This window comes from Thunnus albacares, chromosome 17, assembly GCF_914725855.1.
Source record: "Thunnus albacares chromosome 17, fThuAlb1.1, whole genome shotgun sequence".
NCBI lineage: Eukaryota > Metazoa > Chordata > Actinopteri > Scombriformes > Scombridae > Thunnus > Thunnus albacares.
The window spans coordinates 12,450,835-12,559,723 of NC_058122.1; the positions used below are offsets into that span (position 1 = coordinate 12,450,835).

Genomic DNA, 108,889 nt, shown 5'->3' on the forward strand with positions numbered 1-108,889 from the left:
TACAGTAATGTCTACACTGCAGCATTGACCCAGTCCGAATATCCTGCTGTTGGGCCTCTAGATCATAAGTCGCTACCTTAGAGACACTGTCTTAGGGCCTGTTGTGATCAGTTCAACCAATTTATAATGCATAAATAAGGTGACACTATGGGTCAGGGGTCTTTATCTGTAGTCAGCTTTCAGGGCCAAGTTTTCTTTTTAGGCATTGGTAAACGTTAAATTCTCTCATGTTCAAAAAGTCCCTCACTCACAATGCACTTGCACAGTGCTTCATCAGCAGTAGGTGTGAGTGCGGTTATAGAAAGCTTTCATGATTTTTTATTTTTTTATTTTTTGTTAGTACGTTGTAAGCAAATTTCTGTACCTTTCAGCGTACGTGTTTACACTTCAAAAACACATGTAGACCTACACACTTGAATGGATAAGGTGTGGCATGGCATGGGGAACCTTTTGTCACAAAGCAGTACATATATAAATATATGATTATATACATGTACAGATAAATACTGTATATTATATATAGACACACACATAGAGGTCAGATTGTTTGTTGTGCACTCGCAGCATGAGGTATATATTTACCCAGAAACAGCGCTTCTTCAAGACCCATGCAGTAATTGGTCTGCCCATGTCTTTGCCCCTGCTCCTAGCCCTCTGTAACCCTGTAGCGCCAGTGGACCTCCTGTACTGCTCATCCTATTCTTTGTGTTCCAAGTGCCAATAACTTCGTGAAAGCCCTGTAACTGTGACCCAACATTATCAAAGGTAATTGCACATTAACGACTGTAAAATAAATGAATATAAATCATAGAGAAAATGTCCAAATGGATTAAATAATGAATATCTTAATAAAAGATTTGTAACAATTTCTCTCTGGCTTATTTTTTACTGAAGTGTTATTGTGCTGCTCTTTCTTTGCTTGTTTGGTGTCTGGTCGTTTTTCATAGATACCTCAAAGATTGTGGGGTACTTTACAAAAATTACAGATAAACTGGAATAAAGTAAATTTATTTGATTGTTAAGTAATAGAAAATTGACTTTTATCCAAAAATAAAAAATCCACTTTCATTTAAACATGATAAGATTAATATATCAGTGTTTAAACATCTCTTTATAGTCTCAATCAGTTTACACCAATATCAAAATTTAGAGGTCAATCTTTCAGTTATATTTCTGTGGAGAAATGCTTTTCACTGTGAAATTGTGACATGCTTCAGTGTGATTAACTATAAGTAAACAATTTTCATAAACCTACAGATAAAACATTTTAACATGCTTGCTTGAATTTTCCCTCTCTGTGTGCACCTGGAGGCTGCCATGTATAACCATTTTTTTCATGCTTTATGATCAAATCATTTCAGTTAGTTCTGCTTTCATTTGCCTATAGTTTTGCTTTCATACTTGATATAAAGTGCTTTACATGCTTGGAAAAAAAGCTGCCTCTTGAGGCCAGAATTCACTGACTTGTGTCGTATTTTACATATGCTTTGATAAGACTACTTTGTATAAAGATGGTGAAATAGGGCTTTATATTTTGAATTGGCTAAAAAACAAACAAACATACATTAAATTGCTTATTTAAAATGATGATTTTTACCTCTCCTCAAAGTGAAGACCCACTGGTGCCAGAATAGGGGGGACAATCAGACTTTGCCCCCCCACTTTCAGGTGTTATGGTAATAAAGTGATAATGTCTAAGCCAGGTATTACGGTAAGCCTAGTCTGACATGTTGGACCTGATGACTTGGACATGAACAAAGTGTTAAATAGCTTTTGCTTTGGGAGTGACAGGCACACTCAATAATTTGGAAAATAAACCTAGGGGACAAAAACCTGCTCTGCGGCGTTGCTGTCTATATGTACTGTATGTTAGTAGGCATATTGAATGTAAAGCCTCTGAATAGGGCATGATTTTGATTCTCTTTTGAGCCTTATTTAATAAAGAATATACTGACTGGTTGGTCGGCTGATTGGTTAGAGTGTAACAGTTCTAAGAGTGAAAAACATAAGGGTCTGTATCAAAAGGAGCCAAGATGCTCCTTTTGAGTTAAGCCTTTTAGCCCCTTGTTGGCATACTACTGTGCTAAGAAAAAAAAAAAAAACGTTACCGTTTTGATCTGGAAGTATCTCATGAGAGGAGGGAATGCATTTCTTACCATATTTTAGTTGTACAAAAACAGTAGGCTAGGCTGAAATTGAAAGGAAGTTGACATGAAAAAAGTTCACGAGCCTTTTACATTATCCAAAGCTGGATGTCCCCCCCCCCTTTAAAATTGATTCCGGCACCACTGTGAAGACCCATTATAAAATAATAATTTATGCATTGGTAACTTTGGTATCCCTTTCAGAAATGTTAGTCTGCGTAGGATTACAAATAACCTTATTGTTTCTGATGTGCATGAGTAGATCAACAAAAATCATCATCTGTACCCATATAGAATATCAACCTTGTATGAGTTAAACCTCTTCCTTTTTTTCTTTACATGCATGAACGCTTTAAACTTTTTCTTGTCTCAAAAGCAGACATCAAACACTGCATGGCCCTGAGCAGAATCAGGTTATCTATTTAATTTTTTGTGTTAGTCCACCACCCAGTGTTACAAGGCTGACAAGGCAGCTGATTGCAGGAAATCAGATGGATGAGACTGCACAAACAACTTCAGATTTTCCAGTACAGCAGTTCAAACTTGAACCTGGAGTGGCAATGTTAAACTGGTAGTGAATGACAAGCACTAAAATTGGACAACAAATGTATTAATTGTGCTCAGCGCAGTGCAGTGCACCTATGAATGTTTTTCACCTGGAGAGAGGGCGGGAGGGACTTGCAACACACCTCACATATACCGCATACAGGGGTACAACTCACTGTTATGTTCGCTGTTTATGCATATAAATGATTCCATCTTGGCAGCTCCATCTACAGTAATGACCTGTGTCAACAAGCATCCCCATGTGTTTTAAATCAGCATTAATCTATATATTAAAAATTCCATACATTTCCATAAATATATATTTGTTTTTATCAATATATTTATATTTGTTTATGTAAACACTGAATCAGTTGAGGTCAGACAGAAATTAGTAACAGGCTGGTGAAGTAAGTCAAATATATACTGAGCTAAAGACCCAAATACTTTTCTCAGAAGTTGGTGGAGACCAAAGCAGAGTTAAGGGGCCATTTGTCAGTGGTCAAAACATAACTCCAGTGAAATACAGTGCTCACATATCTGTCAGTGTATTGTGAGATTTCCTGCCCCCTGGAGGAAAAACAAAACATTGATTACTGCATGTTTAAAGCTTTATGGCTTGGAAGGCAATTCACTACAGTCCAGTTCCAGATGTGAAGCATATCTCATCTCAGCAATTGGTGAAAATTGAATGAATGAAAGATTTTGCATGAGTATTTGAAAATAGGCCATCATTGTTGATAGCATGTGGGGAATTCTGCATTTTTTTCAAGGATTAAAGTGGGGTCCCTCACTGACAGGAGGACAATGTAGTGCCTGACAAATGTGAAATAGTCTACTACGAGTCTCTAAGTGCAGCTCTACAGACAAGTGTGTGCCTGGTGAGTTCTTTCCTTTTCAAGTGCATATATTGTAGCTTTTTCATGGCCTCCAGTATCTACAATCATGGTTCAATTCCACAACATGAACACAGGAGGGCACTCTTCAATCTATTACAGTTTTTTACTATCACCAAAACAATTTCTGAAACCAGGGCCTTCTGTTGAAACTCTACACATAAAAACCAAAAACATATACACAATATATCTTACATCTCTTGCAAAATCAAACACTTCAATCAAAACTATATAAACTCTGGTATGGTATGGTATGGTAAGTATAAAATACTGTTATCTAGAGTCTTTGGCATTTTCATTTGTGGCATGCTGTACATATAGACTATGAACACAAATGCAATGGGGTAACAAATTTGTTTATTCTGAATACTCATATACTCATAACAGTATCAGACACAATTAAATTAATTGAAGACGACATGAACATAGTACTGTAAACAAAATACAGTATATTGCAATTACAGTCCATGCCATCACCTCATCAGCATCACAAGCGATGTCCTCTCTGGCCAAACATTGGGGGAAGTACCATCTTAAGTGACGTATCCTGGCCTCGCATGCCTACATGTCAGTGTCACCACAGGCCTCTTCCATAGCCTGGAGTAGAGTTGCATGTAGGTAGGGTTGGTTGTCATATATCTTCCAACGCCACGCCGAAAAGAACTCCTCAATAGGGTTCAGGAAAGGAGAGTAAGGTGGAAGGGAGAGAACTTCAAATATCATGGGTGACTGTCGAACCAATTATGGATCACATAAGCCTGAAGGAGAATTATGTTGTCCCATATGACGACAAATGTGAAGTCCCTTGCACATTCCTCTGGTCATTGGGAATGAGTACGTCATGCAGGGCGTCAAGGAATCTAAAATATGAGCTGTGTTATATGGGCCAAGAGTGGCATGGTGGTGAAGGACACCATTTCTGGTCAATTGCAGCATACATTGTGATGTTGCCACCACGCTGCCCAGGAATATATATTTGAAAAAGGTGTTTGACACACTCAATCACAGTGTATTGTTATCAAAATTATCAACTCATAATGTATCAGAAAATGCCATTGAATGGGTGGCATCATATTTGAACAATGGACGACACTGTACAAGAATTAAAGGAAAAACCTCATCACTTTAAGAATGTTCTATCGGTGTACCCCAAGGTCCAATTTAAGGCCCCTCTTATTTAGTATCTATATTAATGGTCAACCATCCATTTGTCCAGAAGTTAATATTCAAATATATGTGGATGACACAGTCATTTATGTACATGCTAATTCTAAACATCAAACTGCATCTTTACTTATGGGAGCTATGGAGAAAACAGATTGGATGACTTATTCATGCTTTGAATGACATGACATTGAATTTGTCTCTGTTTTTTTCTATTAGAAGAAGCAACTCCCCTCCTCCTGAAATTATTACAAAAAGGACAGAGGGTTCAGGATGTTCAGCTTGTTAAATATTTAGGTGTGATTGTTGATAGCAATCCAACCTTTGAAAAAAAGTTACAAAAAATTCAAAAACAGTAAAGCTTAACCTTGCTCATTTTAGATTTATAAGAACTCAGATGAGTACAGATGCAGCAAAATTGTACATGCACTCAATGATACTGTCACATTTTTCATACTGTACGACAACCTGGTTTCAGACATATAGTACATCAATGCAACCACTTCAGAGTCTGCATAAGCAAGCACTGAAAATCATGGATTGAAAAACTAACTCTCATCATTATTGCAATAAAGTTAAAAAGTATAAGTTTTTGACATTTGAAATGTTTCTGTGTATGGCAAATGTTGGTTTATTATATAAGATCATTCACAATCTAGCGCCACCTCTTAAACAAACAATATGTACTGCTGGCTCAAGGTTACCAAGAGCATCCACTGGAGGGAACTGTTGTGTTAAATTTCAGTCTACAACATTTGGGCAAAACTGCTTCTCAGTTAAGGCAGGCAGGATGTGGAATTCTTTACCCCTTAGTATCAGAGAGTACACTACCTTTAAACATTTTAAACTCAGTTTGAAAACAGTCATTGAGCTAAGAGACACTGGCCAGCATTGGTACTGAGTGTCTGGCTGGAAATTTCTTGTACTCATAAACTGTCTGTTTTTAATGGTATTTGGACTGCTGATGATGTGCTCCCTGGTGGGAATCTAGTATTGTTTTTCTGTTGCTTGTTTTGGGGAAGATGTTATTTTTTGTTTGGTTCTTAGTTTACATATGGTGGAAGTTCATGATTTATTACTACTGATTACAGTTATAGCTCCATGACACTCTAAAACAGTCAGGAAAAAGCCTATCGTATGACAGAAAGGATACAGACATCAGTCCATATAGTATAGCACAGTAATAGAGTAAACTGGAATACAGTACCAATATTGTAATAGGCTAATATATAAAATCTAACTCACTTGTGCATATTCATAGAGCAGTTTTTTTCACTCTTTGAGTTAATTTCAAACAGCACTCTGTGCAGCTGTTTCATCCGAAGTTGATGCTGCTTCAGTAGACGGCTCAGTGTGGATAAACTTACCCTGTTTATGTTGTTGAATGATGTGTCGTTCCTGTTCTTGTGTGAACAAGTGATTTCTTCCTGTCACAGTTTGGCTCCATGTCCCACCCCTCCAGCTGCTTTTGCTTTTCTCCAGACCCTGTCATCTCTGCAATCACCTCAAAATGCTTTTGTGTATGAGAGATTACCTTGTGTAACCATGTACAGTGAGGAATCAGGGAACCGTTTTTACTGTGTTCTCTGGGTTTTTCATATTCTGTTTGTTGAGTTTTTCCTCCTGTGTTCCTGTACTGCTTTTCCCTTCACACCTGCCGTGCATCAGCCTTGTTAGCCCTGCCCTGCTCCCAGTGTTTCCCCCAGCCAATCAGCTCCTCGCCTGTTCTCTGTCTAGTCACCTGTTCCCCATTCCCTCATTAGTTCAGTTTATATTTAAGTCCTGTTTTCAGTTCAGTTGTCTTCTGCGTGGCCTGCACTTATCCAAGTTATACTTTAATATCTGTTGCCTCCTATGTCCTGCATTTGGGTCCATCTCCTGCTACTCTCATGACACTTCCTCCTGGGGGGGGGGGGGTTTGCCTTGCAATTCTGCAAAAGCAGAATGCAAATTTTTAGGGTCTAAGATCTCCTTCTTATGAAATATTGTTTAATTATGGGATTTCTTACCTGTTCCTATTTTGAAATGTCTGGGTGACACCTGCTACAGTGTAGCAACTCAAAATAGGCTGGACCCCCTGACCAGCCTCTTGTAGACTCAACCCATGGTTGATTACATGGTCCACCAAAGTGACCCTCTTCCTCTTCCTCTCTCTCCAAAATTGGCCTCTGTTGTTATACACACCAAACAGCAAACCTGAATCCTATTTATAATGTTCGAGCTTTGATTGAAGTGATGTGATTGGTTACAGGTGTTTTCACATGTGCACTCTGGTGCAGGTGATTGATAATTGAGTGTGGTGTTTCGATGGCAGTGTTTAGCAAACAACACACACTGGCTTTTAGTTTTAAATGATGTGTCTAATGTAGATAACAGTGTGTAGTTATTTGGAAAAAAGCATTTTTTAGAATTTTAGAATTGTCTGCTTTAATGTAAAGCAGACAACATGCTTATGGTTTAGCACACGTGGTCAATAGTTTTTGTGTCCTGGCAATTGCAAAAAAAACTGTAATGGACTGTGATTTGGTTTCCCTTCACCTCTATTAATGATTTAAAACTGTGCTGAAATTCCAAACATCTGTCAGTTGTGAAATTTTGGCCTTTAAGGACAATATTCAGAGAGTAAGAGAAAAGCAACCATTGATGCTCAGATCAACTAAGAATAAGCTGTTAATGTGGTTACTTATTACTTCTCATTGTCAGCAGAGGAATTTTATTTAGCTTTCTTTTTCTTCCTTTCATTCTGGCTCATTTGATTTAGTTGATTTGATTCCTACATAAACAAGTAGGTTCTTCTGACAGAAGCTGCACATTTAAAAAGTGCAGTCATCAGCCCATTGTCCTCTGCAACTAATGTTTTGTTAAACTGCAGGCACACCAGAGACAATCAACTGCATACCACACATTCTTCTGGAAATTTGAAATCTCTCTCTCTTTCTATGTCTCTCTCTCAACCTCAGATCTGCTGGGATAAACTGATGCTAGAAAGTAAAATATATAGATTAATGTTACCATATTTCTCTCATATTTTATGTATCTAGGTTCTCGCAGCCAAGACAGTATAAAAGTACTATGCAGTTTCTGGTAATTACTGGTTGTCACTGGAGGAGTGGATTCCATTGCCCAAATATGGGCTCAGGGAAGTAGCAAGCCCTGATGCAATTCTCACTGCTGTTACTTTAAATGGCTTCATGAAATGAGGGCTCCCACTCACGTCATGGGTTTTCCTCTGCCTGTGCCACAGGAGCAGGATGTGCTTAATATGGGCATCTGTCTCTTAACCTCCACCCCCCTTTTCTTTTTCCTGTGAGAGGAAGCAACACACTGGGGGATGGGTAAGTCTGGAAGAGAGCTCAGAGACTGTTCTCGGCAGGCTTTCTTGGCTGTTTCAGATAACAAGAGTAGTGGAATGGTGTTCATCTCTGGTATGAGACAGACTAAAAATAGGCAGAAATGTCTTTCACAGACCAGACGTTTCCTGCTCCAGGTTTTGTTTATGAACAGGCAGGATTGAGAACACTATTGACCTATTAAAACATGCAAATATGAACACATACCAAAAGTATATTTAAATTAGCGCAAAACTGACAGCACCAAGAACTTTGCAAAACTTGGTACAGGGCATTTCATTAGTCAGTGTTATAGCAATAGCAATGTGTGATCCAATGTGTAATATACATATGAAAAAGATGCATCGTATATGTAATCACAATGTGTCTAAACAGTCCAAATATTGGAACTTGCCTGTAGCCTACATGTATTTTGAATGATAAAATTTATTATGAACATATTGTCAAGTGTTCAAAATATATATATTTGGGATATTCTCTGTACATGTAAAAGCACATTGTGGTCATTTTATTCTGTGGATTACTTGAAAGCCAGGTCCTTATCTTGCCTGTTATCTTAAACATTGCCATGTTATATAAACAGAGAGAGCTCAAGACTCTTTCAATGAAATCCACTGTTTGATGATATTCTAACAACACAATTGGAAATAAATTACTTGAACGTGACCTCCTTTAAAGCAGCACTAAGACTTTGTTTGTAAAAGTGCATGCAGCAGCCTGAATTCCAAATTAATACCACTAATGTGGGCTAGATACATCAACACTTAATGGCAAAATGCAAAACTGCTGTGAATATGGTTGCCCTTATTGGTAGTTTTACCTGCTGCAAATGTTGAACCAAAATACCCAGTCCCATTATTTGTGTCACATGATTTAGGCCTAATGATGTACTTTAATCTTAAAATCAACCAAAAAGTTTCCTCCTAGGGCTGCAAGAGTGCCATTGCAATACCTAATTGAGCTATGACTATTAAACCAACAGCCAACAGCAATTGATCCAGAGTCAGAATCAACTGTATCTGTGTCCAATGCAAAGATATGTATGTGTCTGACTTAGACTTGAAAAACTACTGTAAGGTGGAGGGGACTGCAAGTCTTAAGTTGTCTGCATGTTGCAACCTGTTTGTAAATTGTGTAGAAAATTATCTAAAAACTATAGTTTAAGAGACAGATTGAAGCTATATTTCTTGAAGATATTAGCTCATAAAATAGTACATCAAAATACATAATAGATTAACCATCAATTGCTGCCATGGGTCTTCAGTAAGCTCTAAAAATGTGATACTTCAATACCACTAGTGCTGCATTTTATGTTTCCATTCAAGCAGTCCAGACTTGCAACCACACCATAATAGGTGCTTGTGATGTGCACAGCACCCAGCAGCCGTTATCACAAAATAAGCTTCCAAAATTTATTGCTACATGTGACATATGATGGTGTAAATAAGACATATTTGGAGATGTTAGGTTTGATTCTCAACTGTTTTCTCCAGCTTCCTGTTTTCATGGTAGAATTTGGTGGCAATAAACACACCTATTTCCCAAAATGTCATTGACCCAGAAATTTGGTATTTTGCTAGATGTAGGATAAGTGCCTGTGAGTCATTTCTATCTGTTGTGCTTTCTAAGCACAGTTATAAGCTCTCTTTGTGATTTGAATTTGTATTTATATCTTGATACAGCACGACGACCGATAAAAATAGCCACAGTTGCCTAACCAGTTGTTGCAGGTCTGTTTTTGAAATAGCAGACAGGGTATGAGGCCAGTGGGCGGGGCTCTCCCGTGTGACGTTGAGCGCGTGACGTCAACGAGGTGATAAGTACTTCTCGTACACCCGGTCTGTATTGTGTCTGTGCGTGAAGTCAACGGGAGAGGCCGATTTTACAAACTACAGTCTCAGTTTGTTTTGGCCTAGTTTCAAAAGAAGCTGTGACATGGAGGTCAGCGCTGAGGCCAAGAGGATCATGGTCGTAGCTTTGGGGAAACTGTACAGCTCGCGCACCCAACGAGGGGGTCTCCGTCTCCACCGGAGCCTCCTGCTGACTCTGGTGATGAAATCCGCCCGGGACATCTACCATGCGGCCCAGGCGACGACGGACAGTGTTGCCTCTGAATGTGTGCAACAACACCCCTCCGTGGAGGTGACTACAACCCCTGCTGGTGCTCATGTGGAGCCCCAGGTTCCCGCTTTGCTCGTCGCCGGACAGCTTCGGACTTCACCCCGAATCCAGGAGGAGGTCGTAGGTTCACCCACGGAGCGGCGTACCAGCGTTGGAGACAAGGAGAATTTGTGCCCTACTGGCCCCTCGAGGAAAAGACGGGGTAAAGCGGCCGCTGAGCCGGACTTTTTACCTTGCAAGAAAGCAAAACTTGAGCAGAACTGCCATCAACAGCTCGCTGTTACCTCCGTTTTGATTGACTATGTGAACTGCGGCAGTGAACTGGGAGCACCCCCAACCCCCGTGCCTCTACACAGAGCCATTGCAGTGTGTTGAAGTCCTGCGCAGCTACAAATGAAACTTTTCGACACGGCCTGGAAGCCTGAAGGGCGCCTACAGTGGGCCTGTTCCAGGGCCGTCGGATTAACACCCGGGCCAATGTGTCCCAAAACATGTCCCGAACAGGAACAAGCCGGGGCATGTTACAGGAATCACGGAAGCAGCCCAGTTATTGCGTAGTAGTGACTTTTGGCCTGATTATGGCCTACAGCCTACCAAATAAGGACTGACTTCAGCTGGCCAAAGGCGGAACTAAAGGAATTAGTTCCTGTGGATTTGACTTAAAGCTGCCTTCATGAACTCATAGAGAACAAGTTGTTGCTCTACTCAGAAAATGTAACATTCAGTGAATGTGTTGAGGCCTGAAATCAATGCTGTCTGAAGATGTGCACTGTGTTGAATTCAAGTGTAAAACATTCACTGACTACAACTACCTCAGTATTTATTAAACGTTTTCTACATAAAGTGAAACTGGAGTGATGTCATATTTTGCAAGAGGGATTGGTGGAGATTGTTAGTGTGGGATTTATTTTTGGTTTAAGTGTTAACATGGGGTGTTTGAGGGTGACAGGAAACTGGTTTGGGTGTGAAGAAGTTTGCTTCCTCCCCCCACAAATTCACATCCCCCACACTCATTTAAAGAACAAAAGCAGGGGCAACTCAGGAGATTGCAGGCCATAGAATGAGGGGGAAGCTGTAAAGCCATTGACTCGCTGTATATGGAGAACACTTAAGAGTCCCATGGCTCTGTAATAAAGTGTTACTGTGGCCTTAATGCTGTAATGACAACAGTCCAGCCATCAGGGTGCAAAAGGTTAAGTCAAAACTTCAATTACGTGTGGGTGGAGTTGATGTAATTATCAGTTAATCGTTACCACAGTCATTCTGCATCACCAGAAACAGATGCTTTTTAACAAAACTCCATTCTTATTATAATTTTTGGAAATGTATGTACTTAATCAAATAAAATTGAGCTTTAAAAGTAGGTTGGAAGTTTTGAGCTGTGATGCCCCAACAGACAAATCCGGCAAGACAAGAGAGGTCAAACAAGAAATGAAAATACTCTATCTGAACATTTGTAACAGTGAATGTAGTTAAAGAAACTGGGAGAAAAAAATGTGTGAAATTAAAGAAGAGGTACAGAGTTGGGAAAACAATGATACTAATTACAAAACAAGAGTAAATATCGTCAAAACCTTCATCCCATTCAAGCTCCTTTTTCTAGTGAATATTTTTCTTCCACCCAACAAAATAATAATCCAACTAAATAAACAGTGTGTCAGCCTAATCTGGGGAACAACCAGGGAAGTCACCAAAAGAAAATTCATGTGTAAAAGCAAAGAATATTGTGGTTTGGGTGCTGTAGAGCTAAGTGACAGATTAAAAATTGCTTTTGTAAAAAAAACAAATCTGCCGCCATCACCAGAAATGCTCTTTGGGTTGGAGATCTTTCAAAGTGGAAAAAGAGAAGAGGCAGGGCGAGACTTGGCCCTTATTATAAATTATTATACAGGGCTTTTATTACACAATACCAACATTTACAAATAGACTGGGGTAGTTTGCCCAGCAAAATTATTTAAAATAGAATTAATGATTTTAAAGATGGGGGATTAATTAATTATAAAAATTTAACTAATAATGAAAGCACAGTGATAAAAAAAAATCTAAAAAATAAGAATCTGTCAGGGGGCATTAGGGATGTTCGGTGGTTGATATCTGTGGGAAGACTTCCCGTTACAGCTGTTGTGTCTTAGAGTTGCTACATCACAACAAAAGAATGTCCAATGATTTACTGCAATGATGAAGAGACACGGCAGCATCTTCTAACAGACTGTTAGGAGGTCTAGGATAAATTGAAAGCTGATGGTATACATTTGATTTATGTTATCATTCTGTCATGAATTGTATTATGGAAGATGAACTGCCATCAAAACATTTACAACTGATACAGATAATGATATGTATTGTATGTTTAAAACTGTGGAAAACAAGATGTGCTATAATACAACAGACTGTAATCAACAGCAGCACCGTAACCAAACAGATACTTGCTGACCTCCGGAGGAGGAGATAAATCTCAGCACCTCCCCTGGAACATGCTGGACTTATGAACTGACAGCAATTTATACAATATCACCAAATTCTCTATGCACTTTATAGATGTTTTGACTTTGGCACTGGTTGCACTTAATGTATTCTATATGTAATTGTTATTTATTCTGAAGTTCAATGAAGATCTTATAAAAAACGCAACAGGGATTCACCGGTGGCTGTGTGTTTGTGTTGGGGGAGGGGGTTAAACCCAGGAAAACAGAGGAATGAATGTTGGGGGAAGTGCCTGTGTGGTGTGAGCCCCATGAGGCCCCAACTGTGCTGCTTATTCTTCCGGCTGAAACCAGAGCACCCTGTCTGTGTACACAGGACTAGGAGGAGTGGCCGGAACTGTCTGGACATGCCTGTGAAAATACACACACACACACACACACACACACACACACACTCGTTCACCTTCACGTACAATTAAGTATGTCTGTCTATTCCAATCGCTCAAATACTTTCTTGACTCCTTCTCTCTCCGCCTCTTGCTCTCTTTTGCACAGGCTCATTGTGACTGAACATGCTGACTCATTCATGTCCTCTGCATACCTAAGCATAAAACACATTTTCTAGTATTTTTCAAAGCTGCTAGAATTTCTGCATCATAGCAATAGAGCATATACGAATTGTGATGCATATGAGCTCAATTTTAGTTAACTTAAAGCTGCACTGATCGATATTTTTATATTAACAATTGATCAAATGACTACGTGTAAACCTGTAAGCCTTTGAACATAGAGGTGCATTTAGCAGCTTAAGAGACAAATGTTTCCCTAGGAGATGATAGAAGCCAAAGCAGAGCTAAAAGGAGAGTGTATTTGACTTACACACAATTTTATATGGTGATACTATGTCAATGTTGATAACAGCTTGTGCTGCTGCCCAAAAGTAGTCACAACCCCCACCCCCCCAAAAAAAACAACTTTTGGTGAACATATGTACAATGCTCCCTGAGAGTCAAAAGCTTGCTCTGCTCTGAATGCTCCATTTGCAAACTTACATCTACTTCCTCGTGATAGTGGGGCAGCATAGTTCAACACATCATAACAGTTGTTAATTTTGTGATAAAAGCACCAAATTTGGCAGATGTGTTGATAGATATATTGGGAACAAAACTGGATAGTGGGCCATCACAAACTCACACCCTGTTGGCCATGGCAGCCATTTTTCAAATTGGCCACCAGCGGTTGGTCAAACCTTCCTATCCCATTGGACCCACATGCAATTATAGATATAGTCTAGATCGTAGTAACCCTGAGAACCAAATAAATTACTCATTCACAATTGTTTGGACTTTTACAAAGTAATTAGTTGTTTCATTATATGGGTCATTCCACCGAATCAGTGCCAGGACATTACATGCATAAATATACATGGAAAGTATCTGTATAATACATTATATTATCAAGCAAAGTGTCCTGCACTTCGTCCTAATTGCAATTTGAAGATGCGTCATGTAAAACCTTAATAAAAACTACCTAGAGCAATGAAAAAATAAAATTTTAGCCTATCCCCACTCTCTAACTCTATACCTCACCATGACATATAATGATTAGAATCCCTCAGAAATCTTATTATTTTGTATTATTGTGTGGCTCTCTTTCCAATTTAGACATAAAATACATTTTCTCATTGTACATTCATAATATGTTAGTTAAAATACACCTTTTATTCGTTTCCCCAGGTTTTCACTCAGTCCTGTTAACCTGACACATTCCCCCCTCAAAAAATTTAGGAAATTCCACAAGTCACATGATCAACAGGAAGTAGTATCATCTGAGTCTCCTGTAGACCATGGGAATACCAAAAGTAAGCTCTCTCACTCTGTTTTCTGTATTTTTGATCATATTGTAAGCATGAGAATGTCAGTACGTAGAATGTCAAGCTCAACGTTCAGTCCTGTTACCTAAATTATTTCTTAGATATGTTTGTTTTTTTTTAAGATAGTTTTGGTTAACCACTTGAAGGTGCTAAGTGTTCTCATGCTATTAGCACTGATGCCATGTGGCTACATTTAATGTATTTGTTAATGCTATGCTAAAAACTTAGTCCTATTACTTTCAGTCCTGTCACTCATATAAAGTATTTTTCATTTAGAAACCTTGTAAAAAATAAATAAAATGGCCTGAGATTGACCTATACACATTTTGAATTGTTAAACATGTTAGTAGATACAGTGCTGACAAGACAAAACTATTCAGTTTCCTGTCCAAGGTCCTCCTTCACGCGTTCTGTAAGGAAGACAAGGAAGTTACATAACATATAACATGTAGAGATAATGTCACCATTTTGTTACATTTTCTTTCATTTATTATTGCCTTACATTGTAATAAAACATGGAAACAGCGGCTTAGGGGTGGCCAAAGTGTTCTGTGCCAGTAACTGCTGGCAGCCATTTTGGAAAATGGCCATCATGGTCATCAGAATGCCAATCTGCTATGGCCCAATATCCAGATTTCTTCTAAATACATTAAGCTATATATGTGCCAAATTTGGCACTTTTATCACAAAATGAACAAGAGGTTAGCTATGCTGCCCCACTATGTTGACGTCAGATTGTTTGCGCATACCCACAATGCGTCTGTTGCTTAGCCTTTGTTGCCAAGGTTGTTCCACATGTTGTTTGCGTTGTTCACCCACATATTTTGGATTTGATGTATTTGAGAAGTTTCCATTTCAAGTAAAGAACGAAAAAAAGAGGTGAAATACCACTACTACCGTTTGTTTATGTAGCCTCCAGCTGGCCTCCAACTTGGAGGGGGGCCTTAAAGAGACAGGAGCTAAAACAGCCTGTTTCAGACAGAAGCTGAACTGAGGGGCTGCATAAAGGGCTAGTATAAGATAAGTATTTTACTGAACTGTAAATCATGGAAAGATATTCAGTAGCCCCAGAATATGAATATAGACCTGGAAATGTGCATGATTCATCCCTTTTAAGGCAAGATATGAGCCATACACACCCACAACACACATTCTCACAGTTAAAAAAAACAAAACAAAACAACAATGTGGACAAGAAATGACCTCAAGGAAACAAGGTGTGCATTCTCTCTGGATTTTATTCTTTAGGAAGAGTTCTGTTTGGAATTACAAAATGCACTGGTAGAAATAGCGGTGAGACAGGTTGAGAGTGCGACAGATAAGAGTGTGAGAGAGACAGAGTTAGAGAGAGAGAAAAAAAGAGGGAGTGAGTGAGAGATCAAAGTTTCCACAGCCAGTTTTAATGAGTACATCATCAGATTTGGCTAGCTCCTGCACCCCCTGATCCCCACAGAAAGTAGAAGGGAGAATACACCATCTTCTGAACTGTACTTTCTTTTCTTTGTATACATATTTTTTCTTTAAAAACAGTTCTTTTTTTGTGGTGTCCTGAACATGGTTGTGTTGTGCCTCAACCCCATGTAACAGAAGAAAAAAAACGAGACTCTGATTCTCACCAAAGTCTCTTTTGTGTTTTTACTCTTTAGACATTTTTTTTTTTGTAATTTTTTAATCCTTTTTTGTTCTCAAAAATAGAAGGAAAAAAAGGAAACGTTGCTTTTTAAAAACATCTATCTATTTATATATCTTTTTTTATTCCTCTGAATTCATTTATCTGCTTTTTCTTTTATGTCCTGAAGATGACTGTTAACCCACGGTGTGGCATGCACATAGCACATGCATTTCTGGAACTAGATATTTTTTCCTTTTTTTGATCTTTTGTACTTAAAAAAACTTTTTTTTTCTCTTCTCAGTAGCGGCTTTACATTGCTTTTTGAAGACTTTGTGTGGTTAATCAGCGTGTTAGTGGATTTCACTGCAGCATAGACACAAAGATGGATGGTGAATGCTCAGGGCTTTGCATGTTTCATTCAGGGGGTTACTGACATCACACACACACACACACACACACACACACACACACACACACACACGCACATATGCACACACAAACACGCACACACATAGTCCAAGGTTGTTACAATGATTTGACTGAAACATCTTGAAGATCTCAAAAGGATTTCTGGAGACAACTAATAGAAAGCAAAGCCAGCACAAAACAAAAACACCAAAATTGATCAGAAACACACTCATACACGCAACAACCCACTTACACACACACACACCAGAACCAGGAGCTACATACCTAGTGTGCTTTCTGATTTTAAGTGTAGTGAAAAAATACTTGTCTGTGACATTCCACTGAGGTTGGAAAGACACTAATAGGCAGTTTTTTTTTCTTTTCTATTTTTTCGGTGCATTCTCTGGTCAACATGTGATAGGCCTCCAGGTAAAACGTAGGTTAAATAAATCATTAAATCCATAAATTAAAGAATAATAACAATGGGGCTGACAGTGGTGTGCGTTAGTGAAAAGTGTTAGTTTGAGGCACACAGAGAAACACACAGAAAGAAATTAAAAGATATATAGGAGTGATACACACATAACATTGATGTTTTCCAGGACCATGACGAGGCCCAGACATCTTTTCTCCAACCCATTTGAACTGTTGACTCATGATCCTGTGCAGTTCAGCTGCCTGTGTTCACACTTGGTGAACACAGATAAGGTGGTCTACTAGTGAGAGACTGAGCTAAACTGTACTCTTAGTGCACTGATATAACAACCCACAGAAGTGAAGTAAAGGGAGAGATACAAAAACCAGAGGGACACTGTAGGTCATTCAGCGCCACCCGAAGGTCACAAGTGGTGGTGGAACTCTGCTTTAGCATCTGCAGGAGAATAAACTCACCCATTGATATGCAGAAACCTGTAGGGCACTGCTGTGTTTGACATGTGATGTATTTTTCTAAAAGGGCTCTAGATAAGATTTTATATATTATGTATATAAATAATATTACACTTTGGGTAATCTGTGATTCACGTTTGCCCTCCTGCAAACACATTCTCCCACAGTGCAACTGTGGATTAGAGCTCCACCCCGAAGGTTGGACAAATGATTAACTGAGCTCAAAATTAAACAAACATACAAATATAAGACCAAATATGGAGATCTGTCTCATTATCACGATCGTTATGATCATCATGAGCTATTGTATTATCTGTTTATCCATTATTATGGTCAATAACAAAGAAAACAAAGATGAGGAGTTTCTCTCGTTTCTCCACCTCTCTGTTGGTCTCTTTCTCTCCGACGTCTCTGTTTTAACCCCAAACCCTGGAAGACTTTGAAGTGTTACTGATTTGTCAAACGTATTCACCAATATGGACGAAAGCAACGTTCGTCACCGTGTCTTTTATCCGCTTACCCTGCTTTCCAGTATATCACTGTAGGATTATCACCTTTGTTACAAAAAGTTACTTTTACAAAAAATAGGTGCATTTCCAGCTGTATCAGTGGCAGGCATTTGGCACAGAACGTACAGACAAGCAAGCAAAAAGTAATCATTTTGTTCCTTATAGATATACATAACTATCAAATCTCCCTATAGCCTTCGATCACTTGATTTTAGTGTAAATGAAGGTACAGAGAGAGGAATGTGATACAGAGGAGAGAGAGAGAGAAACAGAAAGGTACTTTTACTAAAAAGAGAGAAACCCTATAGACCACAACAGAAAAGACCAAGGAAAATTTCCCCCCACATACAGTAGATTCTCATTGTTGCTAGTATTACTATTATTTTTTTGTATCATTCATGCAGGATTCCACAGGGTGTACAACTCCGCAAGTCTAAAAAACGAAGCTGTGTGGGGTGCAACAGAAGATTCAAGCTTCAATGTTTTGAAGAAGTAGAAGAGAAGGAGGAAGAAGAAGAAGCAGCTGCAGGAATAGAAGAAGAAATACTGCAGAAAACAGTTATTGGATTTGTTTGTTTCTGTTTCTGAAACCAATCTCCGCGTTTTTTGTTTTCCTTCTCTCATAGGTTGAAGTTGGTTAAATTGTTTGTTTGGAGGAGGGTGTTTTCCAGGGACATCCCCAATACACCCATCCTGTCCTCTAGGCTTGTCAACCCATGCACAACACTCCCCAACTCTCCCACCCACTAAGCCTTCTCACCTCATACAGGTGGAGGGCTCATTGTCAGTTTTGTTTTTATTTAAAAACACAGATGATAAAACTCATCAATATTCAACTGGTGGCTGGGAGGGTTGGATTTGATTCCTTCTGCAGCTAACATAACTGAAGTTAGCTTTGAGAAGCAAAAAAAGTGGTCGTTCTCTTGTCTCTGACTGTAAAGTGTCTTTTGTCGAGTCGCAACTCTTGACATCTTGTAAGTGGCTGTAGCTCGTTGCCAGAGGCATAATTTAAGACACACAAAGACTAGTGTCCGTCACCATTCCTGCTTGCATCCTTAGAAACTGCAGTTTGAGGTTGGTCTCATTTGGCGTCAAGAGATGAATGCAACAACAATGCAAGCAGAACATAGAGGTGGTTTGTTTGTTACCTCCTCTTACACCATTTGTTTCTCCAGATCCTGCCTCAGCATTTTTGTTCCATCCTTTCATCCTGACACCTATCCCCCTCATCTAGCCCACCATCCCTGGGACATGCCAAGCAGTGGTGAAGAGGAAAAAATCGAACAGACAAGAAAGAAAGAATCATGTTTTCCCTTGGCAGTCAGTGCTCTGGCTCAGAGCTTCCGATCTTCATCTTTCAGTCCATCTATACTGGTTCCTCCTTACACCCCTCCCCCATCCCCAGAGGCTAGCACCAGTCGTCGTCCTCCGTCTCGCTGTAGGGTTCATGCAGGCCCTTGCGGGGACCCCTAGGATGCCCACCTGGAGGGGGGACCTTGTGAGGCCCAGTATGTGGCGGTCCATGGAGATGTGTGGAAGGGGATGAAGAGCGGTAGCCATTGGGTAGGCGGCGCTGGACAGCAGGCTGCACTTGGCCTTGCACTGGCCCAGTCAGGGCGGTGGTAGGAGGGGGTGCATGGCGGGCAGTCCTAGGTGAGGTGCGACTAGGCTGAGGGTGGGGCGGCGGATGAGGGTGGGGGTTGTTTACAGGGTGTGGCTGAGGAGGAGGGTGGGGGTTGTGTGGCTGTGGTTGGGGGGGAGGTGGCAGTGGGTGGTTGGCCAGGGCATGGGGGTGTGGGTTGCCGCCTTGCATTGGGCTCTGCTCGTAGGCAGGTGGTTCATGTTGGGGCTCATAGTCCTGGTAGTCCTGGTTGTAAAAACAGCCATCCCCTTCCATGGAGCCACCTCCTCCACCTGTGTCTCCCCAGCGAGGTGGGGGATGATGACCCTGGCGAGGTGCGCCATGGTGGGCCAGTGGTAGGCCAGCAGGGGGAGGGCCCTGGCCTTGGGGAGGCTCAGGAGAAAAGCGGCGGGGGGCTGGGGCTGGGGCTCGGCCCTGTGGCCCTGCAGGTGGTGTGGGCATGGCCTTGCGGACCACAGGGGAGTAGGTAACATGGGGCCGGGGTGTTGCGGGGGTCTGAGGCAACTGTCGTCGGCCTCGGCGCGGTGTACTGGTCCCCGAGGTTGAGGGAACGGGACTTCCGCTGACCGAACTACTGCCCTACACAAAAAGTGAAATAAAGCAAATAAAAAGAACGAACCACAAATTCAACGACAGAACATATAGAATAAAGTAGAGGATGGGAAAGATAGAGTTTGAAAAAAATAGAGAGGGAAAGGAAGAATGCAAGATAGAGAGAGAGTTCAGATAGAAAAGCAAGAAAAGACAAGAACAAGAACCACAGCAACAATAAGAATAAAAGCACCAGTCAAAATGTAAGTGGAGTGGAGGAGAGAAAGGCAGAGATGAAAGGCATTAAAAGTAACAGAGCAGAAGATTATGGATAACAAAGATGGGATTCCAAACAGCACCATACATAGAGAAGCAACATGTCACGCAGAGGAAAGAAAACAAAAGACGACAGGAGAAAAAAAGGGTAAAGGGTTGATTTCTGGAGCAACACATGTGGTACAGGGTAAACATGATAACTAAACATACGTAAAAATGCGTTTGGGTTTTAAATTGTTGTGAGTTGTTGTAAGTAAATTGTGTGATATTTATGCAACATCTCAAGTTCCAAAAAATATTCTTTACAGCACAAAGACAAAAATTCAAATGTGAAAAAACAACAAAAACAAACTTTCATCACATTTTCAAGTCAAAAAATGAAAATTCTAAGGTGGTTCATATTTTCCTTTTATATTTTAATATAAAATGTTGCAGGGGATGTGTTTGGAAACATTGGGTATGTTTACATGCACACTAATATTCCACTATTCCGAATATGACAATAATCTGAATTTGATATGGGTCATGTAAACACTATATTCCGTTTGGATATTCTGAATTAGACCTTATTCCGAATGTAGTATTTTCCAATTAAGATATGGGATATACCGGTATGATTCTGGTTTTTGAAGCATTCTTTGGACATTTATACAGCACATTCAGAATATGCATCTCAATGGGGGTTTTTACTGCGGTTTGCGACGCACGGTCCTCTTGCCCGTTTACCCCTGCGCAGGCAAAATGACATATACTGGAGCAGGAAGGCAGACAGAGGAGAGGAATGAGAAGAGAGTAGAGAGCTATTCAGGGTGGGCTGAAAAAGCAGAGCGCGCCTTCTCCTTGACATGGACGGAGGGGATTGGTTATTATCCTTGTCGTCACTGACGGTGATGACTTGGTGTGATGCAACAAAAACACTCAGCAGTGTAGTAAACATCATGGGACAACCTAGGTACTGTATGTGCCTGTAAGTATAAATTCAGTCTTATCAATATCACTTATAAATACCAGACAGCAGCTCACTAATGTTTTTCACCTCGCTGGTTTACTTCACTGCCTGTGGAGATCTTGTGATTCCTGTTCCCACTGGAGCAGAGGGAAACCCTGAAAACCCTCTGCATGTAAACGGGAATATTAGTGGAATATTCATTCAGGAATATATTTTTTGGAATAAGGGCAAAAACCAGGATATTTTGTGCATGTAAACATAGTCAATGTCATAAAAGGAAAGGTAGTGAGGACATGAGAGAACATCAGTAGTCTAAAAACATTTAGGCAGGGGAGATAGGGACAGCAGTCAGGTACACAAATATACATTCTTATGCATATTTGTTGGGTTGTTGGAACAGTGATTTGATAACAGTGACTTCATTTAACAAACATTTACTTGTATTTGCATGTTTGTGTCCATCTACACACACACACACACACACACACACACACATATATATACATACACACACACATGTACATACTGGATACATACTGTTTGAAAGATTAGTCTTTTTAAAGAGAACACTGTGTTTTTAAGCACAACAACACATCTTGGCCTCTAGTTGACATCAAATAGTGGAGTATTATTCACAAGAAAACCAGATCAGTGATGGCAAACTCAACGCCACAATAAAGTTAGGTGTTTCGTTGCTGCCAGAAAAGAGAGCAAGGGCATTATTAGCAAATTACACCTGTTTACCCCCATCAAACTAAAGGCCCATGGGTTATATTTTTCAACATAACACTGAAAATGTGTTTACATCACTGCCTGTTTTATTAGGAAGAAACACGATTACCAATCTAAGTACCCAAAAGCCCACCTGTCTGTGTGTCATGCAGTCACGACCCTCGCTGGGTGAGCGCGACCAGCGCCGGTCTCTTTCTCTCTCCCTCTCCCGCTCATGCTCTCTTTCGCGGGAGTGCCTGTGTCCATACTCGCCCCCTCGCTCTGCTACATAGCGCTCTTTGTCCACAGAGCCGTGGTGGTGGTGATGATGGTGGTGGTGCTTGCGGTCTTTGGACCGGCCGCGATCTCTGTCACGATCCTTGTCCTTGGACGTCAGGTCGCCCGACTGGGTGGTTGTGCTCAGGTCTGTGCCCAGGCCTGATAGTGGAGTTTAGACTTATTATTGGATCACACTTTTACCACTATTTATCATCAAAATAATGTGTAGACAAAACGAAGTTAGCCTTTACATATTTTTGTTCAATCTTCGTGCTTAATTATCAATTCATTTTTGAGAGTTCAAGAGATCTACAGTAACTTGTAACCCTTTAGGTTACAGGTGAAGCCTTGAATCTATCAACCTCCAAAAGTATCATGTTATTGCTTTCTATAGTATATGGGTGTTGGTCTGTGGCCTTTCCAACCTGTGTCAGCCTCCGTGTAGCGACAGAGGGACCTCTCAGAGGCCCGATGACTCCGATCTTTTCGCCGGTGTCCGTGTCTGGAAGCTCGACCCTCCTCAGGTATTACACGCTCCATGTTGTAATCATCTGGCCCTCCTTTGTCTCTGTGGCCACGCCCAGACCTGCTGTGGCCCAGTGACGAGGCAGAGCGCTTCATGGGACTGCTGTCATTGATGGTCTGAGAGAGAGAGAAAGAGACCACCAGGAAGAAGGGGAGAGAGAGGGAGAGAGAGATGCAGGGAGAGGTGTTTTCTTTGACTGTCGAGTTGGTGTTTTCTGCAGGCTATGAGGTAAGAGACACTGTGTGTTTGTGTATATGTGTGCAGGTGTTTGAATGGCTTATGTTTCTTGAACTCTATGCAAGCCCCCCACCCGCATCCAATCCCTACACATACGCATTAGTTATAATGTTCCTATCATGCTACTTCAAAAATACAGATACTGAGAACAGCTTATTGGGCAGGGGTCGGCAAAAAGCAGACAGTGGGCCAAATTTGTCCCTCCATCACAATTACAAAAAGGTATCTTTTCTGCAGTATTTTTCATAAATCCATTGTAGATACATGGAACAATATAAATTTAAGCCATGTATAAACAGAAGTCAGCATTATCTTAATTTCCCATCCAATATTCAAAATCATCCATGTGGCGTGAGGAAAGCAAACCACTTCTGGGACTCATTCTGCAACAGTTTATAATGTGGACAGCTCCTGGTGCTGAAATCAAATAAACTCACCCAATATATAACCGAACAGTCTAATAAAACCACTACTTAAATGAAACTATCTTACCTCTTTAATTCAAACACGTTTCATTGTGCAGTAATAAACCAAAAAAGTCTTTACTGACAGCAGCCATTTTGATGATGACCAGGAATTGGCAAACAAGGGTGAGATCACATCTATCAGAACTTTAAATGCATATATTTCAGTAGCTGTAGGTCTAACCATGAGTGCACTGAAACACCAGCCAAACAGTGTAATAAATCGTCTTTGTTTCCAGATAAATTTAAAAGCAGTATTGAATGCACACAGTTAGACATGTGTCTCCACTTCACCTGTAAAACTGTGTTGGTCCCCCAATGAACAGTGTTAAGAAACACCAGCTCATGGCTGAAACTACAGTAATTGCCGACCCCTGATACAGAGGAATCAAAAATAAAAATAAATAAAAGGAGATGATGGCAAATGGCCATGCCTTCCATGCTTCTGTTACTTGCTTTGTAAAAGAAAAAAAAGAAGGGATAGAAGGGTCAGTAGGACTTGCAACACTTCTCCACCCTCATCAACCATAAACCCCTGAACGTGGCACATTCCAGGCTGCACAAAACTCCTCTATTCCTGCTCCCCTCAGCGTGCTTTCCTCCAGCCATGCAGGCACATAGGGGTTGTCCTGCGTCCTCTACCCACATGAGAGCTTCCTCGGGACAGCAGGGCAGAGCCTATGGTGCCACAAGTTGCTGACCTGGGCATGTAAACCATATCAGGGTACATCAGTGCTAGATCCTTAGGGCAGGTGAGCTGGCCAGTTTCTCTATTGTTTATTAGATAAATTGATTGACAGTTTCGTATATAAAACACAAGATTATCTGGCCTCATAGGAGTAGCACTGAGAATCCCAATAACGTATCCATTCACACGCACATTTAGCAACAACATTCCTCTTTCTGTCTCTCTTCATTACTCACACACATACTCACATACACACACGCCCACTTAAACACATTTCAACATATTTCTTGCATGCAGGTGGGCAGGTGTGAATGGAGACTTTGACACAGAAGGGGAAACACTGACAACATCGTTATACACAAGCACACAGGCATGGGGACATAGAACAAAAAAGCACTTGCAGCAGCAGCTAAGAGAGAGAGAGAGAGAGAGAGAGAGAGAGAGGACACAGAGGCCACGAGACAGTGGCATGACAGTTGATGAGGAGAGGCGACGTGCAAAGTTCAGCGCAATTCCAAACCCAGTATGTTAACTGCATGATAGAGAGATTGAGAGAGTTTGGAAGCTGAGCTGGCATCAGATTAGATCATGCCAAAAAAGGTTGAATTTATAAACTTTAAAGAAACCCCTGCCCTAAAAAAAAATGATAAAGGCACATCATGAGGACATGACAAATGAGGGAAAAAAGAAGTTTCAAGAGTGTGTGAGAATGAAAGGGACAGAAAAGAGAGATAGAGAGAGAAAGATGAGACAGGGAAGACAGGGTACATACACTGAGGTTACTGCCACGTTGCTTCCCTTTCCTCCGCTGCTGTATGAGCACAGAGAAGACACACACACACAGAGCCACAAATACACCAAAGGTGTGGTCACACATGAAACATTCACACAGAACCAGGAAGAGAGGGAGAGGGAGGGGAGAGGGAGAGAAGTAAGGGAAGAAGGGATGGATTGATACACAATGGAAGAGAAAAAGGGTAAAGAGGAATACAAGTAAAAACCAAAGAGTGTTAGTTGGAGGTTGAACCCAAAAAGAGATGGAGTGTCACGATGGAGAGAGGAAAGAGAGAGACAGAAAGAGAAGGAGGGACAGAGAAAGAGAGTCTGATTAGACACCGAAGCAGCAGTGAAGGTGGAAGAGAAACACTTACCACAGACATTGGAGGGTGGGTGGCACCAAAACAGTGTTATATAGACAAGGTCACCGTGAAAATGCTCAATCAACGACACCACGGTCAGCAATGATGACAATCAGCAAAATAACCACACAAATGGATATGCATAATAACACACACACACACACACACACACACACACACACACACATACACACACACACAATTACAATCAAACGACAGACAACAGTGTGACAGCAGCAGTGTGAGTTTAAAGACACGGAGAACAGTGACAGCACAGAAGAACTGCACACACCCACACACATACACACATCTATAACGCGACATGTCATGCTGGTTCCAGTCCTGGTTGAAAAAAAAAAAAAAAAGAAACAAGAAACAAGTCCCCAAAAACTCAAAAAGAGTTCAACACAGGCAAAACCTTTGATAGGAAGGAAGAGAAAAAGTTTAGTACATCCACAACAACAAAAAGATAAATAAATCAGGGTCTTGACAAAAGAAAAGGAAATAATGGGGGGCAAAGAAGTGTGTAAAGTGTATGTATATGTGTGTGTGTGCACACATTTGTATTTATAAATGTGTTGTGTGCATATGACAACCAGAGCACTCACCAGGGTATGAAACAATACAAAAATGGATGAGTGTGTCAAATGGAGACAGGACAATCACGGTTAAAAACCTTCATGCAAGTGAAGGGATGAGAGGAAGAGAAGAGGACCACAGGAGAAGAGGAGAAAAGTAACAAAAGGTCTGACTTTGCTTTGCTATGGTCCTTTTGAATTCAAGTTTGGAAGTCAACATTTCAGCAAAACATTTCCATGTTTTAGACAGAAATGTTGTCACGTCTGGTTGATCTTTGGCTAAAAAAAATGAACTCATATCTTTGTTTAATATTTTGCCCAGTATCATACCAGAGGCAGTATGCATTTTTTCAATTATGGCCCTAATTTAGTAGAAATCCCTTTAGACCCTGTGCCAAACTTTCTCCACCATGGATTAAAGTACCCACAGCAACGAATCATTAAGCAACGAGTCAGACCTGTGTGATCAATTCCAACGAAAGGAGACGAGGAACAGAGAAAATGGGGGAAATAGAAAGAGAGTGGAAAGGTGAGAATGCTGCTCACTTGGTTGTCGCCTGGGAGGCGGGGCATGGAAGCGGCCCTGCCGTGGCCTTCCATTGGTGGAAAGTGCTCAGTATCCGAGTAACCATCCTGCCCCATCTCTCTCATCTCTACCGTCTGCAAACAGAGCAGGAGAGCAGGAGATGGTGTGACTGGCTGCCATGAAAACGAATAGGGAGTAGGGGTATAGGTAGTAAAGTTTGTTATCCAAAGAAAGCAGAGAACCAAGGGTCTCAGAGAGGAAAAAGTAGTCAGTTGGAGAATTTGGTGAGTGTGTGTATGGTGTCGGACATTGCCTTTTTTGTTTGGTTCTTGTTTTAGTTTAGAATTGTGCGATGAATGGAAAAATAGTAAACTGAGGGTTTGGAACTTAAGTGGATACGAAGGTGAGTGTACTCACCTTTGCAAAGGCTGCTGTCATACTTTGGCTGGCTAGTTTGCACATACAGCATTTACGAAGATATCAAATCTAAATCCAACATGTTGTTTGGTCATATCTATTTTGTTTGGAGTATACTGTCAGCCTTGGGCAGAGTGAAAAAAATCCCCACCACCTGGGATCGCAAGACTATAGATACAGATAAAAGTACATGAGGAATTTCAATAAATTTTGAATTATGTAATGCTGGAAAAATGCTCACCACTCAAGATTGAGTCAATAAGTAGCATGTGCTTGCTGTTGGGTGTTACATTTTCAATGTAAAGCCATTTGTTGTCTAATATCACTGGTTGTTGTTTTGTGCTTTCTGATTTGATTTGCCTCAACTGTGGGTTATCATTCAAACTAGTTTGAATGAAGCCGACAGCCACTCTCTTCTATCCGACTACTGGGTTTAAACTTCTCCAGACCTCTGTTGATTGATATGGAGAAGTGGCTATGTTATAGGGCTGACTGATACAGAGACCTGTCAGGCCCTCCAGGAGGTCAACAAGCAGAGAGGTTTAACATGACGACAGAGACGTGGATCACTCTGAACTGAAGACAGGGGCAAGATAGACTCCGAATGAAATGTGGAAATGTACAGTGAAGGAAAAATTCTGTAAGATATAAAATTGTGTGAAAACACAAGTTTGAGAGATGAAATCAAAGAAAGTTTAATGATGCTGTCGATGCTAACTGAAGAATCGAGGTAAGAAAGATCCCAGGAAATGAAAATGACCTACTGAGTAGAAATTATTAAGGGAACAAGGCAGTAAGGATGGGACAGTATGAGCTCTGAACTTCTCTATTTTGTGCCAAGGTGATAAACATGGAGGACAGAAAGCAATTTCACTCACTTGATTTGATTTTCATCTTATTCATATGAAGAAGGGCTGCCAAGTCCATATGTTTTGAGTATGAATAGCTCTTTAACTGCAGAGAAGCTTCAGATTATATAATACATGCCGTATTTAGGAAGAATGCTGTTTATTCATGCATTATGTAAAAACATGAAACAAGAAGCAAGTCAATGCCCTGATCAACAGCAGATTGCTGAAATCCACCTTAATGTCTACTTTAATGTCAGTTATAATGAAGTGTAACACAAACCTGAGGTCTTTATCTATCTGTCTATTCATATAACACACTGGAGTTCTGAATAAGCAGGATAATGGTTTCCATGGAAATGGATTGCCTATATCTGTATCTGCAAAAAGACCATAGTCTATTATAACATTATTGTCCTCAGTGGTTCTTTGGGAGTTCATTTGGAAGCAATGACATGAAAGTAAAAACAAATGCTGAATGTATCGAGTGTTTGAATACTTAACACAAACTTGTGTATGACATGGATGTGTTTTATCTGTTTTGTGTGTGTGTGTGCTGACAGGTGTGTGTGTGTGTATGTGTGTAATCCTTGCTGTGTGTGTGTATATGAGCTTTCTACCTGAGAGTTGGTCATGCTTCCCAAGCCATCCTCAGCGTGTCCCTCAGGGCTCCAGCTGCCGACCTTCTGGGACATCTCCTGAGCACGAGCTGTCACCCATGATTGGCTCTCCGGGACCCCCCCTTCCACCGGCCTATCACCAACACACATACACAGACAGAGAGACAGACAGACAGACAGACATACACGCGCATGTGCGCACACACACACAGTCACAGACACATCTTAGTTCTCTGGTCTGCTTTCAACAAACCATCTCCTGTAGAGTGAAACATGCTAAGAGTCCAACTCACAGGCTGTTGACAGTCTCAGTTGTCTCAGGTGGAGGTAGGGCGTTGTTAAGTCCCGGACCCCCATCCTGGGTGGGGGAAGGTGGCTCCACGCGCTGAAACAGTAATGGCGTTCGATTCTGTGTGAGATATACAACATGGCCGTCGCCAGCTATCAGGCAGACTGACAGGGAAATGGGGGAAAAGGGGCAGAGCAGGAGCAGAGGGGATGCAGAAAGGGGGCAGTCGGCTGAAGCGAGGCGAGGCAAATGAGGGGAGAAGTAATATAAGAGGAACAGATGGGAGAAGGCACTCTTGAGCAAATGATGCCCAGAGATGGGTGGACTCAAGAGTGCATTCTGGGACCCAGCAACTGTGTTGCCTGTAAGGCGTCCAAGTCCGGGAAAGGGAATGCTTTATACAGTCACACACTGAGTTTGGAGCTCAGGAATGGGTCAAATGAAATGATCAATGATAATTGTAATATTGATAGGAGATAGAAGCAAACATAACATGGGTCCACAGCAGTGGAAGTAGAATAACAATTGATAAGCAGGGAGCAATACAAGAGGGGCCTCGTTCAAAGGGGGGATGCAGGACATCATGGCAGATAAACACTGCAACAATCCTGTGGAGGGGAACATATAGCAAGTGAATTGCATGATGGGACAAGTTGAATAGGAAATGCTACATTCACAGTCTTTCATTTGTTAGTCATCCACTTCAGAAGTTGCAACAGTACTATCTTATTAACACCATTAAAAAAACTTCAGAGCATGTTATCTCAGCTTTCACATTCAAATCATCCACTTTTTGAGTTTTGTGATTTTAAAACAATTCTTTCTATTTTCCTTCCTACCTTCATTCAAACCTAAAGTGTGGTAAACCTCCTATCTATGTGTTGAAAACACTGAATACAACTGATCCATGCAGAGCTGTGTGCGACATGTAAAACACACTTATCACTTTCAGACTGTTGTGTGCTGTTACTAATGACATTTTTGGATCAAGAAACCCTGCAGAGGTCTCTCACTGGGTCTATCCATACCATATGGTAGCAAAGTCCTGCTGCCCAAGTAAGACAGGTAGCAACCTACAGTGTGGCAGGTGGAGTGGGGGGAGGAGACTGTGGAGATTATGTATGTAGTGAAGGAGAGAAGGGACGAAGCAAGTGAAAAAAAATGGGTTGAGTGTGGAGCACAGTGTGTGGCCAGGGGATTGGGGAGGAAGGGGAAGGGAAAAAAAGGGCATGAGAATGCAGAAAGAGGGTGAAGGAGTTTTGCTGTCATTTCAGAGACATTGTGAAGATCTAATTGCATGCAATGAAAAATCAGATTGATGTGTGTCCTCAGAAGCATGCAGCTCTCATGCAAATGTTTTTGGTTCAAGCACAGGTTGATGGCTGCATAAACCTGTTTAGGGACATTAAACATAATTTCTATTAAGATATCATCGTATGATATCCATCACTTCCATCACAAATAAGATGAAATACAGTGATATTAGTGTGACAGGTGACTGACAGGTTTTCTGTCCTTTGATAAGGGACAGTGTGTTAAGTGAAGGGTTGGGTGCAGTGCTATCATAATGTAATGCTAACAGTCCAAGGTTACAAGCATGGGGAGTGAGGAGGTACAGTATCTTTACAAGCAGAGAACGGTCGACTCCCAAGACAGAATCAAGCTCAGCAAAAGAAGCCATTATGAAGGTTCCCATGATGTTAAGGTATGGGTACTTTAGGGATTGTGACAATACTTCAGTCTGCTTAAAACCAAACCCTGCACTCTCCAACAAAAATATTAATCATGTTGGAATCAACCATCTACCTTTAGTACTTTAAATTTAGTGAAAACTAAAATAATTTGCCTCATGAATAATTTTTGCATTTTTTTCTGTGTAATGCCATTGCTAAAATTAGAAGCAAGAAGTAGCAAGCATTGCCCAGCAGATGGCAGCACTGTTATTGCTGTTAGTGAGGGAGCATTTCATGAGAGGTGGCCATTAATATACAAAAGTGGTGTATATTGTAGGGAAAATATTAGGTATACCATATAATAAAATGAAATTCAATACAATAAGACTACATTATAGTCTACAAATGATCACAGACTTGAATGGCTCCTTGAAGTCTCAACAAAAAGAAATATTACAAGCTTCACAAAGGTAGTGAATGATGCAGGGTTATTGGATTGGATTCCATTTGACTGTTATAACCCCTGTATACCCTTGTAGGTGATTGAATAAGGACTCCTCCATAGGTTATTTGAACCCTTGATCTAGACAGAGGTTGTCACAGCCAAGGCTTGTATGAAACGGGTCCACAGCCCTGCAGCCTCGATTCCAGTTCGTCAGTCTGCCTTTAACTCTACAGGTCAGATGCAGGTAGAGCATCGTCTTGTTCTCCTAGAGACAGCATTACCTGCTCATCCCGGAGAGCCTGCGAGCGTTTGATCTTGCTCTGGCGGTAGTACTCCATGATCATCATGGCAGCGTAGATTTTCCCAACTGTCAGGTCTGTAGCTGCTGAGAGAATGACAAGTTACCCTGCAAGATTAGACCCTTTGGTATGGACCCTGAGCGCGAGGAATGGTAGAAAGGGGTGAGGCATGCACACAAACAGTACTTGAACTCTCAAACACAACTCAAACACTCATGAACATTGAGCAAATAGTCTTTTCACAAACAGATTGATTTTTTTTAACAGTATCTTAATTTTGTTTTACTTTCTATAGCACTGACATTTATCACAGGTAAAATCTTGTAATCAAAGCATTCATTGTGACGAAACAATATGCAGTCCCCCCAGGAATTTGCAATCATGTGATTGCAAGAATTAACCCAATTTTAACTGAACAAGCCATTAAAAAAATAAACCAAAATAAATAAAATACAACTGTGATATCCAGTTGAAACTGACACTGACTTCTTTGGACTTGGTTCCAAATGTGATGCTAAATACATCATCTATTTCTTCGCTCCTGGCTATTTTGATAATAAATCTCATGCATTACACAAACGAAAGCAACCGCTGTTATGCAAGTAGTGCTTTGGCACCTGTGCATATTGTTCTCAGTGTTATTAATACTATGGTGGGAGATATACAATATTTTCTTTCAAGCACAGCCAGCCATCTTGTGTACAGAGCTGACTGCCCCTGGAGTGAAAAGACGTCTATAGAGAGTTGATCTATAGTGAGGCACCCACTGATCTCAGGCACAAACGGGTGGAGAAGTGTTGGAGTCTGGGACTGGTGGTGGTCTATTCTGGTGTGTGTGATTTCTGCATCTGAAATAAGCAATAGGGTATTGTGTGTGCAGCCTGTGTGTGTTTCTTCATGTTCACATAGTTATCTCTTCATGGATGTAGAGTAATGTGGGTGTGGATGTGTAGGGGTGATGTGCCAGCTGTATCAGAGGGTGCAGCAGAGAGAGAGACTGGCTGAAAGAAGCGGTCCTCAGGTGACGTGAAGAGAAACAACGTTGGAGCACTGGGTGGCACAGGGTGGCTGCATCCAAGCCACATTGCTGCGCCTGTACCCACACTCTGCAACTTACACTTGTGCGGCGTAACCAGCAAATCCAGGGTCTTCTGGGAGAGATTGGGCCAGATCGCCATCATCTCTTTCCTCAGCTCTGCGTCCATCTGGTGCTTGTCAATACCACCTAGGCAGATTCAACAAATGCATACATGCGTACATGGACACATATTCATTCATACACATATGGACATGAGCATGCACACACAGAAATTCACAAAAAAAAGTTGACTCATACACAAACACATGCACATTCATACCCATTCATATGATACAAAAAGGTATAAGAGAGGACATACAAACATGAAAACAGACAGAAAAAACATGTTTTAATTAGTTACTAAGGTAATAATATTATAAAGCATTCAGCTCTGAACATTTAAGCAGTTTAAACTGTACACATGCAATCCAGTTTTTTAAGCTGAAGTAACAGAATCTCGATTCCACATCATCTAAAACTTCTGCCTCACACATAAATTAGCAACACGCTACACACAGCATCTACTGGCATAGAAAGCACACTGTACTTAAGCTACAGAAGGAGAAGCATCAGGAAGGACCGAAGGTTTCTGGGTTCACGGGACAGAAATAGCGGATAGCGCTGCACTACGAGGGAATAAAAAGAGCAGAGGAAAGCATGTGAAAATTGGACCAAAGAAGGTAAGAGGGATTCCAAACCTTCCGTACCCTTGGCGATCTTGATATCCAGCGCTGTGCGGATCAAGGCCATGAGAGTGGAGTTGAAGTGGACTGTGTTATCATCAGCCACAGGCAGATCCATACGGAGCAGTCTCTGTGGGAGAGCCAATCAGGGTGAGTAGTGAGAAAATCAGGAAGCAAGCAAGGCTGAAATGTACGTAGAACCTCCAGGTGACAAGGGGGAAGGGCAGGAAAGGGAGGGGGATCAGGGTGAAGGGTGGGGTTGGGGTAAAAGAGCTGTGCATAGCATCTGTAGCAGGCTCTGACTCTCTCTGTCTCCCTGTAACAAATGGCTTGGACTCAGCTTCAGTGTCAAATTGGGCACCCTTGATTTTCAGTGCAGCAGTGACATGTAGGGATTCACAGATTTGAATCTGTCGTGTGGTATGAAAGAACCTGTGAGTGCCAAGGTGATTAATGCTCACACTTTTCCAGATTTGTCCTTTGACTCACATATTCACTTGTTTCATAACTGTTGTGTTAGGGTTTTATGATTTATGTTATATTTATGTTTTTCGACATCCAAAAGACCTCACAGGTTGGTTAAACTGGCAATCCTGAGCCTCCGATGAAGGAACAGGAGGACAGGCTGAGCAGCAGCTACTACTATCCAGAGCTCCTCTTAGGGGATTGGAGGTTCACAGTAAAAAAAACAACAGAGACCAGATGATAAACCAATAAACCAAAAACTGAGGGACTGCTTCAAGGAAGGGGAACACTTTGGTTTTCATTTATTGGTTTGATCCTTTATAGGTCTTGTTGGTTTAAAATAAAAACACCAACTCACAGATGACAGAGTGACGTTTGTGTGTGTTTGGTGACAGAAGACGACGACAACCCAGACATGCAGCATATCATGCCTCCCCCCACACCCCTTTAATCCATCCATCAAAACTTTTTTTTTTTTTGTTAACTTAATTCTGAATTCCCCCAAACCTTTCTTGCACATCCCATCCCCATGCGACATGCGATGCACACGCAATATGCCTCACAGGACAAGCAGCTGCACAGCCGTACACAGAAAGCATCCTCTGTTGACGACATTAAAATGAGTTTGTGAATTGTTGTAACGTGGCTGTTATTGGAGGGAATAAGAAAATTTGTAGACAATAGGGCTAGGCTGAAAAGATAGAGCAAGTAGCTCTATGGCTAAAAATCTGATGTCTAATGTGTGAAAAATGGGCACAGACTTAGAGGGTTAATAGGTGAGAGAGCAGCATTCTGTGGAAAAAGAAAAAAAATAAGAAAACAACAACATGGCCACCATGGATGTGTTTTTTTGGCGCAAAGATGTGTAATGATTGTTCAGGTGAACTTAGTCCAGGTGTATGTAGAAAATATGAGGTGAAAAAAATATTTATTTTGCCAGAAAACAGATATAATAAGAGTTGAAAGGGGGAAGCTTAAGGGAAAGAGATGATAGAGAACGAAAAATTAATAGGTCAGGAGCTGGAGCATGTAAATAGAAAAAGTGACCAAAAATAGACAAACAAAAGACAAAACAATGCAAAGAAAAAAAGAAACATCACCGCACTTAGTTGGCTGTGTCTGTGAGAAAGCGGTCCTGCCTGAAGGCTCAACTGTCTCTTGTCAGGACAGAGAAGATCAAAGGTTAAAAGCAGTGGAGCTAGATGGGTCATTGTTCTGTGGACTGGTTGGAAAGTCAAAGGTAAGGGTTTGGATTTCTCTCATTAGCAAGGTGCTCAGGGAAACCGGTAGGGGAGGTAAGGAATAAATGTAGAGATGGTGGCTTTCTGGAATATCGTTCCAGTAATCATTTTTAAGGGGTAGATTAAGATGTTATGTAAGCTTTGCCAAAACCATGCATGAAAAGCATGTTAGGTTGTTGAGCAGGGGGATTGAGGGTTTAATTTTTAGTTCAGGGAGGAGGCTTTTAGGAAAAACGTTTGAGGGTAAAACCAAAAAGATGAGGATAGAAATAGAGCATCTAAAGACAGGATGGATAGTGGGGTTATAAAATAGGACATGATTCATTGAGAAATACACAGAGCTGGAGGTGGAAAAACCTGGGTCAAATAGTCAATCTTTGTTTTTTTTACTATCCGAAGCAGGTGGAGATCATGGATGGAGTTTCCCATATAGGACAATAGCCTTACACTGCAAAAGCAAAGTAGCATATGAACTGACAACTTCTTTGACACATTATAAATTGCTCTCTTATGAATTATAGATGTGTTAGCACAGTAAAACATCAGTACTATTTGCCCCAAGTCTTCTGGAGAAGGAGAGGGGAGTTGGATAAAGCAATGGCTAGCGATGGAGTGATCTCCTGTGCCTACAGGCTGTTTGGCCGGCTGCCCCATGAGGCTCACAGTGATCTGTCAATGATGTGCCATGAGACATGTTTATCATAGGAGGTGTTACGGGAACATGTGGTAATATGAAGGCAAATTTGTTGTTATCATTCTGTATATTTCTATTCTGATAACAAAATTGTGTGTTCGTGCTATTTATATGAAAGACAGGAGTGGTGGTGGTGGTGGTGGTTATCGGCCATGCAGAAGGCAGGTGAGGGAGTGTTTATGTGTGGGGAGGGGAGCATTATGCAGAGATGAAGGGGGGGCTGGAAACAGAATAGAACTGCATTGACGACAGAACCAAAGGACAAAGAGAAGATTGGACTTGCAGATAGAAAAGGCTGCTTGGGGGCTTGGAGCTGCTACATGAAGGGTGACAGATAAAGAACTGCTTCTGTATGGCAACCAAAGGCTCTCTGAGGAAAACACATCACTGACACAAGCCCTTCTGCTCTCTCTACCATGAGAAATAACAGAGACTCTCTATGTGTAGGGTGATATGACCTAATTCTTTGTGTGTGTATGTGTGTGTGCATGTGTCTGCCCCATCCACAGGACGGAACGAGTCAGAGGACGTAAGTCTAGCGGACCTTCCAAGCCCTGCTGCAAACGCATGCATCTTTGAGTATGTGTGTTGAGCAGCGTCTACATGTGTGAAATGTTTGTCTTATTAATTGTTTGGGGGTTTTTTGTACTTAGACATTTAAAAAAATGCTTTCATATTTACATGTATTTATTTGCAGAATAATATGACACTATTGATTATAATGTACATGGCTTTGGCATGTTTGTGGAAGTGAGCTTGTGTGTTCATCATACACGGTGCAAACGAGCTGAGAAGGTCCCTCTATTCGTTCCCTCCTGTGGATACACATCCCTGTCTAACCCTTCACCCTAATTGTCTTGCTACCTCCACCCGCAAATCCCACACCACCACACAACGCCACAACACCGACCAGCCCACCCCCACTTTCCACGAAAGGAAACAGAAAAAGAAAACAGAACCAAAGAAACAACAACACTAAAGGTTACACCACGTTGAGCGCTTAAATCCCTGGCCCCTCCCTCCTGGACACCCCCCCCCACACCACCCACCCCCCCGACACCCGTAGGAGACTTGGGTGAAGGTGGGGTCCTTTCTGACCTTGTAGGCCACCCGTGCTGGACACCTCTTCCCGAGGCCTAGTGGAGGACACATGTGCCTCAGCATGTCATACATTTCCCTGCAACTGATCCTGCCACTGCATCATCAGCCAGTGCCACCACCCCGTTAACAAAGCACAAAAAAAGGGAGAGATAGAGATATTGAGAGAGATTTAGAGGGAGTAGGAGGGGTGACGGTTGATTAGAGAATAGAGTTGAAAAGAAAGAAGAGAATCAGTGTCAGAAACAGAGAAAAGGGGAGAAAGAGAGAAAAAAGACCAAAACAAAGTAAAAGAACAAAACAACAGAAAGACAAGGTTATTGGGCTGACCTGGAGAGAGATTGTGACCGTGTGGCTTCTCTATGAGCTACAGTTCTCTCTTACAGTTTGTCATGTCAAAAAAGAGAGGGGGTAAATGACAGAGCTTAGGGAGACAAGAGGAGGAATTTGAGAAGTAAATGATCTCTTTAAGCATCAGAGGACAATTCTGCACAAGCAGGACAAAGTTATATATATATATATATACTGTATGTGTGTGTGTGAGTGTGTTTGCACAGAAGAGCAGGGCAGAGCTTGACAGCAGGCACCAAGCTGCTCCTGCTCGGATGGGGAGAGAGGGGAGGAAGAGGAAGGGGTGTCAATGCAGTTTCTGTCTTTCCCCCAACCCCCAAAAACCAAGAACAATGCAACACTACAGTGGGCAACCGTAGCTTGCTACATTATAGCCATGGCTCCACAGCAAGCAAAAGAAAAAAAGAAAAAAAAAAAGAAAAAATAATATTCATTAAAAAAAAAATAATAATGATTTATTTTACAATGTGATAAAATGTCTTAATGTGGATTTTTTTTTTTTTTTCATTTCACTTAGTGCATTTCACATGCTTCTCTGGGTGTCTGCATTGTCCCGCACATTCTCTCAGCATTTCAGAATGCAAGTCGATAATGGTGGAAAAGAAGTTGTAAAAGAAATGAAAAAGAAAAAAAATAATAATAAAGCGGCATTCACTCCATTCCTGGATGCTGTGGCTAGCAAGTGTGGTTGAGAGGTTTTGTTTGAATGGAAGTCAAACCTTGCAGGCCACCCTATGGGGGCATTTCTTGCCTAAGCCGAGAGGCGGGTCGATAACTCGTAATAAACTGTACATGTCCTTATAATGAATGCGCCCGCTGCAAGAAGAATACATGGGGGTTAAGAAACACACTTACACACAGGAAAACACACACACACACACACACACACACACATACATACACATCCAGAAAGAGAGAACATTGGGAGGAAGAGCACAAGATTGACAAGTACACAATATCTGAAAATACTTTACAATATGTTTACAGTAAATAACAGACTCTTTAGACACATCTACACCAGAATGCATATATGCAAACTCTACACCCAAACGCGCTCACACACACACACACACACACACACACACACACACACACACACACACACACACAAATAGTAAACACAACACTTTACTGCATGCCACACATTATTAAATGTGGTCCTTAGCACTGCCAATACAGTTTCACTTTTCCAAAGTCTGTCTTATTCTGTTGTTTTTTCTTTCTCTTCCTTCAGTTCAACACTGATGTGTGCACGATGTAATTAAGGAATTGCTAACTGAGTAGAAAAGCATGTGCTTGGTAAACAGCTAACTGCTTAATAGCTGCTTGTGGTGTGCAGATCCCCTCCCTCTTAAATATGTGTTCAATGTCAGCCATGTGTCTGTGTTTCCAGTGCAGTGGTGTCCATCTGACAGTCAGTAAGGTAGTGGTTGAAAAACATGTTAGTTTCAAGCAATTTTCTCTCAATTTACATAATTTTTTTAAAAGAAGAGTTAAAAAAGAGGCTATTTTTAAAAACGTAAATAACATTTTATACATTTCTAAAATGTATATATAGATTTCTAAGGCATACATACCATAGAATACTAGCAGAGGTTTAGCCTTTGATAATCCGCTATGAACTCTTTCAATTTTCCAATGTCAATTTTGTCCCTCTGTTATCTTTCCTGTAAAACTGATCATTACCCTTCCATTAATTTCATTTCTTCTTCATTTCTCATTCTTTCCCAATTTCCCTGTTTAAAAGGAGTCTATGTGCAGTCTACAGGACAGCATGAGGGCAACAAATGAGCACTGGAATACAGATACCATGAAACTTGGCATGTCTACAGTAGACATTTACACTACAGAGTCAGACACGGGAGGTTTTGTTGAGAGTGTAGACTTTGCCATAATAAGTTTTTGGCGATATGCAGATTCCAGAAGTGGGAGAAGGTTTGGGAAGGGGTAGGAGGATATTTTCGGACACTTTATAGAAAAGGGGAGGAAGAGGACGAGGGAGGGGTTGTGCGGTGTGAGTGAGATAACCAGATGCCTGATGAGGTTATGCTCAGGTCCGTTACAACCCTCTTGCAGCTGTTTTGCTAGATAATTCTGTTGTAATAACATGTCGACACTCACGTTTTGTTTATTTTCTGTCTTTTCTACGCAATTTAAAATATCTTCTGCTGTTGTTTTACACAAATAAAAAACAAACAGTTGCGGCATTGTTGAGAAGTTACTGCTTTCATTGCTTGGGCCTGGCTCTGTGTGAACAAGCATATTAAAACAAGCACAAGAAACATAAAATAATGCATTTGATGTGTCTGAGTGTGACGTCTAAAGTAGTGTCTGTGATTTTACGTGGACTACTAAAGCAAACACCAAAATATGAGAAGTTTATGGATATGACTAAGTCAAAATTACTTTTGTGTTTCTTTGCGTGTGTGTGTAAGTGTATGTGTGCATGTGCATCTAGTGCACACACGTTACCACTCACCAGGCAGCAGGATCATACTCGGCCCATATCCTGACATACTCATCCAAGTGGTGAGGTCCCAGTATAGAAGAATCTCTAGTCAGGTATTCAAAGTTGTCCATGATGACGGCTACAAACAGATTCAGCATCTACACATACATACACATCAACACACACACACACACACACACACACACACACACAATTAGAGTTAAACAGCTACACATGCTACACAACTGACTTTACAAAATCATCAGTTTAATAATTACGTTTTTATGGAACAGCACCAGAAACATGTCAAGTGTCCTGTTCATTGTTAGTTACTGATTTTTATCTCAAGCTGCAACTCAGAGCTGCAGAACAGTGTGAGAGGGGAATATCAGATCAGTTTTTTGTATAGACTAAAGAAAAAAGTGAGAGTGGGACTTTACCATCTGGATTTGGAATCACTTCTTACGCTGCCATGAACATGGCTTTCTTCTTCTCATAAAACACATTAATGTAAGGCAGGATTATACTGTATACCCTTTTTAATCATTCCTGTCTTATGCATGGGCATGTTCCCACATGTATGCAAAATACAATCTATATTTTATGTGTTTTATGCCGTTTAAATGGTATAGGATCAAGAAATGTGCTCACCAAGAATGAACAGAAGAAGATGAAGGAGACAAAGTAGAGGTAGGCAAATTGGCTGCCACACTCAGGCTCTGTATTCCCTGACCGGGGGTCGCAATCCTTACCCCCCAGACACGACAACATGATTTCATGCCATGCCTCTCCTGTTGCACTCCTACAAACACAAACAAGGGATTCCTTGATGTATAAAGGTTTTGACCAGTATAAAGTCTACCACAATTATAACAGGTTTGTTTCTGATGGTTACTTGGAAATGGCAGTTGCACAAAAATGAATAAATACTGCATATATACGGATTTATGCACACACACATCTTCACACACAAGCACCTGAAAAGAAGCATGAGAGCTTGTATGAAGGTCCTGAAGTTGTTGTGCTGGTTGATGGCACTCTCTCCGTCTTCTTCGATAGCAATATTCCCAAACAGCTGTGAACACAATCACACTATTAACACTGAAAACCAGACTGTAGTCGCTAAAGCAGAGCTGAAGATTTTGAATAGTAGTATGAAAGCTTTTCCACGCACATACCACAGCCACAACTTTCACAATATTCCCCCCCGCCCCCCACACCATTATCACCATCCTCATTGTCCTTCCCTATCTCGCCCTTCTGCTCATCATCATTATCCTGTAAAATATATTTCATGTATCCCAAAAGCATTGTAGAAATTTTTAGGTTGAGACTCTCACCCACCTGCATCCCAATGATGGCATAGATGAAGAACAGCATGGCAATGAGGAGGCAGACATAAGGCAGTGCCTGAGGAGAGACAAATGAATTGTTTGGTATTAAGTTTGATACATGTGAACACAGCGTGCATATGTGAGATAGCACCTAGGCATTATTTATGTGTATATACAGTACCAGTCAAAAGTTTGGACACAACTTCCCATTCACTTGAATGTGTCTGTAATCTACACATGTGAATGTGCTTAATATCTGTCTGTGTGTGTGTGTATGTGATATGTTGTATAATTGGGTGTAAACCTTGAAGGACTGAACGAAGGTCCAAAGCAAGATGCGGATGGTTTCTCCCTGCCTCAGCAGCTTGATGAGACGAGCTGCCCTGAACAGCCTCAGGAAACTTAGGTTGATGAAATTATTCTATAGTACCGCCACAACATGACCAGAGAAAGAATGAGAGAAGGTAGGAAAGGAAAAGAAACAATAGAGATGGGTGAAAGAGGGAGGATAGAGGGTTTGGGGTTGGAATAAAGGGAGAGTAGTTTTAGGGCAAAGTGTGCAAGCAATTTTCCTGACACAACCAAAACATTAAAAAATGAGAGGAAAAACAGTCAAACCCAAACTGAAGGAGATTCAAACTCAATACAAATGAAATAACCAGGAGCCAAACAAGTCAAAGCAAACCAAACTAAAAACGGCAAGGCTCCAACAAGCTTTTCATAAACCAAACAAAACAACACAGGGGGGGGAAGGAAATCATCCAAATCTAACTAGTTTCATCCAAATTGGGTTACGTAGTAGTAATTGTGGTAGGAGTGGTGAGTAGTTAAGAGTGCAGGGACGTCAGGACGTTTTCTTGGAAAGACAACCAAATGCACTAATTCTCTCAAGGCAAAATATACAATATTTTAAATGAAGCAAGTCCACAGCATGCAGATGTGCACTAATACAAGACAAAGCAGCACAGCTAATGGCAGCTTATGCACAGTCAAATAGGACTGGCTGCCGAAGTCATGTGGCATGCTGTTGTGATGTCACAGGCAAATAAGAACAAGAGAGTGGTTGAAGGACAACTAAGGTCATTATATCTGAAGGGAATTTCTTACGATTCATTTATTTTCAGCCTTAACACTCTGATTACATACAGTATTTCAAAGGGAACATTGTGGGCCAGTTTATATTTGAATGGAGCATATTCATCTTTTATTTACAAAAACAGTATTATTTATACAAAATCTATAATACAAAGTTCTTCAACCATTTACCACAGTAAAGAACACAAGACTGCAGTTTGAGACTTGAAGTGCTCAAAAGGGACTGGCAGCAGGCACATGCAGGTTCCACCTACAATGCAGCATGTATTACACTGATGTGTGTGTGTGTGTGTGTGTGTGTGTGTGTGTGTGTGTGCGTGTGTGTGTGTCTGTGTGTGTGTGTGTGTGTGTGTGTGTGTGCTGTGAAAATAAAGGGTTCCTGCCAAAGACATGCAAGGGGCAGCATGCATCATTTGTTCTCTCTGCCACGGGCAAAGCTTTGGACTCTGTCGTTGTTACTGGAAACACTCTCCCAGTCACTGTCATATGTGTGGATGTGTATGCGAGTATGTCTGTGCATTCAATGAATGCTAATCTCAGCGGATAGATGTAGCAATCTATTCCAGTTTATACAGTCAAATCCTTTACAAACTGAACACTAGTTCTTAGTAAAGGATATACAGTATTGGTAGGATTTATGACTGAATAAAATATATAAAATGATACAGTGACTGGTAGAGAGGCTAGTAAACTTGGCAACAAATTAAAATGTTGCAAATTTAGAGCTCACTTAAAGTTGAGGGTTCTGGGTAGTGGGGGTCAAGCAAAACATGCACATTTCACAACATTGGCTGGGATGCAGTTAAAACAGATGCAGTAAAATAAGATCTCCAAAAAATTACAAACCATCTACATGTGGATGTTGCAGATATATGGTTTATAGCAGCAAATTTTTGGATTTTTGGTTGGTTCGAAGAACAACCAGAGAGATTGACCAAGCCAGTTGTCATGGGTGGACACAGAGGATTCATAGTGCATTTTGATTGGACGGAATCACAGGAAGTAGTAGGTGTTGGGGGGGAGAAGGGGGGCGGGGCGAAGTAGATTACAGTAGATCGTCGTTAAGTGTGTGGACGATTTAAAGAAAGCATGTAAAAAGATAAAAACAAGAAAAAAATCAATAGTCATTACAGAAACAAGTTAACACAGCAGCAGGTTTCTGTCTGCAGATTTTGTACATCCATAGAGCAGGAATACCAAGGACCAAGACAGTTGGAAAACTATACAGATTCTAAATGAATAAACATGACTATATCAATATACAGACCAACCAGTCAATGAAAGATTAATAATAATCTGGCTGGTGAACAGCATAAATGTAATGCTTGAGTCATTGGTATCCTTTGCTTCAGACAGAACTGATAGGTACAGTGTGTAGGTTACAGTACACTGTGAAAATACTGTATGAATAGCAAATAGCTAAATAACATCAAAGCTATCCAGGAGGTTGATACATGATTAAATGCAGTTTGTATTCCATTCATACCAGGTCTACCTGTAATTCTGTGCACAGCCAGTACATTAAAGAAACTCTTAAGGTGTGTTCAGACAGGAGGTGGTGCAAATCTTCGCCTTGTATTATTCTTGCGGACTATTAGCTTCAAACAACCAATGTCCTGGGAAAATTTGTGTCAAATTGCACCTGCTCACATCTTTCCATTGACTTTGTATGCAATTGTGCATCTAAAAATCACCTTATGTTCTGTCTGAAAACACCTTGAAAATTAGAATTCGAGTGACATTACCCCGTGATATATGCACTCACACAAATAAACATGATATACGCACACATACATGAAGACTAGCCCACAAATGTTTCAGTTTCATGGGCATTTGCCACCTCAGTCTGGCAAATAAATTAAACTTTGTTTTTTTTAATTGGTTCTCAGTTTGTGTTTCAATTTGCCCTTTAGAGTGCTTTCAGGTGATGTAAAGCAACCTCATGCAGCAATATTAGAGGCCTAATTATGGAAAAACAACACCAGAACCAGCTGAGTCAAACCGTAAACTTAAAATAAACTAGATCTATAACGGACCAATAATCTTTCAGATATTTCTTTTCTAGTTCAGTTGCTTTTATTGTTTGTTCACTGTCAGATGTCCTATGGACCTTCAAGACAGCACCAGCTGTAGTTACTAACAGATGACTGATGCAAATGCTATTGGCCTCCTGAGCTGCAACCTGATAATTTCATTGGCTATTAGGTTGCTTGGAGAAGCTGGCTCGCTACAGAGCATCAGCATGCTTCCTGCCTTGCTGTCAGTGGCTCAGTGCTGGCTAACAGTCACTGGTCTCTCCTCATCCCACCAACTGGGACAATTATATAAGACTTTCAAGAGATGTTCATGCATGACTGAGCAATGCAAGACTTAACAGTGGCCTCTAACTCATGCTCTCCCCTAACTCCTTGTCTTGTCTACTGTATGTTTTTTAGCTTATGTGACAGATGTGCAAGCCTATGGACACATGCTGAAGCTCACCTAACAAATATGCATAATTGCTCAACAAACATACACTAAACAAACATTGCAAATACAATATCATATATCTGTGGCTACAGTTTCGACTCCTCAGTACAGAGCTCTCAAACATACACGTCCGCACACATATCAGATCCTGCTACTTACCCCAAGCTCGGTGACCAGAATGTCAGTAATGCTGCCCAGAACTGTCACACAGTCGAAAATATTCCAGGCATCTTTGAAATAATTCTGAGAACAGGACAAGAGAGAGACAGAAGAGAAGAAATAGAAGTGAAAGAGGCAAGAGAGGGGTAGAGAAGACACAGGAGGTGGAAAAAGGAAGAGGCGACATGACAAGAGTGAGACAGTAAAATGTAAAAGAATATGGATGTGGCAGAGAAGCAGACAAAGGAAGTAAGAAATTAATAGAAGAGATAAAAATTTAAAAGGGAAATGGGCAAAGAAATTATATGAAGCAAAGATGGACAACATTGGAATATAAAAGTATGAAAGGAATGAAAGGTAAAGCGTGAGGGAAAAAAACACAGATAGAGAATGACAGTCAGACAAAAAGAGAAAGAGAACAAGAAAGTGAAAAAAAAAAAGATATGTCAGTGTCGGACAGGAACAGGAAAGAAATCAGATGAGACAAATGGACCATCAGGGACGGTACGTTGGATGAATGCCAGCAGACAAGTTGGGGACAAATTGTACCGCATCAGAGGACTACACCAGCCATCAAATGTCACTTACTGTATATCATAAACCAAACCCGCACAAACGCATACTTTTAAAAAAAGTCCTCTTAGTTTTTTTTAATCTTTCTCTTCTTAAAAGAAAAACTATGGGATAGTGAGGATCAAATGCTGATGATGGAGGTCTGCTTCTTTTGCTCTCCCACATATTGCCTGAAGCCAAACTGTGCATTAGACAAGTGGAGGGACATAGAAAGAACAAAGGAGGCAGCTATTAAAATAAACCACCTTGACGAACACAGACGTCACCCACCCAGTCCCTGTTATTTGTGTGTACGATTCTACAAGTAGTGTGTGTTTGAGTGCGCTTTCCCAGTTCAAATCCTATCCCGCTTAATCTCCACCTTCTCCGTAATCTCTGCTTCTCTTTCTACCGCCTAGCTGTCATTCACCCTCATTCCTCTAATTATTACTGTTCCCCCTCTCTCCCAGCATTTATCCCTAAACTATTTCCTCCATCAATTTCCTTCTCCTTGCTCCCTGCCTCCCTCCCATTCCTCTGCAGCTAAGATGACTGCACATTTTACTGCTGACTTCTGGCAGTTTTCTTTTTACCTATAATAGTATCTCTCTAGCTTGCCATCCCCCCACAGTTTCTCCTAAAATATGTGAGCAACAATGCAAGACAGACGATGTGTTCCAATGTAACAAAATAACCAATGAGCTTGGGGTGAACCCTTTGAAGCAGAGTGGTATTTCATCTGCAGAATCCATTGTTTTCCACATCTTAGTCTCTTTTAGTTTCCTATTTGTGGTTATCAGACATGAGTCTTACCATTTTCGCAAAATGGTTTGATCTTGCTTTACTTTTGCTTGCTTTACTGCACTTTTACAGCTTTAAGGACATAATTACCCAAAAACTCAACCTTGAACAGTTTTACAAGGTGAATTTCAGGCAGGATAGCATGGTTCTACATTGAATTTTAGGTGCTGCTGTTGGCCAAGTGGCACTTTTTTATTCTAAATAAAATGCTAAAAATCTTTCTGGAATGTTTTTTCTCGTTAAATTTGTGCGCTGATGAATCTCAGGCTCTGAGGCTCTGCTTTTGTCTGTCAAAGGCCGTATTTATTGTCTCACTGTTGCAAACTGCCTAGTAACCCTTAATAATCTACGTGTGTACAACATTATTGTGTAATGATAATTATAACAATAATGATAATATAATATATAATAATGTAATATAATAATAACTTGAGAGCACTTGAGTGTTGTTTGCAGAAACAACACTCAAACAAAGATACAGTAAAGCACTGGCAGTATATCCCCACCACACACAAACCCACACACACACATACACTCACCAGTGCTCCAAAGGCGATGATCTTGAGTACACACTCCATGGAGAAGAGGGAGGTAAACACTATGTTCAGGTTGGCTAACACACCTTCATAGGTATAAGAAGCTCCGTCGTACTATAAACAAACACACACAGGCAGCGCACACATACACACGTTCATTTACAAAAATGACAGAATGGATCGCCATACACACAAATAATTGTGCATTAATGTACACACACAAACACACACACACATCACCGGGGACAGAAAGAAAGGTGAGTATAAAGGCATATAAAGAGACGAACAGTCCAGCTCATCCAGTGGAGAGTCAGACATATTAAAATTTGTTCATCACTGGAAATCACAGGAAATAGCAACATCTAAATCCAAATTAATGAGAGTTTACGTTTTGTAACTGAGGGGGAGACAGAAAGAGATAAAAGTACAAAAAAAGAGAGATGTCAACTTCTAAAATGTAATAGTCAGTAGTTAATGGTTTTTGATGTGTGTTTATGTTTATATGAGCATTACTGTTTCTATGTTTGTAGCGTGTAGACTTTTACCTTCATCATCAGCACAACCGTGTTGAGCGCGATCATTGCCATGATAGTATACTCAAATGGCGGCGACACCACAAACTCCCACATTCGGTATTGAAAGCTCAGCTTGTTCTGGGGCATGTGGCGTGTCAGAGGTCTGGCGTTGATGGCAAAGTCTATACAGGCTCTCTGCAAAAGAAGACCAAAAAAAAGATGGTTTTGTTCTTATCCTGCCATGATCTTCCCTCATTCTTCCATCCATCCCTTCTTCTCTACCCAGTAGTTATAATGCTCCTTCGTACAGTCAACCTCCCAATACTCTCAATAATCTCTAGCCACCTTCGCTCCATTAATACTTCTTCACCTCGTTCTTTTCTAAACTGTAGTCCTCCATCATCTTGTCTCCTTGCTCCTGGAAGGTGATGATGATGAGAGCCACGAAGATGTTGACGAAGAAGAAGGGGAAGACCACGAAGTACACCACGTAAAAGATGGACATTTCCATCCGGTATCCTGGGCTCGGGCCCTGATTCTCATAAGTCGCATCCACTGAATGTTTCAGCACTCTGCAAAAGAAGAGAGGGGGTACAGGGGGTGTTAAATGTTGTCTGAAAGCATGCGCGTTGCATGTGGCTGCTCATGTTCATGTATACTCACTGCGGCCACCCCTCTCCAGTAGACACGGTGAAGAGGGTAAGAAGGGCCCAAGCCACGTTGTCGTAGTGGAAATCGTACTTCTTCCACTCCCGCTTCTGCGCCTTCACTTCGTTATCACGTTCATACACCAGATACTCGCCCCTGAAATACACATAGCACATCCTCAACACATCCAAAAGGAGGACACTTTGCTACAATACTGATATAATCATGTGTTTCTTAGTAGATAGTGAAGAGGCAAAGGAAGGGGAGGAGACACCTGAATTGTTTTAAAACCATATGAGACAAGCATTGTGCATGAAGGGGCTCATCTTAATGCTAAGACAGAGGCCAAAACATTTTCACCAATCAGGGTAAGTTATTACAGTTGGTAATTTCTGACCTGCAGTCGCGCTCAAACTCTTTAGATTCATCAGTGCAGTAAAAGAAGCGTCCCTTGAAGAGCTGCACAGCCACCACAGCGAAGATGAACATGAAGAGTAAGTACACAATCAGGATGTTGAGCACATTCTTCAGAGAGTTCACCACACAGTCAAACACAGCCTGAGGATCAAGAAGGGGAGATGGCAGAAGGAGAGATGGTAGTTATTATATGAAAGAAACATGTAAGCTTTAGATTATTTGTGTATTTTGATCTTTAACTGTGACGTCAAATGCTACTGAAGGGCTAAGAGATAAAATACAAAAAATATAGTTCACTGCGGCCCAATTTGTACTACTGTACGGAGGCAGATTTGCATTAAAAACAAAGCAACATGTAAATGTCCAAGATATTTGGGTTATTGATTAGATGGTCAAACATCTTCAACATACACATGAACCTTGAAGAAGAGCGGAAGAATTATGACCAAAAAATGGCATAAAAAATCCAGGTCCAGGCACTCAAGGTAGGTTGAAAAATAGATGGGCTAGAGTCCTTAAAAGACACACTAATGCATGTCCCCTTGCGCCTTCTTCAGGGTGTGGAGACACAAAGAAACAAACACAGTAACTATAGTTGCAGCCACCAAAGGTGTGATACACACCTGCATTTTTTATGCCATTTTTTTGTCATAATTCTTCTGCTCTTCTTCAATATTATTCCCTTCCATGAGCACTGGTGGTTTGAGGGACACCAGCAGCGCCCCTGTTACGTCTCTCATAAACATACCTTGAGTTTGGGGAGACGTTTTATAGTCTTCAGAGGTCGCAACACTCTCAGTACCCTCAGAGACTTGATGGTGCTGATGTCTTTTCCCTTACTGCTCCCCCTGTATGTGCACATACACACATGCACGCACACATACACACACATACACACAGACACACACACACAAATTAAGAGAGTCAGCAACTTCACTGGGATATGACAGGCTTAGTCCTCTCGATTCCAAAATGGCAGTGGGCAGCCATTCCTTGATGGTATTTGTGTCCGAGTTAACTCAAAATGAGTAACTGCGTCTGGGTTAAATACATAGCAACACATGCTGCATTGCTATTATATTACGCTTTAGCCTTATTTCTGAGTGTAGGGTTAGCATTGTAGCTACATGCTAGAGTTAGGTGGTACTTTACAACTACAGTGCATGCTATGGGAACAACTGATATCATTCCTGTCTGAATGCTATCTAGTCGCTACACTTTTACACGTTTAATACGCTGCAATGTATTTCAATGCTTTACAAAGATGACTAAAGCCTCGGCTTGCACATGCCCAGCTAATGGTGAAACGTAATCATGCTGCATTGAAACCTTGCTTTCCATGCTGCAATATTTCTTCTTTTAAGCAGCAGTTTGAGTGACAGAGAACTCAATTCTACATAGAGACATTTGCAGAGAGAGTTTAGTCATGGTCTCAGCGAGACATAAATGACCCCATATTTTCTGTTAGCAGCTGACTAACAGAAGCCTTGTTAGAGTGGTAACAGGTACAATTAAGTGCCTTCCTGTATATAACATACCGTAAATAACATACTGACAGCTTGGAAATGCTCCCCATTATAGATAGTTAAAAAGGTTAAAAAAAAAAACTCCTTAAGCTTTAAATATACAGTAGGGTCCAAAGACTCTCCCATGGGAAAGTGGTCCCAGACCTTTCAACTCTACTGTATGTTAAAGGAAGTGTCACTATGTGTCAAAAAGTGGTAAAAACTTGAATAAATAGTCAAACTCTCTCTTTTGATGACTCAATTTCTATAAACTCCAAGCTACCACTAGGATAGGCTGGTTTCACAGCATTGTTCAAACAGCATGGAATCTTGTCTTGTAGGCCCTTTGGCAAAGACAAAGATTTTTTAGCGAGCATCTCTTGATGAAATGCTGAGCCAAACCTCTTTTTTTTCACTGGCTTTCTTGGTACATGTGTAACAAATGACCCAAACCTTTTGTTTTAGTTGCACTCAACACTCTTCACAAAGCTAAAACATCACAGATTTAAGAACTACAAGTGAGTCAGCCAGTTAACAAACTGACTTAGTGCCAAGCTAAATATATGAGAATCTAAAGAAACAATACAGTACTAAACTGATGCTAAAACTGGCTATTCTGAAAGCAGAAAAATAATGACCTGCTTTTGAAATAACTGGCTAACTTCTCAGCATCTAGAAAAATTTACAATGGTTTTAACTCCCTGGCCTGATTTTTCTAAATTTCTCATATATCCAGTATAAAGATCAGGGTGAACAGATTAAAGCAAAAGGTCATTGATACTGGTCCTTAGGGGAGAAGCAGCTGTATGTACAGCCGCATGTGTCTTACAGCTGTTATGCCAGATGGTAGACTTCTGGTGGTTGTGTGCATGTCGATTTTGTGTGTTTAAGTGTGTACACATGTGTATTGGTGTGTGTCTGTGGTTGAAAAATCAACCTAATTGTTCTTTCCGTATGGGGACTTTCTGATTACACAGCTCTGTTTACATTTACTGTACTCTTGATTATTTTCTGTGATTCACCTGCGATTAATATTGTAATTTCAAATGTTTTTTGTGTGAATCATCAGAAGATTTGACACAACTTGAGGTTTAGTTGTGTTTGAGTCAGAGCTCTTCCATGGTGAACAATGGGAACAGAGAAGGACAGACAAGTACAGAAGTCAGCTGTGATGATGAGTGGATGAACAGAAAACAGATGTGTGACCAGAAGAACAGGTACTGAGAGTGCAGAAGGAAGAAATGAGGACGTTAAAGAAAGAGAACTTTACCCGCCGCCGCTGTTGGTGGTCCAAACGGAGAGATGAGAAAGGGTGAGAGACAGCGAGACAAAGGGAGGAGAAAGAAACAGAATGGGACACAGAGAAAAGAGGGATTTCGGGGGAAAACATCCATATGAGAGACAGAGAGAAAAACACCAGGCCTGCTTTTTGTTAGATCAACCCTCCCACCCATAGACTACTGATACCTAATTAATCATACACATGCAAATAAACACGTGCAGTCACAATTTGGACAAAAGTGTGACTAGAGCACAGCACCAAACGACTGCCTTCATCACTGATATTTAATTAGTGATGGGTCTACAGGCCAGACGTCACTTCTGGGAGCAATGTTTACTGGTATTATTATTTCAGCTGAAAAATGCGGGTGGATTAATTGTTATAGATTGCTTAAGTGCATTAAAATTTTTACTACATTGTATTCTAATTCCACCAAAATCTTCCAAACCTAGTTTACACTTTCAATTTGGTCTTGAGTTTGTCGTGCCCTAACTACATCATGGAATATGTTAAGCCTTTGCCACATTGCAAACTTTTAAAATCTGCAAATTAGCACTCCCTTTCAACAACATAGATAAACGGTTAGCTGAAATCTAATGAGTCATATGTCAGTGCTTAAATTACGATTGAGGACTGCTAAAAATGCCTTTTGTCAGTTTTAACTGAAAGACCAGAGTGCCCACACATAAATTTAAAACACACAATGTCTGCTGGAACAAACATTATAATATCTCAAAATGTCAAATGTCAGTGTCAAACTCTGTCATATATCACGCAAGCGTCTCTGCTTTGGAAGCCTGTCTGGACATTAAACTCAGTGCGGCTGCAGAAATGTGCAGGACAGCAACACAAGCGGTCCAAGACACTAGCAGCCCTCAGACCAGACTAATTGGTTTAAAGGAGCGATAAACATCTCCAATGAGACTGCTGAGCCTATCTGGAGTGCTGTTTGATTTCCACCAATTGAATGAAGGCACTATCTTGATGTGTATGAGTCTGTTCTGACTGGCTTGAATCTCCCCATCGGCCATTAGTGTTGTTAACCCCTATTGTAGTTAAATCAGACTTTATTGGTTGAACTGGCTAAATTGATTGTTTTGTGAGTTTGTCTTATATGTGCAAAAGCAGCATGGAACAGACTTTTCTGTATAATTAAAAATAGCTCAAGTTCACGTTTACAATATTAAATTTATTTTCTAATATTAATGTAAAAAGCGTATAAAATTTGTTAGGTGCTGTGCAGTTGTATGCTCTTCAATTATTTGAAATTTTTCTGTAATTACTTAGATTACATGATTGTCTATTTTTTCAGTCCATTATCTTTACCTTCACTTTAAACATTGTGTCACCACATATATCTTTTTTTAGCCCGTACTTAACATTTCCTTCAAAACGTACAGACACAGAGAGACACAGAGAGAAAAAACACAGACACATATAAAGTTGACCCACATATAAATATGTAACACAACGAGGTAAGAGGAGACAGAGTTAAGGACAGAAGCACACAGATATATACACACGGAACGGAAACACAGATAGTTTTATGTGTACCACATATACAACTAGATTCAACTGAAATTAGGGGGAAGAGTGTTAGTGAAAAAAACATACAAATAGAAATGATTCAGAGAGGAAGACCAGGGCAAAAGCCGATCTTGTAGGTGAGGCACCACCACTAGAACCCTGGAGCACCTGCCGCATGTTTGTTTTCTTTATGGGAGAAGCAATTCATCAACTTCATGGAATCAGTAACAATGTACATAAGTACGAAGGAGTAGTGGGTGTTCAAATAATTGAAATCTCTTGTGTTGTCTTTTAGGCTTAAGCTCACATTCATATGTCTCGGGTTTGTTTGATTGTTTGTTATTCTACAAAACTTATATAATGTAAAATCATGTTTAAAATATCTGAAGCAAACATTCAGTTTTTCTTTCAGTCCTTCAAAATAACAGAGTTTTTCATTGATTTTACAGAATCATTAAAGGAGAACTTCTTTAGAGAAGTGGCAGAGACACCAATTCATCTGTTGACAGTAGTTTTAACGTACAGTACCATCATGCAATAAAGCCATCGGACATGAAATTAATAAAATTAATAAAAATAGATGGTGTGGCTTCAACCACAAAACAGTATATTAGAAGGAAGCTGTCCATTAGTATTCAAGTATCCATTATCTTTCCTCAAGGTAATGATACTGCTGGCCACAAACTACAGCGTAGAAGGTAACCATTGTTTTATTCTCTCCAAATATCAGGAGATGTAACAGTAAATTTGAATAATGCATAGTAACTCTGTAATGGGCATGGTTTGAATGGTTAAAGGATGGATTTTCCCAATTTCATAAGCTTGTGGGGTCCTTTCTTTCTCATATTCACAGCTGACCTGAAAGAACTCAATTGTGTGGACATGTTTGAGGTCAGAGGGAGGAGGAGGAAGAAGTAAGAGAGATGTTGGGTGTTGCTATGGATAGTGAAATAGGTGAAGGGTTGGAGGAGGGGGTGAGATAATTAAAGCAGGGGCAGCCCAGTATTTTGCTTTAATGAACAACTTTAGGTTTACTGTAGTTCAGCTTCCTCAGATTTAAGGTAGTCTGAAAGCTGAGTGATTGAGACCAAACTCAGAATCCAATGAGAAAACAGTTTGAAGGAACATTGAAGGGACAATGTTAGAAGATACCATGCTGGGGAAATGCAAGGTGGAGAGGTTTTCTTTTTTTTCTTTTTTTTTTACACTAGGCAAAGTTCCCATCAGCTTATGACTCAAAGTCATCAAGCTGTACCAACTAAAAACAAATAGTTTATCAAATGCCTTATGCAATGCATTATGTCACTTAGCCATTTCCATTTTAATATGCATGGATATGGAGACCTTATGTGTGAATGAAAGCAAACCATCCACATCAACTGAACCTCTGAACGTTACTCTCAGTTTCATTTCAATGAAATTCCACCAAAATTTAAAAATATATTTTACTTCATGGAAATGGTCATGTGGACTCTTTACAATCCCAATCTTTGTGATAATCATTTGTGGTAATCTGTCATCCCAGTGACTAAATATCTGTTCAAGTCCAATCTAATAGTCAAGGCAACAATGCTATTTCTTCAGTCCTGCAGTACTGTACACTGGCCTGGATACAATCCAGTACAATAGCCCAACAATAGACTAACTTTGTAAAGCTTATAATGTTTAATTCTGCTATAATGTTTAATATATCGAAAGGTTGTCTTAATGGACAATATTAAATACAGGGCTATTATACTGAAAGGCATCTGACTGCACCTGTGCAAAGCCTAAGGAGGTAACTGTAAGTATTTCTGTTTTATGGTTGTTGATAGACAAACATCCCATCCTAGCCCACTAACCTCAGTTAACCAACACAAGAAATGGCTTAGTGACATATGATATGAATGGAGGAGGAGAAAGCACACAGGTCTAATTTTCTTAGACAGACTGGGCTTACAACCATGATAAATCACTGAAGCCAGTTAACTTACTGTTACTGTTTTCAGTCCTGCATTACCTGCATTACCTAACTGTCACAAAGCAACATGAACAACAACAAAAATATATGTCGCATGGCAAACATATTGCTTACGTGGTTATTAGGCTAGCGTGTGAGATTTTTATTCAGACTTAATGCCAATTAATGTTGACATTTACAGCAAGCTAATGTGCTCATACCATGGCAGATTAGCTTTGAGGGAAATTATAAATGGTCACTTACTTGCACGGTGAAAATTTTGTAGGATCAACATAGCTAGCTGAATCGTTTTCTCGATTTTCTGAAACAATAATATGCAATGGCCAGGGTATCTTGCTCTCCTTGTAAGGACGTTTCTTGTGTCTGCCAGATATATTGTCATTATCCCGACCTTTCCATCCCCAGGTGTAACCCACACATGAATCCACAAAAACTAAACATTTGTGGAGGAAACATTTGCACAGACGTTCCTGAAATTACAGATTGTTTTTTTAAGGCATGAAATAGTATCAAGCACAGCCTTATACTTCTGACGATGACCTGTGTGAGAGTTTGTGTAGGAGGTTACAGCGTTACCATTGTAAACATATAGTACTGTGTGTCCTCGAATTACACCAATATCACATTACATTTAAGGATGATTGCAGTCCTGCAGATATTTTTCACTTTATATTCTCCCCAACCATGCAAAAGCATGACAATAAATCCCAAAACTCAAGATTCATGCTTTGTACCCAGCATAGTACTCATAACCTAAGCCCCAACTTAACCCAGTTATGCAAATAAACTGTATTTCATCCTCACAGTCATGCAGATTAAGGAGGGTTTAAAGTACCTGCTTTGCCGTGGAGAAGGGTGTGGAGATTTTTGAGAGCGAGTACAGCATGACCTGGCCTGGCTTTGCATGGGGCCTTTTACTCTAGAACGCCCTAGGCACTAAAGGGTTACAGGTGCAAAGGGTGGTCCTCACCTCTCACAGGGGAAAGAAGAGGTGGATAGGAAGGGGAAGCCAGGAAACTATTTTATAACATGTAGGGGCGAAGGGGTCAGTGGAGGGGCTTAGAAATGGCAGGATTGTGGGGGCAAAGTTGAATGAGAGAGAAAAAGCAGAAGAACTGGACAACTGTAGAGAATTGGCCATTTTTAAGCACAGGTAGGAAAAGGTTTGATGAAGGATAGGAGAGGAGACAAGAGAATGATGAAAGAGTGAAAGGGAATGTGTGTGAGAGAATGAAAGAACAAGTCAGAAAGAAAGGAAAGGCAGAGAGAACCCAAAAATGAGCCATGGATGAACAGAGAAGAACAGGGAAGCTGTACTCCAAGGTGCCAGTGAGGCAGTAGACAGGCAAAAGTGAAGGTGGAGCGAGGAGGGAAGAGAGGAGAGGACAGGGGGAGGCAGGAGGGAGACTTACGTGAAGGCGAAGGCCACCAGAGCACCACTAACCACTATAAAGTCAAGGATGTTCCACAAGTCCCGGAAGTAAGAGCCCTGGTGCAAGACCAACCCCAGATCCACCATCTACAAGAGAAAGAGAGAAGGTGATTATAAGGAAGTGAGCCTCTTGGCATGGATGCGTACAATGTCAATTGTTACAATGTTTCATTTAGCAGACGCTTGGCAGAAGCAATTGTGAATGTTTTGTGTTTTTTACCTTTATCAGCATCTCAAATGTGAACACTCCTGTGAAAACATAGTCGAAATAGCGTAGAACCTATACAAAGAGAAAGAGGGAATGATTTGCTGCTGCACAGTGGAAAAGAGTGATTGCATAGACATGTATATAATGATTTTCAAATGCAGATGCCAATATTTGAAAGAATGAAAGTTGGTGTTTTGGTTAACTTTAGATTTGACCCAGTTGACTTTAGTCAAGGGCAAGATATTTCACCAATCAGCCAGTTTGCTATGAAATTTGTATAGTTCATTGTCCAGAAATCCTTATTCAAGCACCCCAAAAGAAGAGCCTTTTTGAATTTGGTGATTGCATGACCTGTTCCGTAGTGTTATAATATAATACTAGTTACAGTACTGATCCTCTTTATATTTCAAATAGAGTGACACTACAAAATGAAAAGGCAACCATCACAAATTAAATGATAACAAAAACAAAAGGCATTGTGGTAACATGTATACTACTTTTCATGCAAGAAAGGCAATGGTAGACAAAATTAATCAAATTAGCGTCAGAGTCTGTGTTGACTTCCTTACATTGTTGCGAGGGGATTCAGGCCAGACGGGGTCTTCAGCAGCCAGGGCAATACTGCTCATGGCAATGACCAGCAGGATACACATCTCAAAATAACGCAGGGTGCAGATGTAGTGACACGCCCGCCGAAACCTAGGATCAGACAAAGATGTTTTTTCTCTAGCAGGAGTGCTATAAATATCATTAGATCTGCTTTGTAAATACAATGTATTTGTTTGTTTACTGTAAGTGTACATCTGTGTGCATGTGTTAGTATGTGTGCACATGCAAGTGCTGTAATAGTAGATCAATTCTCCAGTCAGGATTCAGCTCTAAATCCAAAGATCAACAAACAACAAATGTTTGTGAATGCCTATAAGAAAGCATTCCTGTGTGTCAGCCCACATGGACTCGTTTAGTATAGGTGAGAGTGTGTGCACGTATTTGTAACCGTCCTACTTACGGGTTGGTGGTGGACAGGATGAACATGGAGCTGTATGGAGGCATGGGCCTGGGTCCTCCATCACCTCCTTTTTCATCATCATCATCATCTTTGTCCTCTTTCGCTGGTAAAGGCTCCGTGTTGGCATTCTTATTGACTGCGTTAAAGAGAGAGAGAGAAAAGGGGGAGGAAGGGTTGAATATGAAAGTTTGCTATTTAAGGAAATAGTTAAAAATGAGAAGAGATAGTAGAAGAAAACATTCATTCTGCTCTTACCCTGCAGTATGGCATTGGTGGATGGAAATATTGGCATGTCTACAGCTGTGTAGTCAGGGTGCGGCAGCCTGATGATGCTGTTGGCACGGTGATGTCCGATGTTCCCATAGCTATCTAATGTGACCAAACTCCCACGAGTCCCACTGTTAGCAAGATGGAGGGCAGAACCAAAGCCAGGGGCCACGGTGTGATTGGCAACTGGATTCACTGGGTGACCCTCGCTAGGTGGGGTAGAGCCAGAGACTAGTTTGGTATTCATGAGGTTGTCCATATCCTCACTGTACTGGCTATCCTGTCTGGACAGGCTCTTTTGGATGGGCCGTGTGGTAGACAGGTTAGGGACACTGCAATCCCTGGAAAGCGGGAGTAAGAGGAAAAAAAATGGCAACAGAAAAAGGAAGTTAAGATGGAGAGAGGAAAGCAGAGAAAGGAGGGGGTGATATCCAAAGAAAGGTCATGAGAGATGGAGTGGTGTGAGAGGAGCACAGACAAAAATATGAGTACAGAGAAGAGATAATGAGGATAAACCTTTTTGGACCAGAGGACATCACAAGACAAATTATTGAAATCAATACCCAAATATGCCTTTAGTCATTGTTGCAACTAAAAATTGCATCATATCAATAACCAGGTGCAATGGACATACTTCCTTCGGTGCTGGCACATCCTCTTCCCCTCGCCATCCGTCTGGTTGCCATGACGATTTCTTCTTGGTCTCCTCTCACTGCCATCACCAGCTCCCTCCTGCTCTCCTCCTTCCCCACCTCCGTCCACCCCTTTGCTCTTGTGCCTCCCTGTTTTTCCAGCTCCTCCTCCACCATCCTCGTCTTCTGCATGCTTACGATGTGACCTGGGTTTCCTGTGTTCTGACTGCCCTCCCCCTCGACTGCCACTCCGGGTGTGGTGATGGCGCCTGGACGGCCTCTCCTCCGAGCCTGGCCCGGGAATCACTGTCGCGTCCAATCGGACATGAGAGCTGTGGTGGTGGTGCTCAGCTTTCCGGCTCCGCCTGCTCTCTGTGGACTCTCCCCGCTCCAATGGAGCCCTGACTGGACCTGAGCCTCCTCCACCACCTCCTCCTACTTGGCCACCATGTTCGTGGAGGCGTGTTTGCCTGTGGAGCTCATCGGCAGGATGGTGCTGGCTGACGCAGAGGTCTGAATTGTTTGCAGTGGTCTTGTTGGTGTTGTTGTTGCGGTTCTCATGGGGGTCAACCACCAAGGGTCGATCCAAGTGGGTCTTCATGTCTGGACGGATTTGCCGTGAGAAGTTAACCTACACGGTGAAGAAAGGATAAAGAGGCAGCATAGAAGTAGAGATTGACAGAAAAAAGAGGATAAGTTACAGCATGAGGTTATGATTTATACTTCTCCCTAGGTTTGGCACAAATTCTTATTGCAACTGTAGATTATGGTCAGATTTGGTATTTTCCAGCCAATGTATAGATTACAGATGGCAAATATACCATATACAAATAATAAACTATATATAATTACACACCAGGTAAGCAACATGTATGTAAAATATAAAATAAGTCATCATCATCATCGCCATTACTTGTGTACACTGATAGCACAAGTCTAGAGGCCTTCGTTTTGCCTTGTCCTTTACATTGTTGTGCTCCTCCCTCCCTGTCCTTGCCTTCCAGCGGTCGTCAGGGTCCATCTCGTTATAGAGGGCCTCACGGCTGGATGCCAGAGTCTGCTTCCTCAGCTCCTTGGTGCGCTGTTCCCACACAGACTTACTGATCCCCTTGTGGTTCTTCTGCTGCTCCTTACTGCAAAATGAAGCATGGTGGGGAGGGAGGAGGAGACAAACGGCAGTGAAGACCTGTTTAAAAACACGTATTGCTGCGCATAGATACACACAAACACATGAGAATGATGTGAAAACCAACACCAAAAATATAAGTACATAAAATAGCCAGGACAGAAAGACACACTCGGGGCCACAGACATTTAAAGGGTCATTTGGCTGGACCTATAGAACAAGGCAGCTCATCAGAACAAGGTTCTGGGTGTCTACACAGCTTGCCAAAGTACAGGGTAGGACAGCCCTACTTTGGTAAACCATGTGGGGACACAAAATGGAGGATAACACTGAGGCAAGGTCAGAATTTATTATATTAATCAATAATTTACCCACTCAAACTAAAGTATACACAATTTAACGAACAGCTGTTATGCAGGACAATAAGCTGGAATGGCACCCCAAAATCCCTACTGAGCTTAATTGAATAGTTGACAAAAGTTACAATGATCACAGGATTCTGTTACTGGTTACAGTAACTGATTTCCTACTTGAAGAATCACTGACAAAAACTGTCAGTGACCACCTCCTCCGAAACTTCTACCAGTAATCAATTTAAAGTCCCTTTTCTCGCAGGGCCAACAGTCAACCACAGTAAAGCGACAGCCATACTGCGAGGTGCAGGCAACAGAAAATGTACTCTCAAAAATAAGCCAACACAAATAACAGCTAAAAAAAAAAGCCAGGTATGTAATTCATAAAGAGTTGAGAACAAAGGGACAAGGAAAGGAGGGTGTTCCAAAACAGGAAAAGAAAGCGAGGAATGGTTGTAAAGTCAATAAACAGAAGGGATTCAGAAATGAATAAACAAATAAATAAATACCAGTCCAGAAAGGGGTCGGTAGCGTTGTGACACTCACTGTGTACTTTGTTGCTGAGGAGGGAAACAGCTGGTGAGTGAGATGGCACGAAAGAACAGAAGGAGGATTTCATTCCAAAATGGGCTATCCATTCACCATTTAAAAAAACAGTCAAATAAAATCTGCTGTAATAACTGAATTACTTAAAGAAGTAAAATATATTCCTGAAATGCAAAAACTGAACAGATCTAGAGCTAATGTAACATTTTTGCCATAAAGATTCAGCATTTTGGAATGCAACCCTTCGCACACATACATACAAAAAACATGCGCCCAAACAGACAGTCACACACAGTCACCTCTGTAGTTTGTTCCATCTCTGAATCTAAGACAATCCTATTTATTTTTCACCGTGCTCCTTTTTGCAATCTCACAAATTTCATCTTTCTTGCATCACTTACTCACCCTGCGTGCCTATTGCTGTTCTATCCTGATCGTCATTCTTTGCATCTTTTTCAATGTCTCAATTCCAAGCTGTTTCTCTGATGTTCTTATTTGTCTGTATCTTTAATTTAAAATTTAAATTCAAACATATCCCTCTATCTTTCTTCCAGTTAATGCCACTTTTGTTCTCCAAATACCTGTCTCTTTTCGTCATAGTTTTTTAAGAGCCCATTTGCCTTTTTCTTGTTTCGCTATCTATCTATTATGGGTTTTTTTTAAATAGCTTTTGAAAATGATGGTCCCATAAGTTTACCATACATGAGAGCATGCATGTGTCACTGTGATTTGTGTGCACATTGATAAAATAATACACTTAAAAATATATTGTACTCATAACTGCTACTACTAAACTTTTAAAAAATGAATGTGAATATGTTATGCTTTGGTATAGAGCAAACAATTTAACTTAACACACAGCAAAGCTAAAATGAAACTAAAAGCTGATTTAGCATAATTTCAAAACTATTATCACAAACTGTGGTACATTAACAACTGAAAAACACAGCGGTAAACCTGCTTCCAGCCTTCTAGAGCAGCAGTAATCACTGTGAGAGTACCAGTTAGTGTATGTAGCCTTACTACTGTTTTCCAAGGTTTCTATGTAGCTTCCATGGCGGCCTCCTTCCTGAATCTACCATAGAATATCTTCTTAAGAGATTCTTCATGCACCACTGATGTCCCCAAGTTTAAAATCCCTGCTTGGAAAACAAAGACTATCTCCATAGGAATTTCAATGTCTTTTCTTTTTTATACTACAGAAATAAGGTATTAAGATTTACACTGATAAAGTGGGATGTAACGCACACTGCAGCCCTATATTCCTAGCATTACTCAAGAGTAAATTCAAATCTAATTCTCTAGTAGACTCTACTGTCTACTCTACTTTAGCTTCTTCTTCTAGGATTAGGCAACATGTAGAGACACCTGTCATATTTTCAATATGCAATATGTCCTGGTGGCCAGTTTTCTGGGAAATTATTTGGGCAAACAACCTTAGCAGTATAACACTGTTTCAGTATGCAATGTAGCTTTTCTAGCTAAACACACTCTCTCTCTCACACACACACACAGATACATATGTATTGTCTTGAAAAACAAATATTCAACCTTAATAGGACTCCCAGGAAAAATAAAGGTTACTGATACACAGACACAAATGTTCACAGCACGGTGAAGTGCGCACGGCACATACAGTCAGAAGAAGCACTGTGACACGAAATGATGAACATGTACTGTTTGAGCGAGTGTATGTTTCTGTGTGTATAATTTCAATTCATAACATCTGTGTGTGATAATGTGTGTGCATTTGTGATATAAAGAGGACATAGGCTGATGTATCAAAGCAGTAAAGGTCAGAACTGTGTGCGTGTTGCGTGTGTGATATTTCTAAGCAGACTTGGGCTCCCCTGTTGTGCTTTTTTTAGGGACAGACCATAGTGTGTTGTGAGTCTCTGTGTGCATGCTTGTGTGAGTGAGAGTGTGTGAACTTTACCAGGAGTGAAAGAAAAGACCCCTGTGTATACAGAGAAAAGAGATCAAAGACTCTGACTCTCCTGACCGGAGGAGGGATGGCCCAGATCAATCAAACGCTGGCTTGTGTGTGTGTGTGTGTGTGTGTGTGTGTGTGTGATTGTGTCTTTTAGCATGCACAAAAGAGTATGACAAAGAGAAATAAAAAGAAGAAAAGAAAGGGAACGGGATAAGCTGACAGAGAAGGAGAGAAAGGCAAGTATGTGCATGTATCAGTTTATCACTAAATGTACTGTTGTCAGATAAAAACATATCTTTAATTGTGATTTGTGATTTTAGGAAAAGAATGCCTACCTATGGATGTAAAAAAAACGGGATGACCCTTTATTCCAAGTAAGGTGATATTTGAAAGAAATGTAATTGATATTGTATTGATGAAGCAAACAGTGCTGAATGTACACATGGAAGTAAAAGCTATTTTGTTGTTTTGTGTGATGTGAAAAGGTGGTGCAAATACATAAAAACTTCGCAAGTATTAATATATACAAACTTCCCACCCCTGGTTTGTTGTGAATTTGTTATATTCTAAAATGAAACAGCGACAAGATTGTCCTTCTTTAAACAGAAATGACATCAGAGGTGATTTATGCAGTGTTTTCAAATGTCAGTGTGGTTCAAAACCTAAGTGACATCAGGTAGTGTGTTTGAGATGGGTATTTCAATGTAATTCATTTTTTTAAAATTAATTTTTATCCACATCTGCTCCACTGCCAGCAATTAGACTATCAACTGTGATGTATAAAACTATTTGCAATAACATCACCGTTTTCCATACTGATACCTAATTAAGTGAGTCCAAACTTAAGAGATGACAGAGTGTAAATATCCTCATTCTAGAAAGTGTATTTGATTAAGTGTAGTACACGGTGCTCTCTCCAAGGTGCTGCATCTTGCATTAGTGTTTGAATCCTAGTTGGTGAATGAGATTTCTTTAAAGCGTATGTGTATATATGTCCTGATATTAGTGCCTGGTGTGAAAATGTTGGAAGTGGAAACAAAAAATAGAGCGTAACAGTAATAGAGACAGAAACTCACGCTGCAATGGAAAGGTTGGCAGCAGACAGTGGGCTGACTTCAGCCACCTCCTTGGCTTTCTGCAGGGCGATCTTCTGACTGGCAGCCTCCTCTTCCTCCTGCTCATCCTGCAGAGAGAGATTAGGAAGGAAATCGAAATAAAGAGACAGAGGAGAACAGGGATGTCAGCAGATGAAGTGGAAATAAAGCAAATAAGTAAAAAAGCGTAACTCTTACGTTTTTTTGAATGTTCAGGAAAAAAAAACGGTAATGAGTTCAGTAACACTGGACTGTAGTGTACCTTGGTCAGTTCCTGTGCGTTGGCCAAATTGTCTACAGCGATGGCCAAGAACACATTCAGCAGAGTATCTGAACACGGAGTTAAAAGGAAATCAAGTATGTGGGAGTTTGCTTGTATGCCTTTATACAGCATGCACATAAAGTCATTGACACGACCTCTGTGTGTGTATGCATCTGCATTTACATGGCTGTATATTCAGTCTAAAGTCAGTAACTAGAACTATAATTTAATTTACAATAATATAATTCCCAGTATATGTGAGTGTGTATTTTCCAAATGTTTTTTTATGAATGTGTGCTTCATTGCATTTTCGCTGCCCAAGGGATACAGTTGCCAAAAAGTGTGAGTACGATGAAGAAGACAGAGAAGGCCATGCCCTTGTTGACTCCGCCCTGAGACTTGATGCCATCGTACATCACCATGTTCCAGTCCTCGCCCGTCAGGATCTGACCACACAAACACACACGCACGCACAAAGTCAGACGAGGCCATACCCACTCATAGTGCATTTAGTGATTTGATGATTTATTGATGCTTTGATATAAACCTATAGACTTAAACATGTACACACGCTTCACCATAATTATACTTTTGACTAATGACATTTAAGAATCTAAAAGTAGCATTCTACATTTTATATCACTTCCTCGTGTGCAAATCCTCTTTAGTACTAATCCAGCCCTCTTCTTCTCCCACCATTTTGCTCCCCTCCCTCCCTCCCCTTCACATCGTCCCCTCTGCTCACCTGGAACACTGTCATTATTGCTGCGGGGAAGGTATCGAAGTTGGTCGGAGGAGTGCCATTTTCAAAATTAAACCTACCAGGGGGAAAAAAAAACAAATGAGAGAGAGAGATGGAAGAGAAAAGTGTGCGGGCAAACACAAAGAGGGAGTGAAACAAAGAGCGTGAAGGTAAAAATCAGAAGAAGCATCTTACAGGCACAACACTTTTTTTTCCTACATTTCTAAAAGACTACTTGAAAAATGACTTAGCCAACCTGGCATTTAACAGCAGAAAATTGGACTGTTGAAAGGGAAGGAGAGGAGAGAGAAACAAGAGAGAGACGGCAAGTTTAAGGGAGATATCACTGACTGTCCTCCGAAGAGCTGCATGCCCAGCAGGGCGAAGACAACTATGAAGAGGAAGAGCAGGAAGAGCAAGCTGATGATGGACTTCATGGAGTTGAGCAAAGAGACAACAAGGTTACGTAAAGATGCCCAGTACCTGACAAACAGAGACAGAAAGTCAAAAAGTGTTTAATTGGGGTTTATATGACTGTAATACTATGTTGTTTATATAAATATAAGAAATAATAAACACTATAATCCAAAAGACTCACTTGGTGACTTTGAAGATCCTCAATAACCTGAGAGCTCGTAGCACACTGATGCCAAATGATGTGCCCGGCTGGACAATGGACCACAGCACTTCAAATATACTACCACATATCACCTAAAACAAATTAAACATCAAACAATGAGAATAGAAATCTCAGAACCATCTGTTTCTAGCAGGACACACTGCTGCCACTTTGGTGATATTATGATATGACCAGATACTATATGACTATCAACATGTGATACAGTAGAGTTAAAGGGAAAATAGAGTCAGAATGATGCAATCATATATTGCCATTGTACTAATTAATTGTAAAAAAAAAAAAAAAAAAATCCACATTATCTGCCTGCGGCTGGAAATGTGTGGTGCTGTGAGTGTATTTATTAATTACCATACACTCAGATCTATATTCTATCTTACCCAGCCCATTTACACTTTGAGCTGCTGAACAAAAGGAACAAAAATAGCACTTGTAGATGCACATGCACTCCATGTCACGTGTGAAGGGAGTGCTGGCGTCTGCTTATGAGTTTGTGCTTGTGTGTCTTTATTTTTTTTGTGTGTGTGAAGGTGTGTCCCCAAGTGAAGTGGGACTCACAATGCAGTCGAAGCAGTTGAAGGAGGAGTTGAGGTATGCCTGCTTGCCCAGGCCATACATCTTTATAAACATCTCCGACAGGAATATTCCCAGGAAGATTAATTCAGCAAAATCTACACGGAGAGAAGAAGACAAAAATAACTGAGAGGATATCATCCATCTGTGTATCCTTATACCTGTACCTGGAAATTATTCACCATCACACCCATCCATCAGTCAATCCATCCATCCATTTAAGTATATAAGTAAGTATCTGACATATAAAATGCTATTTGGTAATTTGTGTTTTAGTCCTAGTCCTAGCATTCTTCACTAATTTCCATCACCAATTGGTTTACCCTGGAATACAATTATCTGGTTTCAAAATGTAGTTGTTTATTGTGTGTCTGTATGTGCATTTGTATATGTGTGTATATGTACAAAAAAAGAGAGAGAAACAGCGAGAATCTGTGTGAGAGGAAGGTATTGTGTGTTTGGATGTGCTTATGTTAACTGGTTGGGTCAGCTCTTTCATGGATTTAGTCATAAGAATTTGCTCACCCACTCCTTTCCAGTAATCTGTGATGAGAGTATTTGTGCATCTGTGGAGATTATCTGCGCATGCTTGCATTATGTATGCCTGTATCCCCCTCCCTCCTACTCACATAGAAAATCTGAAAGTGGCTCTGGCTGGTCATAGTGCACTACAGCCACACACAGCGTGTTGAGGCCCACCAAACACAGTACGGTCCAGTAGAAAGCCTGGGACTTAACGACGTGTCTGATAAGGAAGCGTAGACGTCGTTCCCGCCGCTTGAAAGTTGATCCTTCGAGCTTGGAGCTCTTCAAGCTGGCACGGGCAAACGGTGACCCTGAAAGGTTAAGCAAGGCACATGGTATAGTGTTAGCTTTACAGTCCTAATTACATGTGTTCCCCAGTTACAAAATGTACAAAATACAATATAACTACATAAAATATCAAGAAAACCTTTGGGTCTTAAAAGAAAACAGGCAGAACAACTGCTTTGAATGAGAGGGGAGAACAGCTAAGCACAGGAGAGGGAAGGAGAGGGAAGGAGAGGAGAGTCAGGTAATGCTGATATGCAAGATAAGATAGAATCTGTATGTACTGTACCTGTGGTTTGTCTTTGAGAGAAAGAGAGAGAGAGTGTGTGTGTGTGTGTGTGTGTGTGTGTGTGTGAGTGTGAGAGAGAGAGAGAGAGAGAGAGAGAGTGTATCTTACCTACTGCCAGATCTCCCTCCCCTTCCTCTGGGTTTAGAAGTTCAGCTTTGCTCTTATGGTTCTTTGTAGCTCTCCTACGGGAGCCTGTAATTGAATGAACAGTGCTGATGTTGACTCATCTATGTTGGATGTGTTAAATTCATTAGTAATATTTTAGAAAATCACAGTCTTGCGTGCACAAACACGTTACAAAGAAATCAGCAAATTTATACCATCATAATCATTTTCATTTTCATCATCCGCCAAGATAACCTCTTCTACAAAACACAAAGGAAGAGAAAGGTTAATACAGTATATAGCCACATTAAATTTATGTTTACAACTTCCCAAATTCATGAGCCAATGCCTACAGTCTAATATCTATGAATCATTTTTTGATCATCAATTTTCATTTCTAATTTTAATTAACACTGGAAATAAAGTCTTTGGGCTGCACCTGTGCTTTTCACTCATCTCTCCCTCCCCTGTTTTTTTTAGTTTCCTTGTTTTTATGTAGATTGTCTTTTCAAGAAGATCAAAGCTCTGTCCTTTATCTGCCCCTTTATCTCCTCCTTCCAATATCCACCATCCGACCCTCCATCCCTCTTATCCTCTCTGCATCTTTTCTGCCCTCACCAGATGGGCAACAAGACAAGAAAAAGAAAGAGAACTACAAGTAAACGGTGGATCTTCTCTAAGTGTCATTAATCCTTATCATAGCAATGTACATCTAAATAAAGGATGTTCATATATATTAAGTTCAATGGCTTTAAGCACATTAAACCTCCCCAGTAGGTTCCAGTAGACATGCGTCACTGAGATATTGAATATGTATAATGTGACAGCCAGGACATGACAGGACATTCAACATAGATTGTTTATGTTACCTGACTGAAAAACAAGTAGTCCAAATGTTACCTTAGAACAACCTCTAACTTCAGCTAATATATAACTGTTCAAGCTAATCTTCCCACTTCCTTCAGCTGCTTCACAGTACATCCATTTAGTTTTGTTTTGGCTGCATAATAACATTTATATTTAATGTATTGGTATTATTAAGACAACCAAGATACAGCTCAACAGTTATTTTCTTGCAGTACATTTTTATGGTTGTACTGTATGCATCTTCGTATGTGAACATCTACAAATAAACCACACATATATACTGTGCATACCAGCTTTGCAGATCCACTCCAGGTAACCATTGAGTTCCCTTTCAATCTGCTGCTGTCTTCTGAGCTTCAGGAACTCACTTCTGTTCTCCACACGCTCTCTCTCTTTGGCAAACTCCCTGAAGTGAAAAACAAAACACACAAAACACACAAATTTAGTGAATACTTTTAATGTAGATGCCTTCCTCCACCTTACATTTTAGTTTAACATACTGTACATACAACAAACTACAAATCGTTTTAAAATCCCTGTAAAAACTATTAAATAATAATAATCATGTATACTGTATGTGATGACAAATTCTGGATAAACAACTTGTATGATCTCTCAAACATGCTCTCTTTCACAAACAGACAGACAAACACACACACAGCAACACAAATTAAGACCTTACCCTGACAACACACCCAGCACCAGGTTGAGCATGAAGAAAGAGCCGATGATGATGAGGGGGATGAAGTACATCCAGTTCCATGCACTCCCTGAGGCATCGTTGCTCTGGAAACAAACACACACAGACATCAGACAGAGTAATCAATGCTTTGCTTGTCGCCTCTGAACTTCATATAATAGCATCTAAGCTAACAGAAACATTGCTTTGTTTATTAAAGTGAGCACTGGGAAACACAACTCAAAATGACCAAAGATTTGCTCAGTTGAGACATGGGACATTTTTTAATGTGTTTCCATCAAAAGAAGAATATATAATATGCATGACCACTTTGACAGTAGGCTCTGGGCAGCAATGGCATATGTTTTGATCAGTCTGCTGAAAGTTAAGGGTATCTTAAACTCTGTCTCTGTACTGGGCCAGTGATGAACATGCCTGTGCCATTTATTAGGGTCGCTGTCCAAATGAAGGTGCATTCATTTGCATCCATGTACTGCATACATATCTTAAAACTACGCCAAAAGATGGTCATACAAGTTATAAAAAAATTTTTTTAAAAAAAGATCTGGAATAAACATAATGTGAGAAAATTTTCCTTCCAAGGCTTATCATTACCATTAAATGTCTGGACAATGTGGCCATTAAAATGATGGAGGTCAGTTCACTCAAAAGTGCTATCCACTGCCACTGGAAATATAAACAACAGCAGGGCTGACATGGTTTTGCTTTAAGTCATCTCAATAAGTAAATGCATATCTGCCACTCTATTTAGCTGAGCAGAGTAAATAATGTATATCAAATGCTTTGCGCTCTCCCTCTCTGTCTCTAACATCCTCTTTTACCCTTTCCCACCTCCAGACCACCTCTTCTCTTTACCAATTTGTGCTCTCTTTTCTCACAGCCTCCCTGTCTTTCCTCCCGGTCTCCTCCTTCCTTCATTTTTCCTTCTTCCTGCATGTAAGCTGGTATTGCCGCTGTGCACCCGATGTACCGCAGACCCTTTTTTCTACCATTAAACTTTTATCACTCCCCTCCCCAGCAGCTGCAAGAATAACTTCGGCTGAACAGGCCCTTTTAAATATAGAGCAGCACCGGGAAGGAGGGACACAGGGAGAGAGACACAGAGTGAGAGGGACAGAGAAGAAGAGGGGAAGGAATGAAGGAAAGGGAAGAGAGAAAGATAAAAAAGAAAAAAAAAAGAAGAAAGGAAAAGAGCAATGGAAAGAATAAGATGGATGGAGAGAGAGAGAGAGAGAGAGAGAGGAGATGAGAAAAGAGATGACTACAGTAACACTCAAAGACCCTCGTCTAGTCTCCATAGCAACCGTTGCCACTGACAGCAGGGAACTATTCAGTCTTGGGCATGAGTGATGACACTGTTAGAGACCTAGTACCCATTTTATGGACAGACACACATCGTGCACAGGTAAAAATGACCGATGTTTCACCACATGAATTTTTGTATTTTATAAGAGAAAACTCTTGGGTGGTTTGGTCATGAAGCCTATTTGAAGAATTTGGATTGAAAATATTATTGCAACTATTGACAGAAATTTTGGACAAACATAAGACCTAAGTTCAGCTAGATTTCAATAGATGTTTAATTATAGCTTTTTTTTTGTGCGGCAGTTTTATCCACACAAAATGGCCAACAAACATGACAATAATGGAAAAACTAATGCCAAACAAAGACATTATCCCTAAAACAGGGTCCATGTGGCAAATAAACTGATATTGTTAAATTTGAATCTACTTAATTGGCTGTGGTGTTTGTCTGTCCTTCCATGACAAGTAGGGCCATCATGGTAAATAACGGGTGGATAAACCATACCTTACCTCAGCAAAATCAAACATAATTAATATGCCAATTTTTGGCCCAGAGTAAGTAATAGTATTTTTGAATTATTAATTAATTTGATTAAACATCTCTCCGTATTCATATACATAAGTCAGCAGTTTGACTTACACACAAAAAATCTGTATGTGGAAACATCAATTTGCCACCATTTGAAAAAACCTGACATTGAATGAAGCATTAACTTGCATTGTGTTAATTACAGCAGTTGATACCACCATATAATGTCGTGGGAATACAGGTCATGAGTTATAAGCTAACTTAAACTATCAACAAGCAACCAGCAACAAACTGATACATTGGATGGTTAAAATAATGGTTTATAACTAGCTTCATATTTGATGATATTCTATATGACAGATTATTTGATGCAGCATGTTTCAGATGTCATATCCACTCTCTGAACTCTGATTCATTCCTTGGCTCCATGAAAGCAGCTCCAGCCAATGTTTCTCTCTGCTAGCTTCATCGCAGAGGGTGCGTTTGTTTTTACTCCAGCAGGAGTGGGTGGTAAGTTGATGGTCGCTACGTGTTAACAGAATGCAGTGGTGCTGCCATGAGGATGCAATGTTTCATCATAAAACAAAATAAGCAATCTTTGCCCAGTTCAAGTGCACTAACAGGTGCACCAACATGATTAAGAGGTAAGTAAACAGCATTTTACAAAGGTACAAAGACCTGCAACTTACTGGTTGACTGGTTACCCAGTAGCCCATTTCTAATTTCACTTCAACAGTAGCCTTCAATTTATTTAATCCCTACTTTACTGCATGTTTCCTGGACAGGCTGAGGCAGCTAATAAGCTGGTCACTGATTGTGTGAATGTGTTCCAAACTTTTTAGCGGTACATACATAGTAGAGCAGGTCAGTCCAGCCCTCCATGGTGATACACTGGAAGACGGTGAGAATAGCAAACAGGATGTTGTCAAACTGGGTGATGCCATAGTTTGGTCCCAGCCAGTATGGTCTGCACATGGTGCCTTCAGGACACAGCCGCGACGGAAGCTCTGTCCCACATGGAAACTCCTCTCGGATCTCACCTGAATAAAGGTGGAATTGGGGAAGTGTTTCAAAACAAAAGGCAGGCAAATGCAAATATGTAGTTTGTTTTTTATGAATAATGAGCGCTACTGACTCAGAATACGACTTTGGCCCTCACTTACTACTGCTTCCTGAGGAAAATTAACAAACTGTAAAGGACTTAACTGGCTACATAAATTAGCCAACAAACAACAAGTTTTCAAATTCTTTGTACAAAAGTTGGCAAAATGATAGAGATATTGGCAAAGAATGTACAAAAATAGATATAATATATACAGTCTATAGTCTGTGGAAGCTACCAAACACCAAAGATGTTATTTTGTTCAACTAAACTGCATTTCTAATTTTAGCGCTGTGACTATCAAACACACACACACACACACACACACACACACTCCCTTACCTGTGTGATTGTCAAAGCAGGTTGTGTGGAATTTGCCCATGTAGAACTCGAGGCCGATGATGGCGAACATGAGGATGGCAAAGAAAAGCAGGAGGCCAATTTGTAGCAGAGGAATCATGGCCTTCATGATGGATTTGAGCACCACCTGCAAGCCTGGAGGACACAATGTGTACAGTATTAGAGTTTTTAGAAGTATTATTGTCTATTATCAATTTTTACAGTTTTTAACATTTAGAATGAGGAAAAAGGGATTTAAAAGACAAACAGCTACAACACCTCCTTCCTCTAATTCATTAGCAGTTAAACTTTGTAAAGAGAAATCACATCATGGTCTCCACTTCCAGCTATTCCCTTTTTGTCACTGGTTGATGTAAGTGTTGCCATAATGATAATAATGGTTTGAAACTGAAAAACTAAATAAACCTTGTGTGTTTCTTAATTCAGACATTACCACTTAAAATAAAGTTAAATTTTATAATAATAATTACGATTTCCTAAGATGAAAGCTATGATAAATAGAAATTAGACATGAGAGATGCAATAAGACCATCAGTTAATGGTAATTTGCTTTCACATCCTCTTAAAAAAAAAAGACTGTCACACACTTATACCAGAATACACTATTAACCATTTTGCTGCACCCAGTGGAGGAGGGAGCCTAGTGCACACTGCAGTGTATGATGGAGGGATTCAACACACAATATAGTCAGTAAAATGCCTCACATTTAGTTGAGGTAAAATAAATCATACCTGAGGTTTCTTTTTTTCCCCAAATATGTTTTCTAAGAAACAAAAGGTCTCAAAGGCTACATTGAGTAGTGAGCTTTAATTCCATGCCAAATGTTATTTTGTGGAAACTGGTCACACTTCTCAAATGTATATCACATATGAGAATTGAACTCCACATTGATTGGGTTTCCAAACAAAGCTTAGTGACTTTTATGATGAGTAAGCCTCGTTTGTCTGTTCAGCCCTGTAGTGGAGACCAATCTATTAATAACACTGCAGTTCTGCTGGAGCGTTACTGCCACTATAACATTTTTAAAAAGGAGGAGAGAGTGCATAGAAGAACCACTTTTGTTGGAATACTTTGGGTGCATTATGCAGAACAACACAGAAGCTGCATAAAACCTTGACACAAAATGCTTCTCTGTGCTATTTTGATCCTCCAATGAAACCTAAAGCTGTTCTGCACTCATCGTTTTTTCAACTGTTATGGAATAACAAAGACGACGTTTGGGATAATGGGTGGAGGCCACAAAATTTAAAAATAAAGCTTTGTTTTGCAGAGTCATAGTTCATTCAAATGAAGAGATTTGACTTACTGGGAATACCGGACACCAGTTTGAGGGGCCTCAATACTCGTACAGCCCTAAGGGTCCGCAAGTCGAAATCCGAACCCACAGTGGACAGGATCCTAAAAGGAATGAGACAAATGCACAGAAGTGTGCACAGGGAATCAATATTTAAGCTAGTCCAGCTTGTCGCTGTCAGTCAACCTTTCTCTGTCTCTCGCTCTTTCTCTTTCTCACACACATTCACAAACTCATGCCAGGTCATTACAAGCAACTGGGTGAGCACTGTATGTAAATCCTGTAAGAGCTGAGCTGATCAATAGAGCTGACAAGTGAAGTCGGACAGTGAAGTGTATCAGGGCGAGGGAATTATGAGCTGAAGGGAGAGTGTTTTATATCGGTATGACAGAGGAACTACAAATTGAAAAAGGAGGAAGATGGAGTGATGGGGAAGATGGAAAGAGAAAGAGTGAGTGCAGGGGAGAGAGAGACATAGAGAAACAGAGTGAGAGAGAAAAAAAAGGCAAAGAGAAAGAGGGAGCATTTGCACATGGTGTGAATCAGAGATGCTGACTTGCTTATTTCTGCCTATTTTCATTCTTAGTACATTTAAAATGTTTCTCTTTAAGCCAGACTGCAGAGTAAATGTGTTGTGGTGTGTGTTACAGCACCTGCATCGCCACTCATCATCTGAATAAAGAGTTGTAAACAGTATGCGTGTGTATGTGTGTACTTGAGAGGGTTAAGATGTTCCCTTGCGCCGCCAGACTTCCAGTCAGTCCCTTCGTCTGACGCACATTGTGAATCATCATCCTTCCCACTTCTCTCTCTCTCTCCTTCTTCTCTCTCTCTCTCACTTTCGTTCAGTCTCTCTGACACATTTCCACTTTCCTCTGTTTCACTAAGAGGCCCAGTGACACAGCAGAGCCTTAATCACAGGTTTGAAGTCAGCCTGCTTTGCTTAGAAACCTCCAAAATTGGCAAGCAGGGAAAAGTAACACTGACCTAGGATCCATGGGTGACGATATACTCAACTGTATACTTTGAATGCAGTATTGCATTACCTGAAAGCCCCGCAGTGGTACTGTAGGTGCTCCATCACTAGTGTAGGCTAGGGTCCTTGTAATGACATTGTGAGATATCAAATGCCTCATAAGAGGCTGACTTGTAACAGAGAGGTTCCCAGTTTGGTCACGAGGCAACACAGTACTTTCAGCTGTGTGTGTTGCTTAAACATTAAGAGGTATTACTGAGTGGTTCTCAAATTATAGCTACACCTATAAATTACACCAGATTTATCTGTAGACGTTAGCTTATCACCAATATATCGCTATCAGTGTATGCGGTGGCCAATAATTAAGTCTTAAATTGTATGTTTGTCTACCAGACACTAATAAGTTTATTTTTCAACTTATTAGTGTCTGGTAGATTCAGAAATGTCTGGTATGTGCTGTGTGTGAATGAACATATACTGTTATCAAACATCAACATCAGTATTGGCCTCAGTCTGGTTCTAATACAGCCTGCTTGTCTGTTAGTTGGCAGGATGTCTAAAAATGTGATAGATTTGGGTGGAACTTGGTGGAAAATGGAGCTGTGACCCATGGAATAAAAAGGTTGAGAATTTTTTTTAAGATTTCGTAACATCTGAGAGAGGACGTTGTTGGTATTTTCTCATGAAATATGGCAGTGACTTCAGTAACAACATCTGGCATCCGTTACTATCAATCTATTACAAAAGTACAATTTTACACAGAATCCAACTATCCCTTGATAACTATTAAATTTCCATGCTTTGTCTGTGTAGTGCTATTTAGAGGGTTTTAGGGTTAGTAGCTTTGTGTTATTGATGCTGGAACGTAAATAATATTAATGTACTTTGACAGAGTGTTGTATGCTAGCTACCCTTAATAAGAATTATATTATTGTGAAGTCAGCTTCCCAGGGAGGTCAAAGTGCAGGCTCAGCTACACAACAGTCCCTGTGGAGCAGGGATGCAGGGCCATATTTTCTAAGGCTTTTGGAAATGTGGGGGCATATAATATTAAAGCATAATATTTACGCTATAGATGGAAGTGTGTGGGTGTGAATGCATGTGTGGAGGAACAGTAAAATGCTGCTGACAGTCGGATTTTTCTAAAGGTAATAACCTGCTTATATACCTAGAAATACAGAGTAAGTATATCACTTTCTGCATGAATAAACACACACACACACACGCGTGCGCACGTTTTCATATACATGTGTACATGACAAATGACGATTATGATGATGATAACAAGGGAGGATGATGATGGCAAAAGTGATAAAGAATTCAATTTCTAAACAGCATCCACCGTCACAAACAGTGTCAGGCCGATGAGGCAGTTCCTCATTCACACCGTCTCCACGGTTACTGGGCCCTTTCTCATTCATAAGTGTTTCCATGGCAACAGGGACCTTGGCTCATTGATAGAATCTCTGTATCACCTTGGTAACAGGGCCAAGGGAGGAGACTGATTGATTGTTTTTTTCTTCTTCTCTCCTCTCTTTAATGTAAATGGTATCACAACTCATAGACAAACACATGTATGCATATAAAAATACACATAAGATGGACAAAAACGCATCAGCACAGCAAATGGGCACTGCTGGTTGAAGACCAAACATATAGAGAAAGAATAATGTTATTCACATATGCACACTGGAAAGTAGGTCATTTGGTATAACCAATGGAAAACAATGTCTTCTTTTTCAGGGACAGATGCTGTCTACATTACCACTTATACACTTAAAATACACACAGACACATACAACCTGCACTTTATGTGGAGGAACAGATGATTAAGGAATCACATTAAGCAATATTACTATTACACAATCTCCCCACTGACTCCTTCTCGTGGGAATCCAACCATTATACAAACACAATCTTTTTTGCCTGCTCTCACCGTCTGCTTTCCTGCTGACTTCAGCTAAATGTGGCTAATTAGCTCAGTCCACTGACCAAATCACTGACCAAATCACTTCATCTCTTCTCCAAACTCTCAACTTATCTTTCCTTATCTACTTGCTTTCCCTCGTTACTATGATTAAACTATTTCATATATTATGTATCTGCATTATCATAAATGCTCACTTATATTAATATTTCCTACATTTGTATAAGCAAAGGTGTTAAGATTGCCCATAGCCCGTTATTCATTTTAATGACATGCCATTTAATGTTATGTAACATCAAAACTGATTAAGAAAATGCAGCTGCATGTTAGACATTTTCCATAGAGTGCAAATCTAGACAATGACACAACTGAAGGTAGTACCTGTTGTAATCATTTTCCTGATTTCACAATGCTACTAAAATGACAAAGGAGGGCATAGGAGACCATTTTGTTTTTTAAAAGGTAAAGATCATTACTCTTTCAGTCAATATTTCACTGTAAACAGATTTTGCAAGTTTCAGTATCAATTTCAACTGACTATGGGGTCACTTAAAGGACCTTCCTTGCTTCCTTCCTACACTTCTCTACACCAGTTTCTCAAAAGAACCTCAATGAGGGTCCAAGAAGGGAGGATCCAAGGCAAGAATGGCTGTAAACTAAGCATAATTGGACTAATAATCAATGGCAGGCATAAAAAAACAACTAGCTTAGGGCCAAATCACTCAGGCAATTTACTACAACATAGGTCAACACATACACACACACACACACCCACTTAGACACAGAAACACGGGTGCACACAAATCAAGTAACATCCAACAAGGTTGTAGAGTGAATAACTAATCTATTCAGACATGTTAAGTGTCATTTGTGTGTTTGTCTGTGTATGTGTTTAAAGAGAGCGCCTGCAAGTGTACTAGGAGTGAGGAGGAAATGGAAAGGAATGTTTGAAGTGGAAATGTGTGTGTATGTGGGGGAAGTGTGTGTGTGCGCACACACTGGTCAGTGTGTTATCAAAGGTTTCGGCCAGAGGTGCGTAGAAAGGCCAAGTAGCCTTTCATCTTCAAAGAGCTGCACTGTGGAAAAAAAAAACACCGCCGCCATTCACAGAGAGCACAACAAAGAATGTGTGTGTCTGTGTTAAGGATGGGTGATATGGCCCTAAAATAATATCACAATATTTCAGGGTATTTCTGAAATAATGATATTCTTGACGATAGGACAAAATACTCCTAGCGGGATTTTTGGCTCTCCTCGTACACAACTGGGTGCTTCTGCTTGACGTGGTGAAATAGGTTTGTTTTATTGCCCCCTTTTGCTGTTACAGTCTTCTTGCTCTTCTTACATATTACTGTGGTTTATTGTACATCTGATCTTTTGTAACCAAACCACTTTCACACTACTGAAGCTGCTCCGCTCTTTAGAATTAACTCCTCCAGTAGCAATGTTACTTTCAGCCACGCTTGTTGTTGCTGTACGTAACGGTATGACATCATTACACAAGTCGGAATATTGCCGTTATATCAATATTAATTTTTTTCATCATATTAAAAATTACACCAATATTATTGTGAACGATATGATATGGCACACACCTAGTGTTTGTGTGTGTGTAAAATATATTGTGTGAATGGGAATTTAAAGTATGTATATTGTCAGTGACGCAACATATTCTCTGTTGCTACGCTGCGATGCAACATCCACTTTTGCTCCAAAATGGTAACAAAACAGCCGGATGAAGAGACATGAAGACTACTGGGTGTTTTTTGTGACTGTTCTTTACATTGCAAAACAAATATTTCCATTACTTGAAAAAATCTTTGCATTAGTGCTTCACATTTGCTCTACGATAGTGTTAATTTCATAAAAGTTGCGCAAAAATTTCTAAATTCTTCTTCTGTACCTTACGTTGTATGCCTTCTACCTCCATCCTGCCAATTTGTCTTTATTTTTAGTAACTTTTATATTTTTCCTTCACATTCCTTACTCTACTTGAAAAATAGCGTCTCATGATATGTTTTCATCACTTTTGACATAGAGTGTCATCGCCTTGGACTCTTTGGAAATATAGAAAAATGCAGTTGTAGTTTACAAAAAAATAAAACATAAGAGATGGGTTGTCATTAGAGACATAGGCTTTAATAACATCTGGACATAAACTATGCACCAGCACTAGCAATGCCTGTGTCTTAGGGAGAAACTGACAACTTAACAGCTGTGTCATGCTTGCTTATGGGGGTTTCACTATGAAAACATTCAGATTTCCTACTATAAAACACAGGGGGATTATGTGAGACCAGGCATTTACTGGAAGGTTTAAGGACTGCCTCGCTTCATTCTGCTTTACCTCACTTCCCTCCTCTGCATCTCACTACACCCTGCTGTCTCACTGACACTTGTCTTCTCACTCCTCTTCTCTCTTACAGTCACTCTGTTGTGCCATGCTGAGATGAGCTTGGCTTCATGATTGCTCTTATTAAAGCATAAGGACATACTGCTAGACTGAGTATGTCTATGTGTATGTGTGTGTGAGAAAGAGAGAGAGTTGAGCAGGGGGGGGGGGGGGCAAATCTAGTTTCACTGGTGCTTTGTCAGCAAAGATGAGAAAGGTTTATGTAACCCACGAAGCTCTCCAAATCACCATATGCACACACACAAACACGCGGTGACCTCAACATATTAAACTGTGCCAGCACTCCCACACATTATTTCACTGGATACAGTAGCCTAAAGTAACCCAATTTTACTATGAGACTTGCTAACGGAGGACATGTCACAAGACACAGCTGTTAAAATGCATTAATTTACTGTAAATCTCTCTGTTTTAGTAGACAATATAGTGTAATGTGAAATTTGCTAGGTTGGTGACAAAAAAAAATTACATAACTATGTGTGTTACTGGAATTTGAAAGAGGCAACAAAAACTAGTTCTCAAGCTTTATAACAATCTTTCAGTCCAACTGAAATTATATTTAGTCATCCCTGTAGTAAGTTTTTGTATTAATAAAAGTAAGAAAAAAAGGGTCTTAAGGGAATATCAGAAATACTCCTTTTCTGTCTCAGCAGCTGGAGGGGCGTGTCAATGTCTGTGTTTGATTGACAGCAGCTGATAGGCTGAATAAGTAAACAAACGTGCACTGTGGCTTACGTGTGTAGATAGCAGTGGTACTGAAGAGTAAGGATCACCGCACCAGCATTTAACTGGTACGGAGTGACACTTGCAGCTACCTTTACATACTCTTTAATTAGCTGCAGTTGAGCACGTAGCTCCAGTCAGCTAGCCTGCGATGATGTTAGCAGTGCACTTTTCTGCAGTGAATGTTTGTTTTATTGCTCATTCGTGATTTGATTGGTTGTATGGAGAACTAGCGGTATTGCAGCAAATTAATGCAAAAATAAGGAGCCATTATGAAACAAAAAAATATCAAATATAAATTTCTCCCTTTTGGTTTCTGATTTTTCCTGATTTACAGAGTAAATATGTGTGCTGTAGCAGAAAAAAAACTAACATGCGATTTAATTTCAGCTGGACTATAACATGTTGTGGGGCAATAGCAAGCTTCAGACATCAGCTTTGTGCTTAGCTCAACTGAGGGGATTCTGACATCAACATCATTAATTTGTCGGCATTTAATACATATTGTGCTCTTATCACTAATCCATCACTCATGTAATCACATTCATCTTTAAACACAAACTGTGCCCGTACACCAGCGTGTGACACAAGATATCACCACACAGCCTGCAGCACTTACATAAGAAAGAAAGCTTACTGTGTCTTCAAAGAAAGAATTGTGGTGGAAGGACTGACATTTGACAGTCATAAGGATGGATGGATGAAAAGATGGGCACACATGTTGGAAAAACAGAATCATTTGACTTTGACAAACAAGTGCAATTTTTCTATACAACTAAATTATAAAATGTAAGCACATTTTTTAAATTTCCGTCCCACCGACTTATCACATATTAAAGGACCAGTGTGTAGGATTTAGTGGCATCTAGTGGTGAGGTTGCAGATTGCAACTAACTGAATACTCCTCCCCTCTCTCTCCCCTTCCAAGCATGTAGGGTAGGAGAAACTACGGTGGCTGCGAGACTCGCAAAAAACGCAAAAGGCCGTCTCTAGAACCAGTGTTTGGTTTGTCCGTTCTGGGCCACTGGTGAAACATGGCAGTGCAACATGGCGTCTAAGGCAACAAAAACACAATGATTCTTATTTTTTTATGGGATAATACTAGTGAAAATATACTTAGGAATATTTTATTCAATTTCTGCCAATAGATCCCCCTAAATCTTACACACTGGTCCTTTAACTCTGGTCTTTTTCTATGATCTCCTACATTTTTTTAATTTCTTACACTAATCCAATCGGTCATAGTAACTCTATCATGCTAATCCAACCTTCCCTTCTAATTCCAAATGAGAGATTTTTTTTTAGCATCGTACTCAGCGTTTAGAGCTACCCACATCTTCATTGTCTGTCTTACATGATCACTGTTCTGCTGTCAAAGGTGTACGAATCATGATTAGAGCGTTTTCCTCTATTTCCTGCACATTGCCTCCTTCCTTTCTTTCCCATTGCCTACCACCTCTTCTTTGTCACTATCTGTGATTTTTTCTAACATTCTCTCCTCTCTCCTTCTCTCCAGTCTCTGTTCTCTCTGTGCCCCCCCCCAACCCCCCATCCCCTCCGTGTTGTGGTGACATTTGTTAACTACCCAGGATACTGGCTGCCTGCAGTTCTGCTCTGTGATCTGACTGCTGCCTTACCCAAGATGGGGCTATTCATTAGGGCAAAGGAGCGAGGGGAAGGACACTCTCAATAACACACATGCTCAAACACACACTAAAACACATGACAAACCACTTCATTTTGTTTAGCTGTAGTCGAATGAAACAGAGGGAAAACTACATCTGATTCTGAGCTCGTGTTTTCATAACTGTGTGTGTCCGTGTTTGTAATAGTTATCTATTGACTCCTGTCTATTTGTTCACCACTTACCCTGTGAGCACCACCACAAAGTCCATGACATTCCATCCATTTCTCAGGTAGGAGTTCTTGTGGAAGGCGAAACCAAGTGCCAGGATCTTTATTCCAGACTCAAAACAGAAGATCCCTATGAAGTACGGCTCTGTGTCATCCTGAGGAGAGAGAGAGCAAGCAAGGAAGCAGGGCAGGAGAAGACGGAGAGAGACGGAAGAAGGTTAAGAGGGATGGAGAAAGACCGAGATAAAGAGTGAGACAGCTATCAGTCGAAACATCAGTTTGTGTTGAAGGGGTTTTCATAAATGTGTGTGAACTTTTTTCAGTGTGTAGAGATTAGAGAGAGATTTGAATGTATTCACTTTGTCTTTTGTAACTTCATAACTGCATATGCAGCTTTATTATCATATTAAAAAAATGGATGTGTGTCTTGTATATTATGTGTGTACAGTATATTCCTATGTTATCTGTGAGAATGTGTATGTTTCTCATGTGTGGGATGTGTTGTAGCGCCCAGAACATTTGGATTATTGTTTTTTTTTTTTTTCAAGATCAAAAAAATCTGCCTCTTCTAGTAGGGAAGCTGCATGCATCTCCACTGAAATAAAATCAATAAGGTGTCAGATCCCTCGCCTGATTTAATTATGTTTACATATGGCTTTCACATACTGTATCATGTCTGTGTAACTTACCAGGCGTTCAGACAGCGGTGTCTTGTCCCCATCAGGCAAATGTTGTTCCAGGGCCAGGACGATGCAGTTGGCAATGATGGTGGCTAGAATCATCCACTCAAATGGAGTGAGGAAGGTCAGTCAAGGAAAACACACCTCTCAAGACATAAATCTAAACATTTTAACAGATTAAATACACAACATTTAAATAATACTTTATAACATTCCAACATGACTTACAGTAATCACAGTATATTAGCCATGTTGTGCTTGGGCCATTGATTAAGCTAAATAACACATCGATTCAAAAAATACTTCTAGGTCAGTGTACCTGTCAAACATTTGTTTGCTATGTTTGGCATGCATATCAGTGTTATGTTAATTGCTAATTGATGATTCTTAAATTAGGTCAGTGCTTTTGTGGGGATGGAAATCATGTGATGGACCAGATGGCCCAAACTTAAAGGTACACAGCCAAAAAGTCGATGTGACATTCTTTACTCTTGTCTTGCACTGTAAAAATAAAAATACTTTGGCTGCTGTTTTGTCAACTTTACAAGGACATTCAGTAGTTCAAGAAATTAAAATTACCTCATTAATATTCAAACCTATGCAGCAAGGTACCACAAAAATGTAATCAGAACATTTACTCCATAGAATGTCTATCATCTATTACTTATTTACTGCATTTACAAGACTGTAAAACAGGTAGACGTGATCACGGATCTCTGGCCTCTCACTGCCAGTGCCGCCTGTTAACACACACACATACACACACACACACCCACAAACCATCATCATGAGTCAGTTAAATGTGTTCCGCTAAGTGTATGTTCTGGTAACACACCACCCACACAGGCAAACAAAACAAACAAACACACACACACTCAAACAGACACGGGCTATATTAAAGTGTTAGTGTATGATAGCGTGCCAGGACACTGAGTGAGATTTATTGTGACATCACCGTTTGGCTCCATGTACATTGCGTCTTACGGCCAGTTCAGCGAGCGAGCGAGAGAGAGAGAGAGGGAGAGAGAGAGACAGAGAGACGGAGAAATGAAAAAGAAGGACGGAGTATCTCATTGGACATCTAATTGTGTTTGTCACAATCTCTCTCTCTCTCTCTAACGCACACACACACTGGTGGTGTCTTCTTAAATCAATCCCCCTGTCTCGTTAAGGTCACAAGATAAATAGTTAGATTTAAAAGAGGAGAGAAAGCGAGTGGAGAGAGTGACTGAGAGAAAGAGTGCGAGTGCAAATCTGTGAAGGAGATGAATGAGGAATCAGCGACGCGACAGAAGGAAGGAAAAAAGGAAAGGAGAACAAGATGAGAATGAGGGAATAAGAGAGAAATAAATACCTGGGGGTGAAAGAAGGGGAACAGAATAAACCTTTGACTTTCATTTTTAAGATTATTATTATGATGTATAAATATAAAGTATTTACATCTATAGCATATAAAGCAGTCAGTTTTGTTTTTAGGGTTTCGTCATTTGTGATTTCCCAGCTGGACGATATGACTCTTTTCACTCTTCTATTCTATTCTCCTCCTCTTCACCTTTTTCCTACTTGCTTGCCTCCTTTGGGAGCAGCCATTCCCATGGTAGGAGGAGGAGGGGAAAAATTGAATGGTGAAGAGACAGAAAGAAGGAGGAAGCTATTTATGGAAACATACATCATATGTGTGCATGTGTGAAACACGTACGTGTGCATGTGTATAGACCTCGGTGTGCGTGTGTGTTTGTTTTGAAAGGCTGCTTTCGCTGTTAGTCGCCTGCAAGCCCATGATGTGTATGAGTGTGTGTGTGTGTGTGTTTGTGATCACGCGCATGTGTTTGACCGCTCTTCACAGGCACGCATTACTAGAACACCCAGGGCACCACTCAATTAGCCTTCCTGCCCCCCCAGCGATATGTGTGTGTGTATAAATGCGAGCCTGTGTACATGCACGTATGTATATGCATGTGTGTATCTGCGATGGGCTGTGGGAGGGCAGGGTGTAGTTGACTGAAAAAGGGAGAGAGAAAGATAGGGAGGAACAAGGGGAGAGGGGGGAGAGAGAGAGAGAGAGAGAGAGAGAGAGAGAGAGAGAGAGAGAGAGAGAGAGAGAGAGAGAGAGAGAGAGAGAGAGAGCGATATGGAAGGACACAGGGACAAAGGGACAAATGCGTGTGTATCATGATGAACGACTGTGTTTATGAGAATTATTTGGCACATTTTGTCTCTGCATTATGTTTTGGGGTACAAACACTGGTTTTGTGTGTGTGTGTGTGTGTGTGGTGGTGATAGGGGTGGTAGGGGTGGCTCAAGTATCCTTAAACATGCCCCCCTGCGCGTGCACACACACACACACACACACACACACACACACACACACACATATAAAAATCCACCATATGAATAAATGACTCACACTTTGCCATAAACCTTCAATAATGAATTGCTTCTTCCTCTTTCCTCAATGGCTATATATAGCAACATGGCAGAGTTAAAAGCAAGGGAAGAATTGAGAGTGAGGAAAGGGGAGAGAGAGAGAGAGAGAGAGAGATGAGGATATGTTGCTCTCTCACCATTCTCCCGCCCTTCATCTTTCTAATGTTTTCTTTGTCCTCGGTCTCCCTCTTCTGCTTCCCCTGTGTTTCTCTCTCTACCCGCGGTTCTGCATATGCTTGCTTTTTATTATCTGTCTAGGTGTGAGTGCGTGTATGTGTGTGTGTGTGTGTGTATATATACAGTGTAATGGGGACAGTGGTAGGTCGTAGACAGAGATGTCTGGCCAAGAAGAGAGGGAAGTGAGGCCCTCAAAGTACACCACTGGAGCCAAATGACGCACGCACACACGCACATAAAAAAAAAATCTTCTACTGGACTTTTCTTAACCTTGTCCATCACTGCTCCATACGGTCTTCGAGTTCTCTCCCTCTCCTACCTTCTCTCGTCCTCAGTAAAGCCCCTGTCTGTTTCTCACTGATATATTTTTCCTCTCGCCACCTGCGCTGTTAAGCCTCCTCTCTCTCTCTCTCTCTTTCTCCCATACCTCTTTGCTTCTATATCCCCATCCCCTTTTATATTCTTCTATCTCTGTCTCTCCATCTTTCTCCCGCTTGCCTCATCTCCCACTCTCTATGCTCTTTTCCCACTTGTTTCTCTCTGTCTCTTCCCGCTTGCTGGCATCTCTCCTTCCCATCTCTCCTCAGTCCACCTTTCTCTCACTGAGCCGGCCCATCAATCATCCCTATCTCTGTCATGCCATCTCCATTCAATATCGAATGAGAGAGGGAGAAGGAAAGAGATGCCGCGTCAGCTAATGCACGAGGACAGCGAGAGACAAGAGTATGAGAGGGGATTAAGGAAAAGAAAATGTTGGATAGGAGAGAAATATACGGAGGGCTGAAATGAAAGAGAGAGATGAAAGTAGGAAAGAGAAAAAAGAGAGAAAGACAGAAAGTGTCCTGTGGGCACAGACATGATAGAAAAGAGTGAGTGGCGAATAAAAGAGAGAGAAAGGGGTGGGGGGGGGGGGTTGTGGAGGAGGGACGTAGCGGAGGGAGGGAAACAACAGTGAGGAAGAGAGAAGGGAAGAGAGAAGGGCAGAGACGAAGAGCGCAGGAGTGCTGAATGAGGGATAAAGCGAGAGAATGACAGAGGGGTGTGAGAGTATTGCGGTATTTTCTTCTCCTGAGCAGTGTGTATGCTCCGTCGAAAGTAGGTTAGTGGCAGAACATACACACACACACACACACACACACACATACTGTACAAAGGAAGGGGGATTAAAAGGAAGAGAGTGGGAGGGAGACTATACATCATGCTGTCACATACAGTATGTATGTGTGTATGCATGTGTGCCACTGTCCCACTGTGCTGTATAAAATCACCGCATTCCTCACATGCTTCCATACATTGACACATTTCCGCACCACCACATGAGCATATGTGCAAATATTTTTAAATATCGCACATGGCTCACGATTGGAAGTCCTTAATCCTGATACAGGAAGCCAGCACTGTAGCAGGTGCACACACACTAACACACACACACACACAAATATTTTTACTATACACAGCTACTGAATAACCCACCTATCTACCAACCACACCAGAACTGTTTCCAAAATATCAACCCCTCCGGCTCGTCTCTTTACCACGCTCATGCATCTTGCCATTCAAGCAAACAACATATTCATACATGTACTTTACACACATACACCAACACTAGATTCCACTTCACTACACCACACTTATCTGCCAGTGGAGTCCAGACCAGCTGCTACCCTTTGGGAAGGTGCCAGCCTCCCTATTAATAAAACCAAGCATGATCGCTCTCATACTCACTATCTGCTCAGTTTATTTCTCAGATTTGTTTACTACATTCACTTGCAATGTTTCTTAAAGAAAAAGAAAAAAGGGATTTGGCTCCATAATATTGCAAATTTATCATTAATTATGCAATTATGAAAATAACAGAGCCACAAGATCAAGGATAAAATAATCATCTTGCCTACTTGTGTTTTCTTTATCTGTCTCTATCTGTGTGTGTGTGTAGTGTGAAGTAGGTAAAGTGTTTTATACGTCAACAATTTGTTATATCAGTCTTGTACACAAACATTAAATATAATTTACGAATGTACCTTGCTTGTGCTGAACACACCCATTCAGTATGTTACAAAAGAATTAGCGAAATGTTTTGTGTTGCTACTTTTAGAAAGAAAAAAGGAAATAGAAGGAAGTCGGACTCATTACTTAGCAGCCTCCCTTTTTCTCTGTCAGTTTCTTGATATCCCTCACTCCTTCCCCCTCCCTCCCTCCCTCTCTCTCTTTCTCTGCCCTGTTACATTATGCAGCAGAGCAGTGGCAGAACAGCTCAAATGATTACTTCATTTTCTTGTCACTTTTCCCTCAGAAGCACTGATTTGATAAAATGAATGGGATTAAGCACTGTAGTTGAAACCTATCTAATTATTTTGATAATCAGTAGCCATAAAAGATAGGAGACATGGTTGAAGCGCTTCATTTTAATCCTACATTATACATTTTGAATAGAATTTTACCATTCGCAGTTTAGTTTCTTATCATATTGCAAATGCAGCCTTCCGTTTTCCCATTTAGCAACATTTTCATTTGTCAATGTGACAATGTATAATATGAATGGAAACAAGTTATTATTATATAATTTTAGGGCTATATCTAATGGTTATTATCAGTGTCAGAAAATGGTGAAAAATGGTGTTTTCCAAAGCCCAGGTTGATGTCCTCAAGTGCCTTCTTTTGTCCCGACCAACAGTTCACAACCCAAAGATATTTAGTTTACTATCACAGAAGACTAAAGAAACCAGAAAATATCCACATTTGAGAAGTTGAAATCTGTGAATTTGGACGTTCTTTCATAAAAAAATGACTTCAAATGATGAATCAAGTATCAAAATGACGATAAATTTTCAACTAATCATTGCAGCCCTAATAATTTTGTTTTTCCAGGACTTAACCAGACATCTTAAAATCTAACAGCTTTACACCGCAAAGTGATTTTATTTTCAAGGTAAGGTATTTTCAAGATAGGTGAGAAAAGTCCACAATACACAAGAGGCAGTGTACTTTAAGTAGCAATTACTATATAATTTCACGTATATAATTACTGAAAGATGATAATAATTAATTTTGCTTGTACACTTATGTGCACTAATTTAGCAGTAGAGGCCCTCTGCAGCAAGAAAATGGCCTTCAGTGAGGAGAAGCACTGCCCCCCCCCCCCCCACACCCCCCCCCCCACACACACACACACACACACCCAAAAGCAAGAAAAAGCAGATTCATTCTGCTGATGCATTCGACAATTTGACCAAAAGCAAGACAACTGGGCCCAAAACACACTCTGACATGAAACCCAAACCAAAATCATGTCCATGCCTCACTGCTACAAAAAAAATGTAATGATTCAACATTTATCCCACTTTGGCACCATGTTTGACTGCATTGCCAAACAAATGAGAGTGCCCCAAGGCCAGTTTAGCCCTGCTTGGCCTCTCGCAGTCTGATTTAGCATCAATCAGTGCATATAGTCCTTACAGGCACCTACATCTCGTCCCTCTTTATTCCATACTGCATAAGTTGTTTCTCTGTCTCACCCCTGCCACTGCCTCTCCCCCATCACCCACATACAGCCGAGTTGTCACTTTTCACAAGATGCTGACGCTGGTATGTGTGTGTGTTCTGTTGGCTGTGTGTAGCGTATCAGTGTAGCATGTTTTTTACATTAGCTCTATGTTCAGACAGAGCTGGTGTGTTAGTATGAACGTGTTTGTATACCTGACAGTACTTGCCGATTTAACCGTGTGTGCTTGCCTGCTTTTTCACTGCCAATGTGTATGTGTACGTGTGTGCCTGTGTGCGTGCGTGTGTGCCAGCACGCCCTGCAGGTAGAGTGCAGGCTTCCAGCAGGGTTTGTCTAGTAACAGCCGCAGCACGTGACTAAAGAACACGGGCATGAGAAAATCAATCCATCACAGACTCTCCCCCTCTCTCTGTATTTCTTCTCTCTCCACGTATCCAAATTCCAAAAATAGCGCTGCCCCACGTCACTGCCCCCCTCCACACACACACACACACACACACACACACAAACACACCTTCACACAAACACACACGTCTGAACTCGCCTGCAACTGAAACTAAATTATTTAGCAGAGTCAGAATGCACAGCTAAGAGAAAAGGGGAATAAGAAAAATGCAAAGGGAAAGGAGAGTGAGACACAAAGAAAAAAAGAGGAAAAAAAAGATCTTCTATTTCATGTGAATACATGTGGATAAAGTAAACATGGATAAACAGACACACACTAGACCTGTGGCAAACAGGTTACGAGGTAAACCCACCAACAATTACGATAAGGATGTTTATCTACATGTTATCAGAGGTTTTAGGCAATGCAATGTGACATGGCAATAGTAGAAGACTGCAATGTCCTTGATAAGAAGGGCTCATAATACAAAATGTTAAAACAGAATGATCCCCAAGATGTTAAAGAGTGAATCTAGACTAAATCTTTACACTGATCTCTGAGGGATGTCTGTTTTATTTTCTGACTGTGTCCAGTTTATGTGATGTCAAAGCAGATGCAAAAGTAGGTAACAGACAAAATTATGTAATAAGGACACACACACACACACACACACACAGATATGCAAGCTTATCTTAACTTAACCTAGAGTACATTACATCAATGAGAGCCAGCGATTTGATAGATGATATGACTGTTTTGAAAAGAACATGATATGTCTCTAACACGACGTAACATTTTTCTAACCACAGAGGCTTGCTTTAAGTTCAAGCCGTACTCCATATTCTCTAAATGCAGTGTATGTTGTTCCAGAAACATCTGCACACACAAGGTTTGACTCAAGCCACGGAGTCGGCAAATTTTGCCAGCAGCTGTTGATACCAATATTTCTATCATGATTTATGTCCTAGTTGCCACACAGCAGCATGTTCCCATATTGATTTTGCTTCCATTGCTCAATTGCCATATATGTTACAAGGGCACCCATCTGCAGTATATCAAAAAACAGCTAACACGACACATTTATCAGATTTTAGAGGATCAATTTACAATCTGAGAACAGTGCAGCTTGTCATTTTCATTTGCTCTTGGTGAACTGTTCCTGCCCAGCACTTAACTACACTCTAGACTTTCAGTTGCAATACAAAAGGAGTGTTACATTTACTGTCTGAATGCTGATTGTACATTTGGCTGCACTTAGACAAGCCACTCTGAAAAACAAGGTCAAATAAATTCATAAAATGTAAAACTGTGAACCGAGTTACAAGTCATTAAAATGTAATCCTAACTTTTTGTTTTACACTGTATCTGATATGGTTAGCTAAACCTACATAGCTACTTTGCAGCACACAAGTCATCTAACACAACCAAAAAAAAAAAATTTTTGGAGCACAATAACACCAAATCATTCATCTCTTCTTGAGTTTTACTCACAATTAACATGTGATTTGATTACATGAGGTCTCTGATATTCACTCTTACTAAACTGTGATGTAAAGAGGGGAACAAAAAACTTTCTTAAGAGGACTCAAGAGGGATGTTGCTTTTTCTCTGCTTGATATGTACTGGATGTAGGCAAAAGCTTGCTTACAGACACTTTACAACATTTTGACACCAGAAGAACTTGATAAACCATTGGATTATAAATCTCTGTGGCAGTAGATTGTATCAACGTATTAAATCCAGATACATGAAAAACATCTACATTTTTAGAAAATGAAATAATACACCACTTGTCTTGAAAGTAAGTATGCTTTGTCTTCAAAAGGTTCCTCAGTTTTTATTTTAAAATAGTAACACTTCACTGTTTTGATGTTAGACAACGAATTAATTTAAACGCTGTGTGCAGTGATTGTTATACTTCATTTAAAATTCTGTACCAAAACAATTAAGAGTTGCAAAGTAAACGGCCTGATGCTCCTAAACAGATGCTCCTATAGCGTTCACCTGAAGCTCCTCACATTGTGTAATACAATACAATTAGTATGACCTTCTTTACAAGTTGGAAAAAAATGTAAATAAAATATCAATTCAACTTAGATTTGTGAACTGCATTGTCAACAGGAAGGAGGAGACAGACAAACAGCGACAGAGAACCAGAGAGTGAGAGAGAGAGAGAGGAAAATGTAGATTCCTTTCTACCTCGAATGACCTCGGTGTTCTCCACCTCTATGTACTGTAAGAACACTGTGGGAGGACAGACAGATATATTTCAGTAAAAGACACACACGCACGAGCACACAAACACACACACACACACACACACAGGTGCACACAAAAATGCTATCAATGTCACAAAGTCAGGATATAGCAAATATGATGCTGTTTAAATGGAAAGTGCCTATTATAAAATGTCATTCTTTTAAATGACCAGATTCTCTATTCTAAAATTATCGATTGCTTAATTAAATCATTTTGTCTGAAGACAGATGTTGAAATTTAACACTATATATGAAAAATACATACAGAACATAATGAGACAAATAACATCTATATTGTCCAGGTGTGAAAAAAATTAAGAAAAACAATCAAAATAGATTACACTTATAAACTCAATTTTGCTCCGTGCGTACTTGTGCGTGTGCGTGCTCATGCAAACCCCAGTGCAGAGTCTGCCTGTAGGGACTCAGGATACGGATCAATTCACACATTTATTACCAGACAGTCAAAAGGTATGAGGTAGGCAGATTGAGCCCAGAGGGCGCGCGCGCACACACACACACACACAAACCCAGAAAGGAATCATAACCCATACGCAGAAATACACACATACACATGCACTTCTCATTGCCAACAATCATGAGCAAACTAAACAAGACAGCTGTCAGGATGTTCTGAAAAATATCCCTAAAACTTCTAACAAATGCTTAAAATTAGCATCACAAAAGGCGGAAGCGGGCAATTAGAGGAAGGACAAGATGTAGTGGAGGAGAGCGAGTGGAACAGCGGTGACAGGAAAGAGAGAGACAGAAAAGAATGATGGATTGGATTTGAGCGAAAGAGAAAAAGTACAGGTAGTGAAACGTGAGAGGAGACGACAAAACTTCAGTTCCTATCAGTCAGGGAGGGAGGGAGGGAGAGAGAGAGAGAGAGAGAGAGAGATGGGGGGGTGGGAAGGGGGAAGAGAGAAAAAAGGAGAAAAAAGTGTGTTTGTGTGTAGCTGTATTACTCACATCATGGAGACGAAAATATGTTTAATCAATCATGTTATGGGAACTTATCTCCCATTTGGGGACCAAAAAGAAAAAAACAGTCCCTACAAGCTAAACCATTAAATTCTATGACTAAGACTTGGTTTTTGGTTAAGGTTAGGGCTGCTGGGGTTAGACATGTAGCTGTTATGGTCAGATAAGCCTCCGAGGAATGAATGCAAGTCAATGCAATGTCTTATAAGTGACAAAAACAAGTTTGTGTGTGTGTGTTCTGGCTGCAGTGAAGCTGGCCAAGCCTGAGTGTTTGTCTCTCCACCACTTTGTGTTAAATGATTTATATGCAGACAGGCAGTTTGACTCTCTGTCTCTCTCTCTCTCTCTCCATTGTTTCTCATTAGTCTATCCCTCTCTATAATGTCTCTGTCTTACTGACTTCCCCCTCCTTTCTGTTTCTCCCTACCGTAGTCCATCTCTCTTTTCTTTCTAGTCCAGCTGTATATTAGAAGCAGAACAGAAACAGCCATTTACCTCATTTCTCTCTCTCTCTCTCTCTCACTCTCTTGCTCATTTTATCCCACATAAACACACATACCGGTAACTACGTGTCACTTTCTGCAGTTAACCCCTTACCTTAACTCTTACCAAAGTATTTGGAAGACAAATAGAAATTAAGGTACCAAGACACCATGCATGAGCGTGCACACGATGACGATGCTGTAAACTACGCGGTCTCTATGTCAACTGGAAAACACAAGAGGAAAGGGGGTTGAAGGAGAAGGGGGGGGGTCGCTAGTGAAAAGTGCTTTTTCCAGGCAGACCCTGATATTTTTAGGCTGCCTGGATGTGAAGGATAAAGATTCAATGGATGTGACCAGATTGAGAAGAGCGAGACCGACCCCACATGAGCAGAGTGTGTACTGTAAGAGTGCGTGCGTGTGTATGTGTGTGTGTATGTGTGTTTTCTAAATGAAGGGGGTGAGAGAGAAAAAATAGACTGAATCACAGACTGTGATTGACTTGTGAACAAATGAATAAGCACATATGCCTTCAAACACACAAAACATGTACATATACACACACACACACACACACACACACACACACACACACACACACACACACAAACTAAGCTGATGTTAAGTCTGTGTAGTTACCAGCTGACAGTTGCAAGCTGGAGAAAGGCCAATAAATAATTTAGATTCTGCAGTGAACGTAGATCACTGACTCTCCACATCCACCCAAAAACACCCAGGTCCCTCTCTCTCTCTCTGTTCCTGGGTGTGTCTCTTTTTTTCACTTTAACTCTTATCTGTTCCTCTTAATCACTTTCTCTATTTAATCTTCTGTTCTTTCTTTGATTACCCTAGCTATGTCTGTCTCTGGACCAGACTCACATGGCAGCCTGGTCAGGTACATTAAAGGTGAAAATAAATCTGAGTCAGTACTCGGACACACGCGCAGACCTGAGGAGTTTTCTCCACTTGGCAATTTATTGACATTCCAATTTTCTACAGTTACAAAAAAGCATAGCAACTGTAGGAAAGGTCAGTCAACCATAATGCACCTGTACAGTCCTTTAGTAGTCTTGAATGGTCATTTGATCTTTCATTGATTCTGTGTAGGACCAAATATGGAACTAGGCGATTAAGGCACCACTAGCCTGTAAAACATAAGTTCCCTGCTGCCTTTAAGATGTGAGTTAACTAAACTTCAGTTGAATAATTGGTTCAAAGTTGGCTCATGACTTGCGGAAATGAAAAAAAAGCTGAGTTAAGTTAACTCAACTACAAATAACAACTTTAATATACTTAAGTTGAATCAACAACAGTCACACTGACAAATGTCACAGTCAGATTTGCTTTCTATTTGCATTTTCTCAGTTTGTAAATTCGGTTCTTTATTTGTCACAAAGAATTTATAACTGTGGCTGCTCCTGTTGGAGCCACTTAATTCAAAAGTCAGTTTTAAGACAACATGCAAGGCTGCTCTCAATTACCTACTGGGGTAGGGACTGAATTCACTACTAACCACTATTGTGGTTTGTATTGTTTTCATTATTATAAAAAAAACAAAACAATGATGACTTATCTTAACATTTATTAAAAATACACAGCAAGTTTCATGTACTGTGTGTTTTCTTCAAGCTACATAAAAGATGGGTCTCTGGAGAATTTTAACTCATAAACAATGCATGCTGGGAAGTCTGCTAATATGCTGATCATGTTTCTTTAGAAACTTAATTTAACAAGTTGAGTGACCTCTCAGCAGTATATTCATTCAACTCATCATTTCAAGCCAGAAGAACTCATGTTTGTAAGTTCTGAAGTGGTCTGAAAATGAAAAGTAGAAATTTTAAGTTGAATTAACTTTGAAATTTCAAGTCAAGTTAGATGATTCCACTAAATTCCCGTATGGTGTTTTACAGTATCATATACAGTCGCATCGACACAAATCATACACTATGCACAAGCTAAATATGACATACTCATGGATTTTGCTAATGAACACCCTTTATATTAAGTTTACATTAACAAAATATCATTTTCTTGAGAGCTGTGTTTCCCTATTCTTATACTCTAAGGCATTAAATAGTATAATCTAATCATTTTATTTATTCAGTCTGTATTTCATGAAACGTTGTACTTTGCTTTGTTTATATTGTCCACAGAATATGCTAAACAACTTACTAACTTCATATCTTCTGCAGCCATGATTATGACATTATGGTTAATTTATAAAACACATTACTTGTATTATATTTCATATTGAGCTCATTGGTACTATAGATAGCTAGAACATGTATTGACTTCCTCTCCATTTACAACAGCAGGGGAAAAAACACTTAAATGTACACTGATGACGCATGCAACACCATATGGTCAGCGTGTAGTATATGTGTGGGGGGTGCATATGTGTGTGTGCTTATCCGTGTTTGTGTGTTTATGTACCTGTACACACATGCTAATATTACTGTACTGCAGAGGTGGGTATTGTGGACTTAGCTGACACCTAATATTTACAGTTACACATAAACAACTGAGTACATGAAAATATAAAGAAAACATACAAATACCATTAAACATGCACAACCACACAAGGTTTACAGTAACTCCAAGGTATGACACCAGATATGGATTCGGCAACGTCAAAGTGTCATTAAGGGTCAAATGTCAGTAGGACAGCAGATGGAGGAAGGATTTAATTTCTAAGGTCCTATAGGATGACCCATTTAGTTTCAACTTTCGACCAACATGTGACATGATATGTTATTTATGAGCACATTATAAGGACGATAACAGCACAATCATTATGATCACAAATTCATGTTATATAGCCTATAATAAAACATGCCCTGAGCAAATGTTCTGGGGCCATATATATGTATATGTGTGTGTGTGTGTGTGTGTGTATATATATATATATATATATATATATATATATATATATATATATATATATATATGTATATATATATATATACATATATATATATGTATGTATGTATGTATATAAAATAAAAAGTCATCTAGACACGTATCTAGACACTGGATATGGTCAATAATCTGATACAAATAAACAATACAAGACACTGCAAAAAGCCAGTTCACAATGATAAAATGCGGTGGGATTTAATTTTGAATCAGCTCAGATGTAACAGGCTTGGATAATTTACTTGGTCATGAATTTAGTATTAGTTTTGACTGGTAGTAACTAACGTTAACCACATTTAAAAGAGCCAATGAGCCACAGTGTTTATGTCAAAATTAATCAAAATGAGGTAAACTCCCACACCAGCTAGCTTGAATTTTTCACTGAAATGCTGCTTACTGGGTGTTGTTTACGGTTAGCTCACTTCCAGCGTCAGTGGCATTTTTAACAGTGGCACACAGGCATACCGTATGTCCTTGTAAATCAAACCTCAGGGCTCCAGCTACTGCATCTGACCTGGACAAGTTGTGCTTCACTATACTTTGGTAGTAGCCTGATGCTAGCGTTAGCATTACTCACTTCTAACTAGTTGACTGCTCCTGCCGATAACTTAACCGTCAGCGTTCACGTCGTCTTGTTAAATTAGCGACCTTTGCGGTGCCGTCGGTATATTTTATGATACGGGTGTACTTTTTCCTAAGCATTTAGGCAGGGTTGGACACAGTAGAGACCGTCAAGAGCATAGCGTTTTTTTCGGAAAGTGGATGAGTCGAAGCCGGTACCTGATGGAGAACCTCGTTACCGGTCACGCGCGCGCGCACTCAAACACACCTGAACAGGAAATGATCAAATTATTGTATGTATGTGTTGTGGAATTACAGTGATTGTAAATGTTATTAAATTGTGTTGGAGGTACCCGTAGAGTAATGCATGCACAAAAAATAAATTCTGATAGGACTGTCTCTGAATAGCCCTCTATATGCTCTGTGTGCCTGAAGTTCAATACTGTATGTTTATCAGTAGCCTTAAAGGTAGCTAAATGCTGGTATTAATAAGGCACCATAGTCCTGTCTGCCACATTAAGGGGCTTCCACAAAAGGAAATGGCACAGTAACAGGCCTGAACTCTGTAATGCTAATTATAATTAAACAACCAAATATCTGTCTACTGTATCTAAATATGGATGTGAGAGAATAGTTATTTATATGGTAGGCTACTCCCATGGGTCCAGAGTCAGTTCACAACTAAATAAAGCCGCAGGTCATACTTCTGCTGAACAGTGAGTCCACTGAGACTCGTACATCTGGTGAATTAAAATGTTTTTTTCAATCTCCATTCAGTAAACTTTAAACTGTTGACTCATGAATCCACCAAAACAACATCTGGCTACTGGCAGCAGGTTTTAATGAACCAACCACAATTCCACCATGTTATAATGAACTAGGCTATACACATTACTATTTCTAAGGCCCTTTCTTCATTGTGTTTTGCAATTAGATTTACTTTTATGTTGGCCATTAAACTGTCAGTGAAGTACGTATGGCATATATTATAACTGAAAAGAAAACCTCTTTAAATTAGAGATGTTTCAAGTAATTTCCTTTTGCCCCTAATCTTGTTTTGGGTAATTTGATATGGAGTGTTTTCCAGTATGAGCCTGCTATTCATACTTTTCAACATGATACAGTTGTAAAGTACACACTTACACATCTTTCCTTTATCTTAATATATGTGGAGAGGGAAGTTTCAGTCTGGACCTTTTGTGGTAGTCGTGGACAGAAGGCTTCTCTTTGACCGAAGCATGACAAAAGTTGGAAGTTCAAATGCAGTTTTCACAAGTCCAACACATTTACAAAATATTATAAAACAGAATCAAAATGACTCAGATTGCTGTAGTCTCCACTGACGTTCTTGTTAGTGAGAATATCCTGATAGAAGCTGCTAGATGCTGATTTTGTCACTTGGGGTTTATTCTCTGCAATGTTGTGTATTAGGTTGGGAATGAGTTTTAACACAGTGCAAGTGGACAGTTATACTATAAGCTACATGACACATGTTATATCAGTAGCACAATGTTAAAATAATCAAAGAGTTAGATTTTGATTGGGATTTTTATAGATCAAAATTGAAATCTGCCTTCATTGGCTCCAATATCCAATAAGTTTCTATGAAGTATTTGCATGTGAAAGTTCTAGAAATACAACAAATAACCATGTTACTATGACACAGTTAAATTTTGTTCATTTTTCTTGCTTTGGTTTGAACCAGTTGCATGAAAGCCCATCAGATGATGAGACACTGGACACCTTGACACAGTCCACAGTGGTGCAGTGGGGTCTGGAGTTACCTGAGATGACCTTATGATTGATATGGGCATCACCACTACACCACCTCCTGCACAAAACTTCCTCAACTGACTCAAGCTTTAGCATGTTAGGTGATTTAGTAGGGCCTAATCCATTCCGAGGACAATTAAACATGCATCAGGCAGATATGACTAAATCATTAACAATAAATGGGTGATTTAATACGTGATTATGAGATCTTTACTAGAAATTTCGAGAGATCCAGGGACCTTTTCTTTGAAATATCGATTGAAGGAGGTTATGGAAATCTCAAAATAGCATTTTATTATGAAACCCATTTTGTGCCTTCTTCTAACTCCATCACGGTTAGTTTTACCACATTAATCCATGCAATAATATCTAATGGATCTCAAATGTACTAAAGGCTGCCCACAATAGTCCACGTAATACAATGGATGGGCAGTATAACATGAATGTGTTCCCTGGGGAGGGGGGAACTCTGTACTCTCTATTATACCCATACGCCTCACAATTTATTACAATCCAATAAACAACAACAGCACAAAGCGCAGCTTCAAAAAATACCACTAAATTGAATCAACACTCTGACACAGTCTCAGCAAATATTGAACATTATAAGCTTCAAAAAGGTAGTACAGTATTTACTGCAGAGCTATTGTGTTGGATTGCATAAGACCATACTACTGTTCATGTTATTGTATCAAACACACCTACGTTGCCGTTGGGACCATGTGTACCTCAAAGACAATGCAAATATCCCAGATAAGATACATTTTGATAATGGAAAATTCAGAGGAAAATATATATAGAATATTAAACCCCCTCGACATCTGCTTTCCCGATCATCAGACTAAACATCAAGTTCCAAGAAACCAATCAGACTACTAATGTCAGCAGAGCAGAGATGTTAAAAATAATACAAAATGCGTCATACAGCTGCAAGTTTAGATAATACCGTCTTAACAAAAACTCTTCTGAAATCTTAAATTAATCAACACATACAGCTCTACACTTAAAGCTATTTAATAATTAGATTAACCATAGAATTTAAATTTTTATTGCCATAATCAGATTGATTTCTGCCAGGCAAAGGACGTTTCCCATCCTGCCAAATATACTGGGAAAATATAAAAGACAATATTTTCTGTAGGGGTAATGAGAGAAAAAGGATTGTGTACTTTACTTAAAGATCTCCAAATCTATATATGACCAGCTATGTAACAGTATGATAGTGAGACATGGGTCTTTTTCATGGCAGACAACTTGTCACAGTAGTGAAAGCACAGGTTTTACCAATAACATTAACAATTGCTCCATATAATTTAAGTGTCCCAGTAAGCCATGACAGTGTGACAGTGAACCCACATGGACAATACCCAGACCTTGAAACTGAAGCAACTAAATGGAGTTCAGCTGTCATTAATGATATTATTGAAACATGTGCTTTTCATACAGTGAAATGTCAAAATATTTTGCCTGTAAAAGCCATCTTGCAGCTTTTTATTCACATGAAAGGTGAACTTTAATCTAACAAGGTCCAGCTGGAGCCACTTTAACAAGTATTTATTTCACAGACCAGCACAAGGAAAAACTCAAGTTTACTGTGCATTCCCTTCCCTTGCTGGATGCCACTGGCCCCTTTATTCTTTCCAATGCAGTTATGATTTCTCCATTTTTGTTATTAGCACTGTTGAAGTTGGTTCAACATTTTCTTTTTCAAGTAGTATGTAAACACAAGCAGTCTGCACTTTTCTTAAAATGTTGACACTGAGAGGTTTGTACCTTAGAGACATGTCTGACACCAATAACCAAAACAAGACCCTGATTCCTTAATGTTTTGCTTGAAGGTAAGAAATCCACCATTTGAAAACAGACTACAAATAACCTCATAAAAAGACTACATGAAGAATTTACTAAAAAAGTTACATTTTACTGGCTTTCTTACTCATTATTAAACTTTCCTACCCGTTATTAAATGCATGTAAATTTTGGAAATGAAGTTGACATATATAACTGAATATATAACATCAGATTTCCTGCACCCGCTCCCTCTCTCTCACTAACACACACGTCTGTCAGTTAGATGGTGAATAGACATGATTCAGAGGCACTATAAGTAGCTCCTGCATTTCACCAGAGCAGCCCAATTAGTGTGTGTAGTTATGTCACAGCTCAAGCATCAGCATCGATCAATACAATCATTACTCCAATTTCCCCTCTTGTCATTAACACTCACACAGAAACTTATTTTCACGTTTGCATGCATTCAGACAGACATACGCAAAAATCCTGGCAATGAAAATACTGAAATCATTTGCTATTTCTCCCCAGAATGGTGCAATGAGCTGCTTTCTGAAAAATGAAAATTGCAGGGTAATACTGGAAATTCAACGCTGTTACACTTAGTATCAGCACACACACACACACACACAGTTTGAAATGATGGCACATTCATTCAGTGACACCTGCATCTTGTGTGATTAAGAGGAGGAGCCTCAAAATGGGGAAAAATAAAATACTGTCAATGCACAAGTTAATAGATGAGTATACTTACATATCTGCTCACACACACACACACACACACACACACACACACACACACACACACACACACACACACACACACACCATATCTAGAAAGACACCTGCATCATGCTGATATGGTACAAACAGACAAATTGTAGCTGCTTATTTTCATCTCTTTCTCTCGGTCTCTCCCACCTCTCCTCCCCTCCCCTCCTGTTTCTCTATACCCGCGCTAGGCGCTGGGCCTACTCTGCTGACATCAGCAACCATACAGCAGCGCCCCCTAGAAACCCCACCACCACCACCACCACCACCACCACCACCACACATTTACACACACACACACACACAAACACACACACACACACACACACCACACACAGGAAACATATATCAAGCAAGTCCCAGGAGATGTGACATGAAATTACTAACAAATGTGATTGATGGTGATCAACAGCCTCATAAAAAGGGGCTGTTGGTTCATGCCCCCTTCTCTTAATTAACTAAAAATTACATGTTCAGTATTTTCTCTGTCACCTCCTATAGCCTAACTCACATTGGCTTCCATTGATGCATCTGCTGGCTACACCTTTGTCATTATATGACTTAATGTAAAGCTTGCTACTCATGGAATAAGAAAAAAATGTGAACCATTCAATCCAACATCTGACTGCACATTACCTGATCTCCGGGAAAGGCCTACAATAGTCAGCTTTTACTCACTGTACAATGCCAGGTAAAGGATATGGCCATTCGGTGATCTTTTTGGCGTATTTTCTCACGAAGTTATCCTCACTGAAAATGAACAGCGAGCGGTTGACAGTGAAACAGTTCTGGCGCACGGGAATGGGGTTATAGAGGGCCATAGTCCGGGCTCTCTGCGCCATTGACTGCTTGTACATTCTTTGGGTTCCGGGCCCCCCGGGTGGACCATGGCCGTGGCCGTGGCCGTGGCCATGGCCGTGACCATGCCCGTGGCCGTGACCGTGTCCGTGGGGTCCTCCTTGTCTGCTTCCACCACGGCCGCCCGGGCCCCCTCCGCCGGGCCCTCCGCCATACCTGGCCGGTACCTCGTCTCCGAACCGCGCCATTCTATGGACACCGAAAGCCAATCTTCACGAAGCAGCGGAGAAGGAGACCAATGCTCAGCTGTGCAGCCACACAACATTACATCCCATCTGGATCACAACGTCTCATATGCACAACGGGTTGTCTTGGAAGCTTATGCTGATCACCTGCACCCGGCAAGCAGTTATATGCAGCTGTTGGTTTTAGCAGACGAGGACGCCCATGTACCGTCTCCTTCTCTGTGCGTCTCTGCCAACGGCCAATTGTGGGTGTGAGGAAATTAAATGTGTGGTCGGTTGGCTGACTGGTTGCACTGTAGAGTGCTGTGGGGTGTCTCAGTCTTAGTCCGTTCTTATGTCCGTATAAACCAGAAATCGCCCCCAACATGAAATCATGGGGAGACTGTAGCGAGTTAACATGAATGTTTCATGTTCTCCATGGTTCATGCCTGTATGAGAGCGCACCACAGCCTCCTGCGCCTTTCTGGGCGATTTATTTCTTTACTCTCATGACAGTATGTAATGACAGTACAAACGCCTTTAACAACACACAGGCCTCAGTAAATCAGATAGTCGAAAATAAATCTGAAAATTATTAACACCCTGTACCTTCGGCGGTCAGACGTTCAACTTGGCATATTGGAAACAGCCGCCTTTCCGAATACTTAAAATGCACTGAAAAGGAAAAGCTACTATTATTTATTTATTTTGAAACATCCGCAATGTTTGGTACATTGTGTGGCAATAATGTGGCTCCCGCCACCTTACAGTTGTTTTACCAGTGCGCTCTGACAAGGCTTGAGACCAAGAAAATTGTGGCATTTGTTATTAATGAGTCTTATTTCAGAAAACAAAATCTCGAGCAGAAAGGAGAAAGAAAAATACCGTTTTCCTTTGAAAGCTCGGTGTCATTGTAGTCGAGATGAAACAATTTTGTCAAACGAATTCAATAGCATCCTCCCTCGTTGCAACCATCATCTTCTCTCCGACACCTGCGCGGCCATCCAGAAGCTGAGCAAGGGACACACGGACGGCGTCGTCAAAGACAAGGATATGACGGCCGCTTCTCCGCCGTCTTACACCCTCTCATGATCTTGGTTTGGCTGTTGAGGTGCAGCAGTGCCGATAAAGTCCCTCACCATCCCCGCCCCGAAAAGTCTACCTTCGTCCGCACTGATAAGCCCGAATGTCCTGGCAGAGCGTCCTTTCTCTCTCTCTCATTGGAGTAGGGTAGTGCGTTCCTTACGGCCTCCTCTCTCTTCGTCCAGCAGCCCCAAGGGGAGGAGGAGAGGGACAGACGGACGGATGGATAGATGGATTGGTGAATGGACGGAGACAAAAATGAAAGGGAGGGGACCGGCTGTTTCTCTGGAATTCTGGCCGGAGTTTACCCATACATTAAATAATCGCACCGCACGGAATCATTGTCTTTAAGCTTGTGTGAACTATAATGGGAGCCGGATCGGCTCTGCAGCCGCAGCACATGACGCACGCAGCTCGTCCAACTTGCAGACGTATGTCACGGACTGAGGCATCGTCTGTGTGTGTGTGTGTGTGTTTTTTTTTTAAGGTGCTTCGGGCTATAGCCCTGCCCAGTTGGATTGGACCTCTCGAGCCGTCCAACTCCAAATCAATTTGAAATAATGCGTAAGATAGTCTATTGGCGTAGAGGATGAGGTGACATCTGCAACTGTGACTATGTTTCTCCTTTTCTCCCACCTCTGTATGAGTGTGTTTTTCTTAAAGACCCAGTAAGTATTCTTATTATAGCCAGATGCGCGCGCGCGCGCGTGTGTGTGTATGTGATGGAGAGGGGGAGTGTTGGCATCATGCAGCTCGCGCAAAGATACAGCTGCAACCAAAGCTGACAATGACTGCGCGCACACGGGCGCGTGAGTAAAGTAAATGCGCGTCAAAGTGTGGGCGCGTGAGTCTGCGTGTGTTTGTTAGGGAAGGTGGAGGGGGAGGCTATTCTTAGCAACAGACATTTGGAAATTAATGGACGAAGGGAGCTCTCTCCTCCCTCCCTCTCCGAAACCGAGTCTAGGATCTTCTTCTCTGGCCCCCTCCTTCTCCTCTCCTCTCCTCTCCTATCCTTTCCTTTCCTCTCCTCTTTTTCTCATTGCTCCACCAAAACACGGGTGCCTGTTTAAGGTGCGACCATATGCTTTGCGCTAAAGCCAAGGCACAACAAAGATTTCCAATGACATAACACAGAGAAAACACAACAGGCAACGTGAATACACAATTCCAAGAAATGAGAGCTGCGGTACTTTTTTCTTGTGATAGCGTTTCTATATTACCCACCAATTCCATGTAAGTTGTCAAACCTATCATTTCTTGAAAAAATACCAGTCCTTCGCCTACAGGGAAAATCAGACTGAAACTGCCAATGAGGCAGCCTGAATACCGATTGTATTTTGATTTCACTGGATTTTTTGTTCTTTTTTTGATGATGGAGACTGGAGAAAGATGGCAAAGAGTGGTCTCATATTCGGTGAATGTCATGAGTCTCTCTCAAATACACCGTCAGTAAAGAAGGCCTACTAGTGCCAATACGTTAATCCCCGGAGAAGAGGAGAGGTATAGGCTGTAGCCCACAACATCACAGGACAGCATTCTCTTAATCTATTATGTGACCTAATTGATTGACTCCAGAAATAGCCGCCCCTGTGAATGGGAAATGATTATACATATACAGATTTAAGGGTGACCGGGAGAATGAATTCACCTCTCCAACAGATTGAATCAGGAGAGGAACCTTACGCGTGCGAACGCCAATCGATAACAGCACGACCTTAAACGTCTATCCGATATGTCAGAAAGGGATCGTTTTGCTTTGTGTCCACTTAAGCAATGCTTCCGGCCGCGAGAGTGAGACTGACCCCACCACAAGGGCATGCAAGAACATAAATTTGAATTCCTGATCATAACCAAAGAGAGAGAGAGAGCCAGGGAGAGAAATAGAGACAGACAACATAGACAGATAGACAGATAGCTAGCTAGATGGATAGATAGATAGATAGATAGATAGATAGATAGATAGATAGATAGATAGATAGATAGATAGATAGATAGATAGATAGAGAAAAAGGCCATACCGCCAAGCTTACTGGCATCATTTCAGGACCATGGACAGCAACACACCGCTGTGTGTGTGTGTGTATATATATATATATATGTTCTTTTGGGGACAAAACGCAAGTCCCATGAATACTTAGTTTTAGGTTAAGGTAAGGTAGTATGATGGTAAGGTAAGGGTTAGGGTAAGGGTTAGGGTTACACTAGTAATAGTTAGGGTAAGTCTCCAGAAAATGATTGATGGAAACACGACTGTGTGTGTGTGTGTGTGTGTGTGTGTGTGGTCCAGGTATTCCTCAAGTTGTGGGGATGTAAATCTGTTTACATGTTGGGACTTGCCTTCCTTATGGGGACAAAAAGCAAGTCCCCTTGACATAAAATCATTAATTTTTGGGGTGAAAACTTGAATTAAAGTTAAAGTTAGTTTAAGGTTATGTTGAGGTTAGGGTAGGGTTAGGGTTAGGCATGTGGTGATTATGGTTAAGGTTAGGGTAAGTCTCCAGGAAATGAATATAAGTCAATGTAATGTCCTCTGAAGTGATGGAAACACGACTGTGTGTGTGTGTGTGTGTGTGTGTGTGTGTGTGTGTGTATAAAACAGAGAGAAAGAGAGACATTTTAAAGCCCTTTATTGCATTACTGTGAAAGATAAACAAAACAAACCCAAAAAATTAATGAATACCATAAAAAATAAACACTTCAAGACCATGAAAATCAATAGTAAAGAGTGAGAAAGATGCTTTTCAAAGGAATATACAAGGTTTTGTCTGTGTGCTTGTTGCAAATACTAAAGCAGGACAAATAATTTATATTTACATATGGTCTGGTATTGTAAATAAATAAAGACCTATCTATGTTGTTAACTGATTCTCTGGCACAAGTGTTACAGTACATGAGTCAGAGCATAGATGTATTCATTTACATTACATAGTCAGAACTATGGAGCTGCTGTAATGTCTTGCAGTTCAGTCTTGTTCTAGTTCATGGCAGTTTTACATTTGGATGATCTTGTACATGTTACAGCGATTAAAATGCAAAGATTCTGCTGTTTGTTACACAATGTCTCATCTCAGCTACCTAAAAATCCTGCAATACTAAGAGAACTTTACGATGCAGCGAGTATATAAAATGTGTTTCCTGTTTTTTGAAATAAATATCCTCCAGTTTTATAGGTTGTTATATCTTGTTTATGTATGTGTGTATGTCCACAAATGTGTGTGTTTACACTTGGGTGTGATGATCTGTGAAATTATCTATTGCCCTTCAGAACTGGAGCCTTTGAGGAGCAGCAGCCTTCTGTCTAAACCTGTTATTTCACACAGCCAGCACAAGAAGCACTGAAGAGCAACATCTCCAAGGCCAGCCATGCATAAAACATTGTTACCCCACAAGAACACATAGTATCTCTATAGAAGAGACAGATATACATGACAATCTCAGTGTATTTATAGGGTATATTGTGGGGAAAAATAATGCTACATGATAGGCTATCGTTGTCCTATACAGCAGTGTGTTTGTGAGTGTGTACAGGTGAATACCGCTACATGTTGGCATGTATCCGGGTCTGCAGGGTCTCCAATACCTTTTGTTTGTGTGTTTGCCATTTGAAGTTTAGTGCAGATCATTTCTTCTTCCTTGCCTACACTGTAAAGTGCACCACGACACTAAAAGTACAAAAAGTTGAAGATCAGATCATCATTTGATGACAAACTTGTGTTTAAGGCTAGACTGCAGAGAAACAAAATATCAAAATGTAGCTCTATGCAGACATACCATATCAACACATTTGTGGTAAAAGTCAAATTCAGGCTGCACAAAATAAACTGTAGTCTGGATTTGACAAGCAACAAAAACACACCCCACATGTTATTTAAGACTGAGGCATAATAATGTAATAAATGACACACACTTGAGTATGCAAGTTCCATGTCTTCTGCCTTTCCTCCTTCGCCTCTTCATAATACAATAAAAGTATATTACAAGTATCATGTTTTTCAATAAAAGTATAGATTATTGGTATATTTCAGAAATAATGTATGATTAACTCCAGGTGATGTTTTATATTCTGTTTGGATGCTGAAATCGGTGAGGAGGCAGTAACAATAAGAACCATGACTTCCACTGCAGGTTTCTAACATGCTTAAAAAAAACTAGAGTTTAAAAATGTCGGAATTGTTCTGCATTGTTTTTCTTTCTCTGTCGGATGTTCAAATAGTTGGTAGCTGTGTGGCTGGAGCTCTGAGGAGAGAGCCTAAAAGGGAGTGTCGTGACTCAATGATTCATAAGGCTGAATAATTCAATGTGCTGGATGCATGTAGAGCACTCCGCCCCTGCTGAACCTGGTCCTTCACAGACCCGTCGCAGACTTCTGTACATGTAAACCTCTGCAATACTGGTCCACATTGTGCACACAACAAAATGACTGATTGTGGTTAATAGCCAAACAACAGTCAATAATGTGTCACGAATGTAAATAAACAATGTGAAAAGTAGGGTGGGTTAAGATTTAAGTGTCTAGCCACAAAAAATGGGGTCACGTGCTGTATTTGGTTTACACAACATCCAATTCGGACCTAACTAGTAAAGAGGCAGTTTAACAGATGGGTAACTACGCTACGCCAAAACTAATACAAACTTTAAAGGTCAATGGAATGATATAGTGACTCAGTAGAACACATACACTTAGTGAAGAGCTGGTAGCTCAGCCATACCCAAACCTAACACAGACCTGACAAGCAACTCTGGTGGAAGAGTAGGGGAGCGTGGTCATGAGCTGAACTTGCCATGGTGTGATAAGAATACACTCATCAAGTGATGACTTTTGTCTTTGGTCGTCTCAGACCGTTGATTGCTGTGGAGCTGACTATCTGACAGGACAGACCACAGAGACAGTTATGCAGACTCACTGGTAGACCCAGGAGATGGGTTTTTCTCATCCCTTTCTCAGGGTTATCTCCCTTTGTGTGTGTTTCCTAAGGTCCACCTTCCCCTCACCATGAGCCTACAAACACATCATTATTCTTTATGTCAAAACCAAAATATCATCTCTCTGCTCCAGTGATAACATATTTGTAGCTGTTTTACCATCATGCTTCAAAAACAACCACTCTGAGTCCTATTTCATTCATTTTCTGTGATCATCTGATAAAATCATGATTAAGAAGTCCCCCTCCAGTTAAAATATCTTTTGCTTTTGATACCTGACATAGATGCTACAGCCTCACTGTGCAGCATGATGGGCAAATTTTAACACTAGAAGGTTGTTTTCACATTAATCTAATGAAGGAGAAAAGTTTCTCTGAACTCACTGAAAACCTAAATTTAAGGCGTACCCACAAGCACAATTTGTGATATCACAACTAGTTTTGAGCCAATTGTGTACCAGTAAACAACTTACACAAGTGTGATGTGGAAACTTGAAGCCTCCAGTGCACATACACTGAGAATGGACTGTGTCCAGCAGCTAAACTTTTGAAATGAAAAGTCTTTGTATATTCATAGATTCTGGATTTTTCCAATGAGGGAGAAGGAGAAGATGTCATTTTACGGATTTTCAACAAGGTACCTGAACAGTTTATGTGGAAAAAAACACATCAGACACAATTATTCCAAGAGAAGAAGAGGGTTTTCATATGTCCTAAAGCATGTCTGGAGAAGATCTTTAAGATTATCCTATGAAACTGTGCGTTTTTCGGTAGCTATCACAGTGCAGTAATGATGGACAGGTTCCACACATGTACCTCCCACTAACCACTGCAAGTATTTGTCTGGTAATATTCAGTTTAATTGCATGATTCAACAGAAGTCATACTGATGCTTCCAGGACAAGCTGACTGATGATAATGCAGTTAATCATAGAAGCTTTCTATGCGTGCACCAACTGGGAATTAGAATATGAACCCAAAACACTCATCATGGCTAGATGAATGTAACGCTGGGGGCAGCAGCATGGCATCCAACAATGAAATGGACATCACATCAGTTGCATATGTCTGTTGGCGGTGGGGGGGGGGCATGAGTAAGTTTTATTGTGGATGCTCACTGACCGAGACCAACAGCAGGCTCACAAAAAGAGCACTAATAATCCTTGTATATGCAGTGAATGTATTTGGATGTGTTCCATGTATAGGCTCATGCTCACATGTATCAAAAGCAAAATGCATCTATGTAATGAAGGTCAACTTCATTACTATTATTTTGTAGCACAATTTGTATACAGTACTGGTAAAAGAAATAAGGCACAAACTTGAAGGTTGGAAGGTTTACCGAAATTGTGAATAATAATAATAATTGAAATGATGTGTGTTTTATAGATATTGTAGCTGCCTCTCAGCTGGAATTGTGGTCCACTGTATTTTATGTGGAGAATTATGACTGTTACTGTTACTATGTCTTCATTGTGGGTGAAATAAACACCCGGTTGATCTGCACCTAACTTATGCATCAAGCCCCCTGCTTTTAAAGTCCAGCCGCTACACGATCATCCTGTCAGTCTACTTGTGGTGTGAGTATAGTGGATAGACTATAGTGCAATACACAAAAATACGCCCGCATAAAGTTTTCAGCCTGCTGAAATAAGCACGATGCATTTTTAAACATCTAGAATTATTAACCTCGCCATAAGCAGGGCAACACAGCTGGTCCTGCACAAGCAAAATCTTATTTCTCCATCTCCTTCTGGCTCCTTGATGGTTACCCTTTTTATATCTGATCTGTCTGATACAGAAGTTCAACCTCAGTTTTAAGCTTTATTTAAAGATTTCTTGAAAGGTTAAAGAAGACGCCCCATTTTCTTTATACTTGTATACCTACATTTCACTAGCTACAGAGGTTCGCCTGGAAACAAAGCAAAAGAGGGAGCAGAAGAGAGAGGGTGGTAACCTGTCCTTAGTGGTAAGTAGGCCAATGCTTTTTTTCTGGGGGAATCTCTAGCGAGGATGAAGTCACCACTTTATCTGCTCTCAGATCTCTCTTCTTTCTCTCTTTTTTATACTCAGCTTCTTTCTCAAACATAGCACACACACACACCCTCTCCTTCTTCATCCATCCCTTAAATTATTTCAAATAGATTCAGTACCTCCCACACTGCCATCCTTCAGTTAATTATACATATTATATTTTTATATATTATCCTTTTTAAAGTGCTTAATAACTTAATAGTTCAGAAAAATATGACACTATTGATTTTAACAAATTCCAGTTGCCACATACACACTTTGTAAGCAAACAACTCCTGCACCATGTAATACATTAAACAGTGCGTCAATAAATACGAGCTTTGTGAATGTTTTGTCAACCTCCATTTACATACCAGACGGTGGACAGATGAGAAACACCACTTTCTTTCTGAGTATTTTATTCAATGTTTTCACTGGTAGTGTTGGTATGGTTTTATGTCTGCCTTTAGGCTGTAGGTGGAGTGGATGGTTGACCTGAGTGTCTTCATGAGTGTTCACTGCCCTCCAGTGGTCCAAGTGAAGAACTGCAACAGTACATTAAATGTGTTAACCAATTAATGAATGGTTGTTAAAATATATCAATTATATTATGTACTGATTACTCATTATTAGTGTGTACCATTATTGTATCAATATTTCTAATTGTGATAATAATATGGACTTGTTTTAACAACTATCTGGTGTAGTAACCACTTTAACCTGCTAGAGATGTTCATACCAACCTCAAGGCAATATTCGCACATACAGTACATATCTATTTATTTTGAAGGTATTATTTTTTTCAACCGTCTCAAAAACCAGAATAACAATGAAGTGGTCACAGTAAACTGATTAAGTGATAATCTTTTTTTTTTTCATATTCCTGTGGTGCAACCTGGCAGCTGTCAGTTATAAGTGCACTGGAAGTAGGCCTGTGTGTGAAGAGCCTAGGTGAGGGCTGGCCAATGCAGAGCAGCTGAGAGGACAAGGGGGAAGGAGGTGGTAAAATATACCCATATAAAGTACAATCTCAGTGTCAACTCCTTTACTCTCCCTTCTAACCTTTCCTTGCCCACTTCCCCTTTGTGCACATCACTTTTTCTTCACATCTGTGCATTTTTACCCACTCTTGAATCAGTGTCACCA

The 108,889-nt window shown here is 40.4% G+C and overlaps 3 protein-coding genes across 13 annotated transcripts; 1 reads left to right on the forward strand and 2 right to left on the reverse strand.

Moving 5' to 3' along the window:
- Positions 1-9,927: 9,927 nt before the first annotated feature.
- ier2a (immediate early response 2a) lies at positions 9,928-11,067 on the forward strand. Its single transcript, XM_044330777.1, has one exon. It carries the CDS (start codon positions 10,033-10,035, stop codon positions 10,591-10,593), a length of 561 nt encoding a protein of 186 aa, XP_044186712.1. The 5' UTR covers positions 9,928-10,032; the 3' UTR covers positions 10,594-11,067.
- Positions 11,068-15,734: 4,667 nt separating this feature from the next.
- On the reverse strand, positions 15,735-94,394 carry cacna1aa (calcium channel, voltage-dependent, P/Q type, alpha 1A subunit, a). Of its 11 annotated transcripts, XM_044330718.1 has the most exons (49): positions 94,385-94,394; positions 80,686-80,768; positions 80,012-80,151; positions 72,116-72,207; positions 70,791-70,943; positions 70,199-70,386; positions 67,495-67,598; positions 67,103-67,218; positions 66,161-66,205; positions 65,949-66,032; positions 65,371-65,577; positions 64,727-64,839; positions 64,130-64,242; positions 63,883-64,014; positions 63,535-63,607; positions 63,118-63,235; positions 62,790-62,857; positions 62,510-62,616; positions 59,464-59,514; positions 58,443-58,608; positions 57,478-58,106; positions 56,832-57,184; positions 56,577-56,712; positions 56,137-56,266; positions 55,580-55,639; positions 55,340-55,446; positions 48,402-48,501; positions 47,634-47,794; positions 47,252-47,392; positions 46,959-47,160; positions 46,619-46,783; positions 46,077-46,187; positions 44,185-44,268; positions 42,403-42,405; positions 40,766-40,882; positions 40,472-40,537; positions 40,105-40,202; positions 39,779-39,929; positions 39,158-39,285; positions 37,398-37,494; positions 32,845-32,959; positions 32,186-32,293; positions 31,051-31,154; positions 28,656-28,771; positions 28,363-28,495; positions 26,498-26,611; positions 22,745-22,961; positions 22,195-22,478; positions 15,735-20,152 (listed from the first exon to the last, which is right to left on the reverse strand). In XM_044330718.1, the coding sequence occupies exons 3-49, from the start codon at positions 80,035-80,037 to the stop codon at positions 19,340-19,342; spliced, it is 6,999 nt and encodes a 2,332-aa protein (XP_044186653.1). In that variant the 5' UTR covers positions 80,038-80,151; positions 80,686-80,768; positions 94,385-94,394; the 3' UTR covers positions 15,735-19,339. The 11 variants fall into 11 exon arrangements, with proteins under 11 accessions (XP_044186653.1, XP_044186649.1, XP_044186646.1 ...); XM_044330714.1 differs by lacking the exon at positions 94,385-94,394 and having other exon boundaries at positions 58,473-58,608; positions 80,686-84,171; XM_044330711.1 differs by lacking the exon at positions 94,385-94,394 and having other exon boundaries at positions 31,051-31,151; positions 32,854-32,959; positions 80,686-84,171.
- Positions 94,395-99,377: 4,983 nt separating this feature from the next.
- On the reverse strand, positions 99,378-100,515 carry LOC122966946 (voltage-dependent P/Q-type calcium channel subunit alpha-1A-like). The gene has a single exon (XM_044331291.1). It carries the CDS (start codon positions 99,747-99,749, stop codon positions 99,378-99,380), a length of 372 nt encoding a protein of 123 aa, XP_044187226.1. The 5' UTR covers positions 99,750-100,515.
- Positions 100,516-108,889: the final 8,374 nt, after the last annotated feature.

What these genes read in the sequence shown, in the direction of transcription:
- ier2a (XM_044330777.1), top strand. Translation starts at nt 10,033, where the DNA reads ATGGAGGTCAGCGCTGAGGCCAAGAGGATCATGGTCGTAGCTTTGGGG.
- cacna1aa (XM_044330707.1), bottom strand. Translation starts at nt 80,778, where the DNA reads ATGATTCTAGCCACCATCATTGCCAACTGCATCGTCCTGGCCCTGGAA. An exon ending in CTGGTGGCCTTCGCCTTCAC is followed by an intron (nt 48,502 to 55,339) that starts GTAAGTCTCCCT and finishes GTGCACATACAG; the next exon opens with GGGGAGCAGTAAGGGAAAAG. An exon ending in TCATCGCCTTTGGAGCACTG is followed by an intron (nt 44,269 to 46,076) that starts GTGAGTGTATGT and finishes TCCTGTTCTCAG; the next exon opens with AATTATTTCAAAGATGCCTG.
- LOC122966946 (XM_044331291.1), bottom strand. Translation starts at nt 99,749, where the DNA reads ATGGCGCGGTTCGGAGACGAGGTACCGGCCAGGTATGGCGGAGGGCCC.